The sequence below is a fragment of the Oncorhynchus mykiss genome, chromosome 14 (assembly GCF_013265735.2).
Source record: "Oncorhynchus mykiss isolate Arlee chromosome 14, USDA_OmykA_1.1, whole genome shotgun sequence".
Taxonomy (NCBI): domain Eukaryota; kingdom Metazoa; phylum Chordata; class Actinopteri; order Salmoniformes; family Salmonidae; genus Oncorhynchus; species Oncorhynchus mykiss.
Window position 1 is genome coordinate 16,106,811 of NC_048578.1, and position 144,179 is coordinate 16,250,989.

Consider the following 144,179-nt stretch of genomic DNA (forward strand, 5'->3'; position numbering starts at 1 on the left):
GCATAGACAGCAACAGACATGCACAGCACCCCGACTTTGTTTACATAACATCTCACTTTTTTTTTACTTGAGAAACACCAAACATCTTAGATGTAAAACTGCGCAACTAAAACATAAAAATGAATTACAGATTTATCGAATTGTCTTAGATTCATTCTGAGGATTTGGAGGAAGTGAAATAGGCTTCCCCATCTACAATGTCTCATGGGGGATAAACATTATCAACCAAATGCGGAATCGGTCAGGAAACGCACCTCCAAAACTGAATTTATAATAAGAAACAGAAAGAAACACATGCCAATCGGCTCGTTCTTCGGCTCTTTAAAATTAGACTTGACGACGTCTGGGTAGTCTTTCAGATGGGGGAGATTTGGTCTAATTTAGTAATAATCTAATTAAATCATAACTGTTGAAGTAGCTAGCTACCTAACCTAAAGTTTCTAAAGAGCTCTTTAATATGAAATAGTTTTTTTATTACATGACATTGTTATTCCCTTAGTTACTAGAATAACTGGAGATACCTATATCTGATGTTTTATGATAGCATCCAAATTCAATATGGGAGGCTCATCCAACTTCCATTGTTTTGGTCATATGACAGGGCTAGCTAGACTCATGTTGGTTGAGAAGGGTGCAATTGCGGTCCGCAATTCAGGGAGTTCCTGCATGTGGGCATTATTGCATCTGCAATAACTAGTGATGGGAAGTTCAGCTCTTTTTACTGACTGATCTTTTCAACTCGTTCTTTTGACTGAACAAATATTGACTAATTTCGTTCATTTGAATCAGTAATGCCAAGAGCACAAATGACCCCCTCCTGGCTAACGATGAACTGGAAACTCGAAAGAGTCACGATTCTACGGGCCTTCCAGTCACATCGTTCACCATAGGGGGCTTATTGGAGTGGTCATTTATGACTGAGGCTTGTAAAAATGTGCTTTATACCAGGGAATCTCAACTGGGGGGGGATTTTAAGGGGACGTGTGCAATATAGAAAATGTAATAAAAAATATTAAAGGTAACCGCCACACCAAACCTTTCATTTTGAAAGGATACGGCCTCACCGCATATTGTTGCTGAATTTCACAATGTTCCCGCTACACACAGGCGTGCGTGCGCTGCACAGCTTACTGTTGCTGACTTTACACATGTAGCGCGTCGGCAGTGGTGAAATGGCTACGTTCGGACTTGGAGAGTTTTCGCGATGCACACACTCACTGACCAATACAATAACGTTCTCGCACCCCCCCCCCCCCCCCCCTAGTGTAGTTAACTAGTGATTATGATTGATTGTTTTTTATAAGATAAGTTTAATGCTAGCTAGCAACTTACCTTGGCTTACTGCATTCGCGTAACAGGCAGTCTCCTTGTGGAGTGCAACGAGAGAGAGGCAGGTCGTTATTGCGTTGGACTAGTTAACTGTAAGGTTGCAAGATTGGTTCCCCGAGCTGACAAGGTGAAAATCTGTCGTTCTGCCCCTGAACGAGGCAGTTAACCCACATTCTAGGCCGTAATTGAAAATGAGAATGTGTTCGTAACTGACTTGCCTAGTTAAATAAAGGTATAAAAAATACAAAATAAAATATTTAATTAAAAAAATAAAATATTGTTTTTTTTTTTGGGGGGGGGGGGGGGGGGGGGGCAAATCGGAGCCCAAAAATACCGATTTCCGATTGTTTTGAAAACTTGAAATCGGCCCTAATTAATTGGCCATTCCAATTAATCGGTCGACCTCTAATCTGGACACCAATTTCTCTCTTCTCTCTTCACCTTTATTTAACCTGTAGTGACGCCCAGCCCGTGAACGGGACCGTTATCATCATCTGACACTAATTAGCATAACGCAACGGACATAAATCTTCCTAGAAAATCTTCCTATTCATGAAAATCACAAGTGAAATATATTGGAACACAGCTTAGCCTTTTGTTAATCACCCTGTCATCTCAGATTTTCAAAATATGCTTTACAGCCAACGCTAGACAAGCATATGTGTAAATGTATCATAGCCTAGCATAGCATTATGCCTTGCTAGCAGCAGGCAAACTTGTCACGATAATCAGAAGAGCAATCAAATTAAATTGTTTACCTACCTTTGATGAACTTCGGATGTTTTCACTCACGAGACTCCCAGGTAGACAGCCAAAGTTAATTTTTTCCCAAAATAGGCGAAATAGCTCCGTTTGTTCTTCACGTTTGGCTGAGAAATCGCCCGGAAATTGCGGTCACCACAACGCCGAAAAATATTCAAAATTATCTCCATAATATCGACAGAAACATGGCAAACATTGTTTAGTATCCATCCTCAAGGTTTTTTTCTAATATCTATTCGATAATATATCCGTCGGGACAATTCCTTTTTCTCTAGGACCGATTGGAGTAATGGCTACCTCTGCACTTTACGCGAGAATCTCTCTCGGAGCCACCATGTGACCACTTACGCAATGTGCCCCCATACGGCTATTCTTCAACAGAAATGCGTAAAACTACGTCACAATGCTGTAGACACCTTGGGGAATACGTAGAAAGCGTAAGCTCGTTGATGGTACATTCAGAGCCATATAGGGAGTCATTGGAACGCAGCGCTTTCAAAACCTGGGGCACTTCCGGATTGGATTTTTCTTCGCCTGCAACATCAGGCTTTCGCCTGCAACAGTTCTGCTATACTCACAGATTTCTATGCAAATCTGTCAATTATATGCATATTCTAGCATCTTTTCCTGACAAAATATCCCGTTTAAAACGGGAACGTTTTTTTTTCCAAAAATGAAAATACTGCCCCCTAACACCAAGAGGTTAACCAGGCAGGCAAGTTGAGAACAAGTTCTCATTTGCAACTGCGACCTGGCCAAGACAAAGCAAAGCAGTTCAACACATACAACAACACAGAGCTACACATGAAATAAACAAACATACAATCAATAATACAGTAGAAAAATCTGTAAAAAGCATGTGCAAATGAAGTAGGATAAGAGAGTTAACAACTCATTAACCTGTTTATTTATTGCGTGTCTGTCTGTCTGTGTGTGTGCGCACGTATGGCCTATCAGTGGTAAAGCTGGAGGTGTTTCTTCAGTTTGATAAGTTTATTGAAGCCTGGGGTGATGGTTGACAGGGAAACTGAGGTATTGCTGGCTGTCAAGTTTGTTTCTGCTTTTAGTTTTCGCAGCAATCTCTGCTTGAAGCTCATAAAAGCGACCCAACACTTTATCCCTAGAAAGCTTTTTGCGGAACTCTTTTTGATATAGTTGACACACTTGATCACATCCAGGGAGAGTGACGTGGAGCTCAGGCACCATGTCCTTCGCTGCCAATGCCTCCCTGTGTAGGAAGCAGTGGTTCCATGTCGCACTTGGTGCTCTCTCCAGGATCTGCTTTATTACCCCGGAGTGCTTTCTCGTTATGGCAGCTGCCCCATCAGTGGTCACACCGACGCACCCATCCCAGGCCAGTCCCACGGAGCTCAGGTGCATATCCATTGTGTTAAAGACCGCCTCTGCGGTGGTGGTGGGCAAATCAGCACTAAAAAGGAACTGCTCCTCGAAGTTAGTATCCGACACGTGTCTGACATAGACCATTAGAATTGTATGGTTAGCCACATCTTTGGATTCATCAAGCTGCTGTGCGTAATGGCCATTTTCACTGATGCACTCTGATGTCTGGCGCGTTATGTCCTCAGACATGTCCTTGATTCTCCTCCTCATGGTGTCATTTGATAGGGGTATAGTTTTAAGTTTGTTGGGGGCTGACTCTCCCAAGAATTCAGTGCACATATCAATCGCAGTAGGGAGTATGAAATCCTCTGCGCTGGTGTGGGCTTTTTTTGCACTTAGCAATGTGCTGGGGTACAAGGTATGATGCGCGAAGTGCATTTTCTTGTACCGTGCATACGTTCTTCAATGGGTCTTGAGGACACCAGGTAGCGACATCTTCTTTAAAAAAACGTCAGCTGTCTTATTGTTGTGACTTGGATGCTTGGTGGACCCCTACAAATCAGCCGGGCTAGACAATCTGGGCCCTCTCTTACTGAAATTATCTGCAGAAATTGTTGCAACCCCTATTACAAACCTGTTCAACCCCTCTTTCGTATCGTCTGAGATTCCCATAGATTGGAAAGCTGCCGCGGTCATCCCCCTCTTCAAAGGGGGAGACACTCTAGACCCAAACGGCTACAGACCGATGTCTATTCTACCCTGCCTTTCTAAGGTCTTTGAAAGAAAAGTTAACAAACAGATTACCGACCATTTCGAATCTCACCGTACCTTCTCCGCTATGCAATCTGGTTTCAGAGCTGGTCATGGATGCACCTCAGCCACGCTCAAGGTCCTAAACAATATCATAACCTCCATCGATAAGAGACATTACTGTGCAGCCGTATTCATCGACCTGGCTAAGGCTTTCGACTCTGTCAATCACCACATTCTTTTTGGCAGACTCAACAGCCTTGGTTTCTCAAATGATTACCTCGCTTGGTTCACCAAAGACTTCTCCGATAGAGTTCAGCGTGTCAAATCGGAGGGCCTGTTGTCCAGACCTCTTGCAGTCTCTTTGGGGGTGCCACAGGGTTCAATTCTCGGGCTGACTCTCTTCTCTGTATACATCAATGATGTCGCTCTCGCTGCTGGTGATTCATTGAGCCACCTCTACACATACGATACCATTCTGTATACCTCTGGCCCTTCTTTGGACACTGTGTTAACTAACCTTCAGATGAGCTTCAATGCCATACAACTCTAATTCCGTGGCCTCCAACTGCTCTTAAATGCAAGTAAAACTAAATGCATGCTCTTCAACTGTTCGCTGCCCGCACCTGCCGCCCGTCCAGCATCACTACTCTGGACGGTTCTGACTTAGAATATGTGGACAACTACAAATACCTAGGTGTCTGGTTAGACTGCAAACTATCCTTCCAGACTCACATTAAACATCTCCAATCCAAAATTAAATCTAGATTTGGCTTCCTATTTTGCAACACTCCTATTTTGCAACACTCACTCTTGCTGCCAAACATACCCTTGTAAAACTGACCATCCTACCGATCCTCGGCGATGTCATTTACAAAATAGCATCCAACACTCTACTCAACAAATTGGATGCAGTCTATCACAGTGCCATCCGTTTTGTCACCAGAGCCCCATATACTACCCACCACTGCGACCTGTATGCTCTCGTTGGCTGTCCCTCGCTTCATACTCGTCGCCAAACCCACTGGCTCCAGGTCATCTACAAGTCTGCTAGGTAAAGCCCCGCCTTATCTCAGCTCAATGGTCACCATAGCAGCACCCACCCGTAGCACGCGCTCCAGCAGGTATATCTCACTGGTCACGCCCAAAGCCAATTCTTCCTTTGGCTGCCTCTCCTTCCAGTTCTCTGCTGCCAATGACTGGAACGAACTGCAAAAATCTCTGAAGCTGGAGACTCTTACCTCCCTCACTAGCTTTAAGCACCAGCTGTCAGAGCAGCTCACGGATCACTGCACCTGCACATAGCTTATCTGTAAATAGCCCATCCAATCTACCTCATCCCCATACTTTATTTATTTATTTATCTTGCACCCCAGTATCTCTACTTGCACATTCATCTTCTGCACACCCTACCATTCCAGTGTTTAATTGCTATATTGTAATTACTTTGCCACCATGGCCTATTTATTGCCTTAAGTATAATTGTTCATTAATACTGACATTCATATTACATTTTATTAAACTGGTTAAAAACATACACCTTTAAAAAAAACGTTAAGGTTGTGAAACTATTCACAAGGTAATTGATGATTAAGAATTCCTAATGATTGCTGTTTTTTTTATTTATTTTAAAAACGTTTGTGTTACTGTTCATTAACATTATTGAACTGGTTTTGATGTCATGTTCCGAGTCTGATAATGTATTACACCCCACTCCTGAACTGGTCTCCTAATTAAAATGGCTTATTCTTGAAATCATAATAAATGTTCTCTCAGTTAATATGGCTGTGTAATGACTTTAATACTATAAGAGTAGACCGTGATTTTGCAAGTGAAGCCTGCCCAATTAAGGCAGCAGCAATACAACATTCCAAAATGGGATTATCAACAGTCCATAATATTGCGTCGCAACTCAATTGTCATTGTCAAATGTGGGTCCCCAAGCAAAACCAGTTGAGAACCACTGCTTTAAACAATGTACATCTGTTGATTGCTAGGCATTCAAATAAGATCATTTATTGATACATTTGAAACGACCTCTGGCTGTGGCCACTACAGGACTAGATTGTAAACAACTCTTTGCGGATTGCATTGCTTGACTGCCATAACGGCCGGTACAGTAGGTACCATAACGTTGGATGCCAACTGGCGATAAAACCCACAGAAGAAGAATAGTCGAGGGCGACAACAGTAGACAGTGTCCTTTAGCAGGTGGGAGTGGAGGACTAACGTTAGCTAGCTTGTCCTTGGGGTCTCCGATACACAATAGGCGGGAGCGACACCTTGTGCTCACATGGCCTGCTCTGTACCAGAGGAACTAGAGGGAACGACGCAGGTAGACAGACAGTGGCCTTCGCCCCCCTGCGGTGCACTGTTTTACGGCAATTCGGTTGATGACAGCGAGCGAAGGTTTTCGTTCATGCAGGAACCAATGGGATGATCGGGAGATGGGGTCGTTTATGATGGACCTAATTGTATGCTGGAGGGGACGTTCCTAAAATGCAGAAATATCTAAATGCAAGAACGCCCCGAATTGCGGTCCGCAATCAAACAGTATTGGGTTGGTTAGGCTGACATAGTTTACTAGCTATATGTACTGTTTAGTAGTGCATGTGAGAAAATGCACATACTTCCAGCAAATAAAACCTATCAACGATGTTAGTTAGTAGTAGCTGCAGACGAAGAAAAAACAACGCGCTAGCTTGGGATCCAGCTCCACTTTACACGTCAACATCAACAGCGAGCCTGCGCGCTAGCTAACGTTACCTTGCTAAAACACCAAGCTTTCTAGATAACGTTAGCTAAATCCCTCATTACATTAGCCAACGCAAATTACATTTTTCATAAACATGAGAGCAATTGTAAACCAAATAATGTTATTGTATAGTTAGTTACCAGTGATGCCCCCTCCTTTGCCATGGCCCTTTCTCCTCTGGAGAATGAAGAAGGGGTTCGCCCTTTCGCTCACCCACAGAGCGTTGGCAAGCAACACCTCCTCTGGAGTTATCCACATTTTGAAAAAGCTTTTTCCAAATTACACACTTATTGTTGGATATTATGGTGCAAAGCGTACGGTAAGCGACTTCACACAAGCATGTTTTGCAGACGTGTTGCCTGCTGTTTTGAGTTCATGTCCGTCTGTGCAGCTGGTTGCTCTGCTGTTGTCTACTCGAAAACGGTTACCACAGCCACAAAGTCCAAAGAGTATATCGTAAAAATTCGTGGAAAAAAACTTTAGGGCTAGCAGTGGTGTGATTAAGGTAGAAATAGGCTGGGATAACTAACCCTCGAAACTGGTCGCTTTCTACTTTTACGTAAACACGTCCACTTAACGTTCATATCATAGTGTACATCGCTGCTTGACGCACTGTATTCATTTAACCTATTTAATCCAATCGTGACCGTAAAAAACGTTTTCAGTTATAAGGCTCTAAAATGTTTATGCATCAATGCATTCACAGCAAGTATTGAAATAATAAAGGGTCTCAATGAAATATGTGCAGTGTCACATGTTAATGTAATTTGTCACATGACCAGAGCTGTTTACTTCCTGGTTGCACCATGAGAAGACGATGGCTGCACCAAAGCTTCCAAACAAAAGGTTAGTAAAGTATGTTAACATAAAGATGGGACAAGGATTTTTGGTACACATCATCTTTAAAGTGTCTAGTATTGATATATGGATTTGCAATTATTCAACTTTGTTCAGTGTGGTCATAGAATGTGTAAACATGTTGACGGCAACAATAGTGACCGGTGAGATAACAGTGCATCTAGGTATACACATAATAGTTCTTGTTCTACCTAACTTTCTACTCTGTTCTTTCTTTTAGTTTCACTTTGAGGCAAGTTCTGGATATGTTGGATCTAGGTGACTGCCCAGACAAGGCATGCAAACATTGCAGTTATCCCTCATAATGAGAAAGATGCTGTCCTCCGTGATTGTGATGGGTCAGATATGGACTATGGACAGGCCATTTGCCAGCCAGGCTGTTGCTGATCCTATGCAAACAGATCATGACAGGAACAACATTATCAGTGATGATGACCTATCCACCCCCCATTGTTGATAATGAAGAGCCAAGGGCCTCTACCTGACCGAGGGGTCAGCCAGAAGAGCCAAGGGAAAAGCTGCAAGTGGTCAAAAATAAAGATTGAGTGTTCAAACGATCAAAGATGCCTGCCACCGATGTGATTCCAAACCACATAGTATACAGCCCAAATGTGCAAAAGTTTGGCACGAAACCACTGAGCCACGGAAGGAGATCTTTACTGGCTGTTACTGTTGAAGATCAGGCAAGATATGACACAGCTTCTTACTGGCCAATCAACATGATGCACCGGTTCCAGAGATGTCGTCATTGTGACAAACGCACTACCTATGCATGTGAGAAATGCAAAGTGCCACTGTACATTGAGTGCTTCAAGATATACCATGGACAGTAGAAAACGAGATAAGAGTGAATGAAAGAGGGCCGAAAAAGAAAAATAGAAAAGTGGATAAAGGGTGAGGAGAAGCAATTACAACAGACTCTTGGAAGAAAATAAAAGTAGACGAAAAAGACAATATGACTGAATTGTTTTTTGGAAAAGGTCAATTCGACATACTGTATGACAGGTCTGACTGATCGTAGTTCAAAATAGTGATGCACAAACTAATCATGCACATGGTTCTGAAGCCTACCTCTGTGATATATATATATATATATATATATATATCTATCACAATATGCACTCAATGTGGCGCTTTTTATGTGTGTGTGTGTGTGTATATATATATATATATATATATATATATATATATATATATATATATATATATATATATATATATATTATTTTGTTTAGCATAGGCCTCTACTTGAATGCATATTCTACAGGCTACCTCTATCCTAAATGTTATCTTTATGTTCAGTGGAAATTAATCACACAACTGCTATACAGTTGTTAGTGAGTGTTGCACTAAAATGTCACAATGACAATGTTAAAATGACTATTGCACTAAAGTACAAGTTCAAATGTTAAAGTAACAATATTAATATCTCAATACATGTTACACTAAAGTAACAATGTTGAAATACGTTGATGGTTGTTGTTTTTTGTCTTTGCTCTCAGTATTCATATCAGTGTTGTATAAGGGTTTTTGATATGTAAAATAATCACACTAGAATGTGATGGGGCATTCTAGTGGCAATATTGGGGACTGCCAGTGACAGAGTTTTAAATGTGTTAACAACTGGGCTGGGATATATAAGAATTTTGATGACTGCATGGGATAAATGTTAATTCAGTATACATAACATTATCCCACCGGTCTCAACACACTTTCACCTACTTTTACATGAAAATGTAAAAAAAAATGATTGATTATTTCAAAGGGTAACTATGACACTTGATTTGGATATTTTCATGTCTGGGAAAAATGTGGGATTAAATGGGTTAAGTGAAAATGTAATCACAAACCACTTTCCCTGCACAGTTTTTATGTTCTGGACTTTGAGTTCAGAACTTGAAAAAGTGAAACTAAAAGAAATATAAAACAAATGACAGCTCTGATGGTAGTTTCGGTACAATTGTATAAATGCCGACTGATCATTTGTTTGTTCGACATGGTGTGATATTTTTGCATCTGTGTAATTAATTATGTGACAAATGGTGGCGGAAATGCCTTTATGCGCAAATATTTATATTAGGAGTCACGCAATCATATGGTGTGTGATCCTCCAACTATGACTTATGAAACAATGCAGTTTATTCAGCCTGGCCTCAGACTAGACGTAACCTAGTATACTGAACAAAAATATAAACGCAATATCCAACAATTTAAAAGATTTGACTGAGTTACAGTTCATAAGAGGAAATCGGTCAATTGAAATAAATAAATTAGGCCCTAATCTACGGATTTGACATGACTGGGCAGGGGCACAACCATGGATGGGCCTGGGAACGGCATAGACCCAGCCACTTGGGAGCCAGGCCCACCCACTGGCGAGCCTGGCCCAGCCACTTGGGGAGCCAGGCTCAGTCAATCAGAATGAGTTTTTCCCAAAGAAAGGGCTATATTACAGACAGAAATATTCCTCAGTTCATCAGCTCTCCAGGTAGTTGGTTTCAGATGATTCCACAGGTGAAGAAGCTGGATGTGGAAGGCCTGGGCTGGAAGGGTTACACATCGTCTGCAGTTGTGAAGCCGGTTGGACATACTGCCAAATTCTCTAAAACGATGTTGGAGGCATCTTGTGATAGAGGAATGAACATTCAATTATCTGGCAACAGCTCTGGTGGACATTCCGGCAGTCAGCATGCCAATTGCAAGCTGTGGCATTGTGTTGTGTGACAAAACTGCACATTTTAGAGTGCCCATTTGTCCCCAGCACAAGGTGCACATGTGTAATGATCATGCTGTTCAATCATCTTCTTGATATGCCACACCAGTGGATTATCTTGGCAAAGGAAAAATGCTCACTAACATGGATGTAAACACATTTGTGCACAACATTTTAGAGAAACCTTTAGTGCGTTTGGACATTTCTGGGATCTTTTATTTCAGCTCAAGAAACATGAGACTAACACTTTTACATGTTGCATTTATATTTTTGTTCAGTATATTTTTTAAAGATAATCTTTGAGAACTAATAATTACCAATACAAATTAGACAAAGATTCTAAAATTCCAAAAATGTTATGGCATTTGATTTAATGCCAAATCATGCCCCAAATTCATTATGCCAATGAACGCTCCCTATAGCTAGGTTTCCATCTACTTGGCAACAGATTTTCATGCAAATATTCAACAGTGGTGTATTTCCACCAAACGGTTTTGTTGCGGATAAAAGTCAATGTGTGATGACGTAGTGCACACAAAATGTACTTTTTTGTTTAAGTTTTCATGTACCGAATAAAAATCTATCACGTTCTCAACAACCGATAGTTGTAACAAACTGATGCATTAAATAGCATATGTACCTACTCTGGTCTTGGCATCTGCGCTCTAGCAAACAGCTTGCAGATACAGTGCAGGTAGGCTTGTCTACATTAGATTACTATGTATATTTATATTTTGTCAAATGGCAATCAAGTACCGACCATCAAGCCACTACACCCTCTATTTATTGGAAAGGAGCATCAAGCTCATCACCATACACTTTCACCACACTGTGAAGTTAATCATTTATTTAATCTGAATAGATAAATAGAATCTTCTCCAAACTCCAGCTGAAATGTTAATAACATTGGGCTGTGTTTCATGAAGAAGCGGCACACATCGGAATGGGCATCAACTGGACATAGGCAATAATTACACTTTTAATGCTGAGGCAGTGCTGTATGTAACACAGTGACCTGAAACTGACACACTCCCCTCCCCGCGTTACATCATCGCAAATATCAGATAAAGATAACACAAGGGGACAACAAGAACAGAGGACAAACACTTCCACCCAATTCGCTTGTACAAGATTGTGAAAGGAAAACAAACAGTACTTCAAGAGGCCGGTTTAGAGATATAATGTATATAGATTGTACATACTGTGTGTGTGTGTGTGTGTGTGTGTGTATATACATACATTACATACATACACAGTACCAGTCAAAAGTTTGGACACTTATTCAAGGGTTTTAATTTTTACTATTTTCTACATTGTAGAATAATAGTGAAAACATCAAAACTATGAAATAACACATGTAACCCAAAAAAGGTGTTAAACAAATCAAAATCTGTTATATTTCAGATTCTTCAATGTAGCCACCCTTTGCCTTGATGACAGCTTTGCACATTATTGGCATTTCTCAAACAGCGTCATGAGGTCACCTGTAATGCATTTCAATTAACAGGTGTGTCTTGTTAAAAGTTAATTAGTGGAATTTCTTTCCTTCCTAATGCTTTTGAGCTGATCAGCTGTGTTGCCACATGGTAGGGGGGGTATACAGATGGTCTTTTACCAAATAGGGCTGAGTCCATTATATGGCAAGAACAGCTCAAATAAGCAAAGAGAAACGACAGTTGATCGTTACTTTAAGACATGAAGCTCAGTTAATACAGAACATTTCAAGAACTTTGAAAGTTTCTTCAAGTGCATTTTCAAAAACCAAGTGCTATGATGAAACTGGCTCTCATGAGGAATGCTACAGGAAAGGAAGACCCAGAGTTACCTCTGCTGCAGAGGATACGTTCATTCGAGTTAAGTGCACCACAGATTGCAGCACAAATAAATGCTTCAGTTCAAGTAACAGACACATCTCAACATCAACTGTTGGAAACTGTGTGGATCAGGCCTTCATGGTCAAATTGCTGCAAAGAAACCACTACTAAAGGACACCAATAAGAATAAGAGAGACTTGCTTGGGCCAAGAAACACAAGCATGAGTCCAAATTAGAGATTTTTGGTGTGGGGGTGCTTTGCTAGCGACACTGCCAGTGATTTATTTAGAATTCGAGGCACATCTAACCAGCATGGCTACCACAGCAATAAGCCATTCCATCTAGTTTGCACTTAGAGGGAGTATCATTTGTTTTTCAACAATAGAATGACCCAAAACACACCTCCAGGCTGTGTAAGGGCTATTTGACCAAGAAGGAGAGTGATGGAGTGCTGTATCAGATGACCTGGCCTCACAATCATCCAACCTCAACCCTTCTGAGATGGTTCGGGATGAGTTGGACCGCAGAGTGAAGGAAAAGCAGCCAACAAGTGCTCAGCATATGTGGGAACTCCTTCAAGACTGTTGGAAAAGCATTCCAGGTGAAGCTGGTTGAGAGAATAACAATGGTGTGCAAAGCTGTCATCAAGGCAAAGGGTGGCTACTTTGAAGACTCTCAAATATAATATAGTTGATTTGTTTAACATGTTTTTTTGGTTACTACATGATTCCATGTGTTATTTCATAGTTGACGTCTTCACTATCATTCTAAAATGTAGAAAATAGTAAAAAATAAAGAAAAACCTTAGGTGTGGCCAAACTTTTGACTGGTACTGTGCACACACACACACACACACAGGGGTTGATTAATACACGATCTGGGTATTTCATAGGCTTTAAGTACACGTTAAAATGTATTTTTTTTTCTTCAAATTTGTATACAGAGACATTGGTTTTGCTATAGGGAAGTAATACTGCTTTTCACAGAGTTCAGAATGTTGCATCACTGCATGTCCATTGTTCCACTGGTCTTATTCTTGAACCCAGTCACCGTGGTGGGTGCATTACACCTGTCACTTGAGGCATGGCCATATAGAGGGGGAGAGACTAGGCATGTCTGGACATGTCCCACCAGTCAAAATATCCTCTCCACTGTAGTTTAGGCAGCATAGTAAATACAACAGAGCCAACTGGTCCACCAGGGAAGAAAGAGACCTTTCTTACTGCATTAGAGCCAAAGGAAGCAAAATGAAATGACTGTTTGCTAATCATATATACAGATTTATTGTAGGCTGCACTAACAAGTGGTTTATTATTTCTAGCACACTTGAAATGTACGATACGCCGAGATCCTGCAAAGTAAGACTAGAAAGGGCAAATTCCCCACTACCGCATCTAGAAACAGATGCCAGAGTCAGTTGTTGAAATGAAAGTGTCAAGGAAGGTCTTTACTGAATATCTAACCAGGGGGAGAATAGAGGACGATAATCCCCCCTCTTCTTTTTGACAGGCAATAATAGTACATTCTGCACTGGTAGAAAATATCTGATGTCATCATGTCATTGCTCCACAGGTTAGTCAAGGCTGTCATCTAGGTTGTTGTGCCGGGGGGTCGAAACCATGGCGACGACCCTCACGACTTGTCATCATAGCGGTCGAGTGATGCCTGGGTGTCAGGTAGCTCCATCTCACAGACCAAACTGAGTGGGGACAGGGAGTTCCGGTTGAAGAAGTGGCCACCTGCAAAGAAACATGGGAAGATGTCATGTTTCTTGGTGTCACTGACATTGACATCTGTCAGCAAGATTCCTAACTAGAAAGTGATTCCACTGATTTCTATTGTATGTAAAGAATCCAAACAGTACATCTCTCCACAATAGTGTAAAATCTTCATAAATGTGTTCAATTATAAACCTACTGATGTCTTGCCACAGTTTTCTTACATGTATACAATGCCAAAAAAGATGCACAACTGTTTCTGGGTGGTCATTACAAAAGGAGCAATTTGAGTTGATGTTTTCCTTAAACTTCTTCATATAGTGGTTGGCAGGATAATATTTATAAGCGGAATCATTTTTATGTAATTAATTTCATTATTCTTTTGGCCAAATTTCATATACACAAATGTAAATTTACAAACAGAAAACCACATTTTCGTACCCTACAAAAAGAAATTGAACTGTATTTTAAGACAGTTAAATGCTCTACTAACAAAAAAGCTGTTAGAATTGTAAGTATATGCATGTCCCTTAAGGTCCTTGTGTAATTGTAATGTGATATTGTACCCCCTAGCTCGATTGTCTATTGTTTGTAATCTATGTATGCTTGTGTTCCCTCATGTGCTTTATGTATTGATTTGAAATTAATTTAAAAAAAAAAGATTCCTAACTAGAAAAGCTGATGATAGCACCATAAACAAAGGTATTATTCTTACGTAATCATTTTTTCTTGGCATCTGTAAACATTATTGCAGGAGACACTGGTATTGGATACCATGATCGACATTTACAGTTGAGTAATAATGTGAGGGTGGGTGAGGTCAAACTGAACAGTGACATTAAGGCAATTCCACAGTAACAGAAAGATGCTGTGACTCCGAAGATGCTGTGACTCCGAACAAACCATGAAGCAAACTGTGACTACTTTTAACAATTTCCACTGAAAATTTGACGCCAAGTTTGGTAATAGAATGATGGTTTGTGCCATCATTCTGTTACCAAACCTTGCATCTGCACTGTTCTTCAAGTAAATGTTTATTTATTGGGAAAATGTCTAAAAAGTCATCCTTGTGCTTGGAGTTGTATGGTTTGTTTAACTTTGCAATCATTGGTTTTTGTTTGGCATACATTTTAAAGTGGAAAATCTGAGTCTCTGCATCATTCCCTAACCGTGGAATTGCCCATTGTGAATCTTCAAAGATCCTCAACATGCTATACAACCTCAAGTCAAGAGAGTGATACATGGAAGATGACCCAGACCGCCCTTTGATTCACACTAATCATCAATACCATTCAGGCCAGCCTGAACAAGAGCTAAGCAGAGATATGTGGAAGTTGTGACCTGATACGATTCTGATGTGGGAGGATAGACCTCTACTGTAATCGCTAAGAAAGTGCCACCAACTGGGGATAATGCTGCATTACAGCCAAATACACAGAGTATACCAAACATTAGGAACACCTTCCTAATATTGAGTTGCAATATTACTACCATACCCCATTCAAAGGCACTTAAATATTTTGTCTTGCCCATTCACCCTCAATGTCACACATGCACAATCCATTTCTCAATTGTCCTCAAGGCATAATCAATTCTTTAAGCTGTTTCCTCCCCTTCCTCTATACTGATTGAAGTGGATTTAACAAGTGACATCAATAAAGGATCATAGCATTCACCTGGTCAGTCATAGTGTATTTTCAAGTCAAGGTCATGAATGAGCAAAGAAGAACATGAAATTTCAACCTTTAATAGCGAGGTGTGTCTGGTTCGGGAGCACAAGAGTGATGGGTGTCTTTCATTAAATATAGAAATACACACACACACACACACACACACACACACACACACACGGAAAGTATTGATTCCGAAAGAGAATATAACAAGTCAAAAGGAGGGAAGATTTAATGTCTCAAAGCGCTTTGCCCTATTACAACCACTAAAAACAATTACAGCCAGGCTCAGTCAGTACAGTAGTACAAGATTACAAAATACAATACAGAAACATATGGCAGAAGAAGGCAACATTGCCATGAGGCTGCGCCAGAGAAAGGATCGAGAGGGGCAATAAGGCGATCATCTTCACTTCTCCCACTCCAGGCTGAAAGAGAAGGAAGAGGAAATGAACAATGTTAGAAAAGGTAGCAGAAGAAAGAGAGCATTAAAGACACGTAGGAACAGAGAAGGGGAATGTAATTGATCGGGGAAAAAAATAATTTTAATCTTCTATTAAACCATGATTTTCTCGTGTTAAGGCACTTAGCTCTAATACTTTTGAAGTTTGTCTGAGAGGGGATGGATGGAGCCTTCCGTGTTACTTTATACAGTATCCTTGTTAGTTCAAGTGGAAACATTCACAATCCAATATTTAATTACTTTTCAAACTCTCTCTGTATCAGATACATGCCAGTACCCATGTCAACTGTACTTAACTTTAGTACACATATATTGTACAGTATGAAACAATTGTGCTGTTAAAGTATTTCGATTTCTGTTAGCTGCGATCCAAGTTGAGTAAATTCATGGAAATAGAAGTTCGCCACATTTGAATATTCGTCTGACTGTTTTGCATCTGTCTGGACAATATCCAAACTCCATTGTCTTGACAATGGTTCAAAGTAGCCTGAGTATAGCCCTGGATACGGGCTTAGTTAAGCAGACATTAAATAGACAACAATAATCTATGACTCAAGCTTAATCAATAGGCTTGATTGAAATGTAATTAAGGAGTAGACATATTGACTGTATTGAATTCTGGAAGTGTATGGTGGTACTCACTCAGGGCTGGAGAAGCTGGCTGTGGCCTTGATGATCATAAAGCACAGAGTGAGAGTGCTGAGAAGGCCGAAGCTGGCGATTATAAACCACTCCTCTGTCAATAAAAGGAAAGGGGGGGGGGGGGGGGTCATTGCAGCCCAACATGCATTGGGTTAAAAACCGACGAGGCCAAACAGGAAAACACAACAAAAGATCTTTCCTCTTTGAAAACCAGCAGTAAAGTCAGGAAAACTAAGAGATAAAGAAAAGACGTCCTTAAGATCCAGAGGAGAGCGACACGGAGAGAGGCAGGAGAAAGGAGACATTCACCAGGACAAGCTTGAAGATCGAAGAGAAAGACCTGGAAGCATGGGCATAGCGTAAAGACCGTTATGTACACACATCCACACCGCAAGCCATCCACACATGCATCCACACTGCAGACGTATCCAACGACGACAAAAAGAGACACCGAGGCACATCTAGGTCCATCTACACTGCATGTTACTAACGTAATGTGCAGTCTCTTTAAATTGAGAAAAGTCAGGTAAAACTGTCCACATTGAAAGAGAACAGGCATAACTTTCACTATAGGAGCCCTTTGAGGTTTACCAGAAATGAGAGAAACCTGGGTCACATTATCCAACAGCAGAAATTGGGTGGATTTATATAAGACTGTCTTCAATGAATTTATGAAAGTAGGCCTATCCTGAAACAGGTTTAGGTATTAAGAGTTATCTAACAAATCTTATTCACTATTATTCAGATTATGAACTACTCAAAGGATCAGCCATTCATTCAAATGTATGTTTTATTTGATTTATTTAACCTTTATTTTAACTAGGCAGGTCAGTTGAGAACAAATTCTTATTTACAATGATGGCCTACCAAAAGGCAAAAAGCCTCCTGCGGGGACGGGGGCCTGGGATATAAAAAAATCTAGGACAAAACACACATCACAACAAGAGAGGCAACACGACATAAAGAGAGACCTAAGACAACAACATAGCAAGACAGCAACACATGACACACAGCATGGTAGCAACACAGCATAACAACATGGTAGCAACACCGTATGTATTACTGAATTATTATTACTAGCTATAAGTGAAAGAATGATAAACAAGGAGTACTGCAGTAATAAACAAGTCGTAGTACTGCAATAACTGCAGTGCATGCTCTTATTTTTTTTGGTGCAGTGCTGTGAAATCACATCTTCCCCTCCTTCATAAATAGTTATGCACAGTAAAACAGACTGTGGTTCAAGAGGTCATCTTAGGTCAGTTGTGCATTTTGCCTTCTCATGGCTGGGGTTAGGATCAGTTGGATAGGGATTATGGATTAAACAGACAGCGGCAGCGGGGAGTCAGAGGAGGGTGCAGGGAGCAATGTGACCTACAAGAGACAAGTCTCTGGGGGGGGGGGGGGGGGGGGGGGGTCTGTGTCCAAGGGAAAGAGTGAAAGGAGACTGAAATCTAAATGAGTCAAAGACAAAGAGATACAGAGAGAAAGAGACAGAGAGCAGGAGAGGATCCAGAGGTTGTCGTGTAAATCCTTTTAAAAGTGGTTGTCTTTTTGCTGACAATACAGAACACCACTAATCTCACTTTTAGTGAAGGGAGGGATTTAGGATCTATCTTTTGAGTTTGTGTGTGTGTGTGTGTGTGTGTGTGTGTGTGTGTGTGTGTGTGTGTGTGTGTGTGTGTGTGTGTGCAAGTGGTTTAGAATTATCATTTTGCCTTTAGTTTAACCTAATATAAATTGCATAACAAGATATATATAATATATAAATAAATATTTCATTTTTCAGAGGCTAATGCCTTCACTAAGTTTGTGAACTATGAAAAGGCTACATTTTATTTATTCCTATGTTACGCTTACATAATAATTATATACATTTGGTGGATGTTTATATTTGCCCCTCTTTACACAGATACAAGTGTGCATTATACGCATGTGTGAATTGGAAATGTTTTTTTTTTTTTTTTTTGCATATCCCAACTCTCCCTGAGACACACTCGGAGAGTGGGGTCACAGCCAGGGTAGGGTCTGCCATTATCAACAATGACCCTGGAGCAATTAGGGTTAAGTGCCTTGCTCAAGGGCACATCAACAAATGTTCCACCTTGCCAGCTCAGGTATTTGAACTAGCGACCTTTCAGTTACTGGCCCAATGCTCTAACCGTTAAGCTACCTGCCGCCCTGATTTGCAAGGATCAAATAAAACTGTGAGAAACTTGAAGTAGGTGCATGGGTCACAGTGTGTTCTGATTTTATAATGCTGAATGTAACCTTTCATATCAATAAAGTCATTTGAAATAAAATCTAAACTTGAGTTGAAGACTAGAATGGTTGTCCAGGGCGGAAGCTGCTTACTGGTGACGGCGATGTTGATCTCTCCGGTGCGGGGGGTGAGCTCTCCGCTCTCTGAGGGGATCTGGGGTCCAGTGCCGGGGTGGCCTTGCTGCAGGGGCTCCAGGCTGATGGATGTCTCACTGGACAGGTCCACCAGGGCTGTCCGCTGGCTGGCTATCGTCTGGCTGCGTCCTATCCTGTGGTCCATGTCGAAGCCGACGTTGTCCACGCACGGCAGGTTGGGCTAAAGGGGGTAGGGGAGTAAACACAAGGGTTAGAGGAATGTTATGGCTAGTGGTTAAACAACGGTTAGAGGAATGTTATGGCTAGTGGTAAACACAACGGTTAGAGGAATGTTATGGCTAGTGGTTAAACACAACGGTTAGAGGAATGTTATTGTTAGTGGTTAAACACAACGGTTAGAGGAAAGTCTCATTTGTGTCATATTAACTTGTTAGGTCATGCTGATCGCTAACCCTGATTTTGACCATGACCTTAACATGAACACTTAACTTCAGAGAAAATAGCTCTTGTAGCAGCAGCTCATCAGATGTGATGATACCACTTGGTTTGACTAGTTTCTGACGTCTGAGCAATAGTTCCATAACTTACCAGCAGGGGGAATACTAGGACTACGGATGAGATCACACACAGCTGGCATAAACAGATGGTTACGCAATTGCCTGGGCCATGTTCAGTCGCCAAACATTCTCAAACGTTGCAGATAGAAATTCCATGAATAAAGCTGATGTGACTCCTTATGCTACATGTCAGAGAGGCATGTTTGTTCTACATTGCCTATTTCTGTCTGAACGTTCCAAAACGTTGCATCGTACTGAGCGCGCCAAAGGATGAACATGGTCTGTCACAATGACGGGAGTAGCAGCATGTGAAGGGCAACCTGGGGAAATAGCGCCTTAATCTACAACACAACACAGGTTGTGTTGTATTCTACTGTTAATTAACATAACCATTTAATTGAGATAATGACAATATATTAAGGCAATCTTTTTCCTCATTATTTGGGTCAAGAGTCGTTTGTGACGTTGATCACATTATTTATTTTTCAAATGAGTACTGGCATTGCCGGATAACATTTGTATACTGACTTCTAACACATTTCTACTGATAAGGAATTGAGATACTGACTATACTAATACTCACCATGATGCCCAGAGCTTTGAGGATGTTCAGTTTACACATGGGACACGTACAGTGCTCATTCAGCCAGGGGTCCACACACAGCTTATGGAAGACATGTCTGTGCAGAGAGACACAGAAGCAAAGAACACGGTTGAAGAGCAGGAAACCACCTTCACAAACAAGCCCCACAACAGCCTACATGCGACTCTTCAAAGTCAGACATGGCCGTCTTTACGTCCTGCGATTGCACAATGACCGCTCTGTTTGAGCTGACAAGGAGGGCCTAGAGTATGAACGAGCAAATGTAACACTTTATTAAGGTCCTGCAATAAACCATTTATTAACAGGTTTACATACTATTTCTGAATCATTACTCCTACATTTGTAAATGTCAATAAGCAATCTCTAAAGAGTCATTGATGCATTTATAAGCACTATTTTAACTGAACTGCCTTTCTCGTCAGCACGCTAGGCTTGCTAATGCTAAGCTAGCATGCTGATGAAGAAGGCAGTTTACTTAAAATAGTATTTATAAATATAATGTATAAATGTGGACCCCAGGAAGGGTAAATGCTGCTTCAGCAACAGCTAATGGGGATCCTAAAATAAAAAATAACAAAACAAGACTTAAGAGATTGCTTAAATGGTAAGTCAACTCTCTACAACCTGTTTATTATAAATGGTTTATTAAGGGACCTTATTATAAAGTGTCACCGAAACGAGTCACGCTTTAAAGACACAGTGATCACTGTGGCGCAACTTGGACACAAGGTTGACATTGTCTGTCCGTCATGACACAAGACAGCCATTGTGGATCTGAGAGAAACGTCATGTTTGAGATAGCGGTCTGCTCCTTATTTTGATATGATGCCGGACGGCCAGTTTCAATGCACTTCAAAAAGGACCATTAGGACCAGAATTACTGTAGCTTGTCTTGCCTACCTCATAATATAATCACTAACCTTAACAGCTTAATGGCTTTATCAAAAGCATGGTGCATAGATTATTATTACAACATTAAAGATCCTCATGATGAGCATCCATAAAACAATACAAGGCCCCATTACATCATCGCTAAAGAACAAATCCTTAAGTGCCAGTACCAACCATGCATAATAGAAAATACTTAACCGCCGATTCCTAAGGACAAACATAAAAGTGCACGTTGATTCTGTTAAGTGCCTGTCTAACATGGCCGGGCATTTCCTGGGCATGTTCTGTTCCTTATCGAAGCCACTTGCAGCGGCCCTCTACCAATGCTTTACTTTCTTTCAAGGGGGGCACAGAAAACAAGGACTCCATGCATTAATGATGAGTCCGTTTACCATACAATGGCTTGGGGAGAAAGTCAGTGGGCAGTAAGAAGCAGTCCTGCAAGAGAGAGACTTTTGGATAAGCTGTGGTTGTAGTGAGACTTGGATACGCGTGTGTGTGTGTGTCGATAAGCTTTGATTATGTGTGTGTGTGTGCATGTCTATTTATATAACCAGTGTGATAGTGTTTAGGAATGTGTCAAAAGGGTGAGCTTGTGTAGTAGTTTGTGTGATTGTTTGACAGTGTAAATGTGTGTGTGACTGATGTAAAGTCAGTCTGTCTGTATGTGTATGCTGTAAGTGAGACACTCCAGCCAGGAAAATATTCCGCTCACAGTCTGTGCCTGCATCCCAGAAGGCCCATTGGGCTCTGGTCAAATGTAGCGTACTATATAGGGAATAGGGTACCATAGCAAACACACTCTTTCTTAGAGCAGAGTAAAAACAGAGAAAAAAAATCGGACAGACGGGTAGATACCTATTAGATACTATAACAGATGCCACCACAGAACAACAACAAACCAAGATACTTATGTTTGTTGTTCCTGTCTTGGTTGGTATGTTTGGTTTATCCAGATGACATGTTACGGCATTTAAAATATTTGTCCGCTTGCCTACCTGCCTGGCTGTCTTCCCGTCTGACTGCCTGCCAGCCAGCCTGCCTGTCTTCCCGTCTGTCTGCTTGCCTACCTGCCTGGCTGTCTTCCCGTCTGACTGCCTGCAAGCCAGCCTGCCAGTCTGTCTTCCCGTCTGACTGCCTGCCAGCCAGCCTGCCTGTCTGTCTTCCCGTCTGACTGACTGCCTGCCAGCCAGCCTGCCTGTCTGTCTGTCTTCCTGCTTGCCTACCTGCCTGCCTGTCTTCCCGTCTGACTGCCTGCCAGCCAGCCTGCCTGTCTGTCTTCCCGTCTGACTGCCTGCCAGCCAGCCTGCCTGTCTTCCCGTCTGACTGCCTGCCAGCCTGCCTGGCTGTCTTCCCGTCTGACTGCCTGCCAGCCAGCCTGCCTGTCAGTCCATTCAAGTCTGACCAGAAAAATCATCCCTCTATTGACAAGACATTGTCCTATAGACTGATATTAAATGTACAGAGACAAATTGAATGGCTGATGGCAGGTCAAGTGTACTCCCTTACTTCAATGCTTTTAGTTATTGATTGGGCATAGCAGCATGTACTTAAGGGAGGCACCAGAGGGATTGGTGTTCAGAGATACAGTATGAACACAAAGGATGCAGCAGTATGCACACACGTGATAAGGACCGATAAACTCCACATAAACAGCTCTCTCTCTCTCTCTCTCTCCTACAAAACACTACAAGGTTGCCAATAAAATAAAATAAAATAAATAGTTATCCATCTTGGTAGCATTGCAGTGTGCCCTAAAACCACAAGGGCACAAATCAAAAAGGTACATTTTGGTACTACTAACATGACCAGTAAACTGCACAGGTTACTCCAAATCTGTAATTAGCCTACCTATGGATTGCAAACAGAAATTAGCTCTTTAGGTAGACTAACGGACACTTATGTATGTAGTGTCACATCCTGACCGTAGTTCCTTTTTATGTCTCTATTTTAGTTTGGTCAGGGTGTGAGTTGGGGTGGGCATTGTTTTGGTTGTGTGTGTTATACCACACTTAGGCAACCTGTTTTCCCACTATGGGTTGTGGGTAGTTGCGTTCTGTTTTTGTGTCTGCACCAGATAAAACTGTTTCGGTTGTTTTGCATTTTAGTGTTCAGTTTCGAATAAACAATATGAACACGTACCACGCTGCACCTTGGTCCTCACCTTCTTCCACCAACGGCCATTACATGCAGTAGTTCAGACATAATGATTATTGTGCATTGCATTGTGTGTCTTTCACCTAATTAAATAATAGCAGGTTGAGGCCTGAGGCAAAAAAAACACTGTTTAAAATCAGTTGCAACGATGTCAAATCAAATCATTTTATTGGTCGCGTACACATATTTCGCTTAAGTCATCGCAGATGCAACGAAATGCTTATGTTTCTAGCTCTAACAGTGCAGTAATAACAAACAATACAAAACAACACAAATTAAAAGATTCTAATGAAGAAATATCAGAACGAGCAATGTCAGGGTCTGGAATACAGGTCTATCTGTATTTGATAGTGTGTATAGACATTATGGACAATATATGATTAGAAAAGGTGTGTACAGCAGTAGTTATATAGGATGAGCATTGACTAGAATACAGTATATACATGTAAAGTGGGTGAAACAGTAGAGTACAGGGTGGTAGCCAGCTAGTAACAGTGACTAGGTTCAGGGCAGGGTATTGGGTGGAGGCCGGCTAGTGATGACTGTTTAACAGTCTGATGGCCTGGTTATCAGTCTCTCGGTCTCAGCTTTGATGAACCTGTACGGTCTCTGCCTTCTAGATGGTAGTGGGGTAAACAGGCCATAGCTCAGGTGGCTGTCGTCCTTGATGATCTTATTGGCCTTTCGTGTGACACCGGGTGCTGTAGATGTCCTGGAGGGAAGGGGGTCTGGAGAGCCCTGCTCAAACACTTTCAACTTCCTTTAATGCTAGCTATCGATTTTGAAACATGCCTGACTATCAGCACGTCCACACCTTCTGTGAGGACGAGGACATACTGTATATGAAGTCTTGCCCTTTTTGCCTCATAGGAAGGACCTGTGTTCTTCACTTCCCCTTCTCCCAGCCCCTCTGATTGCTCCTTTTCGACAGAGACTGGATAAGCAGGATGGATGGAGAGCATTAAATGGTAGACGGCCCGTTTACATTTCTGATATCTGATCTGGATTGAACTGGTCTGAAGAAGGAGTGGGTACATCGTCCTTGTGTCAGTTGGGCCAAACTAAACATTTACATTTGAGTCATTTAGCAGACCCTCTTATCCAGAGTGACTTACAGTTAGTGCATTCATCTTAAGATAGCTAGGGCTTCCCGAGTGGCGCAGCGGTCTAAGGCGTCACTACAGACCCTGGGTACGATCCCAGGCTGTGTCACCTCCGGCCGTGACCGGGAGACCCATGAGGCGGAGCACAATTGGCCCAGCATCATCCGGGTTAGGGGAGGGTTCGGCAGGCCGGGATATCCTTGTCCCATCGCGCTTTAGCGACTCCTTGTGGCGGGCTGGGCACCTGCACGCTGACTTTGGTCGCCAGCTGGATGCGGTTTCCTCCGACACATTGGTGCGGCTGGCTTCTGTGTTAAACGAACATTGTGTCAAGAAGCAGTGTGGCTTGGCAGGATTGTGAATCGGAGGACCCACGGCCTTCGCCTCTCCCGTGTCCTTAGAGGAATTGCAGCGATGGGACAAGACTAACTACCAATTGGATATCACAAAATATCCAATTGGAGAAAAAGGGGTAAAAGTACAAAAATATATATATACACAAAGAAAAAAAAAACGATAGCTAGGTGGGACAACGTCATTGTAAGTACATTTTCCCTCAATAAAGTAGCTATTAGCAGAGCTAGTAGGTTGTAACCCCTTAACCATAGCCCCAATGTGACTACACATAGATTAGACTGCTAATTTGGCTGCAACTGAAGAGCAACAGTGCATCTCCTAAGTCTAGGAACACCCATCTTCTCTCCATCTGAACTGATCTACAGATTCAAAATAGAGGTGGTCGGAAGTCTACTGGGAATCAGCTTTCAGCTGTCTAGTTCTTTCACATTAGTGCAGATGAAGGAGATGAAGTAGAGGAGGCAAGTAGAGGAGTGCACTCTGGATGTTCTGACATCCACAAGGCCAGAGAAGACACAGCAGATGGTGTCCAAGAACAAGACTGCCAGACAAGGGCGCGGTGGTGTGTGTGAGACAGAAAAATAGAGAAAGTTTGTGTCCGCTGCTGAGTGCTTATGTGTGCACGCATGTTGCGGAGTATATACAGTGGGGAGAACAAGTATTTGATAACCTGAAAAATCGGCAGTGTTTCCGACTTACAAAGCAGCTAGAGATCTGTAATTTTTAATCATAGGTACACTTCAACTGTGAGAGACGGAATCTAAAGCAAAAATCCTGAAAATTACATTGTATGATTTTTAATTAATTAATTTACATTTTATTTTTAAGTATTTGATACATCAGAAAAGCAGAGCTTAATATTTGGTACAGAAACCTTTGTTTGCAATTACAGAGATCATACGTTTCCTGTAGTTCTTGACCAGGTTTGCACACACTGCAGCAGGGATTTTGGGCCACTCCTCCATACAGACCTTCTTCAGATCCTTCAGGTTTCGGGGCTGTAGCTGGGCAATACGGACTTTCAGCTCCCTCCAAATATTTTCTACTGGGTTCAGGTCTGGAGACTGTCTAGGCCATTCCAGGCCCTTGAGATGCTTCTTATGGCACCACTCCTTAGTTGCCCTGGCTGTTTGTTTCGGGTTGTTGTCATGCTGGAAGACCCAGCCACGACCCATCTTCAATGCTCTTACTGAGGGAAGGAGGTTGTTGGCCAAGATCTTGCGATACATGGCCCCATCCATCCTCCCCTCAATACGGTGCAGTCGTCCTGTCCCCTTTGCAGAAAAGCATACCCAAAGAATGATGTTTCCAACTCCATGCTTCACGGTTGGGATGGTGTTCTTGGGGTTGTACTCATCCTTCTTCTTCCTCCAAACACGGCGAGTGGAGTTTAGACAAAAAAGCTCTATTTTTGTCTCATCAGACCACATGATCTTCTCCCATTCCTCCTCTGGATCGTCCAGATGGTCATTGGCAAACTTCAGACGGGCCTGGACATGCGCTGGCTTGAGCAGGGAGACCTTGCGTGCGCTGCAGGATTTTAATCCATGACGGCGTAGTGTGTTACTAACGGTTTTCTTTGAGACTGTTGTCCCAGCTCTCTTCAGGTCATTGACCAGGTCCTGCCGTGTAGTTCTGGGCTGATCCCTCACCGTCCTCATGATCATTGATGCCCAACGAGGTGAGATCTTGCATGGAGCCCCAGACCGAGGGTGATTGACGTCATCTTGAACTTCTTACATTTTTGAATAATTGCGCCAACAGTTGTTGCCTTCTCACCAAGCTGCTTGCCTATTGTCCTGTAGCCCATCCCAGCCTTGTGCAGGTCTACAATTTTACCCCTGATGTCCTTACACAGCTCTCTGGTCTTGGCCATTGTGGAGAGGTTAGAGTCTGTTTGATTGAGTGTGTGGACAGGTGTCTTTTATACAGGTAAGGAGTTCAAAGAGAACAGGAGGGCTTCTTAAAGAAAAACTAATAGGTCTGTGAGAGCCAGAACTCTTACAGGTTGGTAGGTGATCAAATACTTATGTCATGCAATAAAATGCAAATTAATTATTTAAAAATCATACAATGTGATTTTCTGGATTTTTGTTTTAGATTCCGTCTCTCACTGTTGAAGTGCACCTATGATAAAAATTAGACCTCTATATGCTTTGTAAGTAGGAAAACCTGCAAAAATCGGCAGTGTATCAAATACTTGTTCTCCCCACTGTATATATACACAGTTGAGTCGAAAGACTGAAGGATGTCACCTTAGCCAATTACATTTAAACTCAGTTTTTCACAATTCCTGACATTTAATCCTAGTAAAAATTCCCTGTCTTAGGTCAGTTAGGATCACCACTTTATTTTAAGAATGTGAAATGTCAGAATAATAGTAGAGAGAATGATTTATTTCAGCTTTTATTTCTTTCATCACATTCCCAGTGGATCAGAAGTTTACATGCAACCAAATACTAATTGAGTGTATTGCTTTTAAATTGTTTAACTTGGGTCAAACATTTTGGGTAGCCTTCCACAAGCTTCCCACAATAAGTTGGGTGAATTTTGTCCCATTCCTCCTGACAGAGCTGGTGTAACGAAGTCAGGTTTGTAGGCCTCCTTGCTCGCACATGCTTTTTCAGTTCTGCCCACAAATCTTCTATAGGATTGAGGTCAGGGCTTTGTGATGACCACTCCAATACCTTGACTTTGTTGTCCTTAAGCAATTTTGCCACAACTTTGGAAGTACGCTTGGGGTCATTGTTCTTTGGGAGACCCATTTGTGACCAAGCTTTAACTTCCTAATTGATGTCTTGAGATGTTTCGTCTATATATCCACATGCTTTTCCTCCCTCATGATGCCATCTATTTTGTGAAGTGCACCAGTTCCTTCTGCAGCAAAGCACCCCCACAACATGATGCTGCCACCCCCGTGCTTCACGGCTAGGATGGTGTTCTTTGGCTTGCAAGCCTACCCCTTATTCCTTCAAACATAATGACGGTCATTATTGCCAAACAGTTCTATTTTTGTTTCATCAGACCGGAGGACATTTCTCCAAAAAGTAAGACCTTTGTCCCCATGTGCAGTTGCAAACCATAGTCTGGCTTTTTTTATGCCGGTTTTGGAGCATTGGCTTCTTCCTTGCTGAGCGGCCTTTCAGGTTATGTCAATATACGACTCGTTTTACTGTGGATATAGATACTTTTGTACCCGTTTCCTCCAGCATCTTCACAAGGTCCTTTGCTGTTGTTCTGGGATTGATTTGCACTTTTCGCACCAAAGTACGTTAATCTCTAGGAGACAGAACGTGTCTCCTTCTTGAGCGGTATGATGGCTGCAGGGTCCCATGGTGTTTATACTTGCGTACTATTGTTTGTACAGATGAACGTGGTACCTTCAGGCATTTGGAAATTGCTCCCAAGGATGAACCAGACTTGTGGAGGTCTACAATTGTTTTTCTGAGGTTCTGATTTCTTTAGATTTTACAATGATGTCAAGCAAAGAGGCACTGAGTTTGAAGGTAGGCCTTGAAATACATCCACAGGTACACCTCCAATTGACTCAAATTATGTTAATTAGCCTGTCAGAAGCTTCTAAAGCCATAACATCATTTTCTGGAATTTTGAAAGGTTGTTCAGAAGCAGAGTCAACTAAGTGTATGTAAACTTCTGACCCGCTGGAATTGTGGTACAGTGAATTATAAGTGAAATAATGTGTCATGCACAAAGTAGATGTCCTAACCGACTTGCCAAAACTATAGTTTGTTAACAAGAAATTTGTGGAGTGGTTGAAAAACGAGTGTATGTAAACCTCCAACCTAAGTGTATGTAAACCTCTGACTCCAACTGTATGTGTGTGTCGGAGGAAGAGGAAGTGTGTGTGTTTGTGGGTGCAAGTCATTTGGCAGCACTGGATCTAAATATAGCCGGAGCTACCTAGCAGGGGTTACGACTCACAGTGTGCAGCGAGACGAGATAGCCTTGATAGTGTCTGCATTTCCAAAACAGACCAGACTCCATTTAGCAAGAGAACAACTCCCTTTTCTCTAAGTTTGTCACGCTCTCTCACCTCCCCCCTCCTTCCCGTGCTCATTATAATTATTTTTTATCTTCTTCCAATACCTCCTCCGGTCTGTTACTTTCCGTAACTCCATCTTCTTTTCCCTCTCTCTTGCTCCTTTTTCCTGCAAGAGCTTAAATGTCATCTCTCACTGACATTACATTTTCCACTTCCTTTGTAAAGCATAGTGATCCACTAAACCAACACGCTCTATATGTGTGTCTTACAACTGATCCTAAATCAGACCCAAATGGTCAAACCAGAGGTGATTGACAGGTAGGAAAGACTCCTCCTATTGTATCAAGGTTTGTCACCTCACCTGCAGAAATACAGTATTAACTTTCTACCTTTGCTTATTGGTGGTGTGATACATCTTAATATGTGCAAATTAACTATGGCTGAACTGTGGGGAGGTGTGTCTCTGGTCTAGTCTGATGTGCGTCAGTGCAGTCGTCCCGCTGAGCAGATCAGCAGGAAAGGTGTGAGACGGATCAGATGGGGGGGGGGGGCACCATGTGATGGATGGGTGTGGAGATTGCCTCAGACAGGAGGAGAAACTTCAGGGAGGGGTAGAAACGCACGTCGGAGGAGGAAGGAGGGAAGGAGAGGAGGAGGGAGGGGATGTAAGTGGATGGTGTGACATTGAGAATGCGTGGATGGCGGACATGTTGTATTCCGAATCCGAGCGAGAGTTTGTTGCGTGTAAGAGCCACAAGGGGTGTCAGGCTGTCCCACACTCCTAGCTTAGGATGTATATAGGTACACACACAGTCAACCCACCAAACACACACACACACACACACACACTCACTTGCAGGGCAGGATGCGGACCACGTCGTTGAGCTGGTATCCTTCGATGCACACAGCGCAGTGGTTGAAGTCCGGGTCTGTTTCCTGCAGCACAGAAGACAAACAGAACAGGCCAGTCAGTGTCAGACAGCTACAATGAACAGAAAGCCATCTATTACTGAGGAAGAACAGTGACAATCAATCAGACACTTTGCTTTTGACCATTCATATTCACTATCAACCAGATGATAAATAGCTGGTTTGTTCAACAGGCCGAGGTGCAGTGCCAAACATGTCCAGTGTTTCCTCTTGAATGTTTGTTTGGAGAGACATCAATACACTTTAGACATCCAGGAGGGCTGGGACTGAAAGTTTTATATTATTGTAGGCAGGTTGGCTGGCTTTGTAAAGGAACGTAATGGTAGGGGAAATATGTTCAGTATACAGAGTACAATTAAGTAGAGTACTCTTGTTGAATCAGCATGTCAGGGATGGAACTGATGGCCACGTTGCTGTGTCAACCACACCCATCACCGTGACAACGGCCATGGCAGGTGGCGGCACATCTGTGACTGACTGACTGCCCTGGCATGTCCATCACAAGGTGTCACGCTTAAGCGTGCCATATGAGGAAGAGAGAGAGGGGAAGGTGGGAAGAAAGGAGAGAAGAAGAGGTGTGAAACTTGCAAAGAGGTAAAGGGAGAGGGAGTGAAAGACAGCGATAGAGGGCGATGACACAAAGCATGACAAGAGAGGTGCAGAGAGCCAAGGAAAGAAAGAAGGAAAGATAGATTGAAAGAAAGATGGCAGAAAAGTGTGAGAGAGAAAGAGAACAGTTTGATAAATATGTGAGAGAGAGAGACAGAGAGATGTAATCAATGCTGTGTTATTTATGGAGGGTGGCTAACCATCTCTGCTGACAGTAGAGAAGCTGCCACAGAGGTGCACAAGGACAGACTGGTGCCCAGCCCCGCCTGGCCGTGGACTGAATTAGCACGCGGTGCCGAGCGAACAGGGAGGGACCAATCAATACGCCAGGAAGAGCTAAGACAACACAGACCGGTCAACTCTCTAGTCATACCTGGGAACACTAGCCTAGTCCGACATGTATGCGCTGACTGTACACACACACACACACACACATACAACTTTTCAAAAGTTTGGGGTCACATAGAAATGTCTTTGTTTTTGAAAGAACAGACCATTTTTTGTGCATTAAAATAACGTAACATTTATCAGAAATACAGTGTAGACATTGTTAATGTTGTAAATGACTAGCTGGAAACAGCTGATTTTTTATGGAAATTCTACATAGGCGCAATTCTACATAGGCCCATTATCAGCAACCATCACTCCTGTGTTCCAATGGCACGTTGTGTTAGCTAATCCAAGTTTATAATTTTAAAAGGCTAATTGATCATTAGAAAACCCTTTTGTAATCATGTTAGCACAGCTGAAAACTGTTGTTCTGATTAAAGAAGCAATAAAACTGGCCTTCTTTAGACTACTTGAGTATCTGGAGCATCAGCATTTGTGGGTTTGATTACAAAATGGCCAGATACAAAGACCTTTCTTCTGAAACTTATCAGTCTATTCTTGTTCTGAGAAATGAAGACTATTCCATGCGAGAAACTGCCAAGAAACTGACGATCTTGTACAACACTGTGTACTACTCCCTACACAGCACAGTGCAAACTGGCGCTAACCAGAATAGAGAGAGGAGAAAGTTTGAGAAACAGACGCCTCACAAGTCCTCAACTGACAGCTTCTTTAAATAGTACGCGCAAAACACCGGTCTCAACGTCAACAGTGAGGAGGCGACTCCGGGATACTGGCCTTCTAGGCAGAGTTCCTCTGTCCAGTGTCTGTGTTCATTTGCCCATCTTAATATTTTATTTTTATTGGCCAGTCTGAAATATGTATTTTTCTTTGCAACTCTGCCTAGAAGGCCAGCATCCCAGAGTCACCTCTTCACTGTTGAGATATATAAATATATACACTGCTCAAAAAAAGAAAGGGAACACTAAAATAACACATCCTAGATCTGAATGAATGAAATATTCTTATTAAATACTTTTTTCTTTACATAGTTGAATGTGCTGACAACAAAATCACACAGAAATTAACAATGGAAATCAAATGTATCAACCCATGGAGGTCTGGATTTGGAGTCACACTCAAAATTAAAGTGGAAAACCACACTACAGGCTGATCCAACTTTGATGTAATGTCCTTAAAACAAGTCAAAATGAGGCTCAGTAGTGTGTGTGGCCTCCACGTGCCTGTATGACCTCCCTACAACGCCTGGGCATGCTCCTGATGAGGTGGCGGATGGTCTCCTGAGGGATCTCCTCCCAGACCTGGACTAAAGCATCCGCCAACTCCTGGACAGTCTGTGGTGCAACGTGGCGTTGGTGGATGGAGCGAGACATGGTGTCCCAGATATGCTCAATTGGATTCAGGTCTGGGGAACGGGCGGGCCAGTCCATGGCATCAATGCCTTCCTCTTGCAGGAACTGCAGACACACTCCAGCCACGAGGTATAGCATTGTCTTGCATTAGGAGGAACCCAGGGCCAACCGCACTTGCATATGGTCTCACAAGGGGTCTGAGGATCTCATCTCGGTACCTAATGGCAGTCAGGCTACCTCTGGCGAGCACATGGAGGGCTGTGCGCCCCCCCAAAGAAATGCCACCCCACACCATGACTGACCCACCGCCAAACCGGTCATGCTGGAGGATGTTGCAGGCAGCAGAACATTCTCCACGGCGTCTCCAGACTGTCACGTCTGTCACGTGCTCAGTGTGAACCTGCTTTCATCTGTGAAGAGCATAGGGCGCCAGTGGCAAATTTGCCAATCTTGGTGTTCTCTGGCAAATGCCAAACGTCCTGCACGGTGTTGGGCTGAAAGCACAACCCCCACCTCTGGACGTCGGGCCCTCATACCACCCTCATGGAGTCTGTTTCTGACCGTTTGAGCAGACACATGCACATTTGTGGCCTGCTGGAGGTCATTTTGCAGGGCTCTGGCAGTGCTCCTCCTGCTCCTCCTTGCACAAAGGCGGAGGTAGCGGTCCTGCTGCTGGGTTGTTGCCCTCCTACGGCCTCCTCCACGTCTCCTGATGTACTGGCTTGTTTCCTGGTAGCGCCTCCATGCTCTGGACACTACACTGACAGACACAGCAAACCTTCTTGCCACAGCTCGCATTGATATGTCATCCTGGATGAGCTGTACTACCTGAGCCACTTGTGTGGGTTGTAGACTCCATCTCATGCTACCACTAGAGTGAAAGCACCGCCAGCATTCAAAAGTGACCAAAACATCAGCCAGGAAGCATAGGAACTGAGAAGTGGTCTGTGGTCCCCACCTGCAGAACCACTCCTTTATTGGGGGTGTCTTGCTAATTGCCTATAATTTCCACCTGTTGTCTATTCCATTTGCACAACAGCATGTGAAATTTATTGTCAATCAGTGTTGCTTCCTAAGTTGACAGTTTGATTTCACAGAAGTCTGATTGACTTGGAGTTACACTGTGTTGTTTAAGTGTTCCCTTTATTTTTTTGAGCAGTGTATATCACACAATATGTTAGAAATGTGTAAGTGCTTAAGATCCAGTTCTCTCTAACTTTGTTCCAACCAACTAAACCATTTAGAAAGGGTAATGCAAAATTGGAAGAGCATATGGGAGTTCTGCGTATGGGAGTTATGCGTATGGGAGTTCTGCTCAAGTCTGACAGGTTGTATAGAACAGATAGTTATCCGTACCAGGTCGCCATGCAAAGATATAGAGGACAAAAACATAGTACTGAGGCCCATCTGACCTAGTGGGGGAGGGGCAGTAGACCAGTTTTAAGACCCTGGGGAGTCTGCTCCATTTTCCCCCAACCCTGACCTCCTGTCACTGTGAGCGAAACAAGCTGCTGTAAATGGCTGCCTGATTAAATATGAATGTTGTCCTCTACAGAGGCTGCTGGCACAGAATGAGGCCAAGGCACACAGCACAGACCAGGCCGTGTGTGAAATAGGCTTCTGCTAAAATAAAGCAGATCTGTGTCACTAATGGCAGATTTTCATGATGGCAGAATCTGAGCTTTGTAGGGCCAGCGGATGACTGGGGTTGTGGAAGGGCAGAGAAGTGTCTCTCACCACCACAAGTCACTTTGGACTATGAGATGGAACTGATGGGTTATCAGTTGGCTACGGACGTGATGGAATAGTCCCTGACGCAGCCTGAATGTGTCCTATACGGACTGTGACACATGGGTTACAGAGCTGACCAGTTCACTATTGAATGTGGTGAAGTGGTCCCGGAGTTGACCAGCGTCAGTGTTGACTGAGATGGAGTTGACAGAGGCCTGGCCCATGTCCTAGGGACTGGTAAAATAGGTGACAGCGCTGACCTTTTAATGCTGGCACTGGTATTTCAATCAATTGAACAACAGCGCTTCCGTTTTGATTGAGCTGGACAATGGTGATATTGTTGGTCTATGAAGGAAATGGCCCTCCAGCTGAGCAATAATGTTTAATTAAACTAATGACCTTCATAGCATAACAGTCCATAGCAGCCGCAACATGTTAGAGATGCAGTGAATGCTGAACATGAATTTCTGATACACAGTAGAAGTGATGGCTCAATTGGTTGGAGCATGTTGCTCATAACTCCAGAGTTACAGCTTTGGTTCCCACATGGGTCCACAAATAGTGAATTTATGCGTTCGCTGTAATAACCATATAAAAGGTTGTATAGATAAGGGAAGGGCAGCCAAACATACTGGCTTAGAATGCTTCGTATTGTATCCCGGCAGTATCAGGTATAATGTAGTTAGCTCTCGACTGCAGCTTGTTACGCAAGCAGTCCTTTTCGGCTGTCGATGGTTATGGCAAGAGCTCGACATTGTGTTACAGCAGGGGAAGAGCTATCACAGGGTTGTCGCTGTTTCTCCCAAACCCTCCTTCCACTCAGTCATAAGGGCTCTTACGTCCAAAGCCATCAAGCATGTGCGAGGTTAACATAATTTACTGTCCAGAGGGACGTTGTGGCCTGAAACTGGTTGGTTATTTGTGACCAGTGACACTGTAGCCTGTTGTCATATCCGTCATCACTGTAACAGGCTGTATTATCTATCAAGAGCCTTGGCCCCTTAGTGCCTACCTTCTCCCCCCTATCCTTCTGCTCCCCAATATCCAAGCTCGACATTCGGCTCAGTGAGGTCAATCACTCCCGGCGGACTTCCTCCAGATGGGAGGTTTCAATTTCTGCAGCACACTCCAAGGCCCATGGTTTATTCATGAACAGAGACCTGTCTGACCTTGGCGAGGGCTCAGAGGAGAGGAGGGGCCGGACGGAGAGGACCAACCCGCTCTCCCCTCCTCCAAGCCCCGTCAGCCCTGACACTCGTCTTCACTGGAGACATTCTAAGAACCTCCGTTACACATCACTAGCATTTCACTTTTTCAGTCAGATTTCTACCATTTATGGCATGTATCAATGTAAGAAATTAATCTGGTGTTACTATAGGAGGATTTAGAAAGGATTTGAATCGTTCGTCTTCGTTTAGTCGTTCTGGTTACACACATTGACTACCAACCACATATTCTGGAATATTTGAATAATGAACCCAAGCAGTTTGTATTTAACATTCACAAGAGTGCAAGATCCCTCGATCAATAAATCAATCCTCTCCTTTGACACGTATGGCTGCAGCCAGCTCGTCTCCAATCACCTAAAAAGACAGCGTTTAAGCAGACACTTCTGTCCATCCATCCATACACTCATCCATCACCTTTGACAACCTCATTTGGAGCTCTTTTTGAGGTGAGAGGCAAAAATAAAGAAGAAAGCCTAATACGATAATAAATGTCCTTGTGTCAGATCCTAAAGGGCCACCATTCCTGGAAGGACTTGATTAGCGAGAGAAACATGGCAGAAGCCATATTACTAATGGTGAACCTTCCACCAACCATTGGTCCGGAAGAGAAGAGCCAAGAAAGGACAGCGTGAATGGGTATTGGGAGGACTGTCTTGGTTTGTACAGGCAGAAATGTATTTATCATCTCTTCCCAACATTAGTTAGACAAGGCTGGATTATGGACCAAGATCAACTAGACTGGATATTCTCAAATTCTGGAAAGGCTCAATCCCATATCTCTAGACAGCATGGACAAATGGCAATACATGGTTGAGAAAGTTACTAAGTTTGTGGACAGGGGGTGACATGGACAAGAAATAGTGCAGGCAGGTTTACCTTGTCCCCTTTCTTCACTGTCCTGGTTGTCAGCTTCCCTATGGCTTTCTTAGCTGCATCTCCAAGTCGACGCTGGCAGAGAGAGAGAAGGGATGAAGGGAGGGAGGGAGAGCAGGGGGAGGGAGGGAGATAATATTAAGGTGAATCTGGAGAGCAAATGTAGCCTGAGGGTTGAATTAACAATAGGAACGCAATATAACTTAGTCTGCAAAAAATACTCCTCTCAAACTAATTTCCCCAAACTCCATAGTGTAGCAGTAATTCAACATCCTTTTTGCTTTAAACATTTCAAACTATTGGGGAATTTGTGCAAAACAGTGCAGAAACATTGACTTCCTGTCCAGTCAAAGACATGATTGTTAAGGCGAGTTGTACTTTAAAAATTGATGAATAATTATATTATATTTGAATTCCCCGGCCTGTGAATTTTAGAACGTAATGTAGCTCACTCAAACCATCCCCAGATGGTGTCAGAGAAAATATGGGATCATATACGGTCTCCCCAAACTCCCAGTGTCCTCTGCTACCTTCCACCAGTAGGTTGCTAGGGATGTTGCTAGGGGGCAGGACATGTGACAGTCCTTCTGCCTGCTCAGGTCAGAGCCTCTTCATTCTCTCTCCAAGTGGACAAGAGAGATGGAGGGCATGGACAGTGAGGGATGTTACTGAAACTTGTGCTTTTACTATTGGTTAATGTTGCTAGTTGCTATGTTATACAGTCTTTTGCTTATGCCACCATCTCCTTATACAGAACATCTTGTTATTGTTCTATTACGCAATTCTCATGCTACGTTTATTATGTACAATATATTCATTCATATCTCTTCTCTGTACAGAACCACATCTATCTCATATGTCCTCTGGAAATAAAGTTCCCTATTTGTGTGTAAAGTCTCTGTGAGGTCGCCCAATTCTTCTGACCAGGAGAGGGAACAGTGAATCACAGACCAGCCCAACTGGAGAGCCGCTCTCTTTCAGGAGTTGATCTTTGGTCATTTCAACCAAGGGCAGACTAAGGTGCCAACGAGCAAGGCTTCAATACATTGGGACAATGTCAAAGGACCTAGAGCCAGAATCATAAGCATTTTGCCCTAATGCAGCATTTTACACTAATAACAGGAAAATGTTCAATGAAAAGGTCACAAAGGGCACACGACACAAACCATTCTGTCATCTTTAAGGCATGGTTCTTCCCGTCTGGGAAAATAAGTGGCACAATCTTTGCAGAGATGCCAAAGACGTCTGGGTGAAGCTCTCCCTATGTAGCCACAGTGTGGAGAGAGCAGGGTCTAACTGTAGCTATGTAGTCACAGTGTGGAGAGAGCAGGGTCTAACTGTAGCTATGTAGTCACAGTGTGGAAAGAGCACAGGATCTAACTGTAGCTATGTAGTCACAGTGTGGAGAGAGCACAGGGTCTAACTGTAGCTATGTAGTCACAGTGTGGAGAGAGAACAGGGTCTAACTGTAGCTATGTAGTCACAGTGTGGAAAGAGCACAGGATCTAACTGTAGCTATGTAGTCACAGTGTGGAGAGAGCACAGGGTCTAACTGTAGCTATGTAGTCACAGTGTGGAGAGAGAACAGGGTCTAACTGTAGCTATGTAGTCACAGTGTGGAAAGAGCAGGGTCTGTTGTTGAAGGAAAAGCACTTGTTCATTGTCTTTCCACTGATGAAACAGGCTGGTGATTTGGTGATTTAGCAACAGTAGTGTAGACACAGTGAGAAAGATTGGGAGAGAGAGACAGCGATAGTGTTTATATTTGTCAGGGTTGTACAGAGCAACCAGTTTACTCGCATAGGCGCCTAAATATTTTGCTGTGCGACCGGGAATTTTTATGTAGGGATACCAGTGCGCATAGAAAAATGAACTATTCTAGTTTCATTATCTCAAATGTTTTTCATTGTGCTCCTAATCTTTTTGGTGTGCCTAAATTGTTCAACTTAAAACGCACGCACGAACCTAAAAGGTCAGCGTGGAGACCTGTATGTGTGCGTGTAGTTGGAAAAGAGACAAAGGCTAGTGATGAAAATGAGTCTAGCAACTTGCTAAAGCCAGCCTGATGTGTTGATACAATATAACATTGTCCGTATGGATGGCTGTATAGTAACATCTCACAGGAGAGCCCCACCGTTGCCGTGGAAATCACCAGGACGGGATGTTCCCACAGAACCCTGGGGACACCGTCAGAGGTGTGAAGACTGATGAAAAGGATGTTACTGTTCATAAAGAGTTATGAATGTTATATCTCACTAGGAACACACTGGTTGTGGCAATGTTTCCACATTTCAATGACATTACACTGAACATAAATATAAAACGCAGTATGTAAAGTGTTGGTTGGTCCCATGAGCTGAAATAAAAGATAACAGAAATGTTCCAAATGCACAAAAATATTATTTCTCTCAAATTTTGTGCACAAATGTGTGTCCATCCATGTTAGTGAGCATTAGTGTGAGCATCTTTGCCAAGATAATCCATCCACCTGACAGGTGTGGCATATTAAGAAGCTGATTAAAACGGCATGATCATTACACACCCTGTGCTGGGGATAATAAAAGGCCATTAAAATATGCAGTTTTGTCACACAACGCCACAGATCTTAAGTTGAGGGAGCGTGCAATTGGCATGCTGACTGCAGGAACATCCACCAGAGCTGTTGCCAGATAATTGAATGTTCATTTCTCTACCATAAGCCGCTTCCAACAGTGTTTTAGAGAATTTGGCAGAACGTCCAACTGGAGACACAACCGCAGACCAAATGTAACCACGCCAGCCCAGGACCTCCACATCCGACTTCTTCACCTGTGGAATCGTCTGAGACCAGTCACCTGGACAAATGATGAAACTGTGCACAAACTGTCAGAAAACGTCTCGGAGAAGCTCATCTGCGTGCTGGTCGTCCTCACCAGGGTCTTGACTGGACTGCAGTTCAGCACCGTAACCGCCTTCAGTGGGAAAATGCTCACCTTCAATGGGCACTGGCACGCTGGAGAAGTGTGCTCTTCACAGATGAATCCCAGTTTCAACTGTACTATGCAGATAGCAGACGTTGTGAACAGAGTGCCCCATGTGGCAGTGGGGTTATGGTAAGGGCAGGCATAAGCTACGGACAACGAACACAATTGCATTTTGGGGAATGCAATTTGAATGCACAGAGATACTGTGAAGAGATCCTGAGGTCCATTGTCATGCCATTCATACTCCACCATCACCTCATGTTTCAGCATGATAATGCACAGTCCCATGTCGCACTGTTCCTGGAAGCTGAAAATGTCCCAGTTTTTCCATGGCCTGCATACTCACCACACATTGAGCATATTTACGACAGTGTGTTCTAGTTCCCGCCAATATCCAGTAACTTCGCACAGCCATGGAAGAGGAGTGGGACAACATTCCACAGGCCACAATCAACAGCCTGATTAAATATGATGCGAAGGAGATATGTCGTGCTGCATGAGGCAAAATGTGGTCACTCCAGATACTGATAGGTTTTCAGATACTAGCCAAGCTTTTTTTTTTTTTAATTTAAGGTGACCAACAGATGCAGATTTGTATTCCCAGTCAGGTGAAATCCATAGATTAGGGCTTAATGAATTTATTTCAATTGACTGATGTCCTTATATGAACTGTAACTCAGTAAAATCTTTGAAATAGTTTCATGTTGCGTTCATATAATTGATGTCTGTGCCCAGTGGGGTCTTACTGCATTGTATGTTTTCTGGTTGATGTATTTTGAAGTGACTGGATTGAAATTGAATGTTGGGTTGAATGATCAGGCATGTCTGGTCATCATTCCCATTGAGTTGATTAGTTTAAAAACTGGATTTGTTGTTCCTGCCTTTTGTTTTCACAAGCAAAGTGCACAGACATTTTTATTCAGGTTGGTGGTGCATTCCTGCTTGACTTCGCTCAAGCTCCTGTGTGTATCACACAATTTTTTCTTTTAGACATTATTCTGAACTGACAACATGTGTAACCACGTTAAATCTTATTTAGGTGATGGTCATTTACTCAATTTGGAACTGTAATCTACCTCAATTGGGCCGACCAACAAGTGCTCCCACACATTGGCTAACCGGGCTATCTGCATTGTGTCCCACCACCCGCCAACCCCTCTTTTATGCTACTGTTACTCTCTGTTCATCATAAATGCAGAGTCACTTTAACCATATTTACAGTACATGTACATACTACCTCAATCAGTGTCTGTATGTAGCCTTGCTACTTTTATAGCCTCGCTACTGTATATAGCCTGCCTTTTACTGTGGTTTTATTTCTTTACTTACCTATTGTTCACCTAATACCTTTTTTGCAATATTGGTTAGAGCAAACAAGAAACTCGAACAATGCAGACATGAAACTGAAACAATAACGCCTAGGGAAGGATCCAAAAGGGAGTGACATATATAGGGAAGGTCATCAGGGAGGTGATGGAGTCCAGGGGAGTCTGATGACACGCAGGTGCGCGTAACGGTGGTGACAGGTGTGCGCCATAATGAGCAGCCTGGTGACCTAGAGGCCGGAGAGGGAGCACATGTGACAGTAATGCATTTCATGTAATTGTTTAAGTGTCAGTTATTTAGTGACTAATAAATCCTATTAGTTGAATTGAGTAAATGCATTCCTTGCTTTACAGAGTAATTCGAAGATTGAATATGCGTTCATAATTTAGTAGGTATTTTGATAGTTAGTTATACTACACATATTTTATTTATTTATTTAACCTTTATTTAACCAGGTAGGCAAGTTGAGAACAAGTTCTCATTTACAATTGCGACCTGGCCAAGATAAAGCAAAGCAGTTCGACAGATACAACAACACAGAGTTATACATGGAGTAAAACAAACATACAGTCAATAATAAAGTATAAACAAGTCTATATACAATGTGAGCAAATGAGGTGAGAAGGGAGGTAAAGGCAAAAAAAGGCCTTGGTGGCAAGGTAAATACAATATAGCAAGTAAAACACTGGAATGGTAGTTTTGCAATGGAAGAATGTGCAAAGTAGAAATAAAAATAATGGGGTGCAAAGGAGCAAAATAAATAAATAAATTAAATACAGTTGGGAAAGAGGTAGTTGATAGGGCTAAATTATATGTGGGCTATGTACAGGTGCAGTAATCTGTGAGCTGCTCTGACAGTTGGTGCTTAAAGCTAGTGAGGGAGATAAGTGTTTCCAGTTTCAGAGATTTTTGTAGTTCGTTCCAGTCATTGGCAGCAGAGAACTGGAAAGAGAGGCGGCCAAAGAAAGAATTGGTTTTGGGGGTGACTAGAGAGATATACCTGCTGGAGCGTGTGCTACAGGTGGGAGATGCTATGGTGACCAGCGAGCTGAGATAAGGGGGGACTTTACCTAGCAGGGTCTTGTAGATGACATGGAGCCAGTGGGTTTGGCGACGAGTATGAAGCGAGGGCCAGCCAACGAGAGCGTACAGGTCGCAATGGTGGGTAGTGTATGGGGCTTTGGTGACAAAACGGATTGCACTGTGATATACTGCATCCAGTTTGTTGAGTAGGGTATTGGAGGCTATTTTGTAAATTACATCGCCAAAGTCGAGGATTGGTAGGATGGTCAGTTTTACAAGGGTATGTTTGGCAGCATGAGTGAAGGATGCTTTGTTGCGAAATAGGAAGCCAATTCTAGATTTAACTTTGGATTGGAGATGTTTGATATGGGTCTGGAAGGAGAGTTTACAGTCTAACCAGACACCTAAGTATTTGTAGTTGTCCACGTATTCTAAGTCAGAGCCGTCCAGAGTAGTGATGTTGGACAGGCGGGTAGGTGCAGGTAGTGATCGGTTGAAGAGCATGCATTTAGTTTTACTTGTATTTAAGAGCAGTTGGAGGCCACGGAAGGAGAGTTGTATGGCATTGAAGCTTGCCTGGAGGGTTGTTAACACAGTGTCCAAAGAAGGGCCGGAAGTATACAGAATGGTGTCGTCTGCGTAGAGGTGGATCAGAGACTCACCAGCAGCAAGAGCGACCTCATTGATGTATACAGAGAAGAGAGTCGGTCCAAGAATTGAACCCTGTGGCACCCCCATAGAGACTGCCAGAGGTCCGGACAACAGACCCTCAGATTTGACACACTGAACTCTATCAGAGAAGTAGTTGGTGAACCAGGCGAGGCAATCATTTGAGAAACCAAGGCTGTTGAGTCTGCCGATGAGGATGTGGTGATTGACAGAGTCGAAAGCCTTGGCCAGATCAATGAATACGGCTGCACAGTAATGTTTCTTATCGATGGCGGTTAAGATATCGTTTAGGACCTTGAGCGTGGCTGAGGTGCACCCATGACCAGCTCTGAAACCAGATTGCATAGCAGAGAAGGTATGGTGAGATTCAAAATGGTCGGTAATCTGTTTGTTGACTTGGCTTTCGAAGACCTTAGAAAGGCATGGTAGGATAGATATAGGTCTGTAGCAGTTTGGGTCAAGAGTGTCCCCCCCTTTGAAGAGGGGGATGACCGCAGCTGCTTTCCAATCTTTGGGAATCTCAGACGACACGAAAGAGAGGTTGAACAGGCTAGTAATAGGGGTGGCAACAATTTCGGCAGATAATTTTAGAAAGAAAGGGTCCAGATTGTCTAGCCCGGCTGATTTGTAGGGGTCCAGATTTTGCAGCTCTTTCAGAACATCAGCTGAATGGATTTGGGAGAAGGAGAAATGGGGAAGGCTTGGGCGAGTTGCTGTTGGGGGTGCAGTGCTGTTGACAGGGGTAGGAGTAGCCAGGTGGAAAGCATGGCCAGCAGTAGAAAAATGCTTATTGAAATTTTCAATTATGGTGGATTTATCAGTGGTGACAGTGTTTCCTATCTTCAGTGCAGTGGGCAGCTGGGAGGAGGTGTTCTTATTCTCCATGGACTTTACAGTGTCCCAGAACTTTTTTGAGTTAGTGTTGCAAGAAGCAAATTTCTGCTTGAAAAAGCTAGCCTTGGCTTTTCTAACTGCCTGTGTATAATGTTTCTAGCTTCCCTGAACAGCTGCATATCACGGGGGCTGTTCGATGCTAATGCAGAACGCCATAGGACGTTTTTGTGTTGATTAAGGGCAGTCAGGTCTGGGGAGAACCAAGGGCTATATCTGTTCCTGGTTCTAAATTTCTTGAATGGGGCATGTTTATTTAAGATGGTTAGGAAGGCATTTTTAAAAAATATCCAGGCATCCTCTACTGACGGGATGAGGTCAATATCCTTCCAGGATACCCCGGCCAGGTCGATTAGAAAGGCCTGCTCGCTGAAGTGTTTCAGGGAGCGTTTTACAGTGATGAGAGGAGGTCGTTTGACCGCTGACCCATTACGGATGCAGGCAATGAGGCAGTGATCGCTGAGATCTTGGTTGAAGACAGCAGAGGTGTATTTAGAGGGGAAGTTGGTTAGGATGATATCTATGAGGGTGCCCGTGTTTAAGGCTTTGGGGAGGTACCTGGTAGGTTCATTGATAATTTGTGTGAGATTGAGGGCATCAAGTTTAGATTGTAGGATGGCTGGGGTGTTAAGCATGTTCCAGTTTAGGTCGCCTAGCAGCACGAGCTCTGAAGATAGATGGGGGGCAATCAGTTCACATATGGTGTCCAGAGCACAGCTGGGGGCAGAGGGTGGTCTATAGCAGGCGGCAACGGTGAGAGACTTGTTTTTAGAAAGGTGGATTTTTAAAAGTAGAAGTTCAAATTGTTTGGGTACAGACCTGGATAGTAGGACAGAACTCTGCAGGCTATCTTTGCAGTAAATTGCAACACCGCCCCCTTTGGCAGTTCTATCTTGTCTGAAAATGTTGTAGTTTGGAATTAAAATGTCTGAATTTTTGGTGGTCTTCCTAAGCCAGGATTCAGACACAGCTAGAACATCCGGGTTGGCAGAGTGTGCTAAAGCAGTGAATAGAACAAACTTAGGGAGGAGGCTTCTAATGTTAACATGCATGAAACCAAGGCTATTACGGTTACAGAAGTCGTCAAAAGAGAGCGCCTGGGGAATAGGAGTGGAGCTAGGCACTGCAGGGCCTGGATTCACCTCTACATCGCCAGAGGAACATAGGAGGAGTAGAATAAGGGTGCGACTAAAAGCAATAAGAATTGGTCGTCTAGAACGTCTGGAACAGAGAGTAAAAGGAGGTTTCTGGGGGCGATAAAATAGCATCAAGGTATAATGTACAGACAAAGGTAAGGTAGGATGTGAATACAGTGGAGGTAAACCTAGGTATTGAGTGATGAAGAGAGAGATATTGTCTCTAGAAACATCATTGAAACCAGGAGATGTCATTGCATGTGTGGGTGGTGGAACTAATAGGTTGGATAAGGTATAGTGAGCAGGACTAGAGGCTCTACAGTGAAATAAGCCAATAAACACTAACCAGAACAGCAATGGACAAGACATATTGACATTAAGGAGAGGCATGCTTAGTCGAGTGATCAAAAGGGTCCAGTGAGTGGAGAGGTTGGTTTAGGGTCACGGCGATTTAGACAGCTAGCCAAGCCAACCGGTAGCAAGCTAGCATAGGATGGAGTCTGTTGTTAGCCACCTCTTGCGTTCGGTCAGTAGATTAGTGGGGTTCCGTGTGGTAGAGGGGATTAATCCAAATCACACAACAAAAATAAGAACAATAGATATAGTTATAGAGGCCCGAGAAGAAAACATAATAATTCAAATAAATAAATTGTCCGATTGTCTATTCAGATAGCAACCGGAAAGACAGCTAACGGTTAGCGGGCCGCAGATGGGCGTTCCGGTAACGTCGCGACAGAGGAGCCAGCCGGATCTCCTTCAGGTAGATAACGTCGGCAGTCCGGTTGTGAAGGCCCGGTGGGGCTCCGCGTAGGCAGTGAAACGGGTCCGGATAGGTGACTGCAGCCCAGGAGTGAATGATGGAACTCAGGCGTGATTGACGGAGCTGGCTAGCACCGGAACAATCGATGTTTGCTCCGGAATCGACGAAAGCCGACTGTCACACGGATAGCAGCTAGCTAGCTGTGAGATCCGGGTATGAATGTCCAGAGAGCAGTTGAAATCCAGGGACATGGAGAGAAAAATTGGTCCGGTATGTTCCGTTCCGAGCCGCGCTGCGCCGTACAAAACTGGCGATAGATTTTCGATAGATTTTCGAACTAAAGGACAGCCGATGACCACAAACCGTGGTTAGCTTCTGATTAGCTTCTGGGCTAGCTCCTGGCTAGCTTCTGGCTAGTTTCTGGCCAGCCTCCTGGAGTTTCTGGCTAGCTTCCTGAAGGATTGCAGATCTGAGGTAAATAGTACTTTTTTATAAATATAAATTGGTGAGGCTGGTTGCAGGAGAGTGTTTAGAAGATGAGTTGATGGAAAATAAAAATAAAATGTATGTGAAAAAAGTTGTAAATATATATATATACAGGACACGACAAGACGAGGACAAAAGACGTCTGAACTGCTATGCGATCTTGGATGACAGGATGGATGATATCATATGCTTGGGTACCACCTTGATATCCCTGATCTACTTGACTCAATAAACTAATGCTAGAACATTGGTCGCCAGGATTAGCTATTTGTATCTAGCCTCTTTCGTAACAGCTAAATGGGGATCCTAATAAAATACCAAATACCAATAATTGCAAGAAAGAGTTGGTGATGTAATGATGCACTATCTTGCTAGATCCTCCAGAGACAGACAGGGCGTGTTGCATTTATTCATATAATAATGGAGTCAGATTGATGACTGTAGTTAATTATTATTTAGTATAATTTCTACACATCTACATGCTTGTGTGTGTGTGAGAGAGAGACTCCCCCTATGATTAGAGGTAGTAGGTCTGGTCAGTCCCATTCACTACTACTAGGGATCCGTGTGTAGATTAGAGTGAACTTCTTTATAACTCACCTGATTAGTGGCTCTTCACTCATTAACACTGACCCCACTGATTTATACTGTGCCATAATGTGAAAGAATATACCTTGGGATCGCAAGAGAGGTGTGAGCTTTGGAAACACGCAGAAGCTGTTGACTGGGCAGTTGAGTGTGTTTGTTGGGTTACACTATCAACGTTCGTCACCTCTCGCCTCCTCAGAGAGCGAATGATAACTACAGTGTCATAGTGACCAGAGAATGCAATGACAAACATGGTGAGGGGTTGTTTCTGACAGATGACTTGAGAGAGAGGAGTCCCTCACTGGCAGATGCTACATTAGGAAACAATCTTAAAAAAATGTCTCCTTGTTTGGAATTCTTTCCTTTTCCACAGAAAGGACTGTGGGGCTAAAGGAAATGAGACTAAGATAATTGAGACAGGGCCACACTAACCTCTACTATCTTGGCTTAGATTGTCACAGTTCAGGTACTAAAGGTAGCGTCTTAGCACTAGACCAACAAAGGGTTGAGTGTGTATTTCAAAGATGCCGGACGCTCAGGAAGCAGCGTTTTACCACAACGATCCTCCATTAAGGATTCATAAGCGATTTATAGCATCAAAATTGCATGGCTGCTTCCTCTTGCTGGCTTCCCCACCCAACAGGAGAGCAAGCAAGTGGGAGCATAGGGCGGTCAACATGAGCCAGACTACAAACATCTGGAGGGCATGAAAGAGAGGACAACTGGCACTTGACCTGCTCTTCACTTCCTTTACCTGATATGAGTCATCCAATTCGTCTGAAAACTGAAAATCAGTGTGTCAAAGAGACATTGAGAGCATATGCCTCAACTAAAAGCACCAAGCTTGGCAAAATGAGTCACCACTACTTCGCTCTAATGTAAAAAAAACATTTTTTTACATAAATCCATCTCTTTTTTTTATTTTTTTATTTTTAGCCTTGGTGTTAATATCAGGACCTCTGCCCTCCTACCCCAAAAAAAATCTAAAACAATGTGATATTATTACCTGACTGCAATACAACCATTCAAATGTGGTAAAGGGTTTTGAGCTACATGTGTGGATCTCAATTTTACAAAAAATTTGACCCTTAGTAAATAAACACCAAATAAATACCAGACAATAATAGAAAGAGTAACCATTAGCAAACATACTCTATATCCTACCTGGCTGCGGTCACGTGCGTTCGTAAAGCGGATCTTCTGGATGAAGTAGAAGATGAGCCAGGCAGAGGAGATGATCATGAGTACGATGAAGGAGATGGAGACGAAGACCAGGGAGCCACGGTTGATGTTCTTGGCCTGGCCGTGTTGGCCCACCACCACACTCACCAGCACCGTCAGGTTCCTCTCCAGCAGACCCAGGATCTCCTTGCCGTAAGACTCGGTGATCATCACTGCCACCGTGTCGCCAGTACCTAAAAGAGTAGAGGGGAGTCAATAGTAGCTAGGTTTTAGTGGTAATCCAACCAGAACTTTTCTTTGTGACACATCAAGCCAATGAAAAACCATGGCCAGTCAGTTCCAATCCATTGAGGTAGTCAGTCAGTCAGTTAGCATTCACTTATTCATGTTCCCTCCACTATATGTATCTGCCAGCTTTTACACGTCAGATGCATAACACAATAATTGCATAGGCAATTTCTCTTCACTCACATTGACAGGATCCACAGCGCCAAGTCATTAACAAAATCTACAGATCTAGGAACAGTTCCCAGCTCTGGCAAAGTGCAACCAATCTCTTTAGCCACTATGAAAAGACTCAGAGCCAGTCAATAGACTCTCATTCCTAATTTATTAAACACAGGGTTCTAAACACCTGCTCAGCCAAAACAACTGTGTAGTGACGGAGGATTGAATGTCCCATGGACTGAGGAAATACATGTAGAGACTGGAGAAATGTATGTGTGAATATATTCATCATGTGAATAACATACCCTATGTGAACAAATCTGAACGATGATGTCCCTGGTCCAGGTCTATACACAGCAACAAAGTGGATGTGGTATACATGCAGAGCAATTCATTCACTGACAATGATCGCAATGACTAGCAGAGAGCATTAGATAGTGGAAAAATATGAATAGTTTATTTTAAAACTATACTGAGCAGTGGTAGAGCCACATGTGATCATCATCATCTTCATTTTAGTGAAATCCAGACAGCTGACTGCTACAGGCCAGGGGGAGTCATGTTACTGCTGGAGACGACTCCTCCCTGTCCCCCCGGGCTCTTTACCACAGCTTGCCTTGCCACTAATAGCAGCTGAAAGTGCACTTTGTGTGTCTGTGTGCGTGTACGCGTGTCTACTGTACATCAGTGTTTGTGTGTGTATGCCGGTGTGTGTCTGCGTGTGTGTGTGTGTTTAGACCAATAAAGTGATGTTTCAGAAGCAGCGGAGAGAGTGATGACCACCAGAGGAGTGCGGGGCAGTTTACCTTGCCCCATTATTGACGAATGGCCGACAGCACACTGATGTCACACACACACCAGGGACATTTGTCTCAATCCTCATGCGAGTAAGACCACCAGCACCACGGCTGCTCTGTGCTAAAAAAACGTTGCGCCTCCAACATTAAAACAACATTGTGATGAAAGAAGTAACAAGACATTCCCTGACAGCTCAATCATCTCCTTTTTAAATCACCAAACGCCCTTGAAAGTTTGACTTTGAATTATCAATAAACCATGGCTGCTTCTTATGAGATGGGAATTCCTCCAATACTTTTTTTTCTTGTAATTCAGAAGGCTGGGTATAATGACTCCCTGTCGTAGAGGCTGAAAGGCAACAGTTAAGTCATTACGCTATTGATCTCTACCTCTCTCCATCTCTATACCTTTCCCTCCCTCTCTCCTCTGTGGAAGCCCTCTCTTAAAGGTGCCCTTTAACCAAAAGCCGCCTGGCTCCTGACTCAGCTTTTTTGGGGAGCACGGGTGCCACAGGAGATGTGGCGATTGAGGCCACCTTTGCACTGTGCTACCTGACAAAGAGGAGGAGGAAGAGGAGAGAGGGAGGAAGGGATATGTTCACATTGGCTAAGGGGTTGGTTTTGTTTTGGTCATTCGGATTTGAAATCCCAAGGTTTGCGTGCACTTAAAAGGGATAGTTCACTCCACAATTACAGGGATAGTTCACTCCACAAGTACAGTTTTTCAGATGGTATCAATAGGGCTGTGACTAAAATGTAATAACCGTGTAACTGACGGTTATGGATGAAGACCATCATGAAAATAAAATAACCATCAAAACCGTTTAATTACCTTTAATGTCATGTAGATAAGCGATCTGTTAGACGGGGGGGTGGCTATGGCACTTCAGTACAAATATTGTTTGATGTGTGGACATTCTTTGACACAATGTACGTTTTCTTTGTTTGCTAGTAAACAAATAAATAAATAGGTATTTTATTTAAAAAGGTTGGATGTTCTGCATTCATTAAATATTCAACAGCAGTCGACAAGGTTGTACTGGCACTGAGGCCTACAATGCTCTAATGTTGTGTCAAATGGACAATGTGCCAATCCTCTTCAACCTGGCATGGTATAATTTGATACGGAAACTTTTCTTCATTTCTAGATGAATCAACGCTGATCAGGCCATGTCCTGACCGATATGGTGCACTAGGCGAGACCCCATTTTCTTTGTTGTCCTCCTATCCCCGCAATGTAGAATAATAGCTTAGGCTTCACAATGTCGGCCCATAATGTACTTATATGAATGCCCATGTTGTCACGTTCTGACCTTAGTTCTGTTGTTATGTCTTTGTTTTAGTATGGTCAGGGCGTGAGTTGGTTGGGTTGTCTATGTTCCTTTTTCTATGATTTGGGATTTCTGTGTTTGGCCTGGTATGGTTCTCAATCAGAGGCAGCCGTCAATCATTGTCTCTCGTGCTTAGCTGGGCTTCTCAGTCCTCTTTTGTTAACATCCATTCAAGTGATAATAGTTCCTCACAGTATTTGGATAATCTTTCCAACACTCCCCAGGCTGATAAATAGGTTATGGACATGTTGTATTTGTTTCCATTTTAATGATCTTATCTTCATACTATAGCATAGCTGTCCCCTTCACACTTTCATTGTCAATTCATTTACACTGCCATTTTAGTCACTTAGCAGATGCTCTTATTCAGAGTGAATTACAGTTCGTGCATTCATCTTAAGAAAGCTAGGTGGGGACAACCACATATCACAGTCATATTAAGTACATTTTTCCTCAACGTGGTGAGAGGGCCAAGAGACCAGAGGTGGCAGAATGGAGTGTTTGGGTTGTTGTGTAGGGTTTGAGCATAGCCTGAAGGTAGGGAGAGTCAGTTGAACACCAGGCAGGCTGCAGTATTCTGGATACGTTGCAGGGGTTTGATAGAACAAGCAGGGAGCCCAGCCAACAGAGTTGCAGTAGTCCAGACAGGAGAGGACAAGTGCCTGGATTAGGACCTGTGCTGCTTCCTGTGTGAGGCAGGGTCGTACTCTAATGATGTTGTAGAACAGGAACCTGCAGGAGCGATTCTCTGCTTTGATGTTTTGCAAAGAACGTCAAGGTGTTGACCAGGGTCACACCAAGGTTCTATACACTCTGGGAGGGGGTCAACGTGGAGTTGTCAACCATGATGGAGAGGTCTTTCAGTGGGCAGGCCTTCCACGGGAGGAACAGCAGCTCAGTCTTAATTCATCATCTTATAGCTGTTAGCAGTTGATGTTATTCTTCAATAACACAGACCCCATAACAAATCATATATGTTATGCTGAGAGGTAGATGTTCCTTCTTTCCTGTCCTCAGTTCTCTCCACAGAACAAAGATAAATTGCATAATGTATAACCCCCAACCCTAGCCTGGGGTTGACCAATTAGAATTCCTTGCAGTAAAATTGGGCCAATGACCAAATAACAAGTATCCTGTTTCAGGCTTAATGTATAGACGATTCAGACCAATGATATCTTGTCACACGTAGCTATGAGTCCAAGACTGAAAGCCTTACACAGATTCTAAACAGATGTTGAACTGAAAAATAACTTTCCATTGATCGTTAATTCCCCTTTGACCTCTAGTCCTTTGCGTTGTGTATAATATTCTTACGTAGGCTTTCCTGAAAGTAGGCTACGGTAGGCATAGGTGTTTTTAATACATTTTAAGGAAGGAGAAATATTTGCTCGTGTCGGACATACACTGGTGGCTTTGATTGACGAGTGCTTTTACGGGGGTGTGTGTGTATGCGAGTTTGCTGATTGTCTCTATAGGCCTATATGTCCATTCAGAAAGTTTCCTAAAGCAGCCTGTCTGGATTCCATCTCTTTAATAAGATTCAAATGCTTCTGTTATGATTTAATCTTGTAAAAGGCCTGTTTAACCTACTATAAATATGAATTGCCCTCACTTCACCATCTAAACCAGGGAGGGGCAACTGGGGACCCGCATTTTGAAGGCCCTCTGATCAATTCCTTCCTGAGGAACTCAGTCAGGGTCTCAATTTACTGTTGAGAGTAGGAATAGTAGAATACACAAGGTGCAATTTCAACATTTGGTTGTGCATCAGTTTTTATCTAGTTAAGATAATCAATTAGCCCATGTCAGCTAACTTTTTTAAGATTAGTAAATTAGTTTAGCGGCCAAGTATTTAAACTTGTTATCGTGGTTGAATTACCGGCCAGGGGGCCCGCATTGATTTGTTAGTATCACTCCGATATAATTTTTAATTAATATTTTAATTAACTAGGCATACACTTGGCATTTGGGGTGGCAGGTAGCCTACCTGTTAGAGCGTTGGGCCAGTAACCGAAAGGTTGCTGGATCGAATCCCCGAGCTGACAAAGTAAAAATGTCATTCTACCCCTGAACAAGGCAGTTAACCCACTGTTCCCTGGTAGGCCATCATTGTAAATAATAATTTGTTCTTAACTGACTTGCCTAGTTAAATAAAAGGTAAAAATGAAAATAATAATTAAGAATAAATATTAAAACTGCAAACATTTTTCTCCACCTTATGGCAATATGTGTAACATTGCACAATTTTTATCTATATCCGATCTGCATCAACACAAAACGCGCACACTCTTGCCCTGGCCCTAACACACACACACGATCTGCACCACCTCTGCTTATCACAAAAGAAGTGCACCTGCCTTTATGATGCGCTCTATTAACTAGGGATCGATGGGAAAATCACGGCCAGTCAAAACAATGGGCCGTGCGCAGCGGGCCGCTACCATTAGATTTATGGGGCCACGCCAGTTCACCAAAGACCCAGCACTGGTTAGGCTAGGCCAGTTCACCATGGACCCAGCACTGGTTAGGCTAGGCCAGTTCACCATAGACCCAGCACTGGTTAGGCTAGGCCATTTCACCATAGACCCAGCACTGATTAGGCTAGGCCAGTTCACCATAGACCCAGCACTGGTTAGGCTAGGCCAGTTCACCATAGACCCAGCACTGGTTAGGCTAGGCCAGTTCACCATAGACCCAGCACTGGTTAGGCTAGGCCAGTTCACCATAGACCCAGCACTGGTTAGGCTAGGCCAGTTCACCATAGACCCAGCACTGGTTAGGCTAGGCCAGTTCACCATAGACCCAGCACTGATTAGGCTAGGCCATCACAGACCCAGCACAAGTGTGATACCATAACCCAGGGGCCAACCAGCCATGACGCAGCTTGACTTATTAACTCCAGTGACACATGCTAAAGGTCTGAATGTTAATATCTTTTAAAGTTAAGATGAACTAGTCTCATATCCTCCTACTCTGTAACCCTGAGCTAACAAGCTAACACAGAAAAAAGGAGCAATACTTTGGGTTGACCTTTGAGTTGCACTTAAATTGGATAAAAAGACTTCTGTGATTAAACTCAAACCGTTAATTTAAAAACAGAATGCAACTAAAGTGGTTCGCTTTCATCACAATTCAATAATTTGTCATTATCTACAGCTACTGATTACAGCTAAGTAATTAGATTGTAGTTGCCAAATGTAGTCGTGCAGTAAATACATGATGGTATAAGGGCAACAATGTTAAGTGTTGCTAAGTGTCTAAATTACTTTACACAGCGAGGAAGGATATATTAGGTAGCCTAGTGATTAGAGGTTTGGGCCAGTAACCGAAAAGTTGCTAGATCGAATCCCCAAGCTGACAAGGTAAAAATCTGTCGTTCTGCCACTGAACAAGGCAGTTAACCCACTGTTCCTAGGCCATCATTGTAAATAAGAATTTGTTTATAACTGACTTGCCTAGTTAAATAAAGGTTAAGTAAAAAAAATATATAAGTGTGTGTGTGCACTCTCTTCAGTGAGTGTGTGTTGCGTCTGAGAGGGCAGGGGCATAAGCCAACAGTCTTTTCTCTGATGACTCATGCAGTAGTCATCTGGTGTGTCTGTCCTGTCTGAGCGTCTACTGAGAGTAGAACTAGCAGGGGGAGCATTAACTAACCTTCACCTGTTTGTCACACAATGATAAAGCCAGGTCCTCAGCCTTGTGAATACCAGTCCCAGAGATGCTGACGCTCTGATAACATACGCACAAGCATGTAAGCACAGTTGCCTACAGGTAATTGGCTGATAACACAGCCAAAAACACAGTAAGACGCTGGGCTAGAATGAGACGGCAGGGACCACAAGAGCAGGCATAAACAAGATTCTCGCTCTCTCCCACAATGACTACCACCCTGTAGCACTCATATCTATAAATCGTGAAGCGCTTTGAGAGGCTGGTTATGGTACACATCAACTCCATCATCCCAGAGCCACTCCAATTTGCATACTGCCCAAAAAGATCCATAGACGACGCAATCTCAATTACACTCCACACTGCCCTTACCCGCCTAGAAAAGAGGTATACCTATGTGAGAATGCTTTTCACTGACTACAGCTCAGCGTTCAGCACAATTGTCCCCTCCAAGCTCATCACCAAGCTTAGGACCTTCTGCACCTGGATCATGGACATCCTGACGGGCAGACCGCAGGTGATGAGGGTAGGAATCCCCTCCGGGTAACATCTCCTCCGCCACGCTGACCCTCAACACGGGGGCCCCACAGGGGTGTGTGCTTAGTCTCCTCCTGTACTCCCTGTTCACCCAAAACTGTGTGGGCATGCTGACGACACGGTGGTAGGCCTGATCACCGGCGACAATGAGAGGGCCTACAGGGAGGAGGTCCAAGGAGCTGATTGTGGGACTACAGGAAACTGGAGGGCGAGCACTCCCCCATCCACATCAACGGGGCTGCAGTGAAGTAGGTCGAGATCTTCAAGTTCCTCAGTGTCCAAATCACTAAAGACTCAAAAATGGTCCACATACACACTCGCAGTCGTGAAGAAGGTGCGAAAGTGCCTCTTCCCCCTCAGGAGGTTGAAAAGGTTTGGCATGGGCCCTCAAATCCTCAAAAATGTCTACAGCTGTACAATTGAGAGCATCTCGACTGGCTAATTCATTGCTTGGTTTAGTTAAAAGCACCGCGCTCGATCGCATGATGCTACAGAGGGTGATGCGGACAGCTCCGTACATTACTGGGGCTGAGCTCCCTGCCATCCAGGACCTCTATATCAGTGTGAAAGGAAGGCCCGGAAAATCATTAAAGAATCCAGCCACCCAAGCTATAGACTGTTCTCTGTGCTTCCCGACAACAAACGTTACATTAAGTCTGACACCAACAGGCTCTTGAACAGCTTTTATCCAAGCAATAAGACCACTAAATAGCTAACAAAATGGCTACACAGACAGCGTTGACACTTGTATTTTATTTTGCACTCTCAGGGAACTACACACTCATGCAAACTGTCACTCCAACATACACACTAACACTCAATTCATAATTTGCTTACACAAAAATAATATGCACATACAGAACCAGTCAAAAGTTTAGACACACCTACTCATTCAATGGTTTATCTATTGTAGAATAACAGTGAAGACATCAAAACTATACAATCACTTATGGAATCATGTAGCAACCAAAAAAGTATATATTTTAGATTCTTCAAAGTAGCCACCCCTTTGCCATGCTGATTGCCAAGAGTGTGTAAAGCTTCCTCTCAACCAGCTTCACCTGGAATGCTTTTCCAACAGTCTAGAAGGAGTTCCCACATAAGACAAGCAATTGTTTGATGCTTTTCCTTCACTCTGCATTCCAACTCCTCCCAAACCATCTCAAATTTGGTTGAGGTCAGGTGATTGTGGAGGCCAGGTCATCTGATGCAGCACTCCATCACTCTCCTTCTTGGTCAGATAGCCTTTACAGAAATACAGCCTGGGAGGTGTGTTTGGGGTAATTGTCCTGTTTAAAAACAAATTCTAGTCACACTAAGCACAAACCAGATGGGATGGCGTATCGCTGCAGAATGCTGTGGTAGCCATGTTGGTTAACTTCTTATGGCTGCAGGGGCAGTGTTGAGTAGCTTGGATGAAACGGTGCCCATTGTAAACGGCCCGCTCCTCAGTCTCAGCTGCTAATATATGTATATTATTATTAGTATTGGATAGAAAACACTAACGTTTCCAAAACTGTCAAAATATTGTCTGTGAGTATAAAATAACTGATATTGCAGGCGAAACCCTGAGGAATATCAAACCAGGAAGTGGCTTCTATTTTGAAAACTCCATGTTCCATAGCCTCCCTTTGCTGCATTTAAAGGGATTTCAACCAGATTCCTTTTCCTATCGCTTCCTCAAGGTGTCAACAGTCTTCAAACATAGTTTCAGGCTTTTATTTTGAAAAATGAGCCAGAACAATAACGTCGCATCAAGTGTTCGCATGAGTTGTTCGCATGAGTTTTGCTCGCGCAACAGAGTTTGGGTAGACATTGCCGTTCCCTCTCCTACTGAACAAGACCATTACGGTTGATATATTATCGATTATATATATTTTAAAAACAACCTGAGGATTGATTATAAAAACGTTTGACATGTTTCTGTGAATTTGTCTGCGTTGTCGTGACCGCTCTTTCCTGTGGATTTCTAAACATAACGCGCCAAACAAACGGAGGTATTTTGGATATAAAAATAATCTATGGAACAAAAGGAACTTTTATTGTGTAACTGGGAGTTTCGTGAGTGAAAACATCCGAAGATCAAAGGTAAACGATTAATTTGATTGCTTTTCTGATTTACGTGTCCGAGCTACTTGATGCTAAGTGTACTTAATGTTTTGTCAAGCGATCAATAAACTTACAAACGTTTGTATTGCTTTCGCTGTAAAGCATAATTTCAAAATCTGACATGACAGGTGGATTAACAAAAGGCTAAGCTGTGCTTTCCTATATTGCACTTGTGCTTTCATTAATATAAATCTTTTTTTGTAATATTGTATGAATGTGGCACTATGCTATTCAGCGGTTGTTGATGATAATTATCCTGTTAACGGGATTGCAGCCATAACAAGTAAAGTATGCCTTGAATTCTAAATAAATCATAGACCGTGTCACCAGCAAAGAACCCCCACACCATCACACCTCCTCCATGCTAAACAGTGGGAACCACACATGCTGAGATCATCCGTTCACCTACTCTGCATCTCACAAAGACACGGCGGATGGGATCAAAAATCTCTAAATTTGGACTCATCAGACCAAAAAGGACAGAGTCCCACTGGTCTAATGTCCATTGCTCCTGTTTCTTGGCCCAAGCAAGTCTCTTCTTATTATTTGTGTCCTTTAGTAGTGGTTTCTTTGCAGCAATTCGACCATGAAGGCCCGATTCACAGTCGCCTCTGAACAGTTGATGTTGAGATGTGTCTGTTACTCGAACTCTGAAGCATTTATTTGGGCTGCAATTTCTGAGGCTGGTAACTCTAATGAACTTATCCTCTGCAGCAGAGCTAACTGGGTATTCCTTTCCTGTGACGGTCCTCATTAGAGCCAGTGTTATCATAGTGCTTGATGGTTTTTCAAAGTTCTTGAAATGTTCAGCATTGGCTGACCGTCATGTCTTAAAGTAATGATGGACTGTAGTTTCTCTTTGCTTATTTGAGCTGTTCTTGCCATAATATGGACTTGGTCTTCTACCAAATAGGGCTATCTTCTGTATACCACCCTACCTTGACACAACACAATTGATTGGCTCAAACGCATTAATGAAAGAAATTCCAAAATATCAAGGCACACCTATTAATTTAAATGCATTCCAGGGGATTACAACATGAAACTGGTTGAGAGAATGCCAAGAGTGTGCAAAGCTCTTATCAAGGCAAAGGGTGGGTACAATGAAGAATATCAAAAATTGTCACATGTGCTCCCTCTCCAGTTTCTAGCTCACCAGGCTGCTCGTTATGGCGCACACCTGTCACAATCGTTACACGCACCTGCGTCTCATCAGACTCCATTACTTCCATGATTATCTGACACACCACACACACACACACAGTTAAAGTAGGAAGTTTACAAAAACAGATTGGAGTCATTAAAACTAGTTTTTCAGCCACAACACACATTTCTTGTTAACAAACTATAGTTTTGGCAAGTCGGTTAGGACATCTACTTTGGGACAAGTATTTTTCCAACAATTGTTTACAGACAGTGAATTATAGGTGAAATAATCTATCACAATTCCAGTGGGTCAGAAGTTTACATACACTAAGTTGACTGTGCCTTTTAACAGCTTGGGAAATGCTGTCATGGCTTTAGAAGCTTATGATAGGATAATTGACATCATTTGAGTCAATTGGAGGTGTACCTGTGGACGTATTTCAAGGCCTACCTTTAAACTCAGTGCCTCTTTGCTTGACATCATGGGAAAATCAAAAGAAATCAGCCAAGACCTCAGAAAAAAAATGTAGACCTCCATATATCTGGCTCATCCTTGGGAACAACTTCCAAACGCCTGAAGGCGTCACTACTGGACACCCTGGTTCGAATCCAGCAAAATACCTTGTGAAGATGCTGGAGGAAACGGGTACAAAAGTATCTATATCCACAGTAAAAACGAGTTTGATATCGACATAACCTGAAAGGCCGCTCAGCAAGGAAGAAGCCACTGCTCCAAACCCGCCATAAAAAAAGCCAGACTACGGTTTGCAACTGCACATGGCGACAAAGATCGTACTTTTTTGAGGAATGTCCTCTGGTCTGATGAAACAAAAGGCTTGCAACCCGAAGAACACCATCCTTGCCGTGAAGCACGGGGGTGGCAGCATCATGTTGTGGGGGTGCTTTGCTGCAGGAGGAACTGGTGCACTTCACGAAATAGATGGCAACATGAGGGAGGAAAAGTATGTGAATATATTGAACCAACATCTCAAGACATCAGTCAGGAAGTTAAAGCTTGGTCGCAAATGGGTCTTCCAAATGGACAATGACCCCAAACATACTTCTAAAGTTTTGACAAAATTGCTTAAGGACAACACAGTCAAGGTATCGGAGTGGCCATCACAAAGCCTTGACATCAATCCTATAGAAAATGTGTGGGCAGAACTTTAAAAAAAGCATGTGTGAGCAAGGAGGCCTACAAACCTGCCTCAGTTACACCAGCTCTGTCAGGAGGAATGGGCCAAAATTCACCCAACTTATTGTGGGAAGCTTGTGGAAGGCTACCTGAAAGACAATGCTAATAAATACTAATTGAGTGTATGTAAACTTCTGACCCACTGGGGATGTGATGAAAGAAATAAAAGCTGAAAGAAAATCACTTACTATTATTCTGACATTTCACATTCTTAAAATGAAGTGGTGATCCTAACTGACCTAAGACATGGATTTTTACTAGGATTAAATGTCAGGAATTGTGAATAACTGAGTGTAAATGTATTTGGCTAAGGTGTATGTAAACTTCTGACTTCAACTGTATTTCACTTCCTTCGGTTCCTTCCCCAGGTGTCATTGTTTCTGTTCCAGTTTCACGTCTGTGTGTTGTTCGGGTTTCTTGTTTTGTATTATGTTTTCATTTATTTATTAAATGATTCACTCCCTGAACTTGCTTTCCGACTCCCAGCGCACGCACACGTTACAAATATAAAAATTTGTTGAACACTTTTTGGTTACTACATGATTCCATGTGTTATTTCATAGTTTGGATGTCTTCACTACTATTCTACAATGTAGAACATAATAAAAACTAAAACCTTGGAATGATTAAGTGTCCAAACTTTTGACTGTTGCTCTACATTTATACTGACGTTACACACACACAATCATCATATGCGCTGCTGCTACTCTGTTCATCACATATCCTTATGCCTAGTCACCTTTCCCTAAACATATCTACTTCTGTTACTCCAGTATCCCTGCACATTGTAAATATGGTACTGAGACTGACTAACCCTGGATATAGCTTACCTACTTCTGTTACTCCAGTATCCCTGCACATTGTAAATATGGTACTGAGACTGACTGACCCTGGATATAGCTTACCTACTTCTGTTACTCCAGTATCCCTGCACATTGTAAATATGGTACTGAGACTGACTGACCCTGGATATAGCTTACCTACTTCTGTTACTCCAGTATCCCTGCACATTGTAAATATGGTACTGAGACTGACTGACCCTGGATATAGCTTACCTACTTCTGTTACTCCAGTATCCCTGCACATTGTAAATATGGTACTGAGACTGACTGACCCTGGATATAGCTTACCTACTTCTGTTACTCCAGTATCCCTGCACATTGTAAATATGGTACTGAGACTGACTGACCCTGGATATAGCTTACCTACTTCTGTTACTCCAGTATCCCTGCACATTGTAAATATGGTACTGAGACTGACTGACCCTGGATATAGCTTACCTACTTCTGTTACTCCAGTATCCCTGCACATTGTAAATATGGTACTGAGACTGACTGACCCTGGATATAGCTTACCTACTTCTGCTACTCCAGTATCCCTGCACATTGTAAATATGGTACTGAGACTGACTGACGCTGGATATAGCTTACCTACTTCTGTTACTCCAGTATCCCTGCACATTGTAAATATGGTACTGAGACTGACTGACCCTGGATATAGCTTACCTACTTCTGTTACTCCAGTATCCCTGCACATTGTAAATATGGTACTGAGACTGACTGACCCTGGATATAGCTTACTTACTTCTTATTTCTCATGTGTTTTTGTTCTACCTTATGTTTCTTTTTTGTATTACATAGTTATATAGTTATTGATTACTGCACTGTTGGGTTTAGAGCTTGCAAGAAAGGCACGTTAATGTACTTGTGCACCCCCCCTCCTTCCCCTCACCTCTCTCTCCACCCTCCCTCTCCTCTTCCCCTTCCAGCTCTAAACAGTTATCTGTAAATCTCCACAGCTAAGTCTACAGACAGGCATTCACCACCGAGGAAAACAGAGAGAGAGAGAGAGCCGTGCAGGCACGTGCCCATTCATCACAGAAGAAAACAGAGAGAGCCAGGCACGCACGTGGCCAGGCATGTTTTCATGCCTCCCTCTCTGGCTTTGTTTTATAGGTGGCCCCTAAGGGCTGAACCTAGACCTGCTGTGATGGCTTGCTTCCAGATATTAATCCAAGGTCTGGATATTGTTTTTACCCCTAATGGTTAAGGGTATTACTTGGGTAAGGTAAGCTGTAACAGGGCTCCCGAGTGGTGCAGCGGTCTAAGGCACTGCATCTCAGTGATAGAGGTGTCACTACAGACACCCTGGGTCGAATCCAGGCTGTATCACAACCATCCATGATTGGGAGTCCCATAGGGCGGCGCACAATTGGCCCAACAGTCATTGTAAATAAGAATTTGCTCTTCACCGACTTGCCTAGTTCCATGGGACGGTTGAGCTAACGTAGGCAATTAGCATGAGGTTGTAATTAACAAGAACATTTCCCAGGACATAAACATATCTGATATTGGCAGAAAGCTTACATTCTTGTTAATCTAACTGCACTGTCAAATTTACAGTAGCTACTACAGTGAAATAATACCATGCTATTGTTTGAGGAGAGTGCCCAATTTTGAAGATGAAAAGTTATTAATAAACAAATTAGGCACATTTGGGCTGTCTTGATACAACAATTTGAACAGAAATGCAATGGTTCATTGCGTCAGTCTAAAAATGTGCACATACACCGCTGCCATCTAGTGGCCAAAATCCAATTTGCACCTGGGCTGGAATAATACATTATTGCCTTTCTCTTGCATTTCAAAGATGGTACAAAAAAAAGAATGCTTTTTTTTCCTCCTTTGTATTATCATTTACCAGATCTATTGTGTTATATTATCCTACATTCCTTTCACATTTCCATAAAAACAATGTTTCCTTTCAAATGGTACCAATAATATGCATATCCTTGCTTCAGGGCCTGAGCTACAGGCAGTTAGATTTGGGTATTTCATTTTAGGCGCAAATTGAAAAAAAGTGGCGGAACCTTAATAGGTTGTCAGTGTGCCTTCTTGTGCAAGGCTGATGTCTATCTCTGACCCATATCTCCACGTATCATCTCTGGTATGGCCTTATCCCTCTTGCACTGTATCAGTGCTGCTGCTGCACTAAAACACACACAAATATGTGCACAACACGCATACACCCCCCCACACACACGCCACAGCTGTGATTCTTCTACCTTCAAAGTCAAATCCATATACAGCATATTCCATGACATTAATAAATAAATTCCGACCCGTGATAAATTATGTGCTTTTCAGGCAAACAACAATCGATACTGTATAGTATGCGCTCGGGGGAACTATCAGCATTCCACCGTTCGTTCATGGTACAAAATGACCTTATAAATGAGTCATGGGACTCCTTCTATATTTATAAACAGCCCATCGATCCCACCCAGATAGTGTGGTCACACCTTTGACTCTTCTCTACCCCTCCCACTTCCTCCCCCCCTTTCCCTTGCTTCTCCTCCCACTGCGAGACTCAACCAGTCTGCATGGCTTACCTGGTCTATGGATGCTATACAATATTTCTCACTTTGTTTTCTTTCATCCCCTCTCTCGCTTCTTCTCAGTATTTTATTTTCTCGCTCCTCCCGTTTCCTGCCTTCTAACCACCAGTCTGCCTGGGCTCCCGAGTGGTGCAGCGGTCTAAGGCACTGCATCTCAGAGCAAGAGGTGTCACTACAGTCCCTGGTTCGAATCCAGGCTGTATCATATCCGGCTTTGATTGGGAGTCCCATAGGGCGGCGCACAATTGGCCCAGTGTCGTCCGGGTTTGGGTGGGGTAGGCCGTCATTGTAAATAAGAATTTGTTCCTAACTGACTTGGCTAGTTAAATAAAGGTTATACATTCCCAACGATCGGGTACTCAGTGCTATAGTGATTCTACACCAGCTCCCGCCCCCTCTCATTCTCTCTTCACTAGAATCCTTCTTTATCGTCTCATTCATGCAGGCTTTTCAACGCTAGCGTGAATTAGCTCAGGGTATCCCCTGGGGTGGGGTGACGCTAAGGTGACGTGCAAAACAGCTCTAGGCTAGCCGTCAGCTACTGTCAATCACTCACTCATACAGGAGACTCATTCAAGTATCTGGTTATATTGGATGTTGTTTTTAGACAAGCTTCATGGAAAAAGTTGTGATCAAAAGGTCAGAAAGTCTGACTTTACTCATACAACTTTACATTGTGGCCAAAATAAGCTGAGACAGACAGTGATGGTAGCAATGACAGAGAGTGAGTAGGAAGAAACACATGTGAAGCGAAGGAGAGAAAGAGACAGCTGTGACGAAATATGTTTGTGTGCCCGTGTTGGCCCACGTGTGTGTGTGTGTGTGTGTGTATCTGTGAGTGTTGCAGTGTGACAGTACACCGGCCATACCCAAGCCTGCTGGCTGTGTTGGTGTTTGGCTGTGATTGTGGCTGAGGTCCAGCACGCAGGAGTCAGTCTCCATGTCCTTCAGTCAGGACAGCCACACTGTCTGTCCCCTCTACTGTCCCCTGCAGCCACAAACAACAAACTGCCAGCAAACACACTGCACTATGACTGCTATATGCCCCCCCCCCCCCCTATCAAATGACCCTTGGCAGGCAATACCATGCCATACACCCACCAACACAGCAGGTTAGCTGGCTATAACACCATATAACAAGAGCTAAATGCTAGCTTCAACACCAACACAGCAGGCTAGCTGGCAAGAACACCATATAACAAGAGCTAAATGTTAACTTCAACACAGCAGGCTAGCTGGCTATAAGAACCATATAAAAAGAGCTAAATGCTAACTTCACCACCAATACAGCAGGCTAGCTGGCTATAAGACCATATAACAAGAGCCAGACAAACAAGCCAGATGAATAGGATGTATAAACAATGAACCCATATAAATAGGCCAAGCCATACGTACCCATAAGAATATGACTACCTGTTCATGCATTAGCCATATGGATAATAACCCATATGAATACATCTAGACATTGTCCTCCATGGATTTGTTTTATATGAGTCAAATCAAAACCCATATACAAGCCATACATAGTCCTTAAGCCATATAACAATTCCAAGCCATAAAATTAATACATTTTAATTTGATGTTTTGTTGTCACATACACTGGATAGGTGCAGTGAAATGTGTTGTTTTACAGGGTCAGCCATAATAGTATGGCGCCGCTGGAGCAAATTAACAGTTAAGTGCCTTAACCGTATAAACAACCCATTTGAATGACACTATGTGACCTCACCTTCGTGGCCCATCTTGACGGTGTCCTCCTTGGAGTTGTTGTTGTAGATGAGCACGGCGGAGGCGTTGAAGGCCGAGGCCTTGAGGATCTTCTCCTTGAAGGTGCAGTTGCCGCGCTGCAGCAGGGCCACCCAGTGCCCCGTCCGGGGAGGCACCACGAAGCGAGTGTGGGGGTCGCAGCCCTGGCGGTCCACCACTGGAGAGGGGGGAGGGGTGAAGGGTTAGGAACCGTACCAGGCTGTATAAAATGGTGAGTGGTGTCAGTGTATTTGAAGGGATGTTGATAAACTACTTATGACTCTAAAAACAAAGTTTTTTTTTGCCCTTTAACAAATCCACAATCAGGAAATCCAGTGGCTTATAATGAATGGGTCACTACAGCAAAACAAATCACAACATCAAAGCTAAGTACTGCATGGAGTGACTGCCGAGAAGACAAAAGAAAAAAGGGTTACACATTAAGCAGAAAGCATGAGCCGTTTACAAAATGGCCAATTCTTCAGTAGTTACCGGTCACTCAGGTCAATGTTGTGTAGGGTTGCACATTTTGGGGAATATTCAGGAGGTGGAAATATTCCGTGGGAATTAACGGAAATATGCTAATTAATATTAATACCATTTAAATGTAGATGTTTTTTTTGCATTGGATATATTTACCATATTACAGTGGGGCAAAAAAGTATTTAGTATTCATCATAGGTACACTTCAACTATGACAGACAAAATGAGACAAAAAAAATCACATTGTAGGGGGATTTTTAATGAATTTATTTGCAAATGGTGGAAAATAAAATAATCCTTCCTATAGAATTTTTTTTTAAACAATTTAATTACGAATTGAACTTTAAAATGAGTTGACTCTTCACATGGGATGATTTCACTGAACAACAAAAGGGAATATTGAATGATCCATCGAATCTCCCCAAAACGTTTTCAGCCTTCCTCTGTCAAATGATAGTTTAGAAACTAATGCTTTGGTTGTCTTCCTCTCATGCTTCCATGTCTTCTCCCTGGACCTACTCAATGTCCATCTCTTGAACAGACTCCGAGCCCTCATTTTCACTGTCACGTTCCAACCTCGTTGAGAATGGCTGGTTGTCAGGTTCAAAAATCCTCAAATTTGCCAGGATGGCCACCAATTTTTCAACCCTTGTATTGGTCAACCTGATGCGTGCTTTGGTGTGTATGTGTGTGTGTGTGTGTGTGTGTGTGTGTGTTCCCAAACAAGGACTAGTTGCGCTCTGAGGCGGCTGATGTTGGTGGGATTTGGGTGCTTAGAAGTGTACTTCGCCAGACTGCCAAGAACCTTGCCCTCATTCAGGCCAAGTTGGCGAGACACGTTAGTGATAACACCATAGGCCTTGTTGATCTCTGCACCATTGAGTAAACAAAAGGAGGACCATGAGCTGTTGCTATCGATAAGGCATCAGATTCATAATTTTCACCTCGAATAGTATAGGGACTTTGAGGTTTCTTGTTGTGAGCATTGAGGGAACTTTATGCACTTGGCCAGATGATTCTGCATTATTGTTGCATTCTTCACATATGATTTGGCACAGCATTTGCAAATGTACACAGCTTTTCCTTCTACATTAGCAGCAGGGAAATGTATCCACACATCAGATAGTGCCCGTGGCATTTTCCTGTAAAGATATATATATATATATATATATATATATATATATATATATATATTTTTTAAAACAAACAAATACAATTCCATGTAGAGATAAATAGTTAAGCAGTTAGATTAAACAACTCCTTTGTAAGATGAATGTTTTAAAATGAAACGTGTGGTAACAGGTGAATTATATTTATTATGGATCCCCATTAGCTGCAGCCAAAGCAGCAGCTTCTCTTCCTGGGGTCCAGCAAAATTAAGGCAGTTTATTCAATTTTAAAAATATTACAATACATTCACAATACACTGTGTGCCCTCAGGCCCCTACTCCAAAATTTCCACATATCTACAGTACTAAATCCATGTGTATGTATAGTGCGTATGTATGCATGTGTCTGTGCCAATGCTTGTGTTGCTTCACAGTCCCCACTGTTCCACAAGGTGCTTTTTTAAATCTGTTTTAATAAATCTAATTTTACTGCTTGCGTCAGTTACTTGATCTGGAATAGAGTTCCATGTAGTCATGGCTCTATTCTAGACTTGGGGAATGTGAAGAGACCTCGTGGCATGTCTTGTGGGGTATGCATGGGTGTCCGAGCTGTGTGCCAGTAGTTTAGTCAAACAGCTCGGTGCATTCAACACCTCTCATAAATAAAAATGATGAAGTGAGTATCACCTTCACTTTCAGCCAGGAGAGATTGACATGCATATTATTAAGATTAGCTCTCTGTGTGCATCCAATGCCCAGCCATGCTGTCCTGTTCTGAGCCAATTGTAATTTTCCTAAGTCCATTTTTGTAGCATCTGACCACACGACTGAACAGTAGTCCAGGTGCGACAAAACTAGGGCCTGTAGGACCTGCCTTGTTGATAGTGTTGTTAAGGCAGAGCACCGCTTCATTATAAAACAGACTTCTCCCCATCTTAGCTACTACTGCATCAATAAGTTTTGACCATGACAGTTTACAATCCAGGGCTAACTTAGTCATGGCCAAAAGTTGAGAATTACACAAATATTAATTTTCACAAAGTCTGCTGCCTCAGTTTGTATGATTTGAATATACTCCAGAATGTTATGAAGAGTGATCAGATGAATAGCAATTAATTGCAAAGTCCCTCTTTGCCATGCAAATGAAATGAATCGCCAAAACATATATTTCCACTGCATTTCAGCCCTGCCACAAAAGGACCAGCTGACATGTCAGTGATTCTCTCGTTAACACAGGTGTGAGTGTTGACGAGGACAATAATGGAGATAATTCTGTCATGCTGATTGAGTTCGGATAACAGACTGGAAGCTTCAAAAAGGAGGGTGGTGCTTGGAATCATTGTTATTCCTTTGTCAATCATGGTTACCTGCAAGGAAACACGTGCGGTCATCATTGCTTTGCACAACAAGGGCTTCACAGACAAGGATATTGCTGCCAGTAAAGATTGCACCTAAATCAACCATTTATCGGATCATCAAGAACTTCAAGGAGAGCGGTTCAATTGTTGCAAAGGCGGCTTCAGGGCACCTAAGAAAGTCCAGCAAGAGCCAGGACCGTCTCCTAAAGTTGATTCAGCTGCGGGATCGGGGCACCACCAGTACAGAGCTTGCTCAGGAATGGTAGTAGGCAGGTGTGAGTGCATCAGCATGCACAGTGAGGTGAAGACTTTTGGAGGATGGCCTGGTGTCAAGAAGGGCAGCAAAGAAGCCACTTCTCTCCAGGAAAAACATCAGGGTCAGACTGATATTCTGCAAAAGGTACAGGGATTGGACTGCTAAGGACTGGGGTAAAGTCATTTTTCTCTGATGAATCCCCTTTGTTTGGGGCATCCAGAAAAAAGCTTGTCCAGAGAAGACAAGGTGAGCGCTACCATCAGCCCTGTGTCATGCCAACAGTAAAGCATCCTGAGACCATTCATGTGTGGGGTTGCTTCTCAGCCAAGGGAGTGGGCTCACTCACCATTTTTCCTAAGAACACAGCCATGAATAAAGAATGGTACAAACACATCCTCCGAGAGAAACGTCTTCCAACCATCCAGGAACAGTTTGGTGATGAATAATGCCTTTTCCAGCACGATGGGGCACTTTGTCTTAAGGCAAAAGTGATAAACTAAGTGGCTCAGAAGAAAAACAAATATAGATCGAGATTTTGGGTCCATGGCCAGGAAACTCCCCAGACCTTAAACCCATTGAAACTTTGTGGTCAATCCTCAAGAGGCGGGTGGACAAACCCACAAATTCTGACACACTCCAAGCATTGATAATGCAAGAATGGGCTGCCATCAGTCAGGATGTGGCCCAGAACTTAATTGACAGCAAGCCAGGGCAGTTTTCAGAGGTCTTGAAAAAGAAGGGTCAACACTTCAAATATTGACTCTTTGCATCAACTTCCTGTAATTGTCAATAAAAGCCTGACACTTATGAAATGCTTGTAATTATACTTCAGTATTCCATAGTAACATCTGACAAAAATATCTAAAGACAATGAAGCAGCAAACTGTGGAAATTAATGTCATTCTCAAAACTTTTTGGCCACGACTGTATTCATTGACACCCACTCTGAAACTAACTGCAACTCTGAGTGTTGCAGTCATTTCAGTGGCTGTAGTAGCTGTCGTGTATAGTGTTGAGTCATCTGCATACATAGACACTCTGGCTTCACTCAAAGTCAGTGGCATGTCGTAATTGAAAAAGCAAAGGGCCTAAACAGCTACCCTGGGGAATTCCTGATTCTAACTGGACTATATTTGAGGCTTCCATTAAAAACCACCCTCTGTGTTCTGTTAGACAAGTAACTCTTTATCCACATTATAGCAGGGGGTGTAAAGCCATAACACATACGTTTTTCCAGCAGCAGACTATGATCGATAATGTCAAAAGCTGCACTGAAGTCTAACAAGACAGCCCCCACAATAATTTTATCATCAATTTCTAATTTCTCTTAGAAGTTTACTAAGGGTTGGTAACAGGCTGATTGCTCTGCTATTTGAGCCAGTAAAGGGGGCTTTACTATTCTTGGGTAGCGGAATGACTTTAGCTTCTCTCCAGACCTGAGGACACACGCTCTCCAGTAGGCTTAAATAGAAGATGTGGCAAATAGGAGTGGCATTATCGTCTGCTATTATCCATCCAGATTGTCAGACCCCAGTGGCTTGTCATTGTTGATAGTCAGTTTGGAAGAAAAATTGTCTAACTTCTTTGTGACAGGGGGCAGTATTTTTACATCTGGATGAAAAGCATGTCCAAAGTAAACGGCCTGCTACTCAGACCCAGAAGCTAAGATATGCATATTATTAGTATTGGATAGAAAACACTCTGAAGTTTCTAAAACTGTTTGCATTATGTCTGCAAGTATAACATAACTTATTTGGCAGGCAAAACCCCAAGGAAAAACCTTTCAGATTTTTTTTTTTAGGTCACTCTTTTCAATGGGATTTCTAATAGACTTTCTTTCAGTTCCTATCGCTTCCACTGGATGTCAACAGCCTTTAGAAATTAGTTGAGGTTTTTCCTTTGAGAAATGAAGAAGTAACACTGTTCAGAATGAGGCTCGAGGGAAGAGTACTCTTCGTTAGAGGCGCGTGACCTGAAAGCACGCTCTCACGCTTTGTTATCCTCCGGTATTGAACACAGTATATCCCGTCTTCAATTGTATCGATTATTTCCGTAAAAAAAATACCTAGTTATATTACAAAAGTAGTTTGAAATGTTTGGACAATGCTTACAGGTAAATTGAGATATTATGTAGTCACATTGCACAATTTGGAACCAGTGTTTTTCTGGATCAAACGTATAGCGACGGAATTAATCGAACAAAAGGACCATTTGTGATGTTTATGGGACATATTGGAGTGCCAACAGAAGAAGCTCGTCAAAGGTAAGGCATGAATTATATTTTTATTTCTGCGTTTTGTGTCGTGCCTGCAGGGTTGAAATATGCTTTTCTCTCTTTGTTTACTGGGGTGCTATCCTCAGATAATAGCATTGTTTGCTTTCGCCGTAAAGCATTTTTGAAATCTGAGACGTTGTCTGGATTCACAACAAGTGTAGCTTTAATTTGATATATTGAATGTGTGATTTCATCAGTTTAATTTTTATAGTAATTTATTTGAATTTGGCGCTCTGCATTTTCACTGGATGTTGGCCAGGTGGGACGCTACAGTCCCACATATCCCAAAGAGGTTTTAAGGAATTCAAAATCACAATTCTTGTCTTTCATAATTTGGTCCGATATACTTGGATGTGTAGTGTCAGCATTTGTTGCTGGCATGTCATCCCTAAGTTTAATTACTTTTTCATTGGCAAGACAAGCAAAGAAGTTCTCAATTTCAGTGGGCTTTGTGATGAATGTGATCTGATCATCTGATTCAATACCCAAAAATGTAATTTAAGGTGACCCAAGGCTCAAGCAAGCTAAAACCCACATGGTAGCATAAACTAACTAGCAGAAATTGTTAACAAGTTAGAAATTATTTAAATACACTTTGCTGTAAGCTACTATTTACTAGTTAATAAAAAAATTGTCATAAAATATATTCACCTGACCCAGTATTGTAATCAAAACTTTCCAGAAAACATGTAGTCCTTGGCTCAGACAGTGTAGTGGTGTGGACTCAATAGCATCTCATTAGTGTTCGAGATCTTGAGAATCAGCTGTACATGTGATGGAAGAATGCACTGTGCATGCAGAGGGTTGCAATTCCATTGAATTGGGGATAGTTTAACCAAAATATGCCACATGACCTAGAATTGCCTTGTGTATATCCCACAAAAAAGGTTCACTGTTAAGCTAACTTTGATGAATTTAAGCAAAATTCCAAATTCCAAGGCTTAACTTCCCATGGAAAATTTCAGAAAAAATGCCTGAAATTTACTGGAAAGTTCCCGACCCTTTGCAGCACTAATGTTGTGTACAAGCCATGCCCTGCTAAACCAGTGGACTGCAAAGCTTTTCATTACGGCAGGAAACCCATAACAAAATATCTAAAATGGCACCCTTTTCCTTATAGAATTCACTACTTTTGACAGTGCCTTCAGAAAGTATTCACACCCCTTGACTTTTTCCACATTTTGTTGTGTTACAGCCTGAATTTAAAAATGATTAAATTGAGATTTCTGTCACTGGCCTACACAAAATACCACATCATGTCAAAGTGGAATTGCGTTTTATTTGTATTTTTACAAATTAATTAAAAATGAAAAGCTCAAATGTAGCATCAATAAGGATTCAACATATTTGTTATGTCAAGCCTAAATAAGTTCAGGAGTAAGAATTAGCTTAAGCCACACACGTTGCAGGGACTCACCAGTGTTACCAGTGTTTAACATGCTTTTTTTAATGACTACCTCATCTCTGTACCCCACACATACAATAATCTGTCAGGTTTTAGTCGAGCATTGAATTTCAAACACTGATTCAACCACAAAGACCAGAGAGGTTTTCCAATGCCTCACAAAGAAGGGTAGATGGATACAATTTTTTAAAGCAGACATTGAATATCCCTTTGAACATGGTGAAGTTAAGAATTACACTTTGGATGGTGTATCAATACAACCAGTCATCACAAAGAATACAGGCACACTTAACTCCGTACCGGAGAGGAAGGAAACCTCTAAGGGATTTCACCATGAAGCCAATGGTGACTAAAACAGTTAGACTTTAATGGCTGTGATAGGATAAAACGGAGGCTGGATCAACAACATTGAAGTTACTCCACAATACTAACCTTACTGACAGAGTGAAAAGAAGGATGTACAGAATGCAAATATTCCAAAACATGCATTCGGTTTGCCACAAGGCACTAAAGTAATACTGCACAAATGAGGCAAAGTAATTCACTTTTTGTCCAGAACACAATGTGTAATGTTGGATTTGCCTCAAACAACACTTTACTGAGTACCACTCTCCATATTTTCAAGCATAGTGGTGGCTGCATCATGGTATGGGTATGCTTGTAATCGTTAAGGACTGGGGACCTTTTCAGGACAAAAAAGACATGGAGCTAAGCACAGGCAAAATCCTAGAGGAAAACCTGATTCAGTCTGCTTTCCGCCAGACACTGAGAGATGAGTTTACCATTCAGCAGGACAATACCCTAAAACAAAGCCAAATCTGCACTTGAGTTGCTTTTCAAGAAGATAGAGAATGTTCCTGAGTGGCCAAGTTACAGCTTTGACAAAATATTCAGTACTTATTCAGTAATATTCAGCAGTAATTTGTCTAGCAATGACAACAATGAATTTTAGAGCTTTTTGAAAATAATAATAGGTAAATGTTGCACAATCCAGGTGGGGATGGCTGGGTACGTCTCTAAAAGCTAAGAAAATACCACCGGCCAAACCTTCTAACCCAGACGATGCTGGGCCAATTGTGTGCCGCCCCATGGGGCTCCCAGTCACGTCTGGCTGTGACACAGCCAGGAATCGAACCTAAACCACACAGACACTAATTTCACACATAACAACAAATGAAACGGTGAGGAGTGAACATTGTTGGTTAAGGGCTCGTGACTAAGCAATAAAAAGTGTCAGTATGATGGGGAAGAAAGGGGAAGATTGGGTGAGATAATGAGCGAGTGGAAGCGAACTAAGCATAATTATATAATCACCAATTGTGAATGAACAGTGTCCCATTCAATCATATTGATCTATTCTAATTATAATCTAAAAATACATTTAAAAAAACTGAATGATGCGCACTGAGCATGTGCCCGTGCCACCACCAAATTAAATGATGACAATGCTGGTGACAATGCTACGGGCTATTATCAGCACAAAATATCATCCCAAAGAGCTGGCCTTACATTCCAAGCATAAAACATCAGCAACCCCACTCCCCATCTTTCATTGTTTATGTGACATGGGCATGCTCCGATTGATGCCATTGCCTGAAGATGCACACCATTTAAGCACGAGCTGACAATTTACATTTTATGACTGCCGTCATACTGACACATTCATTATAATAATTGCTTCTGTGCTGATTTTCACTATTTATCAAGCACACTTGGTGCTTAAAGTGATGTTTAGGCTACTTATGTTGTCATCATTTGACCGTGCGTCATTATCAAAATATGCTCTTATCGCGTTCCAACACATGTTCTGTTTCATAGTTGTAATATGTTGTTTACATATAGCCGACAGTATTGTGATGTTACCTAAGACTTTCATAAACGCAACCAAATTATTAATTTCGCAATAGCATATATGAAATTAATTAATTACACAGTTAGAATGTTGCAGTCAGATAGACTGCTCATTAGCTTGAAGGGGGGCCCAGCGGTTCTACTGTTAATAGCAGAGACCCAGCCCACAGAGGGCTGATAGAGGCTGGGCTGATACAATACAAGGTCAAAGACATTGATTGTGTTTCAGAAAGGCAGGGAAGGAGAAGCGAGTGTTTCTGCTTGTTTCAGCGTCCTTTCTTGTTCCCGTAAACACTCAAATCAGTGCTGATGGATCCATGCATTAAAATACTGTAATGTGAGCTTGTGTGAGTGAGGGTGTGTGTGTGTGTGTGTGTGTGTACTAGGGAGTGGTGATTGATAGTGTATTCTGTGAGTGAGGGTGTGTGTACTAGGGAGTGGTGATTGATAGTGTATTCTGTGAGTGAGGTTGTGTGTACTAGGGACTGGTGATTGATAGTGTATTCTGTGAGTGAGGTTGTGTGTGTGTGTTTTTACCCCTCTTTCCCTCTGGTGCATGGTGGCGGCATGGTCCGTATCCTGTAGGTTCACCTTCCATGGACACACACTCAGGAGACAGACAGTGTAATATTCATCAGGCTGCAGTGTCAACACTAGGGAGCAGATTCTCACTGTCCCCGTAGGATTTACTCTACATGTGTGTGTGGCTCATTGAGTCAATCCTGGCATATGTCTATATCTGCATGCGTGCATGTATTATAGTTGAGCGCATAATGAGCAGTTCGTTTAAAAATCAGAGAATTTAAGAGAGACAACACAGAGCGCACTCTATCACGTACGTAACGTTATCATTAACTAAACATATTCACTAAATTAATCATACACAGGCCATCAAGACTTAACACACATGCACAAAACTAGCAACCCAAATGTGCCCCAAACACAAAAGAAGTGCATACTTCATACACAGCCTGGTAAAACGTGAGCAGCAGGTCAATAGCTCTTAGGAGAGACAAAAGGTTGAGCGGTACAGTACTTGACTGTTCACTGTAAAAAGGCCGCAGTCAGGATGACTTCTATTGACTTCACTCAATGCCATGAGAACCATGCCTGACGTTCATTTTAGCCTAATGAACAGGCACTCATTCAGGAAGGATGATTTAAAGTGGCAATCTGCAGTTCAAACAATAGCAAGTGCCACCCTGCCATTGATTTGGTAAAGAGCTGAGGGATGGGGCAATGTAACCTCAAACACAGACAGAGCTATGGATACAAGGACTGACTATCTACGATCTAACAATTCAAGTTAGAGGCTATACAGTGTTTGTTTACAAACAAATGAGTAAAATATATTCTTCAAAAATCAATGGGTATACAGTGGGGCAAAAAAGTATTTAGTCAGCCACCAATTGTGCAAGTTCTCCCACTATAAAAAGATGAGGCCTGTAATTTTCATCATAGGTACACTTCAACTATGACAGACAAAATGAGAAGAAAAAAAAATATCCAGAACATCACATTGTAGGATTTTTAATGAATTTATTTGCAAATTATGGTGGAAAATACATTTTTGGTCACCTACAAACAAGCAAGATTTCTGGCTCTCACAGACCTGTAACAACTTCTTTAAGAGGCTCCCCCTAGCAGCAGCAGGGGTAGTAGTAGTAGTAGCAGCAGGGGTAGCAGTAGCAGCGGTAGTAGTAGTAGGAGCAGCAGTAGTAGTAGTAGCAGGGGTAGCAGGTGCAGCGGTAGCAGCAGCAGCAGCGGTAGCAGTATCAGCAGTAGTAGTAGCAGTAGGGGTAGCAGTAGCAGCAGTAGTAGTAGCAGTAGGGGTAGCAGTAGCAGGGGTAGCAGTAGTAGGAGCAGCAGTAGTAGTAGAAGTAGTAGTAGTAGTAGTAGCAGCAGCAGGGGTAGCAGTAGTAGCAGCAGTAGTAGTAGTAGCGGTGGCAGTGGTAGTAGCAGCAGCAGCGGTAGCAGTAGTAGCAGCAGTAGTAGTAGTAGCGGTGGCAGTGGTAGTAGCAGCAGCAGCGGTAGTAGTCGTAGAAGGGGTAGCAGTAGCAGTGGTAGTAGCGGTAGTAGCAGGGGTAGCAGTACCAGGGGTAGCAGTGGCAGTAGCGGTAGTAGTAGGGGTAGCAGTAGCAGCGGTAGTAGTAGCAGTAGTTGTAGCAGGGGTAGCAGTAGTAGTAGTATTAGCACGGGTAGCAGTAGCAGCGGTAGTAGTAGGGGTAGCAGTAGTAGTAGGGGTAGTAGTAGTAGTAGCAGGGGTAGCAGTAGTAGTAGGGGTAGCAGTAGTAGTAGTAGTAGTAGTAGCAGGGGTAGCAGTAGTAGTAGTAGTAGGGGTAGCAGTAGCAGCGGTAGTAGTAGCAGTAGTAGTAGTAGCAGGGGTAGCAGCGGTAGTAGTAGCAGTAGTAGTAGCAGGGGTAGCAGTAGTCGCAACCCTTCCAGGGAAAAATGACTTTACCACATTGAAGTTTTTCTCAGCGCTCTAATCATTTGCACATATTGATTGGGCCGGGTTTTAGCAAAATGTGATATTTTTAAGCTACATTTGATGGTTTTAGCTGCATTTGATGGTTTTGGCGCTTAGTAGTGACAATTAAGGTCTGTCTTTGAGGAATTGGCAGTTGGGGCATGCGCACAGGACAAGCACAGACCCACCCACCCACAATGCTCCATACTGTATCAATGTCAGGGCTGACATTAGATGGCTAAGTCACCCTGACTGTGAAAATGATGAAGTTGGCCTACTGTTCAAAGAGATGGAGGGAGCACAGTATTCCATCCCATATGAAGTGATGGGATCAAATCAAAAGCTTGCATTATACCCCAGAAAAGTTGCAAGTAAATCACTGTGTACACGACACATACACACACAATATGACAAGCACAGGGCATAATGATGATTACCCAGAGTGCCTGAGGGTGAATGGTATCCCAGATGCCTACGCTGCCATCAATACTCATTAAATGGGTAGACAGTAATTAAGGGTCGCAGAGTTTGTTTTAAACATCATTGGCATTCTAAATTTGGGACATTGGCTATAATGGAAAGATGTGAATTGAACACCCACAGGCACTCTGGGTAATCAATGAGCAGAGTATTGCTGCTTGAAATTATGAAGTACTCTTTATTCTTTTCACCCGAGGTAAGTTAATATGAAATGAGTTGACCAACATTTGAACTGGTAAGCCAATTGGCAATCAACTTACTAATAAGCTGACTCCATAAATATTCAACAACTGGAGGTGTGGCCTTGTTCTCAGGCTTAAAAACCCTACATGCATGTATGGTAATGTCTCAGCGGAAACAATAGAGCATTTGCACTAGCCCTTATCGCAAAGGGCCTTGAAAAACACAGACTGGAAAGCACCATTTATAGTGCACGTCACTACAAAGACAATGCTGAAGTTTTCAACAGGGTCATTTTCATTCCTACTAATATCTGAGCATTACTCTGCAATTCAGAATGTTGTTCCTGAAGCGCTTTCTTGGGTGAGATAATAAATCAGATGAAGAATTGTGTGGGGTGACTCAGAGCAATGTTGCACTACGCAGTTGGAACAACAGGAAGCTTGAATCTGACCCGATAACACAGGAAAACTGCTGCTGGTATCGTGACGAGAATCAACAACACATGGTGCCAACCGTTTGCGAGATGTTGGTGGGGTTTGATGTCACGAAAGCACCTGTTCCTCTTTGACATCTAACTTCTATTTGCTCGGCATGATGGCGTATATACAGCGAGAGCGGCGTTTAGAGGAAGGACACCTGTGTACTGAACATCACAGCATTGCAAAGCTAACCTCAAAGTGAAACTGTCAAAACATGGGATGTTGTGAAATGCAGCGGTGTTAAACTGAAACCTAGTCTAGCGTTTTGCAGAAGTATCTCAACAGCCATTTCAGAGGTGTCTTAAGTATGCCCAAGCACAAATCAGCATATCTGTTGTTTTAGTCCTGCCCGAATCTGCCATGTTACTTTTTCAGCAAACTCCCAGCTCCTCTGATAATATGCATACCGTGTGAATCGTCATCCCTGTGATAATATGCATACCGTGTGAATCGTCATCCCTGTGATAATACGTATACCGTGTGAATCGTCATCCCTGTGATAATATGCATACCGTGTGAATCGTCATCCCTGTGATAATATGCATACCGTGTGAATCGTCATCCCTGTGATAATACGCATACCGTGTGAATCGTCATCCCTGTGATAATACGTATACCGTGTGAATCGTCATCCCTGTGATAATACGTATACCGTGTGAATCGTCATCCCTGTGATAATACGCATACCGTGTGAATCGTCATCCCTGTGATAGTACGTATACCGTGTGAATCGTCATCCCTGTGATAGTACGTATACCGTGTGAATCGTCATCCCTGTGATAATACGCATACCGTGTGAATCGTCATCCCTGTGATAATACGCATACCGTGTGAATCGTCATCCCTGTGATAATACGTATACCGTGTGAATCGTCATCCCTGTGATAATATGCATACCGTGTGAATCGTCATCCCTGTGATAATACGCATACCGTGTGAATCGTCATCCCTGTGATAGTACGTATACCGTGTGAATCGTCATCCCTGTGATAGTACGTATACCGTGTGAATCGTCATCCCTGTGATAATACGCATACCGTGTGAATCGTCATCCCTGTGATAGTACGTATACCGTGTGAATCGTCATCCCTGTGATAATACGTATACCGTGTGAATCGTCATCCCTGTGATAATATGCATACCGTGTGAATCGTCATCCCTGTGATAATATGCATACCGTGTGAATCGTCATCCCTGTGATAATACGTATACCGTGTGAATCGTCATCCCTGTGATAATACGTATACCGTGTGAATCGTCATCCCTGTGTTTTGAGGGATATTACAGAGTTTAAAACAGGTGCTGCATCCAGTTTGGGTAAGAAAATGGGAACAAATTGATGCTTAAAACAAAGTGCTATGCATGTAGCCTGCAGATGAAGGATCTGTTTTGTCATATCAACTTGCCATACTTCTCTTTTAAAAGAAGTATTGACATGCATTATTATTTTGACTTTCTCCAAACTGAAGAAAGGAGCCTCCAGGCTTCCGTAATAATTTTGAATGAGGGAAAACAAATATTTACAAGGACAGTTTGGGAAAACTCATCCCAATCGATCACTGCAAAACGGACATGCTGGGGTAATGATCACATAACGAACGTTCTATAGTAATCCTAGTCTCGTATGAATAGGGATATTAGTGAACATACTGTATCTTTACCAGATTAGTTTTTCAACCAAGAAAGCTCTAAAAAAACTGATGTGGGTTGGGCCATAAAAATAGTGCCACAGTGGCTCTGCGTGCCCACATCCATACAGAGCCCATCTTGCGACCTCAAACTGACATTTCTTTTCTCTATGTTGTCGAGTTCATTTCCTGCAATTTGACACATTTTTAGTCGCGTACGAATAGGGCTATTATTGAACATACTGTATCTTTACCAGAAGAGTTTTTCAACCAAGAAAGCTCAAAAACTTTGATGTAATACAGTGTTTCCCAACTCCAGTGCTTGAGTACCCCCAACAACTCCAACAAAAATGTGTGCTGTTGGGAGGTACTCGAGGACTGGTGCTGGGAAACATATTACATGAGCTCACCCGACTCACCTGGCTCACACAGGGAGCCTGCAAGACCGCTCTGAGGTAACAATCTCACACAGGAATTCTATAGACGCCCTCTTAAGGACAGGGTCAAGGGAAGGTTATTATAGCCTACTTATTCACTCAAATAACCTTATAATTCAAAATTCTGGATAGTAACAAAGATGCTGGTGAGTGAGTGAGTGGAATTCTGTCATGAATGTCAATCCCTCGGGCATCATCCTGTACAAGTAAATCCATGGTTTAAAAAATCAAAATAAAGTAACAGCTCAGGGCACAACACCTCTCCCCAATGTGACCTACCTGTTGTGTGTATGTACTGACATGTGCAACTGATAGATACGCGCACGCGCGCACACACACACACACACACACTACATGTTCATGTTTTTAAAATGTACGTCAATTGTAAAGTCTTGTCTGTAATGCATTTTCCGTTATATGTCGAACCCCAGTAAGACTAGCTGTCGCCATTGGCGTTGGCTAATGGGGATCCAAATAAATCAAACAACAAAAGGCTAACAAACGTCTGAATTGTGCAGGGCACATGGCATCCACCCTACCACAGACAACCAAGTGGGACTTATTCAATATACCAACAATACCAAATGTACAGTACAGTAAAACCCCAGTAAAACTCCAGAGAGATGTCGTTATGACAGAGAGTGCCATGCTGCTGCCCTTTGTGCTCACATTCATCTTGTCTCTGTGGCTAGTCTGGTGGGGCCGAGGCCATTTAACGGCACATTTCTCTCCTTAATAAAGCGGATGGAGCGTTCTGTTCGACTCACCACCCTTCCGCCAATCAAAAACGTCCCATTCGTCACCATAAAAAGGGCTTAGGAGACTGATCTCTCCCTCAATCTGCTCCAGGGCTTCCCTCACTCACATTCACCGGGCCTTAGCTAGCAGCACACAATAGAAATAATACGCTGCAGTCTAATAGCAGAACACTGGATGGAACACCACCACCAAGGTTGTCAATGGTCACCACTGACCAGAGTGTATGGTATTACATGTTACCACCCAAATTCCTTTTGAATATTAATTGTGTGATTCAGTAGATACAGCAATACTGAGAGAAAGTTCACAAGGCATACAGTAGTACAGCTATAAGCAGGTCCTGGCTATTTTGCCGCCCAAGGTGAGACGAAAATATTGCTGCCCTGCAAAACTCAAATCTGTATTTTCCGGACGTTGATATCAGGTTCATTTTCAGTTCTGAATTAACAGAAATACATTTGAAAACATTGAGAATGCTTATTTTCTGGATGTTTAAATCAGGTTTGAATGAAATTTGAAAAGACGCCGTCATTTCTAAATCAAGGCCGGTCCAGAACAGACAAAATCTGAACCACACATAGACGTCTAGATTTGGGTCAAATCAAGGCTGGTCCAGACCAAACCAAAAACAAATGTTCATGGAAATCAATGCTGGTCTGGAATGCTCCAAACAAAGGCTACTGGTCAGGACAGGACAAAAAAAGACATCCGATAGACATTGGTCTGTCCTTACAATTATATTGCAGGCCTATATTCCAGTATGAATGCCCATCCATGTGTTAGGCCCACCATTTGTAAAACAGGCCATTGCATTGGCTTTACTAGTCCTGATTCCTGTGACTAATCATGTTGGCTACTTAAGCTCTGAATATCAGCTACCAATATTTGTCAAATAGAATTGTATTGGTCACATGCGCCGAATGAATGTACAGGGTTAGTCGAGGTAATATGTACATGTAGGTAGGGGTAAAGTGAGTAGGCATAGATAATAAAACAGAGTAGCAGCAGCGTACGTGAAGAGTGTGAAGGAATGTGAGTGTGTGTGTGTGTATGGTGTCAATATGCAAGTGTGTGTGTCCGTGTGTGTGTTGGAGTGTCAGTGTAGTATGTGTCAGTGTGTGGTTAGAGTCTAGTGAGTGTACATCGAGCCTGTGCAAAACAACAGTAATAAAATAAGAGGGCCAATACAAATTTTCCAGTTAGCCATTTGATTAGCTATTCAGCAGTCTTATGGCTTGGCGTAGAAGCTATTAAGGAGCCTTTTGGTCCCAGACTTGGTGGTCCGCTACCACTTTCCGTGAGGTAGCAGAGAGAACAAACAAACAAGTCTATGACTTGGGCGGCTGGAGTCTTTGACAATTTCTTGGGCCTTCCTCTGGAGTTAACCTGAGCCTATTTGTAATGTGTTTACATTGCATGTCCCGCTAAGTATTTTCTTTTTCGCTAAGATCAGCTAGTCAGAAATTTACATATTCAAACTTGAAACCACTGATCATGACAATTTAGCCAACAGAAAGAAACTCCTGGACAGCAGTTGTGAGTAGCCTGATTGTCCATTCCATATGGTCAATTCCATATGGTCCATTTTACTTTTAACTCTCCTGTTTTTAGTATATGTTTGTTAACATGTCAGCACATTTTTTTATTTGATTGGGTGCCATTTAGGTTAGACTATTTGATCGGAGAAACCTGCATGATGTAAAAAGTGTCTCTCATTACATTGTATCGCCAGCCTACAGGCTACAGAAAAGGCCACAGACAGGATATGGTAGAAAGAGTATCTGCTACATGGTTTATGTTAGATGATTTTTATGACGGCACATTGGTGGAGCGCCGCAGCGATGCGTCTCTACAACAGCACCCTGGAGAGGCACGCTGGGAATGGGTAAGTGAAATATTTTGTGCCCCTGTCTAACAGAATGAGCACTGCGTATCACAAGGCGGCAACAGCGCTCACCTAAAAAGCCCATAGGCCACCGGTTGAGAGAAATTGTCATTGTTTTTGGGCAGAATTATGTGAGGTTTTGTGTGTTGTTGGAGGCGTGTCTTGGTCAGTTTAGCTCAGAAAAGGTCACCCTCTTCAATCTGACTCCTAATCCTGCCTAATGAGTAGGCCGGCCTTGGCCATCAGTTGCTGTGCACAATTTCAAGTGTGGCAGCCTGTAAGGACAGTACAAATAACTGGGCAAGCCGACAGTTGTCCTTCCTTCTTCCCAGTAGCTAGGGAGAGTTGGTCGTCCGTGGCCTGGGATGAGGCTAATTAGCCAACATCCCTACAGAGCCACGCATTGCCAGGGTCATTTACCACCATGTGTGCCCACTCAAGCACCTCAAATCCCTGGGCTCGGCAACTATGCAATGGAATAATAGGGTTTCCATTGAAACATGGTCTTGTTGGCCAAGTATTTTTTACGACAGGCCTCTATCCATCTGTCAAGGCTGCTCTGTCTTAATTCTGATTGGGTGTTAGTGGGATGCTGAATGTCTTGATAGGTTGGCTAGTTTCTGGAATGATTTCTCATTGGCTGCTGAGTCACACCTGTGGTTAGTCACACCTGAGACTAGTCAAAGTAAATGGAGCATAGGAGAGAAGAAGCAAGGCAAGGATTCATCCGAGGGACTGCTCATCTTTATGGTTCGCTGAAGGGCTCAGAACAGCTTTGGTTCTGATCGTTTGATCTCCCCACCATATGTCTTCCGCCTCAGTCATACGGTTCCGCAGCCAGAGAGACAGAGAGCCATAGATGGAAAGGCAGGAAGTGCTAAATCAACTGGTTTATGTTCCAAGAGGCCCTGAATCTGGAGGAGGCTGTAAATCATGTTTTTACTTATCTCCTGAAGTACTACCGGTACTCACACTCGGTATAATAAACTATTTTTAATTAAGGGGATATAAAAAAGGTTATGTGAGAATGTTACAAGATATTAAAAACTTTCCTAATATAAAGAGAGACCTGAATTAAACGGATACGATTGGTTTGACACCTCACCTTGAGTAATTTGACACTAACAGACCAAAGACCGAGTTCAAGGTTCAAAATATCAGCAGAGCATAGTGCGAATTAAAATGTCCTAGGCACAACTAAGGGTCAAGGTTCAAAGGCTACAGACAAAGAAAGGTCAATGTGAAAAGAGTAGTTGTACATTATAGGTGCTCTGATTCTGCCAAGAATCCAGTCAGAGTTTGATGATGCCAGGATTTTGTTACCATTTCTATTCATGTCCTACAGAGAAGCGACAGCTGACAGCCACTGCAGCAGTATATTTGCCATTATTATGAAGTCCTTACAATATTGGGTCCTGGTGGAGAACGTGTTACATTTCTTATAATAGCAGTCGGAAAAATTTGAGCACAGTATTTGGAAGCCAAGGGCCTGCAATACACCTAGCACTAGTGACTCTGCAAAACAGGTGGATGGATTGTTGGATAGATAGAAGTGAAGGTGGGTGATCAAAGAGGCTTGATGCTGTAGTCTCATACTGAGGAACAGGCTACATTAGAATAAAATGTTACACGGGAAACTTCTACCTTATGCTAAGTAATTTTGTTTCTCATTTCCTCAGCTATACGAACACAAGTGTCAAATGGAATGCAGGTGAATGCCAAAGCAAGTTTTTTTTTTTTTTTTTTTCAGTCAACAGCCATGCGACATCCTTGAAATCAAATGGAATGCTGATGATAATTCCATCGAGTCAGGTACACGTGTGGTGCTAAGAGATTGATTTCTGTCAGACCTATTGAATTGAAGAAAGACCAGAAACAGGGTAGTGTGCCTGCTTGCCTATGTACAGACGCAATGGAGCAAGCAGAATAATGGACTCCTGTACAGCACTCGCAGAGTGCGGCCAGCGGGGAAACCAATTATTTCAGTCCAGTAACACCTTCAACAGAAGAACCTTATCATGACTAATAGAACTTCCCCGTTGGTGTGATACACAACAGGGATCTACCAAGTAACTATGGCCCAAGTCATACAAACTCAAGTCCATTTGTTACTTTGGTGATCATTAGTCCTTCCTTTGGTCATATGGTTGTTAACATACTGTTGGTGTTCCACTTTGCCTGACCGAGTTTGGGGTTGGCGGTTAGACTATCACCGGCAGGGTTGTAGCACAGGTCACACCACTCCCCCAAGGCCGAACTGCCACTACGGCACCAGCAGCAGACAAAGGAAACTAGGTGATTAGTCGTCAACCCGAGCGACACCAAAAACAAGGTAGAGTCAAGGACACAAGGCTAAATGACATTAAATCAGATTTCAACCAATTAAGTTCTTGATAAAACGTGTGGACTTTACAAGAACGGGAGAATTGTAACTACTTTAGGCTGCCCATACTGAAGTTTGATGATACACTTAGGACAAATCAAAAGGTGCCTTCTACCCACAACAGGGATGGCAACCGTAGTGCTGCATTTTCTGGCCACTTCAGTTTCCATAGCAACTACACACCTATCGTGTTCCATATCATCCTCCAAAGGGACGAGTAAAGCCTTTCAAAGGGCATCCTTTTGTTCTTCGTGAACAAGCAAGACAAAGAACTGTTCAGAACAAAGTCCTTATGCCAGGAACAAAAAGGTAGAAACATTTTTAATTATGTTTACTTGCTTCCTCTCTTTCTTCCTTTCACAGACGTAGAGGATCAGTGAAGATCGTAGGTTCACACCTACGACGGCAGAAAGATAATATGTCTCCCCCCCCCCCCCCCCCCCCCCCCAATCGGTGGCATTATTGACATAGTACATCCCCATTGGCCTTTCGCTGCAATACACATGCAACACAGTCTAAGGACCAGGATGATTCAGCTAAAACGTTTAAGTTACCCACTATGTAATGTTCTACTACAGTAGCTTAGAGACCTGGTTAATGGTTGTTGGAGATTGGTGGAGAAGTGGACCAAAAGAGAATGCACAATGTTCATAGCTATAGGGTGAAATTATGCTCAGTAATGCAGTCACACACACACACACATTTAGTTATTTAGGGGATGCTGCTGTTTAGTGTTTACCGAAAGCTGAGGAGGGAGACACAGGACAGCTGTATCCAGTCTGTTTACCACAACCAGATTAACCCGAAGGCACTCAAACAAGCAGCTTAGGGAAATGGGGCAAATATGAGTTTGCACAGCAAGGAGAGCCAAAAAGCCCATGTGAGCTTACAGGTTCAAATTTGAACAGAGAAGTTACCACTGTTTGCACATCTTGAAAAGGCGGTAGTGCTCAGTTCAGAACAAAATAGAATGTGAATGAAAATCTCCAGGAAGTAGTCCATGTCAGAGATTTATTTTAATATTCTGAGGAATTAGTTTAGCTTCGCAGAAACATTGTCTATTTCCAACCCTTGGCCCCATAACCGGGGCGGGAGGGGAAATGCGACTACTGAAGAAAGAGTGTGATAATATTGCATTGTGAAATAACAGGAAAATATTGCCTAAACAATTGGGCATTTATTAATCCAGCAGCAGTTTGGTAGAAGGCCCTTCAAAAGGGTCTTTAACGTCACAGTAGTTTGTCACCGTGTGTCATTTGGTGAGGCACTGCATTTGTCTGGTTTACTGTGTGTGTCACTAGCAGAGTCAAATAGTTCAATGTTTTTATAGATAAAATTGCTTGACAAACTCTAACCTTGACCCATATTCTTTTAAATGAGTGTCATAAGATGTTAGAGGTTATAAAAGGCTTTTAGAAAATATAACAAAAAGGGTCTCTGTATGAAAATTATTTCTCTCTCATTCACACACTGATGTTGATGATTACACAGAGGTTTCACTTAGAAGCAAAGTGTGTGCGTATGTGGGTAGTATTATTGACACCTTGAGTACAAGGCAATTCCACAATATCACTCAAATACACTAACAGAGTACAAAAAGTAATGCATGCATTAATACCATACATTTTAACATGCATGCATGATGCATCACTGCCGGTAAAATATAGGCTACAATGGATGGGTTTACAGTCGGCCGAATTCTTATCACAGAGCTGATTGGTCAAAAGACCAATTAGTTAAAAAAATATATTTGAATTGTCTGCATGTGTATAAGCAGCAAGTGTGGCACACTTGTGACAACCTACCTCCATGATTCGGTGCTGGTGCAATCACGATTCCTTTCGCGTCCACTTTCGGTGAATTCTGTCCGTACATGCCATCGTCCTTGGTTAGAATTTGTTTAGGATTGCCTTTTGAGTCAAGTACGGTGGCATTGACCGTAGCACTAACATGGTCTTCCTTGCTGATGGTTTTGTCGGCACGGATCGACAGTATACATCTGGGCAGAACGAGCACCAACAAGACGACCGGGAGATAGCTGCATGGCGTTGCTGTGGTCCACCTCTTGGGCATCTTCGGAATGTCTTACTGTAATGTCCCCTTTACATCCAAGCTGTTATTCAGGGAATCGAACCACGACAAACGATTCCCCCCACACAAAAAAAATAAAAAAGACAGATGCTCGGCGTCTTCCGTGTGGCGTCCCGTCATAAAAACATGCTGTGCTCTTCACACAGTTGTCTTATTCCAATACATGTGTAGCCTACACTTCATTTGGAACGAAGCAATACATAATCATAAAAGCGCACATTAGATCTGTAGGGAGACGAGCTGAAATAATGACATTAAATGGCTTTGGGCAGATGTCAATTTCCTTATGTTCTACTTTTCTTATTTGCTTAATATTACAAGACAATCCATTTAACCTTTAATCGCATGAAAACCTAAGGAGAGCCCTTTATTTGAATATCATAGGCTCTAAATTAATGTCAACTATAATGCGCATGTATATCGTTCGAGTACTTAGCAGGCTATCCCGATAACAAATACATAGCCTATGCATTAAAATTAGAAGGTTATGAAAACCCAATAGACCGTATCGAGATTTTTAATAGCCGGCACGCTGTCTGAGTGGCAATGTATTTCTAAAATATGCTAACGTTACAGCTGTGTATTATTGCCACAAGTGAACAGCTGTCATTACTGATGTGTTCACAAAAGCGTGCCGATGATTGCCAGCTACCTTTGCTCGTAGCCACTAATGTTCGATTTTTTTCGCATTGATTCACAGTTTCGAAATCTATGACGCGGTACCTACCTTCTCCATTTCCTCGAACCAAAACGATATTGATACAAAACCTCTTCACTTGCTTTATTATTATGAACGTTCAGTGGCCCTTGCCATCAAAACAACGATAATGCGATTCACTCTCTGGTCTTTTCCTTCTGGATCCACACAGCGCAAGCGCAGCGCGACTTAGAAGAGGACGACAGCTGCGCTTGTAGGCCTACCATCACGCCAACGTTCTCAATATCTGAAAAGACGGCCACCTGTAGATAGCCTTACAATCACCTCACCTGTCAACATTAATGGTACCGTTATTTAATCAATTATAGCCTACTGATAAAGCGTGGTTTGGTCACAGTGCCCCTCATATCCAATTGTAGGCAGTCAATTAGGTTAAACGTTTTCAAGACATGTTCTAAACTGGTAGGCTATAGTCTTATTGATTAGAGGAACCAATATGTCACTATCCATCAGTGACAGGTTTATGCTATCAAAACCAAACTAAGCTATAAAGATCTATTTATGTAGCCTAATCTTGTGAATTTTGAGATTGTATGACAGTGTTTTCACCAAGGCCAATTTCGGGGAAAAGGGAACAAAAGACATGACAATCATCCAGACAAGGAGCACCTGCTCAAAGATTATGGATCCCCTTCACACACAGTGTGTGTGTGTTACACTGTTCCAATCTGAACACAAAATGGCTTCCCTTGGTGTTCCACTACTTAGTCCATTTGCCACTATATCCTCTGGTCCCGCTCTATCCATTGTTGACAGGCTCTTGTATTTTCCCACCTGTGCTGTGCTCTGGACAAAAGCCAGTCGATTTAAAACGAACAGCCAACAGTAGACTCAGGATGAAGCGGGGGAGTTTGAGAGTCTCTCCAGTCCATGGCCAGTGTACAGACTTTCAGCCATTATTAAAATCATGACTAGGAGGAAGGACGTGGGAGAATGAGGGAGAGAGGGATTCTGGCAGAGGAGGATAGGAGAGGGGGACTGATGGGGAGGAGAGGGAGAGCGTGGCGGAGGAGGACAGGAGAGAGGGAGAGTGTGGTAGAGGAGGAGAGGGGGAGTCTGGCAACAGGAGAGGAGCGAGTAAATTGTCTCCCCTTAGACCAGGCAGGTGGCTACATTGAGGGATCGGCTTACCTTTGGCAAGAAGAGAGCCCGCGGCCACCCGGGGCTCAGTGACAAGCTAATTGATACATGTCGCTCGGGCTTCCTCCTGTCACTAAATCCTTGCGGCACTGGAGAGACCTGCTTAGGTGGAAAATGACTGAATGATATAAGATCTGATTCTCAATGGAGTCGTGCAGTAAAGATCAAAGAGGTGCAGTACAGACATTAGAGAGACGTCTGGGTTGCTGTTACAGTACATCAAACCTGGATACTGTTATGGATGGCTGGATGGCTGTGAACTAAATCACCGAAGCTTTGGTGGGCGTTTGAAGTTACAGTACATTAGGAACGATGGGCTGTTTAACTACAGCATCTTCGAGATGTCACTCCTGATATGACAGAAAAACTAAGGGGGCGACATGCTGTCTACTTTAATTGAAGTAAATAAAGGTGTCAGAGCTGTCTCTGATATAAAATATCTGTTTTTGCCTAAGAAACATTGATTGTGCCTGTCATTTGTTTTTATGTAGGTATTCTTTCGCTTCCTCTGCCCTCTTATCAGTAGTGGAATTAGGTTTGAGATGTCCTATATTAATACATACCACTGTTGCTGACGTTCTGATGAATCAGAGACTGCGTGCAGGGCCTACAGGCAACGGAGTATTTTCCAAATTCCACCCACATATTTTCTCAGCTCAAGAAAACAGTTGCGCTTTATACTTTTGTTTGTCAAGACTGACCTCTGGTGGTTGAAGTAGGTAATAGGGAACAGTCTGGAAAATGCCAAACAGAACTCCACAACATTTTGTGTCTTGTAATTTCCTGTTTATTTAAATTAAATACGGACCAACGATACTCTATTAGGCAAAAGTGACTTCTAAGAAATGAATACTTTTGTTAAAAAAATCAAATCCATTCTCCATTCTCGTCTGTAGACTATTAAAACAATGAACTAGGTCAAATGAACTACAATGTAGTTCTGTCCAGTTTGCATGTGGGCAGTTCTATGTAAAAAGCCCCATTAACATTAACGTGAAGTTCATAGAAGCACAACACATTTGTGTCAAATGAAAGATAAGGGTCTATATTTGGTGAGAAAATAAGAGATATACACTGGGGTCCAAAATGATTAACACCCTTGTTAAATATTACCACTAATGTCTGTATAAAGTAAATTTTTCAAATAGTGAGCTACATTGTATGCTAAAAACAGGGGAAATTATATTAGGTTATACTAATACAGACCAACATGAAATATATTTTGTTTAACAAATACACACTTTTTTTTTCAAAAGGTAGGGTCCAAATTTACTGACACCACTACAGATTCTTAAAAATAAAGTAAGTTTAGTATTTGGTCCCATATTCCTAGTCTGCAGTGATTAAATCAAGCTTGTGACTCTACAAACTTTTTGGATGCATTTGCAGTTCATTTTGGTTGTGTTTCAGATTATTTTGTGCCCAATGTAAATAAATGGTAAATAATGTATTGTGTCATTTTGGTGTCACTTTTATTGTAAATAAGAATAGAATATGTTTTGAAACACTTCTACATTATGCAACCATTATTACTGATAACCATGAATGAATCACGAATAACGATGAGTGAGAACGCTACAGAGAGTCAAATATCATAACCCCAAGACATGCTAACATTCCCTGCCATTGTAATGGTGAGGTAAGCATGTCTTGGGGGTATGATATTTGTGCCTTTGTAACGTTGTATTGGTCAATCAGTAGTTTTTGTTTGGTACTTTTAAAGTGTCTCAGCGTCATTCTGTTACCATGGAATTGACCGTGTGTGAGCTATGATCAAAGTCCAACCACACAACTGTCGTATGGTTAGGTATGGTATGGTTTGTTATGGTTTGCTATGGTATGGTTTGGAATGGTTCGGTATGTGTGCAGATTAAGGACTAACTGCACAAATATGTTCAGTTGGTGCCACAATCCTAAGGAGGAGCAATAAACTAAGCTATGTAAACAATAATCCAGGTCTCACATAAAAGCAATAGTTGGATATTTCTCCATTCTGTCTTTGGGTGGAAAGCACATCCTCTATGCCCAGTGCATGATTATTGACACACTGTAAGCTTATTCCGAAGAACGACAGGAATGTCTTTCTCCTGGCATCAACACCTGAGGGGCTTTTTGTGGGTTGTGTTGTAAATGGTGTCTGAAGATGCACTACTGAGTCCAGTATGGATTAGAAAAAGATTGCTAAAAGGGAGAGGATGGGGAGTGTGTCGACGTTGCTTAGGACAGGATATTTCAATGAACGTCATTGCATGGAGCTCTTGAATACAATGACACTTACCTATGAAGTATGTGTTTGTGTGTTTTTGAATGTGTTTGTGTGTGACTGCCACTGTAGAGACAGTCACTGCAATACAAGTGGACTTGGTAAGAAAAGAACCAGCTCTACACCGCCACTTCAGATTCAAATTCCAGACTGCATCTCCTTTCATCAAGTGGATTTGGATAAGAGTACTCACAAAACTCCAGTCCGAGGCTAAAATATATTACTGAGCAGGTGGTAATAGGAGGAGAGGCTGTGTAACACAGAGAAGATAAAGGAAGGGAGAGGAACGTGTGAGGCAGGTCTCTGCTTGCGGAAGTACCTCCTTGCCACAACTTACAGATCCTCTACTGAACCATGGCTCTCTCTGCCCCAGCTGGGACTCTTCTTTTGCTGTTCTTTCTCTCCTCTCTTCTACATGGCTGTTCCCCCTCTTCCACCACGGAGGAATGCACTGGCGTCCGTAAGTTGATGCATCTCTTCTTCATTCGAAACTCCTTTAGGTCTTTTTTTCCATCAGGCAAACCATTAACCGAGGCTTTATCATAAAACATTCAAAATGTGTGTGATTTTTTTGTGTGTAGGTGTTCATGTTCAATCTTACTCATCTTGTTTTTTTTTTGTTATGTTGAAGATACCAGCATGCAAGCTGAACATACCTCTTATCTACAGAGTAGGAATGCGTTCGCTGAAACGGGCCTGAGCTCTCTGGGAACTTTCACTATAGCCTGCCGCCTAGCTGTTATGGCTTAACAGCAGCAAGCATGAATTTTTTTGGCTGATTTGAAAAAATGTGTCCACAACACTGAGCCACTACCAGGGTTACAGGTTACATTTTGAAATGTATTCTGTTACAGTTGGAACTTGGTAAAAAAAATTTAAAAATACACAATTGATTTGACCTAATATTACATTTGGTCATGAAGAGCACATGTTCAACTTGATACAAAAAAACATGTTTTCCCATCTCAAAAGGTGAAATAAAACGTATAATAAAAGTATTATAGTAAGTGCCTATTAAGTGCCCAAAAAAAGTAACAGGGTTGACCGTAACAGGGTTGACTATTTAATCTTAAATCAGCCATAAATACCCTTGTTACAGGGGGAATGTAAGCTTGTTGTGTGCAACAGAGTGGCAATTGAATCCAAGCTTCACAATTTTTTTCGAATAAATGTTCAAACAAGTCTAGCCTGACTATCTAGTGGGTAACACAGTTGACGTGCTATGCTCGACCCACACAGTATTCCACCACTAAACACCAGAAAATGGCCAAAAAGAGTAGAACCAACTCACCTGCTTTTACACTATGATTTGACTTTTAGATGTAAAATGTTTATTTTGAAATAAATATTTAAAAAGGAATAGATCCACCATATTAAAACAACAGTCTAGTTCACGAGAAAGTGTTGACCTTAAAATGAGGGACAGATGTAAATGAATCACTAATCACATGAAGTAAATAATCATCTTCAGAAATGACTGTCAAAGCAACAAAAATAACTAGGGCTTTACAATGATGGTGAAACTTGGAGACATTTTGGGGTTAAGTGGGTTAAAATCTTTCTAGAAGTCACAAAGGGTGCATGGAGGGGCATGACAAAATGATGAGTTTTTCTCACATTAGTAAGTCTTTATTAATACAAAAAATCGGATTGATTTCTCTGTGTTAAAATCCAATCTTGTTGGACAATTTCTACTTAAAATATCAAAAGGGATGCAAAAGGCACTCATTTCGTGGATTGACACAGTTATTGGTAAACATTTTGGACAGGTAACTAAGTAACGGAACTTTGAAATGACACAAACTCCGTAACGTAATCTGATAACGTTCAGTTACTTTTGGATTCCTTTTCCCTTTAGAGGCATTAAGAAGAAGAAGACAAGAAAGATCCATCAAACGCATATGGTGTGTCATCATAGTGGTCTGTGACTCGCTCAGGTGGACCAAACTTAAACTTTTTCAATGCTGAATTGAATGTCATTGAGAAAACGGCAAGGTGTCATAATGTTTTTTTTCTTCTCTCGCAAACATAATTTCTGATTTTAAAAGTAATCCAAGAAGTTAAGTTTTTCTAAAGTATCTGTAATCTGATTATAATATTTTATCTGGTAATGTAACTGTCACGCCCTGACCTTAGAGATCCTTTTATTTCTCTATTTGGTTAGGTCAGAGTGTGACTAGGGTGGGTGGGCATTCTAGTTTTTCATTTCTAGGTTGGCCTAGTATGGTTCCCAATCAGAGGCAGCTGTCTATCGTTGTCTCTGATTGGGGATCATGTTTAGGTAGCCTTTTTCCACCTGTTGTGTGTGTGGGATCTTGTTTTTGTATTGTAGTCTTTTTGCATGTCAAAGCGGCACATTAGTTTAGTTAGTCTTTACTGTTTTGTTGCTGGTTCACATTAATAAACATGATGGGGGCCTCCCGGGTGGCGCAGTGGTTAAGGGCGCTGTACTGCAGCGCCAGCTGCGCCACCAGAGACTCTGGGTTCGCAGGCAGGCTCTGTCGTAACCGGCCACGACCGGGAGGTCTGTGGGGCGACGCACAATTGGCCTAGCGTCGTCTGGGTTAGGGAGGGTTTGGCCGGTAGGGAAATCCTTGTCTCATCATGCACCAGCGACTCCTGTGGCGGGCCGGGCGCAGTGCGAGCTAACCAAGGCTGCCAGGTGCACGGTGTTTCCTCCGACACATTGGTGCGGCTGGATGCGCGCTGTGTTAAGAAGCAGTGCGGCTTGGTTGGGTTGTGTATCGGAGGACGCATGACTTTCAACCTTCGTCTCTCCCGAGCCTGTACGGGAGTTGTAGCGATGAGACAAGATAGTAGCTACTAAACAATTGGATACCACAAAAATTGGGGAGAAAAAGGGGTAAAAAAATACAAAAATAAACATGATGAACGCCTTCCACGCTGCACCTTGGTCCAATCCTTCCAACAACAATTGTTATAGTAACTGATTACAGTTAAGTATTTTGGGGGTAATCAGATGACATGTAACTCCTCAACCCTGGCCACTACATGCTCAACTGTAGACCTATAACAGTGCTAAATCTGGATACCAAAATATGCATTTGCATTTTACCACAGTTAGTGCTGTTATTAGGTTAATGCACATTAACGCTCAACTTTCCAGCTCACATAGATTAATATTTATTAAGCATCCAGGTCTCAAAGGGGACATGTCGTCATTATGAGCTTTCAGCTGCAGAGTAAATGTCAATTACACAGTTAAGGGGTTATTTGTTCAGCGTCTAGAGGATCTGCTTTAGGATGTGATGAGTCAAGCTGACCTTTGGACACACCACAGACCACTTTAATGTTCTTACTAGATCCCTCCCATGACCCCAGCGTATTTTGAAGCTGATGAGACACATTGTTTCTTAATAACTAGGTTTCCATTGAAATTGGCCACAGATTTCATGTGAATATAAAGAAAACATGTGCATTTTCCCACCAGTGGTGTGTTTCCGCCAAACTAGTGTTGAGCAATTAGAGCTTTTTGAAGGTTGTTTTGGTTAGATTATAAAAAAAAATATCAAGGTTTTTGATTTCGGTTTTGATTATTTGAGTTGAATGCTGTAACAGAATAAAACAATAAATAAAAGTCCCATGATGGTAGTGACTGACATGAATGCTTTTCACTTATTAAGCATCATTTATTCACATTGCTTTAACACATGCTTTCACACAATGTTAAATTTGCTGAAAATTAACACAGTTGACAGTGAGAGGACGTTCCTGTTTTTGCTGAGTTTACAAACTGATATTTTGGCATACTGTTGTATTTCGTACTGTTCTTGATAGCTTTTTCATGTTCTCCATATTGTGGTTTAATATTTCAATGGAGTTTCAGAGTACTAGAGAAACTGCAATGTGCGCCTTGAGCTCACAGAAACAAACTGAACCAGATGGAATTCAAATACTCAACTTACATTGGTCAATGAGTATTTAAAAAACAAAATAACCTTCGTTTTGGTTAATCGCTCAGCACTACACCAAATGGACTTGTTGCAGATCAACATCACTGTGTGAAAACATACTGCACACAAATTGTACATTTTTTTGCTTAAGTTTTCATGTACAGAATAAAAATCTGAAGTTCAATGTGTTTCCATCACATTTTCAACTCACATTTCAACAAAAACGTAGTAAATGTACCTACTCTAGTTTTGCATGTGTGCTCTAGCCAACAGCTTGCAGATACAGTCAGGTAGTCTAGCATACATTATGCGCGAGAATATTTTTATGGCAGTCAAGCACTGATCATCATGTCACCAGACGGTATTTTTTTGACACATTTTAAATACCTTTTTTAGGCAAACTACTTCCATATATACTTTGATTCATTTTTCAAACTGGTACTGGGCTACCTTCAGACATGTCGTGTTCCTGAGAGTCATCTTACCGTAGAGGGGTCTGTAGTTTGTAGCCTAAACCTTTAGGATGCTACAGATGTTTTCCTGAGAAGACCGTTTCCATCACAGCTGTCATGAATTGTTTTTATATGATATGATATGATTTTTACTTGCATTAAAACTATGGATGGAAACGAGGTTAATGTGTTGAATCCTAGCTTGAGATCCTCTTGAGTAACTCAAATTTTCACCCAAATCTCCCTTTGACATCACGACATGATTTAAATACGTGAAAGTCTTGCAAGCTTAACAAAGTGGGCTGAATCCTAATTTGAGATATGCCCAGCTCAATTCACATATTCATGTTGATAGGACATTTGAGTCTGAATGCTTGACTTGGCTGCAAAGTTTCTCCTGGATAAAACATCAGTACAGTATGTGTACGAACTGTTTATATCAAATTAAATATATTGACAAACTTGTAATGTAAGCCCACACTAAATCCTTGAATCAACATACAGTACATGAAATACAGTATACTGAGAATCCTTGTATAATGCTTGTAGCATGTATAATGTCTAATGAATCCTCAAATCTTCTGTGCCTTCTTGGACAGGGCTGCGCTCCTTTACACTGATGTCCAAGTGTAATTTCACCACCCTGAACGACAAGCAGATCAAGGAGGTGCAGGCTTCCACCACTGTGCTCTACGTACCCATCCTCTACATAATTGCCTTCACTCTGGGCCTCCCGGCTAACCTCCTGGCACTGTGGGTCCTTCTGTTCCGTACCAAGAAGCTTCCCTCCACCATCCTCCTCATCAACCTCACCGCCACCGACCTCATGATACTGATGGTGCTCCCTTTCCGCATCGTCTACCACTTACAGGGCAACAACTGGGCCTTCGGTGAGCCATTCTGCCGCGTGGTCACGGCGCTCTTCTACGGCAACATGTACGGCTCGGTGCTGTGTCTGGCATTCATCGCTGTGGACCGGTACGTGGCTTTGGTGCACCCGTTTGGTGCCAAGACCCTCCGCAGCCGCCGCACCTCTTTCTACATGAGCCTATGTGTGTGGGTGGTGGTGTTGGCTGCCATGCTGCCTCTCCTCATCTCGCGCCAGTCCTACACACTGGATGAGCCGCGCATCACCACCTGCCATGACTCACTGCCTGAGGAGGTGCACGAGAAATACTTCCTACCCTACTTCCTCACACTCTTTTTTCTCAGCTTCCTGCTCCCCCTTCTGGTTGTCCTCTACTGCTACATCTCTGTGATACGCACCCTGGTGGCAGGAGGGCAGCGCTACGCCCACGCCATGCGTGTCACCATGTTGGTCCTGGTGGTGTTTGTGGGCTGCCTGCTGCCCAGCAACGTCCTCCTCCTCCTGCACTACTCAGACGCCTATCTGGTGGACAATGGAGAGGATCTGTATGTGCCCTACATGGTTAGCCTAGCCATTAGCACATTGAATAGCTGCATCGACCCCTTCATCTTCTACTACATCTCCGACGACTTCAGGGACAAGGTCACAATGGTGCTGTGTTGCCGCGGCAACAATTCGGAGAGACTCGTCCACGGGGCCTATTCGTCCTCCTTAAAGGGGACACAAAAGTCAAAGGTCATACTGCTGTCCATGTCTAGTCAGAGGCCGGGGACGTCAGAGGGGGAGGCAGCATGCGGCCAATAGGCAATAGAGGCCTAGACGTATAGACACCTAGATCAGACTCAGGCTCACTCCATTGTTGTGGCACGCAATGTTTTCCTATGGTATATGTGAGACATCTCATGTATACATTCAGTGACTCGGTATACACAGCTATACCAGATGTGAGGACTTGTCATAGACAACTCCAAATGGATGGTCTTCCTTTGCCATTTCCGTGCCATTCCCATAAACAAGTCAATGGAGGGAGGTGAAGGATTGAGTCTTTCGGAATCATCATCACGTAGGGATACAGTTTTTGTCATGACAGAAGTAAGGGGTGAGGGCTAGTGGTTCTAGACAGGTGTGATATAGTTATGTTTGTATTTGTATGTTTTGTATTGTTTAGGCGAATATCCTACTATAGATTCTTTACTGACAAGAATATCTCAGGGTACCGAATCAGCAGTACAGTATTACAGCTATGTGGCAATTGTCTGCAGAATATAGACTGCATAGCTTGTAGCTGTGAGGTCACCAATAGCATATCACGTAAGTGATGCCACCATTTGTTTCTATTTAGACTTTTTGGCCAAATTCGGGCTTGCCCATGTAAAAATGGGCAGGCTTCTGGAATGCATTCAGTTTATACCAGGTGTGACTGACTGCTTATGTCTGGAACCAATTCAAGTTTTGGACATTTCCTTCATGAATTATAGATCCTAGAGTACGTTTTCAAGGTAAAGTATTTAGTTACTAAAACATCATGTGGCTTTGTCAGAATGTGTACCGTTTATTTAGTAATTAAAAATGTACAACACCCAGTAAATGTTTCTGATTGAATATTTGAACTTGTATTGTTTCCACTGGTATTTGTTTGCCAACATTTGCAATGAAAGTATGGGGTATTATGCTTACAAGATATCCACAGGTTAATTTCCTTTCCGTAAAGTTGTATTGACTTTTTTTTTTAAATGATGGGACTTTTATTTGTGCTTCAGAATTTTATAGGATGTATCACCCCAAACATATTTTTCACACTCAAACTCCCTGTCATCACTTTAGTGGAAACCAAACGTGTCCTTTGTTAAACTGATGACAATGCTTTTGTTCAAAATCAAACACAGAGGGATGCTTCCTTGTCGACTCTGGAGCCAAGGCATACACAGTTCACAGGAAAACAGAGGGCAAAGAACAACAAGGCCAAGCGTTCGCTGTGGAACATTCAGACAGCAGCCATACATCAAAACCAGCTCACACCATCAGCATGTTAATAGTTCTGTTCATCGGTACTCTGAAACTCCATTGAAATATCAAACCACAATATGGAGAACATGAAAAAGCTATCAAGAACAGTACGAAATACAACAGTATGCCAAAATATCAGTTTGTAAACTCAGCAAAAAAAGGAACGTCCTCTCACTGTCAACTGTGTTAATTTTCAGTAAACTTAGCATGTGTAAATATTTGTATGAACATAACAAGATTCAACAACTGAGACATAAACTGAACAAGTTCCACAGACATGTGACTAACTGAAATGGAATAATGTGTCCCTGAACAAATGGGGGGGTCAAAATAAAAAGTAACAGTCAGTATCTGGTGTGGCCACCAGCTGCATTAAGTACTGCAGTGCATCTCCTCCTCATGGACTGCACCAGATTTGCCAGTTCTTGCTGTGAGATGTTACCCCACTCTTCCACCAAGGCACCTACAAGTTCCCGGACATTTCTTGTAATGGCCCTAGCCCTCACCCTCCGATCCAACAGGACCCAGACGTGCTCAATGGGATTGAGATCCGGGCTCTTTGCTGGTCATGGCAGAACACTGACATTCCTGTCTTGCAGGAAATCACGCACAGAACAAGCAGTATGGCTGGTGGCATTGTCATGATTGTCAGGATGAGTCTGCAGGAAAGGTACCACATGAGGGAGGAGGACGTCTTCCCTGTAACGCACAGCGTTGAGATTGCCTGCAATGACAACAAGCTCAGTCCGATGATGCTGTGACACACCGCTCCAGACCATGACGTACCCTCCATCTCCAGATCGATCCCGCTACAGAGTACAGGCCTCAGTGTAACGTTCATTCCTTCGACAGTAAACGCGAATCCGACCATCACCCCTGGTGAGACAAAACCGTGACTCGTCAGTGAAGAGCACTTTTTGCCAGTCCTGTCTGGTCCAGCAATGGTGGGTTTGTGCCCATAGGCGACATTGTTGCCGGTGATGTCTGGTGAGGACCTGCCTTACAACAGGCCTACAAGCCCTCAGTCCAGCCTCTCTCAGCCTATTGCAACTTGCCTACCTGGTTAAATAAAGGTAAAATATATTTTTTAAATTGTTTGTACAGATGAAGGTGGTACCTTCGGGCATTTGGAAATTGCTACCAAGGATAAATCAGACTTGTGGAGGTCTACAATATTTTTCCTGGCCTGAGGTCTTGGCTGATTTATTTTGATTTTCCCATGATGTCAAGCAAAGAGGCACTGAGTTTGAAGGCAGGCCTTAAAATACATCCACAGGTACACCTCCAATTGACTCAAATGATGTCAATTAGCCTATCAGAAGCTTCCAAAGCCTTGACATAATTTTCTGGAATTTTAGTGTATGTAAACTTCTGACCCACTGGAATTGTGAAACAGTGAAATAATATGTCTGTAAACAATTGTTGGAAGAATTACTTGTGTCATGTACAAAGTAGATGTCCTAACCAACTTGCCAAAACTATAGTTTGTTAACAAGAAATTTGTGGAGTGGTTGAAAAACAAGTTTTAATGACTCCAACCTAACTGTATGTAAACTTCCGACTTCAACTGTAGATAATAGAACGAAAATGACATTTTAAGAGATTGACTTTTAGTTTGTGTGAAGGGACATGGGCTGTAAAACTTTTCAAACACGCCCTCCTCTCCCTTCCTATATAAGCCCTTGACGACAACATAACTTCCTGTTCCAATGATGTGAGGACGACAGTCCTATGTCAGAATGGTTCAGATAATAACTACAGAACGAAGCCAACATCAGCACGAGCTTCGGTTGCGAATGGTATGAACTTTTAACTCTTATTCACTACAGAAGTGATACCTCCTAGCCGTTGAGTTAGCAACAGCAGATGCCAATGACGGTTAGGAAGGAACAGACAGAGTATCCCGTCTACCACACAACGACGTTACGACAACGTTTCCAATTGACAACCAGAGACATTCTTCAAAGGACTTGGTTGGTCAACACGGCCTTCCATCTACCACCAACCTACCGAAGCGCAGCTCAGAGTAAATATTTATTGCATTTTCCTTTTCAAAATGGGCGGTAATTTAGAATGCATAAGATACTGTATTTACGATAGCACAGCTTCTCCCTGTGTCCCTCAGTCTTCCCGCTCCTTTACTCAAACCCAGCCCCTTTTCTTTTGTGTAACTAGCTGTCATATCTGTTCTGCCCGCTAGGGACGTTTTCCTTTATGACGTAATTCGTAATCAAGTTATGATTTAATTATGTGTATGTGTAATTCTGTGTGATTAGTTAGGTATTTAGAAATATAAATAATTAAACCCAATTTTGTATTGCTGATTCAAATTGTTAGCCAGGGTTCGTGCAGATAACCAAGAATTTACAACTTTCAGATGAGACTGAAGTAAGATGACGATTGATATTTACTGCTATTGATGTAAAATATTACTAGGTCTTTTAGACTTTATTCAGAAGATACAGTGCCTTGCGAAAATATTCGGCCCCCTTGAACTTTGCGACCTTTTGCCACATTCCAGGCTTCAAACATAAAGATATAAAACTGTATTTTTTTGTGAAGAATCAACAACAAGTGGGACACAATCATGAAGTGGAACGACATTTATTGGATATTTCAAACTTTTTTAACAAATCAAAAACTGAAAAATTGGGCATGCAAAATTATTCAGCCCCTTTACTTTCAGTGCAGCAAACTCTCTCCAGAAGTTCAGTGAGGATCTCTGAATGATCCAATGTTGACCTAAATGACTAATGATGATAAATACAATCCACATGTGTGTAATCAAGTCTCCGTATAAATGCACCTGCACTGTGATAGTCTCAGAGGTCTAGTTAAGTACATTTACATGATTAGCTCAATCAGGTGATATTAATTACGAAAAATTATTTTATAGAATAGCATGTCATATCACTTAATCCGGCATAGCCAAAGACACGACAGTGGTATAAAAGATAACAGTTATCATGCCACATGTATTGTGATATGAAAGATAACAGTTATCATGCTATATGTAGGGTGATAAAAAAGATGACAGTTATCATGCTACACTTAGGGTGATTTAAAAGATAACAGTTATCATGCTACATGTAGGGTGATATAAAATATAGTCATCATGCTACATGTAGGGTGATATAAAATATAAGGTATCATGCTACATGTAGGGTGATGTAAAATATAGTCATGCTACATGTAGGGGGAAATAAAATATAACAGTTATCATGCTACATGTAGGGTGACATAAAAGATAACCGTTATTATGTTACATGCTTAGGAAGACCACCAAAATCTCTGAAATCTCCGTCCCTAACTACAACATTGTCAGACAAGATAGAACGGCCAAAGGGGGCGGTCTTGCAATCTAACGCAGAGATAGTTCTGTCCTACTATCCAGGTCTGTACCCAAACAATTTGAAGTTCTACTTTTAAAAATCCAACTCTTTAAAAACAAGTCTCTCATCGTTGCCGCCTGCTATAGACCACACTCTGCCCCCACCTGTGCTCTGGACACCATATGTGAACTGATTGCCCCCCATCTATCTTCAGAGCTCATGCTGCTAGGTGACCTAAACTGGAACATGCTTAATTCTTGACACACCCATCCCGTTAGCGGGATAATTTTCATCAACAGCCGCTGAATTGCAGAGCGCCAAATTCAAATTAAATTACTAAAAATATTTAATTTTCATGAAATCACAAGTGCAACATAGCAAAACACAGCTTAGCTTGTTGTTAATCCAATGTCAGATTTCAATAAAGCTTTTCGGCGAAAGCATAACAAGCGTTTATGTAAGAACATCTCTCTCAGTAGACAAAATATTGCAAACAGCTAGCAGCCAAGTAGATTGCCTTTCTGACTTTCGTGACCAATCAATTAAATCGCTTACCTATGATGATCTTCGGATGTTTGCACTCACGAGACTCCCAGTTACACAATAAATGTTCCTTTTGTTCCATAAAGATTATTTTTATATCCAAAATACCTCCATTTGTTTGGCGCGTTATGTTCAAAAATCCACAGGCTCGAGCAGTCACGAAAATTCCAAATAGTATCCGTAAAGTGCGTAGAAAAATGTCAAATGTTTTTTATAATCAAATCTCAGGTTGTTTTTACAATATATAATCGATAATATGTCAACCGGAATGTAGCTTCTTCCATAGGGAGAGAGAGAAAATGGCTATTGCGCATGAAAAACTCTGCTGGCACCCAGCCATCCACTGACGCGATGGGTTCTTTCTCACTCGTTTTTCAAAATAAAAGCCTGAAATTATGTCTAAAGACTGTTCACAGCTTGAGGAAGCCATAGGAAAAGGAATCTGGTTGATATCTCTTTATATGGAGGCAAGGCATCCAATGGAACAGAGAGCTTTCAGGAAAAACAGCACTTCCTTGTTGGATTTTCCTCATGTTTTCGCCTGCAATATCAGTTCTGTTATACTCACAGACAATATTTTGACAGTTTTGGAAACTTTAGAGTGTTTTCTATCCTAATCTGACAATTATATGCATATTCTAGTTTCTGGGCCTGAGAAATAGGAAGTTTCAAATGGGTACGTTTTTTTTTGTTGCCAAAAACGAAAATACTGCCCCCTACAATCAATAAGTTTTAACACCCCAGCCATCCTACAATCTAAGCTTGATGCCCTCAATCTCACACAAATTATCAATGAACCTACCAGGTACCACCCCAAAGCCGTAAACACGGGCACCCTCATAGATATCATCCTAACCAACTTGCCCTCCAAATACACCTCTGCTGTTCTCAACCAAGACCTCAGCGATCACTCCCTCATTGCCTGCATCTGTAACGGGTCTGCGGTCAAGCAACCTCCACTCATCACTGTCAGACACTCCCTGTAACACTTCAGTAAGCAGGCCTTTCTAATCGACCTGGCCTGGGTATCCTGGAAGGATACTGACCTCATCCCGTCAGCAGAGGATGCCTGGTTATTTAAAAAATGCCTTCCTCACCATCTTAAATAAGCATGCCCCATTAAAGAAATTTAGAACCAGGAAATTATATAGCCCTTGGTTCTCTCCAGATCTGACTGCCCTTAACCAACACAAAACATCCTATGGAATTCTGCATTAGCATCGAACAGCCCCCGTGATATGCAACTTTTCAGGGAAGTTAGCAACAAATACACACAGGCAGTTAGGAAAGCTGAGGCTAGCTTTTTCAAGCAGAAATTTGCATCCTGTAGCACAAACTCAAAAAGGTTCTGAGACACTGTAAAGTCCATGGAGAATAAGAACACCTCCTCCCAGCTGCCCAGTGCACTGAGGCTTGGAAACACTGTCACCACTGATAAATCCACTATAATTGAGAATTTCAATACGCATTTTTCTACTGTTGGCCATGCTTTCCACCTGGCTACCCTTACCCCGATCAACAGCCCTCCACCAGGTACAACCCCAAATCCGTAAACACGGGCACCCTCATAGATATGATCCTAACTAACTTGCTCTCCAAATACACCTCTGCTGTTTTCAACCAAGATCTCAGCGATCACTGCCTCATTGCCTGCATCCGTATTGGGTCTGCGGTCAAACGACCACCCCTCATCACTGTCAAACGCTCCCTGAAACACTTCAACGAGCAGGCCTTTCTAATCAACCAGGCCTGGGTATCCTGGAGGGATGTTGACCTCATCCCGTCAGTAGAGCATGCCTGGTTATTCTTTAAAAGTGCCTTCCTCACCATCTTAAATAAGCATGCCCCATTAAAAAAATGTAGAACCAGGAACAGATATAGCCTTTGGTTATCTCCAGACCTAACTGCCCTTGACCAGCACAAAACATCCTGTGGCGTTCTGCATACCCCCGTGATATGCAACTTTTCAGAGAAGTTAGCAACAAATATACACAGGCAGTTAGGAAAGCTAAGGCTAGCTTTTTCAAGCAGAAATTTGCATCCTGTAGCACAAACTCAAAAAGGTTCTGAGACACTGTAAAGTCCATGGAGAATAAGAACACCTCCTCCCAGCTGCCCAGTGCACTGAGGCTTGGAAACACTGTCACCACTGATAAATCCACTATAATTGAGAATTTCAATGAGCATTTTTCTACAACTGACCATGCTTTCCACCTGGCTACCCCTACCCCGATCAACAGCCCTTCACCCCCCACAGCAACTTGCCCAAACCTCCCCCACTTCTCCTTCTCCCAAATCCAGTCAGCTGATGTTCTGATAGAGCTGCAACATCTGGACCCCTACAAATCAGCCGGGCTAGACAGTCTGGACCCTCCCTTTCTAAAATGATCTACCGAAACTGTTGCAACCCCTACTGCTAGCCTGTTCAACCTCTCTTTCGTATCATCTGAGATTCCTGTCAATCCCAACATTATTTTTGGTAGACTCAACAGCCTTGGTTTCTCAAATGATTGCCTCGCCTGGTTCACCAACTACTTCTCTGATAGAGTTCAGTGTGTCAAATCGGAGGGCCTGTTGTCCGGACCTCTGGCAGTCTCTGTGGGGGTGCCACATTGTTCAATTCTTGGGCCGACTCTCTTCTCTGAATACATCAATGATGTCGCTCTTGCTGCTGGTGATTCTTTGATCCACCTTTACGCAGATGACACCATTCCGTATACCTCTGGCCCTTCTTTGGACACTGTGTTAACTAACCTCCAGACGAGCTTCAATGCCATACAACTCTCCTTCCGTGGCCTCCAACTGCTCTTAAATGCAAGTAAAACTAAATGCATGCTCTTCAACCGATCGCTGCCTGCACCTGCCCGCCCGTCCAGCAACACTACTCTGGACCACTCTGACTTAGAATATGTGGACAACTACAAATACCTAGGTGTCTGGTTAGACTGTAAACTCTCCTTCCAGACTCCCATTAAACATCTCCAATCCAAAATTAAATCTAGAATCGGCTTCCTATTTCGCAACAAAGCATCCTTCACTCATGCTGCCAAACATACCCTCGTAAAACTGACCATCCTACCGATTCTTGACTTCAACGACTCCAACACTCTACTCAACAAATTGGATGCAGTCTATAACAGTGCCATCCGTTTTGTCACCAAAGCCCCATATACTACCCACCACTGCGACCAATATGCTCTCGTTGGCTGGCCCTCGCTTCATACTCGACGCCAAACTCACTGGCTTCAGGTCATCTACACGTTTCTGCTAGGTAAAGCACCGCCTTATCTCAGCTCACTGGTCACAATAGCAGCACCCACCCGTAGCACCCGTAGCATGCGCTCCAGCAGGTATATCTCACTGGTCACCCTCAAAGACAACTGGTCACCCACAAAGACAATTCTTTGGCTGCCTCTCCTTCCAGTTCTCTGCTGCCAACGACTGGAACGAACTGCAAAATCACTAAATCGGGAGACTCCAACCTCCCTCACTAGCTTTCAGCACCAACTGTCAGAGCAGCTCACAGATCGCTGCACCTGTATATAGCCCATCTGTAAATAGCCCATCCAATCTACCTCATCCCCATACTGTATTTATTTATCTTGCTCCGTCGCACCCCAGTATCTCTACTTGCACATCCATCTTCTGCACATCTATCACTCCAGGTTTCAATTGCTATATTGTAGTTACTGCACCACCATGGCCTATTTATTGCATTTCCGCTCTTATCCTACCTCACTTGCACATGCTGTATATAGATTTTTATACTGTATTATTGATTGTATGTTTGTTTATTCCATGTGTAGCTCTGTGTTGTTGTATGTGTCGAACTGCTTTGCTTTATCTTGGCCAGGTCGCAGTTGCAAATGAGAACTTGTTCTCAACTAGCCTATGGTATGGAAAAAAAAACAGGGAAAATGCAGCACGGCAAATTCAAATAATGATATAAAATCAAACATTCATTAAATCACACATGTATGATGCTCAATTAAAGCTACACTCGTTGTGAATCCAGCCAACATGACAGATTTTAAAAAGCTTTTCGGCGAAAGCATAAGAAGCTATTATCTGATGATAGCATAATGTCAATAAAGATGGTAGCATATTTCAACCCTGTAGGTGCTACAAAAAACGCTGAAATAAAATATAAAACATGCATTACCTTTGACGAGCTTCTTTTGTTGGCACTCCAATATGTCCCATAAACATCACAATTGGTCCTTTTGCTCGATTAATTCCGTCCATATATACCCAAAATATCAATTTATAAAGCGCGTTTGATCCAGAAACAAATCAGCTTACAAAAACGCAACGTCACTACAAAACATTTCAAAAGTTGCCTATAAACTTTGCTAAAATATTTCAAACTACGTTTGTAATACAACTTTAGGTATTTTTAAACATTAATGATCGATCAAATTGTAGACAGGGCAATCTGCATTCAATACAGCAAGTAAACAAACCATGCTCCTTTTTACGTCTTGCGCAACTCTCAATAGTGTAACGTTGTTCCAGGATGTGCTTCTTCTTCGTTGCACAAATGAATAACCTGAACCAAATTCCAAAGACTGGTGACATCCAGTGGAAGTGGTTGGAACTGAAAAATGGTTCCTATCAAATATCCCTTGGCAAAGACAACTGAGGGTACAGTCCGAGGCAAAAAAAATAAAAAAATTCTGAACAGTTAGTCCTCTGGGTTTTGCCTGCTACATAAGTTCTGTTATACTCACAGACATGATTCAAACAGTTTTAGAAACTTCAGAGTGTTTTCTATCCACATCTACTAATAATATGCATATCTTATATTCCTGGCATGAGTAGCAGGAAGTTGAAATTGGGCACGCTATTTATCCAAAAAGTGAAAATGTTGCCCCCTATACCTTAAGAGGATATTATAAAGGTGAAATAAAATAAAAATTGTGGGAAACTATGGTTGCGTTTATACAGGAGACCAAATTATTGGCAAAGATATGCTTTGATTGGTCAAAAGATCTGTGCAAACACACCTAATGTCTAAACACCAAAAAATACATGGAATCTGATCTTTTGAGGTCTGATTCATATCACATTCGTATGTGGTTCTCAATCTTGATAGAATATTGGCTGTGTTTACACAGTCAGCCCAATTCTGGTCTTTTCCCACAAATGTCTATTTTAACCTATCAGATCAGCTCTTTTGACAATAATTGGGCAAAATATCATAACTGAACTGCCTGTTGATCTGCCATTACCATGACAACCACCAAAAAGTGCATGCTAAATCTGCATTATACTTCAAAGGCTACATCAGCGTAAATGTGCAAATCTGATATGGGTCACATAAAAGTAAGTGTGGACAGTCAGAAAAAAATATTGTATATAAAAAATATATAGAATTGGGTTCATAGGATGACTGTGTAAACACTGCCAAAGGTCACGCACACACTACTTGGCACCTTCTTGTAACAATTAATCTATGAATATAATGTAAACATAATTATTGCCAGAGACCGTTGTCTTGTAGACAGCTTTATAATCTCTCACGTGCCTCCAGTACTTCCCATAAAACAATAACAGCAGCATAAGGGGTTTGCTGCTTGATATCCTTGTATCAATCGTAAGACATCTGATATGTGTTTAATGTAGATAAACAAGGAAGTGAATAGGAGTGTATAACCAGTAACCCATATCAATTATACATGTCATGTTGAGCTCTTTGAAACTTCAACACGTTGTTTGTTGTGGGAGTATCACAAAGGTAAGAGGTCAGAATATGATCAATTCATGACGGGTGGACTATCCCTTTAAGCTATGTTTATACTCCAATACAGAATGAACGTAAAATGTACTTTCAGAAGTTTACAACATTTATGTATTTCATACAATAATAAAAAAGGATAAATAATTGTTTTCACACAGTAAGGCCTATCATTGTGATCATTTAGATGACGTGAGAAGTGATCCCTGGGTAGACACTCTGCATGGGGAGTAGGGTCCCAATCCTCTGGCCCTTCTTCACCACCCCAGAGTAACTGTCAGGCTTCACGTAGAACAGCTTAAAGCACAGACCTGCAAGAAAGAAAATCACAGTGTGAGTCACTCAATCAATCATTCAACCTGTCAATCAATGAATTTGCCATATATTCTTCCATTTCATTCTGCCATGACACGTTAGTTGCCGATGTGTACTCTACCTCAGTGAAACAGTAGTCATTATATTGGGATGCATTATTAAAATAGGCATAGCATTTACAGTATTATTGATCTCCTTCCAGGGAATTAAAACAAATAATTCAGGATAGACTATTGATCTCCTTCCAGGGTATTAAAATAAATGATTCAGGGTAGACACTGACCCTCCCCACTGAGGTTGATCCCATCGTTGATGGCTGCCTTCTTCGGGTTTGTGTACACTGTCACTTTGCCGCTGAGTTTCACGTCAAATGGAGCGTACACTGTGGCCCCGTCGTTACACACGATGTCAATGCCCTCATGCACATGGTCTGTTCTGGACATAGAGATTGGAAGGGGTTAATGCAGAAGAATTCACAAAGCATTCACAGTCTCTCAATCAGACCACTATGGTATGTTTTCACTTGTTGTTTTGTGAGTATTGTACTGTGTACAGTCAGAGCAGGGGTCTCAGATCAAATTGATATTATTATTATTGTACTATTTGGTTCTTAGAAATATTTATTATGTGGTTACCATCTTACCAACTAAATTATGACATAAATTGCGGACAGTCAAATAAAGCTAAACCAAACTGATACATTAACTTGCCATACCTGCTTGCTCCATACTGTCCTTGTCCCCAGTTGTCCTCTGTCCTCCTCCTGTTACTGGAATTTTCGCTACACAGTTGACCAAACTTGGCCATATCACACTCTGGCAACACAGCTAGAGATTAAATGGACAACAGATAAGTTGACTGAGGAGGAAACCCTTTTATGCTGATATTCTTTTCCACTAAACTAACTAAAGGGCATTCATATTAAAGGGGCAGTGCTGTCAAAAAGGTGATTTCCTGTGTTTTATATACACTAGCGTTCAAAAGTTTGGGGTCACTTAGAAAACAATTTTTTTGGTAGCTGGAAACGGTTCCAATGGCACGTTGTGTTAGCTAATCCAAGTTTATCATTTTCAAAGGATAATTGATCAGTAGAAAACCATTTTGCAATTATGTTAGCACAGCTGAAACTGTTGTTCTGATTAAAAGAAGCAATAAAACTGGCCTTCTTTAGACGAGTTGAGTATCTGGAGAATCAGCATTTGTGGGTTCGATTATAGGTTCAAAATGGCCACAAATAAAGACCTTTCTTCTTGAACTCGTTACTCTATTCCTGTTCTGAGAAATGAAGGCTATTCCATGCGAGAAATTGCCAAGAAACTGAAGATCTCGTACAACGCCGTGTACTACTCCCTTCACAGAACAGTGCAAACTGGCTCTAACCAGAATAGAAAGAGGCGAAAGTTTGAGAAACAGTCCTCAACTGGCATCTTCATTAAATAGTACCCGCAAAACACCAGTCTCAACGTCAACAGTGAAAAGGTGACTCCGGGATGCTGGCCTTCTAGGCAGAGCACTGACCAGAATAGAAAGAGGACTGGGAGTCTGTAGTGTATATTGTATTTGAATGGTAGTGTATATATCTTTTAATGTATACGCCGGGAGTCAGAAAGCAGGTGCAGAAGGTGAGTTTTAATAATGAACAGATACAAAAGAACAAACATGGGACGCATACTGAACGTGAGAGAAAAAACAATAACACCTAAAGACTGATGACAAGAGAGTGCTAAATAAAGTACAATTTAAATACATGTTTTGATAAGTTAATAGACCAATAATAAAGAGTTTTCCCTCTCGGCCATTAACAGCTTGTTTTCAGGTTACACATTCCGCCCATCAAGCTCCTCCAAATAAGCCCCTCTCTCAGATTACTCCCAGACAGTACTAGCAAAATGTTTGCCTGTGTCACGCCCTGGTCTTAGTATTTTGTGTTTTCTTTATTATTTTGGTCAGGCCAGGGTGTGACATGGGTTAATTATGTGGTGTGTTTTGTCTTGGGTTTTTTGTAGGTCATGGGATTGTGGTTAGTGGGGTTGTCTAGAATAGTCTATGGCTGCCTGGAGCGGTTCTCAATCAGAGGCAGGTGTTTATCGTTGTCTCTGATTGGGAACCATATTTAGGCAGCCATATTCTTTGAGTGTTTCGTGTGTGATTGTTCCTGTCTCAGTGTTTGTTTGCACCAGATAAGGCTGTTTAGGTTTTCACGTTTATTGTATTGTTCGTGTTTATCATCTTCATTAAAGATGTATCGAAATAACCACGCTGCATTTTGGTCCGCCTCTCCTTCGACGGAAGAAAACCTTAACAGCCTGAGAAATTGCATTTAGTTAAGTTTGTTTTCAGTTAAAATGGTAATTATTTAAAAAAAAATAACAATAAAGTGCTTAATTATTACCCAGGAATTATTTGATATTGAGATAAAAGAAAAACAGCATTGGACCTTTAAAATGCCCAAATAATATTGAACACCAACAGCACCCAGAACCAAATTGCATGTGTGAGCTGACCAGCTACTTGATTTGATATATTTAACCCATATGACAATGTGATAGCTATCGCAATGGATTGATCAAATAGTCTTACCTATGAGGACTACAGTAAGCAGAAGAATAGCTGTCTTCATGTTGAAGCCCAAGGGGATGCTTCACTCAAGGAGAAACTCTACAAGAAGGTCTTGCTCAGCTTCAGTCTATTTTTCTGACTGCACAAGGTCTGTGCTTTAAGTACCTCATAGTGAGAACTTTCCCACATTACACACCCTTGTAACAATTGCCATGCAATGGAAAACCCAGGATTTGGAAATTCTTTGTTAAAATTGTGAAATCCAGAAAAAAATATTTGGTGTCCTCAAATGGTAGAACAAAATGGTAGACAGCAGGGTAAACAAATTGTGATATTAACCTAAACTCTGACCTTACCTGTTACTTGGCTAACAGGGTTAGTTTCCGTCTGGTGGCCAAAATCGAAATGACACCTACACTCCTATATTAATGTATGACCTTTCTCTTACATTTCATAGATGATGGGGGGAAAATGTGGAAACGCCTGTTTTGTTTGTATAATTTTTTTACCAGATCTAATGTGTTATTCGCCTACATTAATTTCATATTTCCACAAACTTCAAAGTGTTTTCTTTCAAATGGCTTGCTTCAGGTCCTGAGTTATAGGCAGTTAGATTTGGATATGTCATTTTAGGCGGAAATTGAAAGAAGTGTGCAATCCTTATTAAGTAGTGCTCACTTCAGGAGCTCAGGGCATGCCTGGCCCAGCATGCATTTGTAGTCTACCTATGTTCTGCGATAGCCCCTTGCTGTAGTCTACTTGTGTGCTGCTATAGCCTCTTGCTGTAGCTACTGTCATGGATTTCGAAAAATATTTTTATAAAGAAACTGATTGAAACACACAAGTGAAAAATCAAGGTGACTTAAGTACCACCGCATATATTCAATTCTTCAGATTACCAGAATATAGTTAATTTCCCCCCACCTACTGATGTTCCCAGAATCTCTATGTTAACCAAGGGTTTTGCAAATGTAACCTAAGTAGGGTAGAGTGTCACGTTCTGACCTTAGTTCTTTTGTTATGTCTTTGTTTTAGTATGGTCGGGGCTTGAGTTGGGTGCGTTGTCTATGTTAGTTTTTCTATGATTAGCTATTTCTGTGTTTGGCCTGGTATGCTTCTCAATCAGAGGCAGCTGTCAATCGTTGAGAACCATTTTTAGGTAGCCTGGTTTTACTTTTGAGTTGAGGGTGATTATCTTCCATGTTAGTGTTTGTTACCACACGGGACCGTTTCGTTTGTTTCACTTGGTTATTTTGTATGTTCAGTTTTTCTTATTAAAATGGACACATACAACGCTGCAAATTCGTCCGACCTCTCTTTCTCCTCATCAGAGGAAAACGACGAACGTTACAGAATCACCCACCACCAAAGGACCAAGCAGCGTGGTAAAGGGCAGCAGCAGCGATCTCAGGACTCCTGGACATGGGAGGAGATTCTGGATGGAAAGGGACCCTGGGCACAGGCTGGAGAATATCGCGGCCCCAAGGCTGAGCTGGAGGCAGCGAAAGCGGAGAGGCTGTGGTATGAGGAGGCAGCACGGCAGCACGGCTGGAAGCCCGAGAGGCAGCCCCAAAAATGTATTGGGGGGTGGCACACCGGGAATGTGGCGAAGTCAGGCAGGAGACCTGCGCCAACTCCCCGTGCTTACTGTGGAGAGAGAGGGACCAGGCACCGTGTTATGCCGTGAGGCGTCCCCGGTGCGAAGACAGCCCGGTGCGATACATAGCAGCGCCTCGTATTGGCCGGGCTAGAGTGGTCATCGAGCCAGGTGCCATGAAGCCGGTTCAGCGCATCTGGTCTCCAGTGCGTCTCATCGGACCGGGGTACATGGCACCAGCCTTACGCATGGTGTCCCCGGTTCGCCAGCACAGGCCAGTGCGGGCTATTCCACCTCGCCGCACTGGCTACGGGGAGCATTCAACCAGGTAAGGTTGGGCAGGCTCGGTGCTCAAGAGCTCCAGTGCGCCTTCACGGTCCGGTCTATCCGGTGCCACCTCCACGCACCAGCCCTCCGGTGGCAGCCCCCCGCACCAGGCTGTCTCCTCCCTACAAGTTCTCCCGCCTGTCCAGTGCTGCCAGAGTCTTCCTCATGCCCAGCGCTGCCGGAGTCTCCCGTCTGTCCTGAGCTGCCGGAGTCACCCGTCTGTCCGGAGCTGCCGGAGTCGCCCGTCCACCCGGAGCTGCCGGAATCTCTCGTCCATTCGGGACCCGTGGCTTGGGTCCCCAGTCCGAGGTCGGCGGCGAGGGTCGCAGCGTTAAAGAGGCCATGGAGGCGGGTAGAGAGGCGGAGAAGGACTATGGTGGAGTGGGGTCCACGTCCCGCGCCAGAGCCGCCACAGCGGACAGACTCCCACCCAGACCCTCCCCTATAGGTTTAGGTTTTGCTACCGGAGTCCGCACCTTTGGGGGGAGGCAGCCCCAAAAATGTATTGGGGGGTGGCACACCGGGAATGTACTATCACGTTCTGACCTTAGTTGTCTTTGTTTTAGTATGGTCAGGGCGTGAGTTGGGTGGGTTGTCTATGTTAGTTTTTCTATGATTTGCTATTTCTGTGGTTGGCCTGATATGGTTCTCAATCAAAGGCAGCTGTCAATGTCCCTGATTGAGAACCATACTTAGGTAGCCTGGTTTCACTTTTGAGTTGTGGGTGATTATCTTCCGTGTTAGTGTTTGTTACCACACGAGACAGTTTCGTTTGTTTCACTTTGTTATTTAGTATTTTTGTAGTGTTCAGTTTGCAAATTGGTCTGACCTCTCTTTCTCCTCATCAGAGGAAGATGAGGAATGTTACATAGAGAGAGGAAAAAAGGGGGGAAGAGGTATTTGACTGTCATAAACCTACCCCCCAGGCCCACGTCATGACACCACCCTACATTTAGCGTTATAAATGTTCTATTTTATATCACCCTACATGTAGCATTAAAACTGTTTATCTTTTATATCACCCTACATGTGGCATGATAACTGTTATATTTCATACCAACCTACATGTAGCATGATGACTATTTTATATCACCCCAAATGTAGTACTGTAACTTTTATCTTTAATATCACCCTACATGTAGCATGACGACTGCTATATTTTATTTCGCCCTGCATGTAGCATGATAACTGTTATCTGTTATATCACCCTAAATGTAGTGTGATAACAGTGATCTTTTACATCACTCTACATGTAGCATGATAACGGTTGTCTTTTATGTCACCCTACATGTAGCATGATAACTGTTATCTTTTATGTTTCACCCTACATGTAGCATGATAACTGTTATCTTTTCTATCACCCTATATGTAGCATGATGACTGCTTGTATATGATTGGTGAAATATTAATGTTTTGCATACAAGAAAATACTAAACAATGATGAATGTTTAAAAGGTAAACAAAGAAAACACGTGCAGGAGAAGTAAAAAACCCAGAGGGGCTTTTATTAATTTAACACCTTTTTAGAATCAAGGTTCCATGCTGTCAAAACAGTTCACACAACTTCAAAACAATTCTTTATGTGTGCTAAACTACCTTTTCTTATCTGTGCTCAGACAGTCATATGGGCCTCATGCAGGTGTTGACATTGTGTGTGATGATTGAAGTCCTTGCTCCATTCAACGTTTTTCCCCAGTGTACGCTGGAGAGGATAGCAGAAAGGAAGTCATCAATAAGGGGCTCAAACTCAGTGGCGAAGGTCTGTATCTGTCCAGGGGAGTCTGTTTGAACATTTGGTGTGTGATTAAGTGGGAGGTTAATGTATGTCTATTAATAATTCACCCTGTTTTGACTGTAATTAGACGCTACAGATGTAGGATCTTAATTTGATCACTTTTGTCGCTGAGAATTTTCCTGCAGGGCAGGAAATGCAAACTTGTAGCGCATGCGATGTTTAAAAGGCTCCTAAAGTTTGTAATTTTCACTTTAAAAATGTCAGACTTGATTTGCCCTAACAAAAATATGTATCAACCCCTATAAAAAATATCCATTAATTATAATCCACATAATAATTCACATTTCCTGTTGCTGCAGGATTATTTTCCTGCTGTAGCAAAACTGGCTCAAATGAAGATCCTACATCTGTATAATTTGTAGAGTAAAGCTATATAAAGGAACAATTAGGTCAAGGTTGATTGATTGCATGGATTGGTTGGGTAATGGTCTGGTTGTGCCCCTTTTGCCAGGTCTTTAAGCTGTTCTTTGTGGATTCAGACGTAAAGCGTGGAGATTGGGTATGGAAGGTGGAAATAATTTATACAATGATGCCAATGCATTATGTCAGAGCTCACAGAGGCATTACCTCTCATGTTTATGTCAAAATGACAGACCCAAGCATTGACCCCACCCTCAAAGGTGTCTTTTAGACTGTACATTAACAGTCAAAGAGACACCATCTAATCCAAATGTCAACCCAGTGTCACCTTTTACAGATTCATTTATATTTGTAACACATTTACTATGTATAACATTTTTTAAATATTTGAACTGTCACTGTCTTGAAGGGATAGTGTGAGATTTCGGCCAATAAGCCCTTTTTTACTTCCCCATATTCAGATGAAAATGTATGTCTCTGCGTGCAGCTTGAAGGAAGTTGAAGGTAGCTTCACAAGCCATTGCTAACTAGCATCAGTGCAATGACTGTTCCTATAGACTTCCAGTTATGTAGCAATTATGTTAACGCTAATTAGAAAGTTCCTTCAAACTGCATGCAGAGACTTAACAATGGTAACCATGAGTTCATCTGACTCTTAGAAAATAGAAAAAGGGCTTGATTGCCAAAATCTCGCTCTATCCCTTTAAGAACCATTAACATAGCATCTAGTGTGGAATTACAAATCAAATGTTCCTTAGCTCCACAATGGCAATTAGAAATGGGAAATTAAATGTGATGCTTTGCTCTACCTAAAGCAGCAGATGGCAGCAATGTATTACTTTATTTCAAGGATGAAATGGACAAATTAGAATTGATAGACTGCATCTACAGTTGAAGTCGGATGTTTACATACACTTAGGTTGGAGTCATTAAAACTCGTTTTTCAACAACTCCACAAATTTCTTGTTAACTTACTATAGTTTGGCATGTCGGTTAGGACATCTATTTTGTGCATGACACAAGTAATTTTTCCAACAATTGTTTACAGACAGATTACTTCACTTAAAATTCACAGTATCACAATTCCAGTGGGTAAGAAGTTTACATACAATAAGTTGACTGTTCATCCTTGGGAGCAATTTCCAAATGCCTGAAGGTACCACGTTCATCGGTACAAACAATAGTATGTAAGTATAAACACCATGGGACCACGCAGCCATCATACCGCTCAGGAAGGAGACACGTTCTGTCTCCTAGAGATGAACGTACTTTGGTGTGAAAAGTGCAAATCAATCCCCGAACAACAGCAAAGGACATTGTGAAGATGCTGGAGGAAATAGGTACAAATGTATCTATATCCACAGTAAATGAGTCCCCAATCGACATATCCTGAAAGGCCGCTCAGCAAGGAAGCGGCCATAAAAAAGCCAGACTCGTACTTTTTGGAGAAATGTCCTCTGGTCTGATGAAACAAAATTGAACTGTTTGGCCATAATGACCATCGTTCTGTTTGGAGGGAAAAGGGGGAGGCTTGCAAGCCGAAGCATCATGTTGTGGGGGTGCTTTGCTGTAGGAGGGACTGGTGCACTGGACAGAATGAGGAATGACAATTATGTGGATATATTGAAGCAACATCTCAAGACATCAGTCAGGAAGTTAAAGTTTGGTCGCAAATGGGTCTTCCAAATGGACAATGACCCCAAGCATACTTCCAAAGTTGTGACAAAATGGCTTTAGAACAACAAAGTCAAGGTATTGGAGTGGTCATCACAAAGCCAATTTTATAGAACATTTGTGGGCAGAACTGAAAAAGCTTGTGCGAGCAAGGAGGCCTACAAACGTGATTCAGTTACACCAGCTCTGTCAAGGGGAATGGGCCAAAATTCACCCAACTTATTGTGGGAAGCTTGTGGAAGGCTACACAAAATGTTTGACCCAAGTTAAACAATTTAAAGGCAATGCTACCAAATACTAATTGAGTGTATGTAAACTTCTGACCCACTGGGGATGTGATGAAAGAAATAAAAGCTGAAATAAATCCTTTTCTCTACTATTATTCTGACATTTCACATTCTTAAAATAAAGTGGTGATCCCAACTGACCTATGACAGGGACTTTTTACTAGGATTAAATGTCAGGAATTGTGAAAAACTGAGTTTAAATGTATTTGGCTAAAGTGTGTGTAAACTTCCGACTTCAACTGTAAATATTGTTCATGTTGCGAGGCCGCAAGCTGTCCATTTTAGTTCCTAAGCATGGTAATAACTTATCCTCCATCCCTCATGCTGCAGATAACGGTCTTAGATTGCATGGTGGGAGGATTGCAGGCTAGAACAGTGAAGCAATAATGAGTGCAATGGAACATTATACTCATACTGTACACATAAATCCAACATGGGCATTGTTCATTGTGAGGTAATAAGGAAGTAACTGTCACAGTAGGACTAATACTACTGTATACACAGACCAGTTAACCATAGCTTCTTTCCCTAGAGACAACACTGCACAAATTATAATAACTGCCTTCTGGTAAAAATATGGATATGGTTATAGCTTTTTAACTACCCATGCACTTCTTCTGGATATTTCTGTCTGTATAGTGTTTATAGAATTGTGTGTGTTTATGTGTGTGTGAACATGCATGCATGTGTGTTTGATGACGATGTGGAATGTTTTGGGAGTTATTAATTTGCATGGACAGTATTGCCAGAATATCTAGAGAAAACAAAAGTCTATTCCTCAGAAAATCAAACTAGTCACTTATGATTATGGTGATCACACTCCGCATATGGGAGGGGGCGAGAATGAGGGAGAAGAAAGAGAGTGTGTGGTGGAGTGTGTTGTAAAAATGTACTGCTAAATTGGCATTTCTCTCAACAATAAGGCACATTTCAAACGATAGGAACCCTTCAGAGATAAGGCAGATTTTTTTTAACGAACTCTTCCAAAAGCATATAAACCCCCGAATAGCAATAGCCACCTGCTTCTTCTGTGAATGGACTAAAGCATCCGGGGGTATAGATTAAGTGTTTGCTAACTGATTTAACAAGAATGATTTAGAAGAAGTCTGGACTGTATCTAAGAGGCACAGGGCAGCCTAAGGACTAGTTTATGCAAAAACATGCCATGAGAATTATTTAGCATGTATTCTTCTTTAGGTTATGGAGAGGTCTCGGTGGGGCCTCAGGCCAATTACAATATATCATCATTCAACTTTTTTTTTTTTTTAACAATTGCTTCTGGAGAGAATTTTTGTGACAGCTTTCCCCAACGCTGTTGTCATTATGCAGACAGAGATGTTCATCTGGAAGAAATAAAGAGATTAAAAAAAAACGTGGGGGCGAGGAGACCAGAGAGACCAGAATATCCATAGAGATCAGAACATGTTCTTCTTTTCGTCATATTAATCTTTAACCAAGCAAAGCCGTCACATATTACAGCTTAATTTCTGAACCAAAAAAACAAGTTTCACATTTAAATTGCCCTCCCAGTATTCTCTTTCCCTCTTTCAGACAGAGATATAAAACAGCCATTTGCAAAGTAAAAAGCCATGCTAGTCTGGTGTGACAACGTCTCTCTGTGTTCCTTCGTTGTCCTATTCTGAGGGCCGACTTTATCTGAAGGTCCATGCTGAGACGTGAAAGCTACAGCTTAATTCTTATAATGGACTTCGTTATACAGTATATCATATCACCAAGAGTTGCCCACATTAAGAGCCGCTTTTGGGTGATTTAACACTTCCAGAATGGAGACATTCATTCTCATCTCATGCTGTAATGCTTATCTCTCTGAGGAAGAAAGGACCTTTCAGTGTTCATAGTTGATATCACCAGTGATAGGCTAAGCGGCAATATGGTACTGGCTATTAACATTACATCAGGCATTCAGTGCAGGGGGTCCGGAAAGTTAACTTCGATAAAAAATAAATAGCGCTAAAACTTCAATTGTCCTGTGTAGGTGATTCACTGTAAATTGAACGTGTATCATTGCCGGTTAATATCTGCATACAGTATGTGTTTAGTACCATGTTACTTTTACTACCATGTCCTTGTCTTCAGAGTAATTAATGGTGTTGTTTACTTTACATTCTGTAAGAGCTTAATGAGGAACATGCATGTTTTAGGCACATAATTTAGGCACACATTACATTTTCACAAGTTAACAATTGAATTCAGAGCCCTAATTAGTCCTGATATAGATAAATGAGCGAACCTATCGTTTAATACGTCATTACATCTCCGTAATATAAGATGACCAAACATGTTGTGGACAGTGTATCGTGTAAACGTTAAACAAATTGATTGAATCAGACCTGTATTGTGGTAAATCCACATCATTATGACCTTGTATCTTCCCTGCCAACATGTTGTATGTACGACAGTGTCTGAGACCAAGGATGTCCTAATATGGACACCATACAGTTATCTCAGAATCTTAACAGACAAAGTCACGTAAAAAAAAAAACTGACTCACTCAAGCTTTCAATCTGTGCTTAGCTCACTTAACACAAGGGAAGAAAACTTTTGCGACCCACTAAAATATTCAAGCTTAAAGCATTGACCTTATTAGGAAGATTTTTGCATGTTGTTTTTGCCATGGGGAAATGTTGTTACCGTGTCATGTGCACGTTTAAAGTGGTGTTTAAATACAAAACAATTTGACAATACAACTTTCATAACAGTTACATACCAATAAAAAGAGACTAGCTGACAGTGGCTGACAGTGGCATTGCCAAACCAACAAACAATACAAAAAGTTCAAATACTCTCAAACTAATGGTTGTCTTTTGTATTGCTTCCACTTCTCAGTTCCCTGCTGGGCAGGGGGTGGCTGCTTTGTGTTGTACCACTTCTCAGTTCCCTGCTGGGCAGTTGATGGCTGCTTTGTGTTGTACCACTTCTCAGTTCCTTACTGGGCAGGGGATGGCTCCTTTGTGTTGTTCCACTTCCCAGTTCCTTGCTGGGCAGTTGTTGGCTGCTTTGTGGCAGGTTTACCTACCTCCCTTGCCTTGCTTACTTTATAACAACTATTATTCAAAGGGATGTTCATTTCAGTTTAGAAAAAAAAGTGCATCCAGGAGTTAACAAAAATACAACATGTATCACATACAATGCACAACATTGTACAGTTGTAGCACTTAACTATTATACAATATGCTCAAGTAATTGACTTCACTATAGCAAAACACATACTCAAATAAAGGGCAAGCCAGCAAAACATTTCTCCAGTCCAGCTAATTAGATAGACACCCTGTCTTGTTGTACGAGATTTGAAGTGGTTTATGGTTCATGAAGGCACCACCTGCTATGACCCCATGATTAAGGGTCTTCCCCCAAATTGCATCAGTTAGCCAGCGTTATCTGGTATTTGTCTTTACAAGATGGTATCGACTTTTGTGACATCATGCAGAAAATGAACTGTCATGTGTGCAAGTGCTGCACTGAATGAACGCTGATAAAACCTTCCGAGCCAATGGTAATAAATACTACAGGCCGACAAAGAACAGGCTAGGCAGACAAAGCACAACCACAACGTCTGGCCTCCTTTGAAATGAGAATGTTAATGTTGTGAGTGGCTTTAAAGGGACATTTAAAAAAGCACCACCCCAACATCAACATGTGTGAAAATGGTGCGTTTCTATGTTTTGTAGTAAAAAAGATAGAGGAAGATAAGTGTTTCCAATGACATCATCGGTGTGCATTGTGTGATTTGAACCAATTATGAGCAACCATTGCCTACTAATTGGTTGATGATGACATTGGAAACACTTAACTTCCTCTATCTTCTTTTCAACAAAACATAGAAATGTGCAATTTTCACATATGTTGATGTTGGGGTGATGCTGGAGATGAAGTTGAAAAACTATGAAGTTTCCCATTTAATATGAGTAGCTCACTCCTCATTTGGAAATCTATTTTGGACAGAGGTCTTAGTGAAGAAATAAAACAAATCAAGCTATTCCAATGCTTGCACGGCCTAGATAATGGGGTCATAATTTTTTCTTTACTTGCGTTGTGGAAATGTGATACAAAAAGCAAAGTGATAGCCAGATCTGCTTTTGCTGTGCGTAAATAGATACTTAAAGTCAGATTAACATCCAAGAAGCAACATCTAACATGATGGATTTCAAGGAATTTTTTTGCAGGTTCTGGAGGCCATTATATATTCCCCAAGGACATCAGAACAGCAATAAAACTAGCTATTAGAACATTGTCTATTTACATACTGATCTGTTTGGTGGGTTTGATACGGATTCTCACTCAGAATATTGTGACTCTTTAATTCGTTAATTATAAATGTTACGTTTAATATTCTGTGGCTTTCAACTTGTAGCCACATAGTGCAACAGAAAGACAACTTCCAATATGCCAAACAAATAATATTTAAAACCACAAAGCATCACGACTCAATCCGATTCCAAGTTAAGGTCATTCATGTTGTTCTTTTGTTTGTGCCGTTTCTTTTTTTTTTTTACGTGTGCTGTTGCAATAGGGAAGTTTACTTTTCACTAGGGAAGTTAACTTTTCACTAGGGAAGTTTACTTTTCACTAGGGAAGTTTACTTTTCACTAGGGAAGTTTACTTTTCACTAGGGAAGTTTACTTTTCACTAGGGAAGTTTACTTTGCATGACTCATTCTGCAGGGGGACTATTATGGGAAAATAACCCAATCAAATCGTAATCAAATAAATGTCTCAGTGTCAGATGTACAATTGTAAATTAAGTCAAAGCTTATCGGTTCAACAACTTTAGAATCTCCAAAGTTGTATTTTACATGGGACAAGAATTACGCAGATTAAGCGGAGCCATATTTTTCAGATTAAGAGTTTTTAATTTATACTTGAGTTATCAGTTTTCATAGTGATTAATATGTAACTCCATGCACGTAATCACAACATAAAAGTATTTTACCGATAGTCACATGATGTCTCTGGAAAAATATAAATTCTCAAGTTCACAGGTAGAAGCCAGCACATACTTCCTCTGAATGGTGTGTAGGCTGTTTTGATCTAAATGATGGGGCTCTTAGTGATGACATCAGGGGCTCTGCTGCTCTTTCACCTGTACCTTTCACCTGTACCTTTCACCTGCACCTGTCAAGACGGCTTTGCCGGCAATGGCATCACCTGCTATGACCCCAAGATCTGCGAAAGCGGCTCCTGCTGTCGTCAAGGTTACCGCTGGTCTTCTATACTGGGTTGTGTGGACGTTGACGAGTGTTCCCTTCCTGACCAGCCCTGCGCCCCTCAGGTCTGTGAGAACACCCCTGGGTCCTTCAACTGCCTGGTACCTTCTGACGATAACCTCCGCTCAGTCCAGCACACCAGCCCAAACGTGGACCCCCACTCTGTCCAGTTTATGTGTGGGGACACAGAGTGTCCAGTGGGACAGGACTGTATCAGTATTGGTGGAACATCTCGTTGTGCAGACCCCTGCCAGCACTACTCTGTACTGAATGACGCCTGGCGTGCCACCAACTACAGTGGTATAGGGAACTGCGACAAGGATATCAACTTTCGGGGCTAGTATCGCATGTTCCTGGGGGACACCAGTGTTCAGATGCCAGAGAGGTGTGTGCAAAAGCACACGTGGTACCAACAGCCCGATGTGGCTCACAGATCCCCACCCCCAGCTGTCGGACGGAGTGGTTCAGCCGGGTGTCTGTGGGAGCTATGATAGCTGCTGCCAATACAAACAACCCCCAATCCATGTTAAAGCCTGCTATAGAAACTACTATGTCTACAAGTTTGTCAGTCCAACGTATTGCACCGTTGCCTATTGTGCAGACGTCAACACTATGGTATGTGCTACCTGTGGAAGTGATCAGACTTGTGTGAGTGAGGATAAGATCAACTGGAGATGTGAGAGGAAAGCTCCAGAGCTGGTATGTGGGCGGAGCCTCCTACAGGTGGGTCTCAGCAGAGCTCATCTGGAGGCTGCTGGTATAAACGCTACCACTGCTCATCTGGCTGACCGGCGCTGCTCCGCCCACGAGGATCGTAATGGCATGGTGTGGTACCAGGTGGAGCGCAGGGAGGGACACTGTGGAAACACAGTGAAGACAAATGGCACTCATACTGTCTACTCCAACAGCATATTCGTTTATCCAGTAGATGCACAAAAAGATTCTCCTCTTAGCTTTCCTTTCTCCTGTATCTATCCTCTGGAGATAGAGAGCAGCCTGGATGTGCCCATCAGACCCCATCTACCAACTGACAATGCAGTTGTCGCAGTCGGTGCCAAGGCCAGAGCCTCTATGTTTCTGTATCGTAACTCCAACTACACAGAGCCTTACCCAGCTGGTCAGGCAGTCACTCTGCTTGTGGGTTCCACCCTGCATGTGGGCGTGTCCGTAGAAGAGTCAGACCCGGAGCTTTTCGTGGTCGTTCTAGACGACTGCTTCACCACGGAATCCCCCAGTCCTGACAACCTCCTTCGATACTACATAATTCAGGACAGCTGTCCAAGCCATCGTACCCACGTGACAGTCTAGGAAAGTGCCTCATCCCTCCAGGCTCGATTCTCTGCTCTGCTGTATGGGGGCTACCGTTACGTCTTCCTGCACTGCCGCCTCAGCCTGTGTAACCACAAAAGCTCATCCTGCTCTCTAGTGTGTTCCAGGAGGAGGTCCCGCTCTGTGGCCTGTGGTCTGTCTCCATCAACCCCCTCACCATCGGGCCAATCACCTGGGCCCAGAGTCTAGAATGACCTCCAGCTTCTCCCCCACCCCTCAACCCCACTGTCAACCCACTGGGCCCTCTCCCTCCCCAGATCTCCATTCCCACCAGCACAACCAATGGTCATGCAAGGGCACCAAATTACTTTCTGCTATTATTGATAATGAAAGTTTGCAATACAGTGTGTGATTTCATTGTACTGTAAATGTTTTATACACATAGACTTGCATTGCTTTTGAGGATCGATCATTTACTCAGTTGTGTTCGTGCCAACCAAACCTGAGTTGCTCAGTGTGTATGCTGCCATTTGACAATGACAATACATAACTATATGATAAAGAACACATCACTATGTATTTTCTCTCTCCTCCCCCACTTGCACATAGATACACCCCCCTCTATTTCCCCAGCCTGCAGACATTTTTCAAAGGCATTTGACATAGACACAACTGTTGCCTGAGGTTTTTTCTTTCACCTTCTTGTAATTCCCAGTTGTATCTGGAAATCTAGAGTATACCTAGAGTCACTGCGAGGTCTCTGAAGTCATACCTGCAGCCATTTTGGGGCAATCTTGAAGAAAGAGATAGCATCAACCAGCCAGAAAATGCAAGTAATGCTTACAGTAGGGATGATTTCCGACATAGCCGGGCTACCAGGGTCACCAGGGAGACCAATCTAAAGGGGAGAGAGAGGAGCCCATTACATCCGCCAGTAGAGGGAGAAATGATTGCCAGGGGAAGATAATTGTGAGGAGAGAAGCATGAAGCAAAAGCAGTGCCAGGAATTGTATCAGTCGGTGGCCCCTTTACAGCCTCTGCCCGTCTCGGATAAGGGGGATATGAACACTGGCAAGGTGCAGCTGGGAGGGAGAGAATGTCATTATCGTGGGACCCCCACACAACCCCATAACCCTTTCCTCTGCTTTATTTTACTTTCCACTTCATTTTGAGTTTGCTCTTTGCTCTGCCGCTCGCTTGACGAGGTAAACGTGTAAGTCCCCCTGGCTTTTGAAATCAATTTGGGTCCTCGCTGTGTCTTGTACGACACCTGACTGGCCCTGTGGCGCAGCTCCTTGATGAGGCCCGGCTGGCCCCGTGGCGCAGCTCCTTGATGAGACCTGGCTGGCCCTGTGGCGTAGCTCTATGAGGAAGCCTGGCAGGGGGCTTTTGGCTGCCCTCACATTTTTGAAAGGTGGAGGAAGTGATTAACAGTGACTGCACACACACACATTGCACGTGTGAACACACAGATCTCTGGTTCACTCAGACAGCGGTATACAGGTTTGAGCTCCATTCCTGTGAGATTGTAAAGTAGGTTGTTGATGGAAAAATTGGCACCTCCTTAAGTAATGATACCTCGCTGGAAATAATTGATTGTTCAGACCCACTTGTGTACTTTGACCTCATACACAACCAGGGTTAACAAGAACTACTGTTACCACAGCAATATTGATTGTCAAAATAATCAAAGTAGGTGCACCCCACTCCGATAAACATAGAGCTATAGTTATTAAAGGATGCTTTACTGTAACAAGTGGGTCAAGGAATCAATTTCAGTGTATTGGAGAAAAGGGGAGACTGGTTACCCAGGAGAAACAGAACAGAGTGGTTAACTAGGAGAAACAGAGCAGTGGTTAACCAGGAGAAACAGAACAGAGTGGTTAACTAGGAGAAACAGAACAGAGTGGTTAACCAGGAGAAACAGAACAGAGTGGTTAACTAGGAGAAACAGAGCAGAGTGGTTAACCAGGAGAAACAGAACAGAGTGGTTAACCAGGAGAAACAGAACAGAGTGGTTAACTAGGAGAAACAGAGCAGAGTGGTTAACTAGGAGAAACAGAACAGAGTGGTTAACCAGGAGAAACAGAACAGTGGTTAACCAGGAGAAACAGAGCAGAGTGGTTAACCAGGAGAAACAGAACAGAGTAGTTAACCAGGAGAAACAGAGCAGAGTGGTTAACCAGGAGAAACAGAACAGAGTGGTTAACCAGGAGAAACAGAACAGAGTGGTTAACTAGGAGAAACAGAACAGAGTGGTTAACTAGGAGAAACAGAACAGAGTGGTTAACTAGGAGAAACAGAGCAGTGGTTAACCAGGAGAAACAGAACAGAGTGGTTAACCAGGAGAAACAGAACAGAGTGGTTAACCAGGAGAAACAGAACAGAGTGGTTAACCAGGAGAAACAGAACAGAGTGGTTAACCAGGAGAAACAGAACAGAGTGGTTAACTAGGAGAAACAGAGCAGAGTGGTTAACCAGGAGAAACAGAACAGTGGTTAACCAGGAGAAACAGAACAGAGTGGTTAACTAGGAGAAACAGAGCAGAGTAGTTAACCAGGAGAAACAGAGCAGAGTGGTTAACTAGGAGAAACAGATCAGAGTGGTTAACCAGGAGAAACAGAACAGAGTGGTTAACTAGGAGAAACAGAGCAGTGGTTAACCAGGAGAAACAGAACAGAGTGGTTAACTAGGAGAAACAGATCAGAGTGGTTAACTAGGAGAAACAGAACAGAGTGGTTAACTAGGAGAAACAGAGCAGTGGTTAACTAGGAGAAACAGAGCAGTGGTTATCCAGGAGAAACAGAGCAGTGGTTAACCAGGAGAAACAGAGCAGAGTGGTTAACTAGGAGAAACAGAGCAGTAGTTAACCAGGAGAAACAGAACAGAGTGGTTAACTAGGAGAAACAGATCAGAGTGGTTAACTAGGAGAAACAGAGCAGTAGTTAACCAGGAGAAACAGAACAGAGTGGTTAACCAGGAGAAACAGAGCAGAGTGGTTACCCAGGAGAAACAGAGCAGTGGTTACCCAGGAGAAACAGAACAGAGTGGTTAACTAGGAGAAACAGAACAGAGTGGTTAACCAGGAGAAACAGAGCAGTGGTTACCCAGGAGAAACAGAACAGAGTGGTTAACTAGGAGAAACAGAACAGAGTGGTTAACCAGGAGAAACAGAGCAGTGGTTAACCAGGAGAAACAGAACAGAGTGGTTAACTAGGAGAAACAGAACAGAGTGGTTAACCAGGAGAAACAGAGCAGAGTGGTTAACTAGGAGAAACAGAACAGAGTGGTTAACTAGGAGAAACAGAACAGAGTGGTTAACTAGGAGAAACAGAACAGAGTGGTTAACCAGGAGAAACAGAACAGAGTGGTTAACTAGGAGAAACAGAACAGAGTGGTTAACCAGGAGAAACAGAACAGAGTGGTTAACTAGGAGAAACAGAGCAGTGGTTACCCAGGAGAAACAGAACAGAGTGGTTAACTAGGAGAAACAGAACAGAGTGGTTAACCAGGAGAAACAGAGCAGTGGTTACCCAGGAGAAACAGAACAGAGTGGTTAACTAGGAGAAACAGAACAGACTGGTTAACTAGGAGAAACAGAACAGAGTGGTTAACCAGGAGAAACAGAGCAGTGGTTACCCAGGAGAAACAGAACAGAGTGGTTAACTAGGAGAAACAGAACAGAGTGGTTAACCAGGAGAAACAGAACAGAGTGGTTAACTAGGAGAAACAGAACAGAGTGGTTAACCAGGAGAAACAGAACCGAGTGGTTAACCAGGAGAAACAGAACAGAGTGGTTAACCATGAGAAACAGAACAGAGTGGATAACTAGGAGAAACAGAGCAGAGTGGTTAACTAGGAGAAACAGAACAGAGTGGTTAACTAGGAGAAACAGAACAGAGTGGTTAACTAGGAGAAACAGAACAGAGTAGTTAACCAGGAGAAACAGAGCAGTGGTTACCCAGGAGAAACAGAACAGAGTGGTTAACTAGGAGAAACAGAACAGAGTGGTTAACCAGGAGAAACAGAACAGAGTGGTTAACTAGGAGAAACAGAACAGAGTGGTTAACCAGGAGAAATAGAACAGAGTGGTTAACCAGGAGAAACAGAACAGAGTGGTTAACTAGGAGAAACAGAGCAGTGGTTAACTAGGAGAAACAGAACAGAGTGGTTAACTAGGAGAAACAGAGCAGAGTGGTTAACCAGGAGAAACAGAACAGTGGTTAACCAGGAGAAACAGAACAGAGTGGTTAACTAGGAGAAACAGAGCAGAGTAGTTAACCAGGAGAAACAGAGCAGAGTGGTTAACTAGGAGAAACAGAACAGAGTGGTTAACTAGGAGAAACAGAGCAGTGGTTAACTAGGAGAAACAGAGCAGTGGTTAACCAGGAGAAACAGAGCAGTGGTTAACCAGGAGAAACAGAGCAGTAGTTAACCAGGAGAAACAGAACAGAATGGTTAACTAGGAGAAACAGATCAGAGCGGTTAACTAGGAGAAACAGAGCAGTAGTTAACCAGGAGAAACAGAACAGAGTGGTTAACTAGGAGAAACAGAGCAGTAGTTAACCAGGAGAAACAGAACAGAGTGGTTAACTAGGAGAAACAGAACAGAGTGGTTAACCAGGAGAAACAGAACAGAGTGGTTAACTAGGAGAAACAGAGCAGTGGTTACCCAGGAGAAACAGAACAGAGTGGTTAACTAGGAGAAACAGAACAGAGTGGTTAACTAGGAGAAACAGAGCAGTGGTTACCCAGGAGAAACAGAACAGAGTGGTTAACCAGGAGAAACAGAGCAGAGTGGTTAACATGTATGGACCCAGAACTTAAATCTAGAGGCTGACCAATTAGTTAACAGAGATTATTCTTGGATGTTTCACCCTTCACCTCATCTCTTAGTGCATGTACTGACATATGGTAAGCTTGTGTGCTCAGAAAGATGACAATCAAATGAAATGTGAAATTATCAATATTGTTGAGGCATTTCACTGAAAAGCACTCATAGCCAACTAAGTTACGGATAGAAGAAAATGGAATGTAGGCTACCATAGTGCTGCACACTAAAAATATGACCTTGTTTACCAATGGATTCGTACATTTCTATTACCCTCAGTGTCTGAGTGCTGCAGAATGTACAGAGTGTCAGGATTAGTGGGAGGCCTGATGATCGGTCCTCAAAAGACTGTCAAAAGCCTTACTTTGAGTTGACGTGAGGAGATGTCCTCACTGGGTCCAGAATTACTCCATGTGATATCAAGAAGCAGAAAGTCAAGAACATCTCCTGAGTTCTCCTTAACGGTCTTTATTTACTGCTATAGCTGTGACAGAATGCAGCCAGCGTGATTCCATTCATTTGTAATTAGAAGAAACTAAACACAAAGATTTAATGACATGTGCCCCTGCCAGTTAAATCAGTTTCATGAGGGGAATTTTAATTCAGACTTTTCGGGATACGATTGCACCCCTCAGCGCTTTTGTTAAAGATTGATTAATGGTATATTTGGTGCAAGAGGACTGAGGGTAGGGACAACATACTAATCTTTTGCATCAAGAATGTGTACATTACTTTACAAATTACACGGTCAGTAGGACTGTTAAAAAAAAGTATTATCCAACTTGAACTTGTTCAAGTCTGGCCAATTAAAATGTGAAACCTTTCATGTTGTCATGGTTCTCTGGTGGTGCTACTATGTTGGCTTTCTTGTGCTTTGCAATAGGAGAGCATTTACTTGCAATGGTTAACTCATGGGTAAGCCCACTGCGCATGGGCTTTTTTGGATTATGTTTGCTTTCACCTGGCAGACTCCTCTTAAGACTCACCCCTCTGAACCCGGCTGTCTTGAGTGGCAGCTGAGCACGTCCTACAAGCCCCCATAATCCTTCGCTCTGCTTCTGTCTGATGTCATCTTTTCCGTGGGATAAACACTGGTGCCCCCAGGGCTTCCCGATAAGAACCTCTTCTGAGAATGAAGACGAGGATTAGATTCTTTCACTTCCACACCCTGGAACTAAAAAAACTAAAATATCAGCATTTATTTATAGCCGCAAAACCCCTTGGCAATTAGTTACCCTGTGAAGCAAAACACACTGCCACATCTTCAAGTAGAAGAGAAGATACATATATATATTTCAGCTGGCGTCACATTAAAAAAATTGGGTGTGCTTAAAAAGATTTGCTTACAGTAGTTAAAGTTGCCGTACTTGAATTGTGCAACAGATGGTGCCTGGTACTTTGTGTTGTTGATCCATGTCTATGCCACTTAAGTTGCTTTAGAGAAAAAAACAAAAAAACAATTAAATGTGTTTGTCTAGCAGCACATGTTGTTGAGTCTCAAAGCACTTCATGTCTTAAATAGATTACTCACTTCATCCACCACCAACGTGTAGCTGTCGCAATATGGACACTGTGCGCATGCTAACCACTGCCACCAACCTCCAGTGACTATACATGTACTGTTTAGCCAATATGCTAGTACATGCATGTAAGAAAACAATGGAATCACATGCATAAGGACTTTAACTTAATAAGCAAAAACCAAAGCTACACGGATACCACATACTTTCCCCAATTAAATCCGACACCGCTGTCCCCAGTTAATACCATAAAACAATACCTGACCCATGCTGAAACAAACATTTTTCGACCACATGGAGCATAAATCATTCATGTCATGGATGAATTATTGACCAGGACAGGGAGGAGAAAAACAACATGCAGACCCATTTTGATAAGCATTTGTCTCCTGTACTCAAGCAGCCATTTTGCATTTTGGTCGGGGACTTGATCACCAGCATTCTTCCAGATAACACTTGATTTGGATAGTCTGTAGAGCATCTACAGATGGACTATCAGTGACATTTTAAATAGCTATCTACAAAACCTAGCCCCCCAACCATTATCCTATCCCTAAACATAACCTTTACTCTAGCCTATAACCCTTACCCTAACCCTTATTTTAAACCCAACCCTAACCGTAACCTTAGCAAGCAGTTGCTTATCAACAGATAGTGTGTTGACAGTTTGACCTTCTACATCGGACTATCCAAATAAAGTGTGACCTTCTTCCAGGCCATAATCTAACATGAAACGCCGATCTCATTTCAAAAACTTAATTCAGCTTGTCTGCTGTAATAGAATAGTCACAAAACTGTAAAAATGCGCTTATTTGACACTCCGGGCAGGTTAAAGCAAACGGTAGATCTATTTGAACGATTTGAAATAGTACTTGAACCCAGGTCTGGTGAAACGCCACAATGTTTTTTTTTCTTTCATTCTGCCTCTTTCATCACTGTAAAATAGAATGATTTGCATATCTCGGGAGGTGTCCCCGCTGAGATTTTCTGTGTGTTATCTGTACAAAATTTCCCTCAGTGCACTTTTAATCAGTCAACAGATAAGGGCGGGATTCTTGTGAAAAAAAATTAACGGAATACAAAAAAAGTTAATGAGGTTTTTCCTGCACTACACCTCTAGAGGAATGGGTCCACTTAACTGCAACGTCATTATCCAGGAATTAAATGGGGACGGTTGTTTTGCAATGCAATCTATTTAGACTTTAATTGCATGTGAACGGTTCTCCCTGCAACAAGGGAGCAAAGGCTCTGCGTGTGACATGATATTCCAACCCATTCAGGAGTTTGAGCTGTTCTCTATTTCTTTAACGAGGAAGGATTTTTTTGTCACATTGTGGGGGGCGAAAGCGCTTGCATGTCATCAACCTCAGGCAAGCAGGTATTGGATGTAACCTAACAACGTTCCTTTTTAGTGTCCGTATAACTTTTTTTTTTAAATGTTGATTTTATTTTTTACTTTTATCTTTGACCGTCATTCTAACCCCCGCCCAGCAACTTCACTCCCACTTGTCTCCAGTTCCAAATCCCAACCCTCAGCTTCCCTCAGCTCATGCAGAATAGGTGGTTCGAGTTTGTTGGTTGCCAGTGCAGTGGTAGCTAGACCATAGACTTCTGCTTATGTACTGTATCTGGTTCTACTGAGTTACTGTTCATATAAGGAAATCTATCAATTGAAATGAACTCATTAGGCCCTAATCTATGGATTTCACAAGACTGTGAATACAGATATGCCTCTGTTGGTCACAGATACCCCCCCCCCCCCAAAAAAAAAGTAGGGGCATTAATCAGAAAACCAGTCAGTATCTGGTATGACCACCATTTGCCTCGTGCAGCGCGAAACATCGCCTTCTCATAGAGTGGATCAGGCTGTTGATTGTGTCCTGTGAAAAGTTGTCCCACTCCTCTTCAATGATTGTGCGAAGTTGCTGGGTATTGGCGGGAACTGAAACATGCTGTCGTACACGTCGATCCAGAGTATCCCAAACATGCTCAATGGGTGACATGTCTGGTAAGTAGAGGTACACCGATTATGATTTTTCAACGCCGATACCGATACCGATTATTGGCGGACCAAAAAAGCCTATACCGATTAATCAGCCGATTTGTATTTATTTATTTGTAATAACGACAATTACAACAATACTGAATGAACACTTATTTTAACTTAATATAATACATCAATAGAAATCAATTTAGCCTCAAGTAAATAATGAAACTTGTTCAATTTGGTTTAAATAATGCAAAAACAAAGTGTTGGAGAAGAAAGTAAAAGTGCAATATGTGCTGAGTAAGAAAACTAACATTTCAGTTCCTTGCTCAGAACATGAGAACATATGAAAGCTGGTGGTTCCTTTTAACATGAGTCTTCAATATTCCCAGGTAAGAAGTTTTAGGTTGTAGTTATTATAGGAATTATAGGAATATTTCCCTCTATACCGTTTGTATTTCATTAACCTTTGACTATTGTGTAACAGTATAGCTTCCGTCCCTCTCCTCGCTCCTCCCTGGGCTCGAACCAGCAACACAACGACAACAGACACCATCGAGGCAGCGTTACCCATGCAGAGCAAGGGGAACAACTACTTGAAGGCTCAGAGTGAGTGACGTTTGAAAAGCTATTAGCGCGCGCTAACTAGCTAGCCATTTCACTTCGGTTACACCAGCCTCATCTCTGGAGTTGATAGGCTTGAAGTCATAAACAGCGCAATGCTTGACGGACAACAAAGAGCTGCTGGCAAAACGCACGAAAGTGCTGTTTGAATGAATCTTTACACGCCTGCTTCTGCCTACCACCGCTCAGTCAGATACAGTGCCTTGCGAAAGTATTCGGCCCCCTTGAACTTTGCGACCTTTTGCCACATTTCAGGCTTCAAACATAAAGATATAAAACTGTATTTTTTTGTGAAGAATCAACAACAAGTGGGACACAATCATGAAGTGGAACGACATTTATTGGATATTTCAAACTTTTTTAACAAATCAAAAACTGAAAAATTGGGCGTGCAAAATTATTCAGCCCCTTTACTTTCAGTGCAGCATACTCTCTCCAGAAGTTCAGTGAGGATCTCTGAATGATCCATTGTTGACCTAAATGACTAATGATGATAAATACAATCCACCTGTGTGTAATCAAGTCTCCGTATAAGTGCACCTGCACTGTGATAGTCTCAGAGGTCTGTTAAAAGCGCAGAGAGCATCATGAAGAACAAGGAACACACCAGGCAGGTCCGAGATACTGTTGTGAAGAAGTTTAAAGCCGGATTTGGATACAAAACATTTCCCAAGCTTTAAACATCCCAAGGAGCACTGTGCAAGCGATAATATTGAAATGGAAGGAGTATCAGACCACTGCAAATCTACCAAAAACTGGCTGTCCCTCTAAACTTTCAGCTCATACAAGGAGAAGACTGATCAGAGATGCAGCCAAGAGGCCCATGATCACTCTGGATGAACTGCAGAGATCTACAGCTGAGGTGGGAGACTCTGTCCATAGGACAACAATCAGTCGTATATTGCACAAATCTGGCCTTTATGGAAGAGTGGCAAGAAGAAAGCCATTTCTTAAAGATATCCATAAAAAGTGTTGTTTAAAGTTTGCCACAAGCCACCTGGGAGACACACCAAACATGTGGAAGAAGGTGCTCTGGTCAGATGAAACCAAAATTGAACTTTGCAACAATGCAAAACGTTATGTTTGGCGTAAAAGCAACACAGCTGAACACACCATCCCCACTGTCAAACATGGTGGTGGCAGCATCATGGTTTGGGCCTGCTTTTCTTCAGCAGGGACAGGGAAGATGGTTAAAATTGATGGGAAGATGGATGGAGCCAAATACAGGACCATTCTGGAAGAAAACCTGATGGAGTCTGCAAAAGTCCTGAGACTGGGACGGAGATTTGTCTTCCAACAAGACAATGATCCAAAACATAAAGCAAAATCTACAATGGAATGGTTCAAAAATAAACATATCCAGGTGTTAGAATGGCCAAGTCAAAGTCCAGACCTGAATCCAATCGAGAATCTGTGGAAAGAACTGAAAACTGCTGTTCACAAATGCTCTCCATCCAACCTCACTGAGCTCGAGCTGTTTTGCAAGGAGGAATGGGAAAAAATGTCAGTCTCTCGATGTGCAAAACTGATAGAGACATACCCCAAGCGACTTACAGCTGTAATCGCAGCAAAAGGTGGCGCTTCAAAGTATTAACTTAAGGGGGCTGAATAATTTTGCACGCCCAATTTTTCAGTTTTTGATTTGTTAAAAAAGTTTTAAATATCCAATAAACGTTGTTCCACTTCATGATTATGTCCCACTTGTTGTTGATTCTTCACAAAAAAATACAGTTTTATATCTTTATGTTTGAAGCCTGAAATGTGGCAAAAGGTCGCAAAGTTCAAGGGGGCCGAATACTTTCGCAAGGCACTGTACTTAGATACTTGTATGCTTGTATGCTCAGTCACATTATATGCAACACAGGACACGCTAGATAATATCTAGTAATATTATCAACCATGTGTAGTTAACTAGTGATTATGATTGATTGTTTTTTATAAGATAAGTTTAATGCTAGCTAGCAACTTACCTTGGCTTACTGCATTCGCGTAACAGGCAGTCTCCTTGTGGAGTGCGACGAGAGAGAGGCAGGTCGTTATTGCGTTGGACTAGTTAACTGTAAGGTTGCAAGATTGGTTCCCCGAGCTGACAAGGTGAAAAGCTGTCGTTCTGCCCCTGAACGAGGCAGTTAACCCACCTAGGCCGTCATTGAAAATAAGAATGTGTTCTGACTTGCCTAGTTAAATAAAGTTAAAAAAAAAATATATATATATATACAGATTTCCGATTGTTATGAAAACTTGAAATCGGCACTAATTAATCTGCCATTCCTTTAAATCGGTCGACCTCTACTGGTGAGTAGGCACCACCATCACCTCATGTTTCAGCATGATAATGCACGGCCCCATGTCGCAAGGATCTGTATAAATTCCTGGAAGCTGAAAATGTCCCAGTTCTTCCATGCACGACAATTGGCCTCAGGATCTCGTTACGGTATCTCTGTGCATCCAATTGACATCAATAAAATGCAATTGTGTTGATTGTCGGTAGTGCCTGCCCATACCATAACCCCACTGCCACCATGGGGCACTATGTTCACAAGTTGACATCAACAAACCGCTTGCCCACACAACGCCATATATTCTGTCTGCCAGAATATGCCCTGTACAGCTGAAATCGGGATTCATCCGTGAAGAGCACATTTCTCCAGCGTGCCAGTGTCCATTGAAGGTGAGCATTTGCCAACTGAAGATGGTTATGACGCTGAACTGCAGTCAGGTCAAGACCCGGATGAGGACTACAAGCACACAGACAAGCTTCCCTGAGACTGTTTCTGACAGTTTGTGCAGAACACCTTCGGTTGTGCAAACCCACAGTTTCATCAGCTGTCCGGCTGACTGGTATCAGACGAAGCCGGATGTGCAGGTCCTGGGCTGATGTGGTTACACGTGGTCTGCGGTTGTGAGGCTGGTTGGACATACTGCCAAATTCTCTAAAACAACGTTAAAGGCGGATTATGGTAGAGAAATTACCATTAAATTATCTGGCAACAGCTCTGGTGAACATTCCTGCAGTCAGCATGCCAATTGCATGCTCCCTCAGAACTTGAGACATCTGTGGCATTTTGTTGTGTAACAAAACTACACATTTTAGGGTGGCCTTTTATTGTCCCCAGCTTCTTGATATGCCATATCTGTCAGGTGGATGGATTGTCAATGGAGAAATGCTCATTAACAGTGACGTAAACAAATGTGTGCACAGCATCTTAGAGAAAAAAGCTTTTGTGCATATGGGACATTTATGGGATCTTTGATTTCAGCTCATGAAACATGGGACCAACACTTTACATGTTGCATTTATATTTTTGTTCAGTGTATGTTTGAACATTTGTTTTCGAAAATACACAGCTTGATAGACGTGTAGGCTATTTCCACAGCCAAGTAGATACAACTATTCACAAAGGAAGGGAGAGAGAGAGACAACTGCAAGTGAGCTTTCACATTTTTAAACATGTTGGAGTTAGATAAACTTGGATTTCTTGGCAGGGACATATACATATACTACATATATACATATACTACTACCGTCCACAGCATAACCTCCACTCCAGATCAAAACTCCAGACCTACAACCTAATTTTGGACAGAATTCCCTGGAAAGATTACTACTACCAAGGATTCCTTTTTCCAAGATATACAGAGGGTGCTCTAGCAAACAAAGAGCAGAGACCTGAGGACACCTTCCAACCTGGAACTGAGACAGACCAGATACAACTTCAATTCGCACTCAGGTGTGAAATGAGCGGTGTCGAAGCCTTTGAGCCCAACTAATGGCAGGAGTCTCACAGGCTACCCCACCCAAATCCAGAGGTCTTTGAAATCCTCTCCCGCTGTTCAGAGACAATCCACTGGCATTTTCTACAATAAATCTGCTTTCAGAAATAAAAGCTTCTCCCAAGTGGGTGTGAAACCTTCTCCCGTTGCCTGCTGCACTGCTGCTTGGATTCTACCTGACGATCTGATCACCGCCTGCCCTGGCTTGTCTCGCCCTGTCTGGTACTGGTACCCCCACCACATTCCCCCTCTCTCCCGAGCTTTTGCTTGCCTCCAGCAAACAGGCACTGCTGGGGTGAGTGACTCTGAACTTACAATGGCTAGCCCCAAGTCGTTATGTTTTTTTCTCTTGTGCATTTCGCTATTTTACTATTTGCCTCATGACTCCTGCATGCTTTGTTGACTATGAACTTTCTTGTTTACCCAACCGTGGGACAGACTATGTTGGTTCCCACACTCGGGACTCTGACTCTCTACTGGTTAGACAGACTTTTGGCCTCCCGTCCTATTCTAACCACCTCTCACCGGCTTTGTATTCATGTTACCTGATGAAATTGCTGTACAATATGATCTAACGCACATTCAAATGTCATAAATGAACACTGCAGAGCTCTGCCTGTCCTGCACCGTGCCTTGATTGTTTTTACTGTTGATGATATCTGGAAATGTGCATGTACACCCTGACCCATCTACTGTTGCCAGCTCTGATATCTGCTTCACTGATTTCTGCTCTCGTGAAAGCCTGGGTTTTCTGTACGTTAACACTAGAAGCATATTACCTACGATGGACCAATTGAAAGTGTAGGTTCACAGCTCCAATCCAGAAGTGTTTGTCATTACTGAGACGTGGTTAAGGAAGAGTGTTTTGAATACTGATGTTAACCTTTCTGGTTATAACCTTTTTCGTCAAGAGAGATCTTCCAAAGGTGGGGAGTGGCAATCTTTACCAAGGGTCACCTTCAGTGCTCAGTTGTCTCCACCAAGTTTGTCCCCAAACAATTTGATTTGCTGGTTTTAAGCATTAAACTTCCAAATAGCTCTTCGTTGACTGTTGCTGGATGTTATCGTCCTCCATCAGCACCGGCCTGTATCCTACCTGCCCTAAGCTCTCTCCTGGCCCCTTACACTAAGTCTGAATTTGTCCTGCTAGGTGACCTAAACTGGGACATGCTTAAACCACCTGACCAAGTCTTAAAGCAATGGGACTCCCTAAATCTTTCTCAGATTATTACCAATCCCATAAGGTATGACTCCAAACACCTAGAAAAGGCTACTCTCCTCGATGTTATCCTCACAAATAATCCTGGTAGACTTCAGTCTGGTGTTTACTTAAAGGTTAAATTAGAATTAAAAAATAAAAAATACTGTAATACTGTAATGAGTGATCATTGTTTTACAGCCTGTGTTAATAATGGCTGCTCGTCCTTTATTTAAAGGGGAGATCAAGCTGATCCTAACTGTTATAGGCCTATTTCTATTTTGCCATGTTTATCAAAAGTGTGGGAAAATCTTGTCAATAATCAACTGACTGGCATTCTTAATGTCTATAGTATTCTCTCTGGTATGCAATCTCATTTTCACTCAGGTTATGGATGTGTCACTACAACCTTAAAAGGTCCTCAATGATGTCACCATTGCCCTTGATAGTAAGCAATGTTGTGCTGCTATTTTTATTGACTTGGCCATAGCTTTTGATACGGTAGACCATTCCGTTCTTGTCAGCCGGCTAAGGAGTATTGGTGTCTTTGAGGGGACTTTGGCCTGGTTTGCTAACCACCTCTCTCAAAGAGGGCAGTGTATAAAGTCAGAACATCTGCTGTCTCAGCTACTGCCTGTCACCAAGTGTGTACCCCAAGGCTCGATCCTAGGCCCCAAGCTCCTCTCAATTTACATCAACAACATAGCTCAGGCAGTAGGAAGCTCTCTCTTCCATTTATATGCAGATGATACAGTCTTATACTCAGCTGGCCCCTCCCTGGATTTTGGGTTAAGCGCTCTACAACAAAGCTTTCTTAGTGCCCAACAAGATTTCTCTGCCCTTAACCTTGTTCTGAACACCTCCAAAACAAACGTCATGTGGTTTGGTAAGAAGAATGCCCCTCTCCCCACCAATGCTCCTCATAGGACACATCACTGCACTCTATACTCCTCTGTAAACAGGTCATCTATGTATACCAGTCGCAAGACCCACTGGTTGATGCTTGTTTATAAAACACTCTTAGGCCTCACTCCCCCCTATCTGAGATATTTACTGCAGCCCTCATCCTCCACATACAACACCCATTCTGCCAGTCATATTAAAGGTCCCCAAAGCACACATATGGGTCGCTCGTCTTTTCAGTTCGCTGCAGCTAGCGACTGGAACGAGCAGCAACAAACACTCAAACTGGACAGTTTTATCTCAATCTCTTCATTCAAAGACTTAATCATGGACACTTTTACTGACCTCTGTGGCTATTTGTTGACTATGTATGTATTGTTGTCTCTACCTTCTTTCCATTTGTGCTGTTGTCTGTGCCCAATACTGTTTGTACACTGTTTTGTGCTGCTACCATGTTGTGTTGCTACCATGTTGTTGTCATGTTGTGTTGCTAACATGCTGTGTTGTCATGTATTATTGCCATGCTATGTTGTTGTCTTAGGTGTCTCTTTGCGTAGTGTTGTCTCTCTTGTCGTGATGTGTGTTTTGTCCTATATTTTTAGGACAAAACATTGTCCCTGCAGGAGGCCTTTGCCTTTTGGTAGGCCGTCATTGTAAATAAGAATTTGTTCTTAACTGACTTGCCTAGTTAACTAAAGGTTAAATAAAATAAAAACTAGTTGTGAAGTGCATTAGCAAAAAGCTTTGTCCTTTTTTTAGAACAAAATTATATTTACGACTTGGCTGTTTACTAAATCACCCTGGCCCTCCCAGTCAACACCACCAGTTGATTGAGAGATGTCCAGTTTGCAGCCGAATATGCACCTTAGTGAAGACCAGCAAGTGGGCCCTCTTCAGTGTGTGTGAGACCAACCTTTATGATGAGAGTCCAGGAACTGATCTACACTGCTATGCCCATCAATGTGGCTCTGGCAAAGACCTCACCTCCAGCCTCACCTCTTGCCTGCTCACCAATGGTTGTTTATGGGGAGAAGATAATTAGGTACGTTTAGTCTGACCTGTTCAAACTTCAACATAGTATATGTTTGTGTATCAGATATCCCCTATCTCTAACTTCCATTGGTAATAGTACAGTGATTGTGTGTGTGTTCGTGGATGCATGAGATGCAGAGATACCTGGCTCTCAACACATCCACAATAAGGTGATTACTAATAACACAGTATAGCAGAAATGTCCAGTAAAGCAACACGCTTTTCATTCCATGTGTCACTGATGAACTGTGCCTCAACTCTGCCTATTTCTACAGATGGACTGGAGATGCTTTTGCCAGACGCCAGCCTCAGTCGTTTGATGTGGAGACCATAATTGGCTAGGTTTTATCTAAAGTGTTCAAACTTCAACGTAGGTAATATCTGATACACAAACAGGTACTATCTTAACTGCCATTGGTAATTGAACTGTGATTGTGTATGTGTTCACAGACACATGTAAGGAGCAAGCCAAAAAGCTAGGCCAAATCAGCGGGTACAATTTCTCAACACAATGCCTACTCCACCCATGCTCTACCAATGTTTTCTAGCACACAGCTTTGACCTACTACAGTAGCTATGTTGGTATTGTACTTCAAACTATGTCTCGGCAGGTTGTATAGGATTCAAACATTCTCAAACAGCCTAATTCATACTCTTCAGAGGGATATATATATATTTATATATATATATATATATATATAATATATATATATATATATATATATATATATATATATATATATATATATATATATATATATATATATATATATATATATACAGTACCAGTCAAAAGTTTGGATGCACCTACTCATTCAAGGGTTTTTCGTTATTTTTGCTACTTTCTACATTGTGGAATAATAGTGAAGACATCAAAACTATGAAATAACACATATGGGATTATGTAGTAACCAAAAGAAAGTGTTAAACACATCAAAATATATTTTATATAGTAGATTCTTCAAAGTATCCACCCTTTCCCTTGATGACAGCTTTGCACACAGCTTTGTACTCTCTTTGGTTCTGTACTTCAGCACTTTGGATTTGAACTTATACAATGCCTATGAGGTTAAAGTGCAGATGGTAAACTTACATTTTAGGGTTTTTTCATACATACTGTATTGGAAGAACTGTTTAGAAATTACAGAATAATTTGTACATAGTCCCCCCATTTCAGGGGACTAAAGGTATTGGGCCAAATTCACTTATGTTTATTAAAGTAGTCAAAATGTTGTATTTGGTCCCATTTTCCTAGCACGCAACAATTACATGAAACTTGTGACTCTACAAACTTGTTTGATGCATTTACTTTTTGTTTTGCTTGTGTTTCAGATTATTTTGTGCCCAATAAAAATGAATGGTAAATAATGTATTGTGTCATTTTGGAGTCACTTTTTATTATCATTGTCAGCCTTTTATTATCAAATTGGGTTAGGTCGGGGTGTGACTAGGGTGGGTACTCTAGTTTTGTTATTTCTATGTTGGCCTGGTATGGTTCTCAATCAGAGGCAGCTGTCTATCGTTGTCTCTGATTGGGGATCATATTAAAGGCAGCCTTTTGCCACTGAGTTTTTGTGGCAACGATCCACGGTCCGGGTTCCTCCGCTGATGATCCACAATCCGGTTCCTCTGGTGACGATCCACGATCCGGTTCCTCCAGCGACAATCCTCGGTCAGGTTCCTCCGGCGACGATCTACATTCCGGTTCCTCCTGCGACGATCCTCGGTCCGGTTCCTCCGGCGACGATCTACATTCCGGTTCCTCCTGCGATGATCCTCGGTCAGGTTCCTCCGGTGACGATCTACATTCCGGTTCCTCCTGCGACGATCGAAATTCCGGTTCCTCCGGCGACAATCTACGTTCCGGTTCCTCCGGCGATGATCCACGGTCCGTGTACTGCCTGTGAGCACTGCATTTGCTGCGCCTTGGTCCGACATTCATTATAACGATCGTGACAGTCACTTTTATTGTAAATAAGAATAGAAAATGTTTCTAAACGCTTCTACATTAATGATGATTACGGATAGTCCTGGATCAATCATGAATAATGATGAGTGAGAATTCACAAATATTATACCCCCAAGACATGCTAACCTCTAACCATTACAACAACAGGGGAGGTTTGCATTTTTTGGGGGGGTATGATATTTGTGAATCTGTAACTTTCCCAATATATCACAAAGTGCTGGAGTACAGAGCCAAAACAACAAAAACTGTGTCACTGTCCCAATACTTTTGGAGCTCACTGTAGCTACTGTAGTAGATCAAAGCTGTGTGCGGGAAAACCTTGGTAGAGCATGGATGGAAAAGGCATTGTGGTGCTCGTCATATTTTTTCCCTTTTCAGCTTCAGACCAATGCCTACCAATTGATGTTGATCTACACTTGGACATATGTGTTTTAATCATATTGATATTTTTTCACTTCTTTACAGCCGGTCTTGCCATGCTCAGATACTGCTGGCTAACCAACTAGTTTAATACACATTATCTAGAGTAATAGTCTTATTTAGGGATGTCAGAATACTGAAACCCTCATTTTTGGCAGCAAAATGTGAATCTGAAACCCCCATTTTTGGCAGCAAAATGTTTCTGAGCCAAAGTCGATGTTACTCAGTGTAACACTACCAATTTCTCATGTTTTTCTTTAATTTGATTGAAAGGAACCCATTCAACCCTGTACTAAAGCCATAGACCGCATTTACACAGGCATCCCAATTATTATACACTATATTTAGAAAAGTATGTGGACACCCCTTCAAATGAGTGGATTCGGCTATTTCAGCCACACCTGTTGATGACAGGTGTATAGAAATCGAGCACACAGTCATGCAATTTCCATAGACAAACATTGGCAGTAGAATGGCCTTCCTGAAGAGCTGTGACTTTCAACACAGGATCATCATAGGCTGCACCACATTCCAATTGACTCTAGGATATCAAGATGAGGGGGGTCCTGGCGCCAGGTGCATACTAAAAATAGAGTCCTCTCATTGGACTCTTTCACAGGGATGCAATTTTGTCAATGCATTATGCATACGGTGCATTCAGAAAGTGTTTATACCCCTTTACTTATCCCACATTTTGTTGTGTTACAGCCTGAATTCCAAATGGATTACATTTTATTTTTTTCACACCCATCTACACACAATACCCAATAATGACGAACTGAAAACATGTTTTATAGACATTTTTGCAATTGTATAGAAAATGAAATACAGAAATATACTCCTGAGTCAATACTTGTTAGAATCACCTTTGGCAGCGATTACAGCTGTGAATGTTTCTGGGTAAGTTTCTAAAAGTTTCCCACACCTGGATTTTGCAACACTTGCCAATTTTTTATTTCAGAATTCTTCTAGCTCTGTCAAATTGGTTGTTGATCATTGCTAGACAACCATTTTCAGGTCATACCACAGATTTTCAAGCAGTCAAAACTGAATCTCTTCTTGGGAAGCAACTCCAGTGTATATTTGCCCTTGTGTTTTAGGTTATTGTCCTGCTGAAAGGTGGAAAGCAGACTGAAACCGGTTTTCCTTTGGGATTTTGCCTGTGCTTAGCTCCATTCGGTTTATTTTTCAAACCTGAAAAACTCCCCAGTCCTTTAAAATTACAAGCATACCCATAACATGATGCAACCATCACTATGCTTGAAAGGTGTGGCACTCAGTAATGTGTTGAATTCGATTTTCGATTTTCGATTTACTTTGGCACATTTTTAGCAGTATTACTTTAGTGGCTTGTTGCAAACAGGATGCATGCTTTGGAATATTTTTTGGGAATATTTTATTCTGTACCGGCTTCCTTCTTCTCAATCCGTCAATTAGGTTAGTATTGTGGAGAACTACAATGTTGTTGATCCATCCTCAGTTTTCTCCTATCACAGCCATTAAACTCTATAACTGAAATCCCTGAGCGGTTTCCTTCCTCTCCCGCAACTGAGATAGGAAGGATACCTGTCACGCCCTGATCTGTTTTACTTGTCTTTGTGCTTGTCTCCACAGCCCTCCAGGCGTTGCCCATCTTCCCCATTATACCATGTGTGCTTATACCTGTGTTTTCTGCTTGTCTGTTGCCAGTTTGTCTTGTTTGTCAAGCTTACCAGCGTTTGTCCTGTCAGCTCTTGTCTTTTCCCCAGCCTCTCTTTTTCTCGTCCTCCTGGTTTTTGACCCCTGCCTGTCCTGACCCTGAACCCGCCCGCCTGACCACTCTGCTTGCCGCTGACCCTGAGCCTGCCTGCCATCCTGTACCTTTGCCCCTATCTGGATTTCCGACTTCTGCCTGACCTGACCCTGAGCTTGCCTGCAATCCTGTACCTTTGCCTCTGTTGCTGTAAAAAACATTGTTACTTCGACACGGTCTGCATCTGGGTCTTACCTTATCCTGAGAGACGTCTGTATCTTTGTAGTGACTGGGTGTATTGAGGTCTTTGTGGTTGAATCTGTGTTTGAAATTCACTGCCCGACTGAAGGATCTTACATACAATTGTGTGGTTTACAGAGATGAGGTGGTCGTCATTCAAAGATCATGTTAAATGCTAACATAGTTGCATACTATCCATGCAACTTATGTGACTTGTTAAGCATTTTTTTCTCCTGAACCTATTTAGGCTTGCCATAACAAATGGGTTGAATACTTAATGACTCCCCACATTTCAGCTTTTGATTTTGAATGAATTTTATTTTTATTTTATTTTCACATTATGGGGTATTGTGTGACAACAAAAAAAATCTCAATTTAATAAATTTTCAATTCAGGCTGTAGCACAAAATGTGTAAAAAAGTAAAGGGGTGTGACATGGATTATGTGTACGTGCTAACATGTGACATGTGACATGTGACATGGATTATGTGTACGTGCTAACATGTGACATGTGACATGGATTATGTGTGCGTGCTAACATGTGACATGGATTATGTGTACGTGCTAACACGTGACATGTGACATGGATTATGTGTGTGTGCTAACATGTGACATGGATTAGCTGAAATGCCACCTGTGGTTTGTCTCTCAAATACATATACTACAGGAGGACACAGCAATAATTTAGGAAATTTATCGGTGGAGAGGTCTTTTTAGAACGCATGCATATTCAGTTGTACATTTCAGGGGGATGTGATGACTGTTTAACGTAGAGAACGTAATTGATTGATTGCGTTTATATGGATTTATTGTGACAAGTTGAGAAAATTAAAAGGCTGGTGGAAGACAGGTCCTTACTATCAGAAAGGCTACATACTTATCTGTTAATAAAAAAGTACTTAGAAATGCTATCATGGCTCCTGTCAACCATATTACATTAAAGGTTAACAGGTTGTAAAGTAAGGCTTTGTAATGATAGCTACTTGCCAAGTGTTACCATCATACCCTAACAGTTCTTAAAATACTTTAACAGACTTCCTGTGTCCTGTTTTATCAATCGCTAACATCACATGAACAGACTTTCATTACTTTGCATGTCCCTGCACAGCTTAGCATTTTACTGCCTACACTAATCTTTCTGCTACTATAGAGTTTTGAATTGAAGTCTGTCACATAACCTAATCACAATGCCCTACACCCCACTGCTCCCTCTATCTCATGGTAGATAACGTGCTTCTCAATCCAGGGGCTTTCAGCAACGGGGCCAGGTTCAATGGGAAGCCGTTTGTTATCTTAGCTTGGGGGTGACCATAAAAGCAAGATAGCAACCTGCAACTCAATAACCATAGAGTGGAGTTAGTTGACGGTGCCTGAGGGAGACGTATGAACTAGACCCTCTGCTTTGGAGGAGTAATCCCTCTAATACCAGACTGGATTTCCCTCTACACAAAGCTGTTCAGAATCACAGGATGTTTCTGGGTGGGCATCTTGACTCCCACACTGCACAATAACAGATTTTGTGTGCATCCCAATTGGCACCCCATTCCCTATATAATGCACTACCTTTGACCAGAGCTCAAATGGAATCCAATTCTCTCTATAGGATACTGAGAGGAAAAAGTTGTGCTGTTTCGGAGTGGTTGCTAAAGTGACATCTGCCAATAATCGTACAGAGGCTGTTTGGAAATTGTGGTCTCAATCTTTTCCTTGAACCAGACAAGAGGGGACAGGGGGTAGAGGGTTTAGGAAGGTTGACTGACAGCTATTGAATGAACGACACTGACAGGGGTACAGGCAGGAAGAAATACCTCTTGCGAAGATGTTGGTCTGTCTGTTTCTGACTAACCCTGGGAATTGATTCAGTTAATACAGTCTATTGTTTAGTAACTGTTATGATCTGTATATGGGGCAAATGATGGAATTCTGCTGGTGTCCTTTTTGTCCTATTCACCATATGATGCCTGGCAACAAGGGCGCATCCAATTTGTTGCTATTGTTTTCCTCCTCCCGGGCCATTCACAAACAAGCAAAACTTAGTTAAATATGAATTAAATTGATCAAAGCGATTAAATAACGTGCACATAATTAGAAAATAAACGTTTTATTTTCAAGCAAAATAAGCACTCGGAAGCCAACTTTCGATTAGCATTTGTGAACGGGCGGAAGGAGGAAAACAATCACATTTGAGTTGGCGGGGCATCATATGGTGACTAGTCGTAGCGGGATGCCAGTTCATTTATTATTTTCTAGAGCATTTGTATGAGTGTGTGCGTCTGTCCGTGTGGCTCAATGACGATTTTAGCATGTAAATCTTGGAGGGGCAAAAATAAATAATAATTACGGAATGCCTGCCAGCAAAGCCACCACACAACACGAAACAATACATTAATTGCACTATAACGGTGAAAAACGGTGGGCAATTCGAATGTAACTCTACGGCAGCACCCGAAAGGCTAGAATTTTCAATGTCTCCTCTTACACTTGGCAGTAACGTGAAGACCCCATGAGTGACAGAACACTGAGCCAATCACGGCGCGACGCCCCATATCTTCTGCTGGCTTGTCCCACCACAAAAAGCACTGAGCTAGGCAGAAACACCTGCATTTTGGAGCAGCCTTATTGAAGAAAACAAAAACGAGACCATGTTTGTATGCGGCTTTATTAACTCAATATATATTCATACATTGCTTGCAAACTGATGTGACACGTATTAATGCC

At 42.4% G+C, this 144,179-nt stretch overlaps 4 protein-coding genes across 11 annotated transcripts in view; 1 reads left to right on the forward strand and 3 right to left on the reverse strand.

The window, feature by feature from the left end:
- Positions 1-7,371, reverse strand: part of LOC110488912 (TBC1 domain family member 9B) — a 46,102-nt gene extending 38,731 nt beyond the window's left edge. For all 4 annotated transcript variants that reach the window (XM_036943042.1, XM_036943043.1, XM_021561372.2 and 1 more), the window contains exon 1: positions 7,078-7,371. In XM_036943042.1, the coding sequence (XP_036798937.1) occupies positions 7,078-7,195 (118 nt within the window). In that variant the 5' untranslated portion in view covers positions 7,196-7,371. The remainder of the gene's footprint in view (positions 1-7,077) is intronic.
- A 5,687-nt stretch (positions 7,372-13,058) lies between these two features.
- On the reverse strand, positions 13,059-85,822 carry LOC110488913 (E3 ubiquitin-protein ligase RNF130). Of its 5 annotated transcripts, none has more exons than XM_021561375.2 (10): positions 85,578-85,820; positions 84,565-85,027; positions 63,302-63,496; positions 46,915-47,177; positions 35,924-35,995; positions 29,699-29,781; positions 20,314-20,410; positions 19,171-19,393; positions 16,816-16,909; positions 15,768-16,138 (listed from the first exon to the last, which is right to left on the reverse strand). In XM_021561375.2, the coding sequence occupies exons 2-10, from the start codon at positions 84,830-84,832 to the stop codon at positions 16,120-16,122; spliced, it is 1,314 nt and encodes a 437-aa protein (XP_021417050.1). In that variant the 5' UTR covers positions 84,833-85,027; positions 85,578-85,820; the 3' UTR covers positions 15,768-16,119. The 5 variants fall into 5 exon arrangements, with proteins under 5 accessions (XP_021417051.1, XP_021417053.1, XP_021417050.1 ...); XM_021561374.2 differs by having other exon boundaries at positions 84,565-85,022; positions 85,578-85,819; XM_021561377.2 differs by having other exon boundaries at positions 46,927-47,177; positions 84,565-85,816.
- A 3,470-nt stretch (positions 85,823-89,292) lies between these two features.
- On the forward strand, positions 89,293-95,782 carry LOC110488916 (proteinase-activated receptor 4-like). Its single transcript, XM_021561379.2, has 2 exons — positions 89,293-89,431; positions 93,937-95,782. Exons 1-2 carry the CDS (start codon positions 89,326-89,328, stop codon positions 95,007-95,009), a joined length of 1,179 nt encoding a protein of 392 aa, XP_021417054.1. The 5' UTR covers positions 89,293-89,325; the 3' UTR covers positions 95,010-95,782.
- A 10,144-nt stretch (positions 95,783-105,926) lies between these two features.
- On the reverse strand, positions 105,927-108,824 carry LOC110489472 (leukocyte cell-derived chemotaxin-2). The gene is made up of 4 exons (XM_021562174.2): positions 108,720-108,824; positions 106,855-106,966; positions 106,423-106,574; positions 105,927-106,135 (listed from the first exon to the last, which is right to left on the reverse strand). Exons 1-4 carry the CDS (start codon positions 108,757-108,759, stop codon positions 106,008-106,010), a joined length of 432 nt encoding a protein of 143 aa, XP_021417849.2. The 5' UTR covers positions 108,760-108,824; the 3' UTR covers positions 105,927-106,007.
- Positions 108,825-144,179: the final 35,355 nt, after the last annotated feature.

What these genes read in the sequence shown, in the direction of transcription:
- LOC110488913 (XM_021561375.2), bottom strand. Translation starts at nt 84,832, where the DNA reads ATGCCCAAGAGGTGGACCACAGCAACGCCATGCAGCTATCTCCCGGTC. An exon ending in CGTCAAGATGGGCCACGAAG is followed by an intron (nt 47,178 to 63,301) that starts GTGAGGTCACAT and finishes CTACTCTTTTAG; the next exon opens with GTACTGGCGACACGGTGGCA. An exon ending in TCAAAGCTCTGGGCATCATG is followed by an intron (nt 19,394 to 20,313) that starts GTGAGTATTAGT and finishes TACCCCCTTTAG; the next exon opens with CCCAACCTGCCGTGCGTGGA.
- LOC110488916 (XM_021561379.2), top strand. Translation starts at nt 89,326, where the DNA reads ATGGCTCTCTCTGCCCCAGCTGGGACTCTTCTTTTGCTGTTCTTTCTC. An exon ending in GGAGGAATGCACTGGCGTCC is followed by an intron (nt 89,432 to 93,936) that starts GTAAGTTGATGC and finishes CTTCTTGGACAG; the next exon opens with GGCTGCGCTCCTTTACACTG.
- LOC110489472 (XM_021562174.2), bottom strand. Translation starts at nt 108,759, where the DNA reads ATGAAGACAGCTATTCTTCTGCTTACTGTAGTCCTCATAG. An exon ending in GCTTACTGTAGTCCTCATAG is followed by an intron (nt 106,967 to 108,719) that starts GTAAGACTATTT and finishes TTTAATCTCTAG; the next exon opens with CTGTGTTGCCAGAGTGTGAT. An exon ending in GATCAACCTCAGTGGGGAGG is followed by an intron (nt 106,136 to 106,422) that starts GTCAGTGTCTAC and finishes TCTTTCTTGCAG; the next exon opens with GTCTGTGCTTTAAGCTGTTC.